This window comes from Phacochoerus africanus, chromosome 7 (assembly GCF_016906955.1).
Source record: "Phacochoerus africanus isolate WHEZ1 chromosome 7, ROS_Pafr_v1, whole genome shotgun sequence".
NCBI lineage: Eukaryota > Metazoa > Chordata > Mammalia > Artiodactyla > Suidae > Phacochoerus > Phacochoerus africanus.
Window position 1 is genome coordinate 4,071,383 of NC_062550.1, and position 116,638 is coordinate 4,188,020.

The 116,638-nt window shown below is 53.7% G+C and overlaps 3 protein-coding genes and 1 long non-coding RNA gene across 8 annotated transcripts; 2 read left to right on the forward strand and 2 right to left on the reverse strand.

Moving 5' to 3' along the window:
- Nucleotides 1-5,248: 5,248 nt before the first annotated feature.
- UPK3A (uroplakin 3A) lies at nt 5,249-14,477 on the reverse strand. Its single transcript, XM_047785999.1, has 6 exons — nt 14,315-14,477; nt 13,128-13,283; nt 12,069-12,348; nt 9,600-9,682; nt 7,245-7,377; nt 5,249-5,551 (listed from the first exon to the last, which is right to left on the reverse strand). Exons 1-6 carry the CDS (start codon nt 14,364-14,366, stop codon nt 5,398-5,400), a joined length of 858 nt encoding a protein of 285 aa, XP_047641955.1. The 5' UTR covers nt 14,367-14,477; the 3' UTR covers nt 5,249-5,397.
- A 33,321-nt stretch (nt 14,478-47,798) lies between these two features.
- On the forward strand, nt 47,799-82,623 carry KIAA0930 (KIAA0930 ortholog). Of its 3 annotated transcripts, none has more exons than XM_047786001.1 (10): nt 47,799-47,934; nt 71,202-71,353; nt 75,091-75,216; nt 75,306-75,383; nt 75,654-75,755; nt 76,825-76,869; nt 77,192-77,386; nt 80,021-80,183; nt 81,031-81,189; nt 81,343-82,623. In XM_047786001.1, the coding sequence occupies exons 1-10, from the start codon at nt 47,871-47,873 to the stop codon at nt 81,381-81,383; spliced, it is 1,125 nt and encodes a 374-aa protein (XP_047641957.1). In that variant the 5' UTR covers nt 47,799-47,870; the 3' UTR covers nt 81,384-82,623. The 3 variants fall into 3 exon arrangements, with proteins under 3 accessions (XP_047641957.1, XP_047641956.1, XP_047641958.1); XM_047786000.1 differs by having other exon boundaries at nt 47,800-47,934; nt 76,729-76,869; XM_047786002.1 differs by lacking the exon at nt 47,799-47,934 and adding an exon at nt 70,906-71,107 and having other exon boundaries at nt 76,729-76,869.
- A 9,548-nt stretch (nt 82,624-92,171) lies between these two features.
- NUP50 (nucleoporin 50) lies at nt 92,172-110,239 on the reverse strand. Of its 3 annotated transcripts, XM_047786003.1 has the most exons (8): nt 109,888-110,235; nt 105,957-106,035; nt 103,645-103,728; nt 99,324-99,510; nt 97,106-97,768; nt 95,362-95,443; nt 93,463-93,581; nt 92,172-92,538 (listed from the first exon to the last, which is right to left on the reverse strand). In XM_047786003.1, exons 2-8 carry the CDS (start codon nt 106,023-106,025, stop codon nt 92,336-92,338), a joined length of 1,407 nt encoding a protein of 468 aa, XP_047641959.1. In that variant the 5' UTR covers nt 106,026-106,035; nt 109,888-110,235; the 3' UTR covers nt 92,172-92,335. The 3 variants fall into 3 exon arrangements, with proteins under 3 accessions (XP_047641959.1, XP_047641960.1, XP_047641961.1); XM_047786004.1 differs by lacking the exon at nt 103,645-103,728 and having other exon boundaries at nt 109,888-110,236; XM_047786005.1 differs by lacking the exon at nt 93,463-93,581 and having other exon boundaries at nt 92,357-92,538; nt 109,888-110,239.
- Nucleotides 110,240-110,398: 159 nt separating this feature from the next.
- LOC125130552 (uncharacterized) lies at nt 110,399-115,687 on the forward strand. Its single transcript, XR_007135735.1, has 3 exons — nt 110,399-110,825; nt 111,578-111,632; nt 113,484-115,687. It is a non-coding gene; the product is annotated as an uncharacterized LOC125130552 (long non-coding RNA).
- Nucleotides 115,688-116,638: the final 951 nt, after the last annotated feature.

The window sequence follows — 116,638 nt, forward strand, 5'->3', positions numbered from 1 at the left end:
GACAGAGGGGACGGCTGTACATCAAATGACATTAACAGTAGACAAAATCCAGATCTAAGAATCATCCTTGGTGGGTCAGGAGACTTCTTACAAGATCAAGAGTGAATGTTATCTTTAAGGAGGTGTCCTGTTGATGCTGGGACAGTGTTGCTGTTTATGGCTGTTGAGCAGGTGTGCCTGCCCCTGGGGGAGGTTTGGCCCCTGCTGAATGCAGATACTCCATGCACAGTGAGGGAGAGGAGACCAAAGGGCAGAGAAGAATTTTTCTGTTTCAGTTTTTCTTGCCGTGCCATAATAGAGGAATTTTTATTTTCTTTTCTGGCCTCTCCCAGGCCGGAGGGCAGATCCAAGCCACGGTCAGGAGAACAAAGCTACCACTGCAACAATGCTGGATCCTTCACCCACTGCGCCTGACACAGGATCCAACGGGCGTCAAGACGCTGCCCATCCCATTTTGGCACATGGGGGAACTCCCAAAATAGGAATGTCGTCCTTTCATGTAACTCTCTTGGAGAAGGGGCGGGGTTTCCAGGAATTGGGGCACCACCCATATTTTGGAGGGAATATGTGTGTGTGTCTGAAACCACAAGGCTTTTGGCATCTCGAGCCCCCTGGCAAATGCAACTCATTTCTGTGCCGAAGATGCTGCCGTGGACACACAACGGGGGCTGCCCGCTGGGACATCAGTGTGTCTGGAGTGGACGTGCTTTTGTGTGTGTGGACACACACTGCTGTTTGTAGCGTCCCCACCGAGGGCCATGTGCTAAACTCTCCATCTGCATCTCCCTTCATGCTCAGTCACCCTTGCAGGAGGTATTATTACTATTCCCCTTATCAGGTGGGAAAACAGACACAGAGGCCTCAGAGGAACTGACCTGGAAGGTTGCAACACGCTGCTCTCAGGTCTCCCCTCACCCATCTAGACCGGAACCAGCATGAACGCCCTTCGCACCAGGAGCTGAGGATGCAGCAGGAAAGCTCCGCCCCACTCTCAAGGAATTGATGGCGCAGAGGGAAGCCGGCGACAAACACCTTGATCAGGGCCATCAGGGCGGCGGGAGGCTGTAAAGAAAAGGGAAGCTGGTCGGGACTGACACCAATATGAGGATGAAAGGGCAAGACACGGCCCAGGCAGTGCCCGTCGTGGCGCAGCGGAAACAAATCCAACTAGCACCCCTGAGGACAAGGGCTCGATCCCTGGCCTCGCTCAGTGGGTTAAGGAACCAGCGCTGCCCTGAGTTGTGGTGTAGGTCGAAGATGTGGCTCGGGATCCGGCGCTGCTCTGGCTGTGGCGTTTTCTGGCACCTACAGCTGGGATTCGACCCCTAGCCGGGGAACCTTCATAAGCCATGGGTGTGGCCCTAAAAAGCCAAAAAAAAAAAAAAAAAAGGCACAGCTTGGGAGAAATGTATAAAACACATATATGACCAAGGACCCAATCTAGAGTATACTAAGAACTCCTGTATCTCAGGAATACGAGAAACATCCCAGTTTGTTTGTTTGTTTGTTTCTGGGTTTGTTTTTGGCTTTCGAGGGCTGCAGCCACGGTATTTGGAGGTTCCCAGGCCAGGGGTTGAATCTGAGCTGCAGCTGCTGGCCTACACCACAGCCACAGCAATGCCTGATCCGAACGAACCGCACCTGCAACCTACACCCCAGCTCACGGCAACGCCGGATCCTTAACCCACTGAGCAAGGCCAGGGATCGAAACTGCAACCTCATGGTTCCTAGTCGGATTCATTAACCACTGCACCATGACGGGAACTCCTCCAGCTGTGTATCTTTTTTTTGAATATATATATCAAATATTTTTCTATGCACATATATAAATATATATTGAATATGTGTATATATATACATACACACACACACAAAAACACAAACATATGTATGAAATGAAGTCTCTAACTCAACAGATTACATTTAGGAGACATTATTTATGATACAAATCTCGTCTGACAGGCCTGACTCTACCCGCTACCTTAGGGTTCCACTCTGAGCTGTTCTTCTTTTTTTTTTTGGCTTTTTGGCTGTTGGCTTTTCTAGGGCCGCTCCTGTGGCATATGCAGATTCCCAGGCTAGGGGTCTAATAGGAGCTGTAGCTGCTGGCCTACACCACAGCCACAGCAACACCAGATCTGAGCCATGTCTGCAACCTACACCACAGCTCATGGCAACGCCGGATCCTTAACCCACTAAGAAACGCCAGGGATCGAACCCGCAACCTCATGGTTCCTAGTCGGATTCGTTCACCACTGCGCCACGACGGGAACTCCTCAGCTCTGTATCTTGATTGTGGTGGTGATGACACACATCTACACATGTGGTAAAACTGCATGGAACTTTACACACACACACACACACACACACACACAGAGTACTTGCAAAACTGGGCACACATGAATAAGGCCTGTGGATTTTACCAGTATTAACATCTTGGTTTTGATACACTTATCCTATTTTTGTCTTTTTCTTTTTTTAGGGCTGCACCTGCAGCATATGGAGGTTCCCAGGCTAGGGGTTGAATAGGAGCTGCAGCTGCCAGCCTACACCACAGCCACAGCAACACGGGATCCCAGCTGCATCTATGACCTACACCACAACACCGGATCCTTAAACCACTGAGTGGGGCCAAGGAGCTCACCTGCATCCTCATGGATACTAGTCTCATTTGTTATTGCTGAGCCTCAACAGGAACTCCTAATTATACTATTTTTTATCTGACTAGGAACCATGAGGTTGTGGGTTCAATCCCTGGCTTTGCTCAGTGGGTTAAGGATCTGGCGTTGCCGTGAGCTGGTGTGTAGGTTGCAGATGTGGCTCAGATCCCACGTTGCTGTGGCTCTGGTGTAGGCCGGTGACTACAGCTCCGATTGGACCCCTAGCCTGGGAACCTCCATGTGCCGCAGGAGCGGCCCTAGAAAAGGCAAAAAGACAAAAAAAAAGACAAAAATTATGCTGATTAGAGTGAAGCCAGACAAAAAAGAGACCATATGACATAGCTCTACTTATAGGAAATTCTAGAAAATGCAATCAAATCTTTAGTGTCAGAGAGCAAATCACTGGGGAGAGAGGAGAGACGGGAGAGAGAGCTTTTTGCAAAGAGGAAAGTTTTCAGGGACTTGATATGCGGGTTCCCCAGGCTCTGAGGAGGGGGCTGGAAAGAGGCTTCATGGAATGGGATGGGCAGCACCCCTGAGGAAAGCACAGGGCAAGGACTGAGGCCTCATTAGCTTCAAGCAGACTGTATGCCATGTTGCTTGTAAAATTTAGAATGAATAATTTAAAAATAGAACAACAAAAAGATATGTGACCTTCCAGGACCTTTTTACTATTTATTCTCTATCTACCAGTGACAGGGCATGGGACGTGACCGCTAGCCTCGGGAGCTCTGGGTTAGGTAGGGATGGCAGGGATCTGAAAAAAGCACCGCCTCCTCCAGGAAGCCTTCCTGGCTGTTCCAGCCCTGGTTGGGTGGGGAGGGGAATCCTACCTCTGATTCCTACCTCTAGACTTACCTGTGTGGCGAAGGCCAGACCATGCTCCGTCCAAGGCTCTGCTATAACTCTTCCTCTGTGCATTTCTGTCCTGACCAGAAGGGTGGGTCCAAGTTTTCCTAAGCCTGGGGCTCAGGGTTTGATATTGAATTCAATGGCATCCCTTTGTGATTGGTTACATCTCAGGGGGGAAAAATTTTAACTGTTTTGGAGCAAACTTTCCATGCATTCTGACTCATTTTGCACAGATGGAGGAGCCCAGAGAAGGTACTTCCTTGCCCCATGTCACACAGCATGTCCATGGTGATCAGCTAATTGAAGAACCACAATTGAGAAGGGAGGGGAGGTGGAGCAGCACCTGTGTGGAGGTGGAAGGCTCCGCTCCCAAGGCCCTGCCACCTCAGTCGTAGCGGAAGGGGTTCCTTCAGAATCCGAGAAGTGAGCTAGAAAAATTGCTTCTGTGGGTATTTACAGTTAGAGGTTTCTGTGAATCTCTAGCAGAGCCCCAAGCTCAGGAGCCGAGCCCAGCCCCTCCCACCCACCCTGCCCAACAGCTTGGGGTGTTCTGCTGATTGGATTCATCTGGGTGGAAGCCCGCTGGCAAGGGCTCTGTCTCCAAGTTCAAGCTCAGCCCCACCCCCACCCTTCTGCCAAAGGTGATGGCTTACCCCCTCCCCCCACCCCGTGCTGCATGGAGGGGCCCTCCTGCCTTGTCAGCTGTGGTCTCTCTGTGCATCTGGACCTGTCTCAGCATCTGTGTCCCTGAAGGACGATCCGGTGCCCTGAGAGGACCCTCAGCCTGTTGGGGCTCTTCCAACCCATGCCTGCTGTACCTAAGCCTGCTCTGACCAAGCTCTTCTTCTTTCAGTGATGGGAAGTGGGGCTGGCTTGTTTTGCTCATCCCCCAAAGGGAAGCAGTCGTGCTACCTGGCTCGAAAGGCAGAGTTGAGCCATGTGTGCAGAGACCAGGGCCTGGGAGAGCACCCCCTGCCAAGAGGACTTGGGGACCCTCGGCTGTGTCCTGCAGTCTCTTCTGTCTGCCCATCGTGGGGTCCTCAGAGGAAGCTGGGAAGGGATGAGTGCTGTCCTGAGGGTAACGGTTTACATCCATCAGCCCATTTTATTTTATTCCACTTTTTTTTTTTTTTTTTTTTTTTTTTTTTTAGGGCTGCACCTGTGGCGTATGGAAGTTTTCAGGCTAGGGGCTGAATCAGAGCTGCAGCTGCTGGCCACAGCCACAGCCACAGCCACGTCAGATCTGAGCTGCGTCTGTGATATATACCACAGCTCACAGCAACATTGGATCTTTAACCCACTGCTGGAGGCCAGGGATGGAACCTGCATCCTAAAGAGTATGAGTCAGGTTCATTACCTCTGAGCCACAACAGGAACCCCCATCAACCCATTCTACAGATGAGGAAGCTGAACCCCAGGGAGAAAGAGCTGACTGGTGTGGGTGACAGAACCATCTGCCAGCAGAGCTGCACCTGGGGCCCAGAGCGGCTTCCAGAACCTCGCAGCCAACAAGCCCCAAATAGCACCTAATAGCTGCATCAGCGGAAGGGCTGGGTCTCCCTCTTACAGAGAGGGATCCTGAGACTGGGGGATCAACGGGGGGAACCCAACCCTGGTGTCCCGACACCCTGCTTTCCTTACCCTCCACCTTCATGCTCATTGAAAATGCACCCCGTGGCCCCACCTTCCAGAGAAACAAGGCGACCCCTCGAAATGACAGCGACTCGTTCATGCTCTCAGCTTCTCACTCACTCATTCCCTCAGTCTTTATTGAACCAGAATCCCGGGATGATTTAATGGAGCGCTTTCCTGCAGCGGCACCAACACGCCCCGTTTCCCTGGAGTGGGGTCAGGGGACAGCAGCCGCCAGGAGTGGCACCCCGGCTCAGTCCTGGAGCTTGCTGGCGTACACCTCAGCCCTGTCCAGGGGCGGCCCCCGGTTCACAGACGTGTATGAAGGCTCCGAGGTCCCCTTGGGGACGGCCTCCTGTGTGATCTGGGAGTCGTGGGTCATTTCCGTGTCCGCACCGCCCATGTCCCTGATGGAGAAGATGAAGAGAGCGGGGTTGGGGGGCAGGGCAGCCCCCGTCTCCTCACTTTTCCACGTAGGCACTGCTTTCCCCAAGGTGGTCTTAGCTTCCTTCCATAGACCCGTCTTTCTGGAGCACTCGCTGTGTGCCAGGTGCTGGGATAAGCCAAGTGTCCCCCTTGTGGAACAATGCGAACCATTGACGGGTCTGACCGTGAGCTGGACAGATGTCCCCAAAGAGCTGAGACTGCATGAGGAGACAGACCACAGCAGGCAGTGACAGGACAGAGTGGACTAGTCCAGGTGGGAGCCTCTGGAGGGCTTCCTGGAGGAGGGGGCCATTCATCTGGCCCTACAGGAGGAGAGTAGGGGCGCATAGAGCCATGCCAGGTGTTAGATAGGAAGGACTGGGGAGCGGCTGGGACAAGAGTGGAAAGCTGGGTGCAGCTGGAGCTGGATTGGATGGTAGGAGGAAGAAATGAAAGAGCCAGGCTCAAGTCAGATAAGAGGACCTTATGCCAGTGCTTCCCTGGGGGGGAGGGAGGGACGCACCACATGCCGACTCCTCTGTTATTTGCGCTCTTATTAACTTCAATGTCAGAGGCAATCCGACTTCCACAGCCCCCTCCCCACTCCATCCCTCCTCCACCCTCCATGTCTTTTTTCCCCCTGGCTAAGCTCTAGTTTCCACTTAAATTCACCTACTCCATCTGTTTTTCCATCCGCTCCCCCCTCATCCCCGGGGGGAAAGGGTACCCCCCATCTTTAAAGCCATCTCGGGTCTCCCTCCCTCTCTTGCTAAATTTTCAGTGCATCCCCGTCCGGATCAGAGTTTGTTCCTGCTGTTCTTTCCTCCAGGAAGCCCACCTTGAGGTTCCAGGTGGGTCTGCCCTGCCCTCCTCTGGATTCCCACAGCACCTGCGGGTGCCTTGACCCTCCCAGGATTAGCGGATTCCCCCACCCCCACCCAGCCAAGATTAGTGAATTTCCCACCTCCTTCCCCCCAGGATTAGCGGATTTTAACCCCTGCTCCATCCTCCCAGGATTAGCGGATTGACTGCATGCCTGTCTTCCCACCAGGCTGCCCTGTTAGCTCTCCAGACACCCCAAGTGACACCTCCAGGCCTAATCTAAGTAGACGTATATCCGAGTTGTTAGTGGGGTCGGGACACTCAGAAGCGGTGGTCCCAGCTCTGAACTGACTGTGTCACCTCGGGCCAGCCTTCCGCCCTCAGGCCCGGGTTTCCCCAGCAGTCCTACAAGTGGGTGGACTATGATGAGGACAAAAGCTGATAGCTCTTTAGCCCCTGGGTACTGCCCCGAGGACCCGACAGGGATTATTTCACTTGCTCCCTCTCACCTCCAGGGGGCAGACGATATGTCTTAGAATCTCCCATTTCCAGGAGAGGAGACCGAGGCACAGAAGGAAGGAGGAGACACCCGCGCAAGGTGCACAGCTGGGCAAACCTGGGATCCGCCCGCAGAGCCCCGCTTACCCGCTGACCCCGCCTACCCCCCCCCGCGGAAAACTTGGAAGACTTGGCCTTGGGCACCCCAGGATCCCGCTCGCCTCTCCCTGGACTCCCCCCGCCCCAACACCAGGGTGGAAGGCCGCCCTCTGGCTCCTGGGATCTCCCCGCCTCAAAGGACCGTGCTGGTGGAGAGTGGCCCGCAGCCCTGTCCCCCAGCGAGCAGGTACTCACATGAGGCTGAGGACGATGGCGCCCGCAAAGCCGACGAGCAAGAAGAAGGGCAGGGAGCCCAGGATGGACGTGATAACGATCATGCCCCCGCTCCGCCGGCCGGGCCACGTGTCGATCGCCGAGTACGGGGTGACTGTGGGGTGCAGGCCCGTGACTCCCCAGACACTGCCCGGCTCAGCTTTCTCCCACAGGGGCCCCGGGCCCTGGAGGCGGCACCTCGCAGGACCGAAGCGAGGCCCCAACTCAGTGCCTCCCCCTGGTGGAGGTGCCCCCACATCTCACTCCCCAACTTTCTCTCCTCTGGGTCTGGTCTCTCCCTCTTTGAATTGCCTTCTTGCATGATTTATTTTTTGTTTTGTGTTGTCTTCTTGCATAATCTAAAACTATACACCACGGGAGTTCCCTTTGTGGCTCAGCGGTCATGACCCCGACTAGTATCCATGAGGACACAGGATTGATCCCTGGCCTGGCTCAGTGGGTTAGGGATCCAGCGCTGCCCTGAGCTGCGGTGTAGGTCACGCTTGAATCCAGCATTTCCCTGGCTGTGGCATAGGTTGGCAGCTACAGCTCCGATTAGACCCCTAGCCTGGGAACTTACATAGGCCATGGGTGCGGCCCCAAAAAGAAAAAAAAAAGAAAGAAAAAATAAATAATAAAATTAAAATAATAATAAGAATAATGAAATAAAACTATAAACTGACTCAAGCCTTCCAGTGAGACAGATTACAAACAAAGGTGGAGCCGAGGTCCCTGGTTGGGGCCTGTGGGATTGTGGTTGCCCTCTGCTCTGGCCAGTGTCACCCTTTTGGAACTAAGTAGACGAACCATTCATAGGTCCGACTGTGAGCTGACCGATTTCCGTCCAGTGTCCCGTGTAGATCCCGTGGGACCCTGTTCTGCAGGTCACTCCCTGCAGCTTAGGGAGACTGAGTTCTTGTTCCAGGGACACTGGGACTCCAGCCTCAAGTCTGTAAGTATACCTGGTCCACGCAGACCGCCCTCCGGGTCCTGCCCCAATTCAGCCGTGTCTGGAGATTTTGCGCAGATGACCCAAAGGAACCCTGCTGGGGAAGCTGAGCCGGGATCCTTCTTCCCACTTCTCAGAGGGGAAAACCGAGGTCCCAAAGGGCACCCCCAGCAGTGAGGCACAGAGGCTGGGCTTGACCTTGGGACTCTCGGTGCCAGAGCAGTGCTGTGCCGGTGGACCAGGAAGCATGGGTGTGCCATTGGAGAGGTGGGCAGCAAGCGAGGGTGGGCAGGAGCCACCCGGCCACACACTTGCCTGCCCTCTATGCCCTCCCCAGCTCTGTGACCTCAGGTGACCTTGCAGAGCCCTGGGTGGCCCATCACCCTACTGTGGGTGGCAGGAAAAATGCTTTGCTCCAGGCTGGGCCCATCTTGGAAACCAAGCAGTCTCCTGGCAGAGGCTGAGGTCTACACGGGGAGTTCTAAAGTTAGGGCCACGGACCAGCAGAATTCCCCTAGGAGGAGTTCCCGTTGTGGCTCAGCAGAAACAAATCTGACTAGTATCCACGAGGATGCAGGTTTGATCCCCGGCCTCCCTCAGTGGGTTAAGGATCCAGAATTGCCATGAGCTGTGGTGTAGGTCACAGACGTGGCTCAGATCCCACATTGCTGTGGCTGTGGCTGTGGCCAGCGGATACAGCTCTGATTGGACCCCTAGCCTGGGAACCACCATAACCACCCTCGGGTGAGACCCTGAGAAGCAAAAAATAAATAAAAAACTAAAATAAAAACCCTAAGAAAGCTCTTCCGTTGCCCCGGGGTTCAGCAGGCAGGATTCTCTGCGTACCAACCTCGGATCTGTGTTGAGAGCTCAGATGGAGGCTTGAGGGGGGACAGGGCAGGACCGTGGGCAGATGCCTGGGTCTGCCAGACCCCCCATTTCAGGAAAGCCTCTCTCTAAGGGAGACTGGCACCCATGTCGCCTCCAGGGTTCTTGCCCCCTGTGGCTAAGGTGCCTCTGTAACCAGCTTACACCATAACGATATTGTGGTTATGAGGGTTCAAGGGGCAGGTAGAGTCTAGACACAAGGTAAACTCCGCGCGCTTAGGGGGCAAATGCACCGTGGAAATGCCGGCTGGCTGCCCGCAGTTACACCCGGCCAGCCACGGGCCCAAACGCCAGCAAATCCTCCATCTGCCTCTGTCTCGGCAGCTGGCCCTCGAGGGAGGGAGGGTGGGGGACCAAGCCTCGGGTTAAATGATTCGAAGGTGCGCTTTGCTTCTCACCCATCAGCCCGCCTGTGTCTGGGGAGACTTTTCCGAGTGACAGCACAGCCTGCTTTCCCAGGTTCCCTGGAGGACCACCCCCAGCCCACCCCCACCACTTACGCCGGTTGGTGCAGATGGGGTCCGACCACAGGGTCTGGTCCTGTACCAAGCCCGTGGATATATTGACCAGGACGTACTTGAACCTGGAAGGAGGTGGAGCGGGAATGACATCTATGCTTCCTGTGAGCCTCAGCCACAGGGACGGGGAGGGTCTGGGGGGGGGGGGGGGTCAGGGCCGAGCTGGGACTTCTAGGAGATGGGCATCTAGGCGGCCATGGTGGCTGGGGTGGGGGTGGAGGGCTCTGGGAACAGGACGGTGCTGGACTCTGCATCGGCAGCACCTTCGCCCAGGTCATTTCCGCAGCTCAGATGCCGCCTCCTCCGTGAAGCCGTCAGAATTCTGGGCTCTCCCCCCGGAGGCCCTCTGTTTCTCTGGTCTATGCATAGTGCATGGAGGGGATTCACTGAGGATGGGCCCGTTTGCCCTCCTTGCATTTTTGCCTTCCTCTAGTCCCAGCCTGGCCCTTGGTTTCACAAAAATGACTAACAATCATAATAATACCCATTCGCAACCCCACTGCCCTGTGATGAGAAGGAACTTTTTTTTTTGGCTGCCCTGCGGGATACGCAGTTCCTGGGCCAGGGATCAGATCGGAGCCACAGTTGTGACCCACACTACAGCTGCATCAATGCCAGATCCTTAACACACTGTGCTGGGCTGGGGACCGAACATGCGTCGTCCCGGTGCTCCAGAAATGCTGCCGATCCTGTTGCGCCACAGTGGGAGCTCCAGGGGTAACTTGATATGCAGAAAATCTCAGTCAAGTATTACAAGTCATACAGGAAGATGAGGTAACATGGTACAGAATACGCGTGGCCTCCTTTTTTTTTTTTTTTTTTTGGTCTTTTTAGGGTCGTACCCCCAGCATATGGAGGTTTCCAGGCTAGGTGTCCAATTGGAGCTGCAGCTGCCAGCCTACACTGCAGCCACAGCAACGCAGGATCTGAGCTGCATCTGCAACCTACACCACCGCTCACAGCAACACCAGATCCTTAACCTAGTGAGCAAGGCCGGGGATCGAACCCGCAACCTCATGGGTACCAGTCGGGGTGGTTATCGCTGAGCCACAATGGGAACCCCCACTCCCGGCCAGCTTTCGGACTTCACCCTCAGTTTAAAATGGTGGGTGTTCTGAGAACAAAGAAATCAACAGCTTCTAGTCTGACCTTGGAAAAATGAAGACCCTTGAAAATCTCTGCAGCACCCAGGGTTTTGCTTAATCTCCTGCTTCTCTAGGTTGGAAAATGAGAATTCCAGAGCTGGCGTGGGCACCCTGTGTCCCCCAGGTAGGGTGGGCTTTGAGATCAAGTAGGAGGGAGAGGCTTTCCCATGTTAAGAAAAAGGTCAGAGAGGTAGGGGAGGGGGGAACCCTGTGAGAGGAATGAGGTGAGGGATGGCCTGGGCCCCAGGTGTGCCCTACGGGGTACAGAGACCCTAACCTAGGTGTCACCATGGTAACAACTGTGGGTGTATTCAAGGCCTGACAGCCGTTAAGACCCTCTGCCATGAGTCAGGACCGATCCTCCAGCTCTGTGAGGAGAAGATGCTTAGGAAATATGCATGGAAATGATAGGAAATATGCATGGAAATGAATCACCAAGCTCTGCAGGGGACAGGAGACGTCTTCACGCTGAGCCCCAGTTTCTTTCAAGGTGACCCCCTTCCCTCGCTGGCCCCCAGGTCCTTCCCTGTCAAATGAACCGCCACATGGGTGATGGCCAGGATGAGGTGCATAATCTGGGGCGGGGGGGGGGGGCCCTCAGTGCAAAAGGAAAATGTGACCCCTTGTTTAAAAATTAAGAATTTTAGAAATTCCTGCTATGGCGGAACAGGATCGTCGGCATCTTGGGAGTGCTGGGACGCAGGTTCAATCCCCCGCCTGGCACAGTGGGTTAAGGATCCGGTATTGCCGCAGCTGCAGCGTAGGTCCCAACTGCAACTCGGATCTGATCCCTGGCCCGGAAACTCTATATGCCCCAGGGGGGCCAAAAAAAGAAAAAATAAATAAGGTAAATATGAAGAATTTTAGAATGACTGGAGTTTCCTTTGTGGCATAGCAGAAATGAATCTGACTAGTATCCATGAGGATGAAGGCTCAAGGCCTGGCCTCCCTCAGTGGGTTAAGGATTTGGTTTGCCATGAGCCGTAGGTTGCAGATGCAGCTCGGATCCTTCATTGCTGTGGCAGCTGCAGCTTAGCCTGGGAACCTCCATATGCTGCAAGTGTGGTCCTAAAAAGCAAAAAAAAAAAAAAAAAGAATTTTAGAATGACAATGCCAGAGCATTAAGCCAAGAGGGGTCCCTTCGAGTGCAGGGCACCGTGTACAGCAGCCAGCCCAGGAAGCCAGGAATCCTTTCTGGCATCCGGGACAGTCCTGGCACACAGTAGGCCCTGGAGCACCAGCTCTGAGTTGCCTCGAGTCAGGGCTGGGGCACATCTGCTGCTCTCCTGCAGCCCCTCACACCCACCTGTACTCCGTAGCTGCTGAGAGGGGCGGGTTGCAGAGGCCCCGGAAGTTGGGGTCAGTCAGGCAGGTCCCATTGATGCCCACCCTGACCAGGTATGCATTCAGGATCTCCGAGGCCTGGGACACGTCCCTGACGGCATCCAGGCTGGGCAGGTCGCTGCAGGGGCTCAGGTCAAAGGCCGCAGCTTTGTAGGGACCAGTCCTGCCTCCTTCTGTTTCCTGGGGCGTCGAGCTGAGCGGGGTCTTGGTGCTGTCCTGCACAGAGGCGTTCCTGGAGCTGGCTGTGGGGGCGGCGACAGGAGTGAGGCTCCCGGCCACCCCAGCCCAGTCGCCCACTCAGTCATCAAACGTCCCTCAGCATCCTCCCTGCGCCAGCGCTGTGCTGGGCCCTGGGGTCTCTTCCTTACTCCCTGGGTGATCTTGGGCCACTCATGTTACCGCTCGAGACCCTCTGTGAAACGGCAGGAAAATACCCCACAGATTGGGACTGGGCATAGGTAGGCAGTTAATGTGTGTTTGCTGACAGATTAAAACGATGACCCAACCAGAGCTATTGTCAATGACGAGCTTCCTAATCTCAGATCCCAGTGCACAGGTGAGGGCTGGCCCAGAACCAGCCCGTCCAAATGCATGGCTTCCCTCCCAAACATTGATCTTGAACTTGAACTGTCTCGGGAAGCCTTGGGAAAGACTTGAGCTTGAGGACCAGAGACTGATTTGCTCTCCAGCTCCGGGAGCTCCCACGACTTACTCTGCCTCTCTGAGCCTCGATTCTCTGCCCCCGCGATGAGCATCAGAACAGCTGCCTTGCACGGCGGCTGTAACTCTTAGCTCTAAGGTGTGCAAAGCACTGGGTGTGATGTAAGCACGCAGGGATTGGCACTCTTGTTAGTTCCTCCACTAGACTGGATGTCTCTCCAGGGCAGATACGTCTGTGCCTGCAGCACCCAGCCCAGGGCTGGCACAGAGCAGACACCAAGGCACGTTGGTGAGGTGCAGGGGGTAGTTTACTTTCCCCAGGTGGAGCACCCCTCTCCCTGCCTGCAGGCAGAACCCTTACCCGAGTCGACCAGGACATAGAGATAGACCTCGTAGGTGCCATGGAGGGCGGCTGAGCTGTCAAACATGCAGAGAGGCTTTTCCAAGGCCACCGTGGTGAGTGTGGGGTTGTTGGTGGCAAACGTCACGCTAGCCAGTTGGGGCTGGAGGTTGACACCTGGAGGAGGCAATGGGGACAGGAGCTGACTCCCAGCAGAACTACACCCTTAGGCACCCTCTGTGCAAGCCTGCACACGTGGGCACGGACTCTCACACACACACACACACACACACACACATTTACACACGTGGCTGGTGAGCACCTGCTGTGTTTCTCCGTCCCCAATGGCCATCTCAGGAACTTGCTTCAGACATGGGCAGCACCCTGTCTCCACCCAGCCATCCTGACCAGAAACCAGGCAATCCAGTTGGACTGCTGCCCTCCTGCTCCCCCAACAGACATTCAGTCTCCAAGAAGCCCACTGCCTCTCCTCTGCATTTCTCTGCCCTGTCAGCCCAGCCTGAGCATCCACCCTCGTCACCTGGACCCCGGTGTCACAGCCTCCCCCCATCCTCTGCTCTTTAAGATGCGTATCTGACTCGGTCACTCTCCTGCTGGGCCCCTGCCTGGCTCCCCACTGCCCTTCAACACAGTCCAGCCTCTCTGGAGGGGCAGTGAGGCCCTGAAGCTCTGGGTCTTGCTTCCTGGGTCCCCAGCCTCACTCCTATGCACACCCCCTGCCCCTCTCACAGCCAGGGACAATGGGTGGGAGCTCCCCGGGATAGACTGTGCCACCCAGTCCTCCCTGAACTTGCCCACGCTGCTCCTTCACCCAAAATATCCCTCCTTCCCCTGGGTCCAGGCATCATCAGAAGTCTAGTCCAGCCCCTTCTCCAGCCTCCCACAGTCCCCCGTGTGTTCGTCTCTTGCAGCCATCCGCAGAGTCCTTGAACCCCCATCAGAGAAAGCTCATTAATCAATGTTGGCTATTGTTAATATCTGGGTCCCCAGAGCCTGCACAGGGCCTCACACAGAGCCAGCATCCGTGCCTGTCCCCGGAGTGAATAAGCTCTCGTTCCTAACGCCACTTTCCATCTAGGCTCCTCTCAGACCCTTCAGGAGGATCAGAGCACAGGACACGCCCCAGGACAATCTGCCCGCCCTTCCTGGGCACAGCCCTCTCCTCTCATCGTCCCCACCCCGCTTACCCGAGCCAAGTTGCAGGCAGCCAAGGGCCAGCAGGGCCCAGAGCAGAGGCATCGCCCGGGAGAAGCCTCGACAGGGCTGGCGGTCCAGGGGACTAGCTTCCAAGGCGCCTGGCCAGCCCTGCGCACCTGTCCGCCCTGGGCCCTGGGAGCGGCCCGCCCCTGCCCAAGCCAGCCAATCCTTGGCCTCCTTGCAGGATATTTGCATACACCCCGCCCCGGGTTCCCCCGGACCGCGAGATGCTCAGGGTACAAACCCCTCCCCTCCAAACTTTCCCTTCGCCCTGACCAAGCCTCCTGCTGTGTGCTGCGGCCTGAGCGGTGCTTTCACCGCGGGAGTCTCTCGCCTAATGAGACCTTGGGGGCAAGCCACCCCCTCTTTGAGCTTCAGTTTCCCTGCTGTAAAGTGAGGATCCTAATTCCTTTATGGAAACCCTACTATGTGCCAGACTCTTATGAAGATGAAACGGGTTATAGGATGAAAGCGGTGACATGGAAACCTTGAAGTCCTGGGTCTGTGATCTGTCCCGAGACCTCTGGTGTGAGCCTTTCAGTTCACAAGTGCAAGGCCAAGGCCAAGGCCCAGGGAGGCCGGGGACTGGCCAAGGATGCAGGTGGACTCCCAAGCTGGTTGAGCACAGGGGTCCTGCTGCCCAGCCCAGGGCTCTTTCAAAAGGGATGGATTAGGAGTTCCCATTGAGGCTCAGTGGTAACAAACCCGACTAGTATGCAGGAGGACTCAGGTTTGATCCCTAGCCTCGCTCAGTGGGTTAAGGATTCTGCATTGTTGTGGCTGTGGCGTAGGCTGGCAACTGTAGCTCCGATTTGACACCTAGTCTGGGAACTTCCATATGCTGTGGGTTCGGCTTCCACCCACCCCACCAAAAAGGCAAAAGGGATGGATTAGGGTTTTAAGGCCTGCTTCTTGGGGAGTGTTTTGTTTCATTTTGTTTGCCTTTCTTTTTTTAGGGCTGCACCTGTGGCTCGAGTCGAATTGGAGGTACAGCTGCCAGCCTATACCACAGCCACAGCAACACTGGATTCGAACTGTGTCGGCAAACTACACCACAGCTCACAGCGAACCCGGATCCTTAACCTACCGAGTGAGGCCAGGGGTTGATCCTGCCTCCTCATGGATACTAGTCAGGTTCATTACCGCTGAGGCACAAGGAGAACTCCTCCCAATGCACTTTTCTTTTCTTTTCTTTTTATTTTTTTGGCTTTTTAGGGCCACACCCACAGCATATGGAAGTTCCCAGGCTAGGGGTCAAATTGGAGCTACAGCTGCTGGCCACAGTCATAGCCACAGCAACGTGGGATCCCGAGCCGTGTCTGCAAACTACACCACAGCTCATAGCAACACCAAATCCCCAGCCCACTGAGCGGGGCCAGGGATCAAACCTGCATCCTTATGGATACTAGTTGGAGTCATCTCTGCTGTGCCACAAAGGGAACTCCTCCCAGTGCTCAGTCTTTCTCCCTCTCTTTCCTTCTTTCTCCCTCCCTTTCTTTCCTTCTTTCTTTCTTTCCTTCTTTCCTTCTTTCCTTCTTTCCTTCCTTCCTTCCTTCCTTCCTTCCTTCCTTCCTTCCTTCCTTCCTTCCTTCCTTTCTTTCTTTCTTTTTCTTTCTTTTTTTCTTTCTTCTTTTTCTTTCTTTCTCTTTCTTTCTTCTTTCTTTCTTTCTTCTTCTTCTTTCTTTTTCTTTTTTCTTTCTTTTTCTTTCTTCTTTCTCTTTCTTCTCTTTCTTTCTTTCTTTCTTTCTTTCTTTCTTTCTCTTTCTCTCTTTCTTTCTCTTTCTCTTTCTTTTGTCCAAGCCAGGGATCAAACCTGCACCACAGCAGTGACCCAAGCCAGACAAACCTGGATCCTTAACCGATAGGACTCTGAAAAGGGAAAATTCTTTAAAGAAGAATACCAATGAATAAATGTAGAAGAAGGAGTTCCCCTCGTGGCGTGGTGGAAATGAATCTGACTAGCAACCACGAGGTGCGGGTTTGATCCCTGGCCTTGCTCAGTGGGTTAAGGATCCGGCGTTGCCAAGAGCTATGGTGTAGGTTGCAGATGCAGCTCAGATCTGGCATTGCTGTGGCTCTTGTGTAGGCCAGCAGCAACAGCTCTGATTAGAGCCCCTGGGGAAATTCCATATGCCATGCTGCAGCCCTAAAAGGACAAAAGACAAAAAAAAAAGTAGAAGGAAAGGCAAAACCAAACCAAACCAAAAATCTTCATTTTAGGAGTTCCTGCTTTGGCATAGTGGGCTAATGATCTCACTTGTCTTTGTGGAGGTGCCAGTTCCATCCCCAGCCTGGCACAGTGGGTTAAGGATCTGGTGTTGCTACAGCTGTGGCATAGGTCGCAGCTCCAGCTTGGATTTGCAGCTCCAGCTCAGATTCAGTCCCTGGCCCTAGAACTTTCATATGCTGTGGGTGTGGGGGAAAAAAAAATCTCCATTTTATAAGCATCATGGTCATAACTGATTCAAAAAAGAACCATCTCAGGTGTTCCCATTGCGGATCAGCAGGTCGAGAACCAGACATAGTGTCCGTACCGATACAGGATCGATCCCTGGCCTTGCTCAGTGAGTTAAGGACCTAGCATTGCAACAAGCCATGGCATAGGTCAATGATGCGATTCAGATCTGGCATTGCTGTGGCTGTGACTTAGGCCAGCGGCTGCAGCTCTGATTCAGCCCCGAGTCCTGGAACTTCCATATGCTGCAAGTTTGGCTCTAAAAAGAGGGGAAAAAAAAGAAGAAGAAGAAGAAGAGGAAAGAGCCATCTTAAAAGATGTTAAAACCGTAGAATGGTATTTTTTAGGGAACAAGATAAGCAGAAATCTGGGGACAACAACTTAAAATAATCAAACATAATGTCACCAATAATGGGACAGATTGACTTCATGTGCTTCCTGGAGTCGTGGCTCTGAGAAGGGCCCAGTGTCCTCTATGGACAGGTCCTGGCCAAAAAGTCTTAACCAGAATCTAATCAACAGGAAACAATCAGACACATCCAAGCTGAGGGACTTTCTGCAAACCAGCTGTCCTGGATGCACCGAGAATGTTAATGTCACAAATGGAAACGCAAAACCAAAAAAGACATGAGAACTAAATGCACTGAGTGACCCTGGATGAATGCTTAGGTAAAAACAAAGCCACTCTCACGAATGCGGCGCTACCTCACGTGACCGTGAGAAAAAGTTGAAGCACGGAGTGTTCCCTGGACGGTGACACTGATGAGACACTAACCTTCCCAAGCGTGGCCGCTGTGTGGTGGTTCTGCAGAAGGAGATGCAGACTGGTCCATGGTGGCTGAGGGGTCACCACGTCTGAAAGTCACACCTTTTCTTCTTCTCCTTTTTTTTTTTTGTTTTTGTCTTCTTATGGCTGCACCCGTGGCATATGGAAGTTCCCAGGCTAGGGGTCGAATTGGAGCTGCAGCTGCCCACACCACAGCCACAGCAATGCCAAATCCTTAACCCACTGAGCAAGGCCAGGGATCGAACTGGCATCCTCATGGATTCTAGTCAGGGTTATAACCCACCGAGCCACAGTGGAAACTCCTGAATATCATACACTTTCTAAAGAGAGAAAGAGAGAAAATAAAAGACAAAGAAAACGTAGCAAAATGTTAACAATTGGTAAATACAGACATTCAGGGTACGCTTCTTGAGATGTTCCCATAGGGTTGTTTTGTTTTGTTTTGTTTTGTTTTTTTAACCCTTGACCACACCTGCGGCACTTGGAAATGCCTGGGCTCGGGGTCAACGGCGAGCAGCATCTGCGACCTCCACGACAGCTCGCAGCAACACCAGATCTTTAATCCACTGAGCGAGGCCAGGGGTCGAACCTGCAGCCTCACAGAGACAATGTGGGGTCCTTAACCCACTGAGCCACAACAGGAACTCCTAGATTTGAAGTTTTTCAAAGTAAAAATATTGGGAAACAAAGATTCTATGCTCGGCCTCAAAAGCACTCTTCTCTCCTAGGGGCTCCGTTCCCCCGTCTGTAAAATGGGGAAGGGGTGGGGGCGGCTGCTCAGCTCTGCGGTGCCAAGCGTGGAGGAACAGATGCTTATCTCCAGGGAACAGAAAATGCCCCAAGATAAGGAACACTTGAGCAAGGGGTGGGGTTATCCTCCAGGAATTTTTATGGACTGGCGTTTCTTGTCCAGCAACTGTGTGTGAACCGGAGTTTGTCTGAGGCCAGCAGAGCTGATCCTGAGAGCTCAGCCCGGAATCCACCATGAGAGAGAGCAGGCCCAGAAACTCACCGTCTTCTCCAAGACACTGCAAGTTCTTAGGGAAAAAAAAAAAACAAATAAAATGTCTTTGGTCTCTTGCTTTGCCCAAATATGGAGAAAATATTTGGGGGAAAAAAGTTAAAATAATAATCTGCTAAGGCCCAAAAACATTCTGCAAAAAATATCTTGGATTTAGACACAAGTTTCCACTTCAAAGATGCTGACACTTTTTTTTAAGTTTTTTGAGGTAAGAAAGATGCTGACTTTTGCTGGGCAGTTTCTAAAGAGGGAAAAAGTGTAAGAGATGAATCTTAGCAGCAGATTTGTCTGGGAGACACTCATGCTGGTAGCAGTGGAAGGAAATTGGGGTAACAAAGAGGCCCTGACACCTGTCAACGTGTCCTCCTGCTGCAGCCCAAATGCCCCATGTGGGCATTCCAAACTTTTTTTTTTTTTTCCTTTTGCAAAAAACAATTTTTACCTTTTTTTTGGAGGGGGGGCACACCTGTGGCATATGGAAGTTTCTGGGCTAGGGGTTGAATCAGAGCTGTGGCCACCGGCCTACACCACAGCCACAGCAACACTGGATCCTTAACCCACTAAGTGAGGCCAGGGATTGAGCCTGCATCCTCATGGATACTTGTTGAATTCTTTTTTTTTTTTTCTGGTCTTTTTAGGGCTGCACCCACGACATATGGAGGTTCCCAGGCTAGGGGTCAAATCGGAGCTAAACCACAACCACAGTCAACCACAGTGATGGGGGATCTGAGCTGTGTCTGCGACCTACACCACAGGTCATGGCAACACCAGATCCTTAACCCACTGAGCGAGGCCAGGGATTGAACCCCCGTCCTCCTGGATACGAGTCAGATTCATGTCCAATGAGCCACAACGGGAACTCCACAAAAAATAATTAAAAAAAAAATTCCCTTTTGACCAGGCCCATTCCAGGGCCCTGAGTCCTTCTGTCTGACTCCACATTTTCTCTTCCAGTTTTATTGAGCTGTAATTGGCATATGGCCCAGTGTACGCCGCAGGGGGACAGCATACCTCATAAAACGACTATCACAAGAAGTTTAGTGACCATCCATCATCTCCTGTACACACAAAATTAAAGAAAAAGAAACACATTTTTTCTTGCGTTGAGATCTATCCTCTTAACAACTCCTATACAATGTGCGGCATCTCCTTTCTATTTATCATGTTGTTCATTATACATATTTATTTATCTTGGACTTCATTGATTTATTTTTTTGGCCTCGCCTGTGGCATGTGGAAAATTCCTGGCCAGGGGCTGAACCCAAGCCCCTCAGCGGTGATGCCAAATCCTATTTATCTTATAACCGAAAGTTGTTAGCTTTTGTCTTTTTGAGGGGGCGGGGGCTGCACCTGCGGCATATGGAGGTTCCCAGGCTAGGGGTCAAATCCGAGCTGCTGCTGCCGGCCTACACCACAGTCACAGCAACGCCAGATCTGAGCCGTATCTGTGACCTACACCACAGCGCATGGCAATGCCAGAATCTTAACCCACCGAGCGAGATCACGGATTGAACCCGCATCTTCATGGGTACCAATCGGATTTGTTACCACTGAGCCACAACGGGCCCTCCCTGAAGGTCTGTCTGTAGCCTTCACCCGGCTCCCCCTGCCTCTACTCCCCACCTCCGAGAACTACAAATCTGATCTCTTTTTCTCTGAGTCTGTTTGCTTTTCAAGTGTAATTGATGGCAGCCCAACTACCTTTAGATCTGTTCATACCTCTCAATGCATCAGGCCATCTTTCTGAACCCTGGCCTGGACTACGTGTCTGCTGGGAGGGCGGCCACGGAGCAGGAAGCCGTGATGTGCAAGGTGATACAGACCCAGCCCTGCACTGGCTTCCTTTGAATTTGAAACATGGGGAATTTATGGGTTGGAAATTCTTGACCCAGAAATATTCCTCCAAGGGCCAGAGACGCCTGAGCCAGTTCCACGACCTTTTTCTTTAGGGGCCAGAGAAGTGGGAGGGCGGGCCGCACCCCAGCAAAAAGCACTTGATCTTTTTTTTTTTTTTTTGGTCTTTTTGCTTTTTCTAGGGCTGCTCCTGTGGCATATGGAGGTTCCCAGGCTAGGGGTCCAATAGGAGCTGTAGCCGCCGGCCTACGCCAGAGCCACAGCAATGCCAGATCTGAGCCACATCTGCGACCTACACCACAGCCAGATCCTTAACCCACTGAGCAAGGCCAGGGATCGAACCCGCAACCTCATGGTTCCTAGTCAGATTCGATAACCACTGAGCCACGACGGGAACTCCTCTTTTTCTTTTTTGCTTTTCAGGGCTGCACCTGTGGCATATGGAAGTTCCCAGGCTAGGGGTCGAATCTGAGCTACCTCTGCCAGCCACAGCCGTGGCAACTAGGGATCCTAGCCAGGTATCCAACCTACACCACAGCTCACAGCTACACCTGATCCCCAACCCACTGAGTAAGGCCAGGGATCGAACCTTTGTCCTCATGGATACTAGTCGGATTCGTTTCCACTGAGCCATGACGGGAGCTCCCATAGAGTTTTCTAATAAATATAAGAAGAAGAGAGGAGGCTCCGTCAAGGTACCAAATCATCTTGGTTCACACCAGGCGCCCTTCAGGAAGGGGCGGGAGCGAGGCCTGGGGCTGGCAGGCATCGAGGAGCCTGGAGGAATGTTCACTCCGTGGCTGTGTTTTGAAGGCTGATGTGGCTGCTGGAGTGGATGTGGGGTGTGGGTGAGGGGGCAAGGGTGGTCCCAAGTTCTGGCCCAAGGAGCCCAGGGCCTGGAGCTGCCCTTGAGTCACTGGCGAAGGCTGTGGGAAGCGTGGTTTTGGAATCTGTTTCAGACCTTCTGATTCCGTTGCGGCTCTGGAGCCCAGAGAGGGAGAGCAGCAAGGCCGAGCAGCCCAGCCACTCAGAGAACGGGCCGACCCCGGTCATCTTCCCACTTGAAGGCTTCCACTTTGAGATCCACGGACCGTTCTCCGGTGAGGGACCATCCCTGGGCTTCTGAGAGGTTGAAGAGCGAGCCGCAGCTTCTCCCAACCTGGGGTGGGGGTGAGGGCTGCGGAGGGAGGCTGATTTATAACCCGAGTGTAATTAACATCCCCCAGCACTGCCAGCTGGCTGCCTAGGCCCGTGTTGGGCACAGGGGCCTGAGGGCACTCACACCCACAGGTCCTGGAGGAGCTGTTAGAGCCCCACATCAAGGCCAAGGCCAAGGGCTGGCGCCACCTCTTCCTCCCGCCCCTTGGGAGAGGGTGCAGCTCCTCTGATTGACCAGCAGCAAACTGGTTTGACGGTCTCTGGAATGAAGCCCAGATTAGACATTAATCTCCCCTTATCCGCGTGATCTTGGGGTGGGGGCAGGCATGGGGGCCTTGGCCTGCCCCGCCCTGAAAGCCCCCTGCATGCCTCTGTCACACAGGCCACAGGGGGCGCAGGCACCCCCCACTGACCCCTCAGCCCGGCTGACCCGCGGGTCAGAGCCTGGAGGGTGAGGGCAGAAGTGGGGACATTTACAGCTCCCCCATCACTCCCTTCATCCCGCAGCAGCTTGGGGAGATGATTGGCATTGCTCCCACTTTACAGCGGAGAAAACAGGGGTTACCAACTGCAGCGAGCCTCCCCAGGCTGCACCCCCAGGCTGCTGGCTCCGGCGACGCTCTGCTAGGCTGAGTGTGGGTTGCAGGGGTTCTGGGGGTGGGGGGAGCCATGGATGGAGGGGACGGGGTGGGCATCCCCAAGCCCCGCGGAGCAGCTGGGCACTGGGAGCCTGGGGCTCCAGCCCTCTGTCCGATCTGACTGCTGCTCACCCCCGCCCCCAGAAGCCCCATCCATCATAGGCACTGCCCGGCCAGACCAAAGGCACTGCATGTGCCTCCAGACCCACCCCCTGGTGGTGTGGCGAGGACACCGAGGCCTGGAGAGAAAAGCTGGGTACAGTCACCCAGGCCACCCCCCAGCAGGGACATCCCAGAATCCTGTGCTCTTTGCTCCTTCTCCTTCCTCTTCCTCTTCTCCTTTTTGTCTTTTTAGGGCTGCACCTGTGGCACATGGAGGTTCCCAGGCTAAGGGTCGAATCGGAGCTGCAGCTGCCGGCCTATACCACAGCCACAGCAACATGGGAACTGAGATGAGTGTTTGACCCACACCACAGCTCACGGCAACGCCAGATCCTTAACCCACTGAGCAGGGCCAGGGATTGAACCCGCAACCTCATGGCTCCTAGTCAGATTCGTTTCCGCTGCGCCACGACAGGAACTCTGATTTAAAATTTTTATTTATTTATTTATTTTTATTGATTGATTGATTTTGCTTTTTAAGGCCGCACCCGTGGCATATGGAGATTCCTAGGCTAGGGGTCGAATCGGAGCTGTAGCCGCCGGCCTACACCAGAGCCACAGCAACGCAGGATCCGAGCTGCATCTGCGACCGACACCACAGCTCACGGCAACGCCGGATCCTTAACCCACTGAGCGAGGCCGGGGATCAAACTCACATCCTCACAGACACTACGTCGGGTTCTTAACCCACTGAGCCAAATGGGAACTCCAGAACCCTGTGTTGTTGCCCCGCTTCTGCTCCCATCTCCACTGACAGGCAGGCAGGTACCCTACCCCCTCTCTGCCTCCCCCGCCCCTCTGCTGAGACAGAACGGTTCCGACTTGGTCTTGTCGGTACCGTGTGTGAATTTGTACACGGTGTCAGTAACCCCAGTTCCCGGACATGTCCTCTATTCCATGTGTCTTTTCTTTTAGAGGTTTTTTGTTTGTTTGTTTTTGGCCTCAGCATGCAGTGGCTTAATATAGGATCTCATTTCCCAGACCGGAGATCAAACCCGGACTGCAGCAGGGCAAGCACCAAATCCTAACGACTAGACCACCAGGGAGCTCCCCCTTGAGTGTCCATCCTAACCAACCCCTAATGGCCACCACCCTAAAAGGCCTGACCGGCTAGGTCACATGACTCAGGGGCCTCCCTGGCCAGGTCCCGGCAGAGGCTGGGAGCCATTCTGGTTGAGCCCCTCGTTTGCTGTCAGGCCCCGTGGCCTCGGGCAGGTTGACTCTACCCTGCGCTGGGTCCTTATTTGAAATGACTGTGACCTTTCCCTCCTGGATCTGCTCTAAGGATGAAACAGGCTGACGTGTGTAAAAGGACCCGGCGGCAAGAATTAAACGACATGGTGCCTATCACGAGGACCTCTGGAAGTTTCCTGTGCGCTAAACAAAATTATTATTATTATTTATTTTCTTTTTGGGCCACCCCTCGGCAGAAGGGGTTCCCAGGCCAGGGAGGAGAGGCCAGCCACAGCTTCGACCCACGCCACAGCTGAGGCAACGCCAGACTCCAATGCTGTGCCAGGGGTGGAAGCTGCATCCCAGGACTCCAGAGATGCTGCCATTCCCACTGCACCACAGCAGGAGGGCCTAAACAAAGGTTTTTTTCTTTCTTTTTTTTTTTTTAGCTTAGTGCTTATTCCCTGGGAGGCAGGGTTCCCAGCACTGGCCCCTATGTGTAATCTGAATTGATGGGCAATATCTCTTTAGTGACAACTTGTCGTAGAAGACAAAGGCGCTTCCTATCCCAGTCCCATTCCTCTTCTCCCCAGCCCAGCAACCACTAACCTACTTTCTCTCTCTAGGGATTTGCCTGTTCTGGTCATTTCACATAAGGGAAATTATACCATATGTGGACTTTCAGGCCTGGTTCCTTTCACTGGACGGCCTTTCCAAAGGTCATCCTTGCCGTGACCTGGATCAATGGTCCACCCCTTTTTATGGGTGAGTAATATTCCATTCTATGGGTGGGTGGCAATTTCTTTGTCCATTCACCTGTTGACGGACGTCTGGATTGTTTCTACTTTTTGGCTCTTATAAATAATGTTGCTATGAATATTCATGGGCAAGTGTCTGTGGACACATGCGTCCCTTTCTCTTGGGTGAATACCTACAGGTGGCATGGCTGGTCACACGGTAACTCTGTGTTTAACTTTTTGAGGAACTGCCAGGCTGTTTTACAAAGCGGCTGCAACCATTTTACATTCCCCTCAGCAAGGCCTGCCGAGTCAGCTTCTCCACATCCTCACTGATACTTGCTGTTGATTTTTTTTTTTTCTTTTGTCTTTTTAGGGCCGCACTCGAGGCATATGGAGGTTCCCAGGCTAGGGGTCAAATCAGAGCTGTAGCTGCCAGCCTACACCACAGCCACAGAAACACCAGTTCCAAGCCGCATCTGGGACCTACACCACAGCTCACAGCAACACCGGATCCCTAACCCACTGAATAGGGAAGACCAGGGATCGAACCTGCGTCCTCATGGATACTAGTCAGATTTGTTTCCTCTGCATAACAACAGGAACTCCTTGATTGTCTTTCTGATTACAACCATGCTAGTGGGTGTGAAATGCTATCTCATTGTGCAGAGAGATTTTTTGGGGTTTTTTTTCCTTTTTATGGCTGCACCTGCAGCATATGGAAGTTTCCGGGCTAGGAGACAAACTGGAGATGTAGCTGCTGGCCTGCACCACAGCCAGGGCAACACTGGATCTGAGCAACACCTGCAACTTATACCATAGCTTGTGGCAACGCCGGATCCTAAACCCACTGATCAAGGGATCAAACCTTTATCCTCACAGACACCATGTCAGGTTCTTAACCCACTGAGCCACAATGGGAACTCCTAGGGAGGTTTTGGCCTAGAAGTTAAGGATTCAGAGTTGTCACTACTGTGACTCGGGTTCAATCCCCGGCTCTGGAACTTCCGTGTGCTGCAACCAAAACTGTCGTGAGTGCACTGCTTGGTTTGAAATATGTCGATGGCTTCCCGTTTGTCTTGGAGGAAGTCTAGTCCTTCCCTGGCCCCACAAGCCCAACATGAGTGGCCCTGCCACCCTGGAAGCCCCTCCTGGGTGGCCCTCCTGCAGTCCTCTGGCCTTGAGTCCTGCGCTCCAGACACACAGGCCAGGCGGTCCCCGTCAGGCCTCTGCCATCTCTCTACCTGGGACAGCTCACACCAGCTCCTGACTGTGTCCCCTCCCTTGCCTGGCAAACTCCCACTAGACTTTCATGTGCTGAGTTTCAATGTCCTTCCTGTGGGGACCTTCTCCTGACCCCCATTCTACATGCTCTCAGCATCCTGGGCTGCCGCTTTGCTGCCTTCAGCTGAAACAGGGCAGCTGAAACCTTTTTTTTTTTTTTTTTTTTTTTTGGTCTTTGTAGGCCCGCACCTGCGGCATATGGAAGTTCCCAGGCTAGGGGTTGAATCGGAGCTATAGCTGCCTGCCTACACCACAGCCACAGCAACACCAGATCTGAGCAGTGTCTGTGACCTACAGCATAGCTCACGGCAATGCCGGATGCTTAACCCACTGAGCAAGGCCAGGGATCGAACCTTCGACCTCATGGATACTAGTCGGGTTCATTACCACTGAGCCACGATGGGAACTCTCTTTTCTTTTTCTTTCTTTTTTTTTTTTTTTTCTTGGCCATGTTCCTGGGCCAGGGATCAAACCCAAGCCACAGCAGTTCCCAAGCCACTGCAGTGGCAATGCCAGATCCTTAACGCACTGAGCCACTCGGGAACTCCAGCTGACACCATTTTTATTGGGCTCCTTGTTATGTCCCTAGAGCCTAGGATGGTGCCTTAAATGGAGAAGATGCTAAGAAGTAGAGTTCCCGTCATGGCTCAATGGAAACGAATTTGACTAGTATCCATGATGACACAGGTTCCATCCCTGGCCTTGCTCAGTGGGTTAAGGATCTGGCATTGCCATGAACTGTGGTGTAGGCCACAGACATGGCTTGGATCCAGCATTGCTGTGGCTGTGGCCGGCAGCTGCAGCTCTGATTCGACCCCTAACCTGGGATATGCTACCAGTGTGGCCCTAAAAAAGACATTAAAAAAAAAAAGAGAGAGATGCTCTGAAGATATTTATCGAAAGACTGATGCGTATAAAACTCTCCTGAAAGGCCTGGGCCGGGTCCGCACAGTAACTGGAGCTGACGTCACTGCGAGCAGGAGATGCTTCCCAGGGCAAGATCAGGACCCCTCCCCGGCTCAGTCCCTGTAGCCAAGCCCCAGTTTGGCCACAGCCCTTGAGGCTGAGAAAGTGGCCGAGAGAGAATGTCTCACATCTTCAGCCCCTGCTTTGTACAAGCTGGGAGCTATTCCACAGGATGGCAGGCGTTCCGCTGTGTTGGAGCAGGACTGGCGACATCTCTGGAGCTCTGGGACACAGGTTCAGTCCCTGGCCCGGCACCGTGGGGTCAGGATCCAGCATAAGCTGACACTGCAGCTTAGATCTCATCCATGGCCTGGGAACTCCATATGCCATGGGGCATCCAAATAAGGAAAAAAAAAAAAAAACAACAACCCAAAGAATGATTTACCTGGTATCTGGTCCTGATCATGCTCCTTGGTGGTAAGGACTATTGTGCCCATTTTATTTATTTATTTTAGGGGTGCAGCATATGGAAGTTCCCAGGCTCGGAGTTGAATGGGAGCTGCCTGCCTTTACAGCAGCCACAGCCACAGCGCCCCCGGCTCCATCCAAGCTGCATGCATCTGCAACAAGTGCCACAGCTTGCGGCAATGCCGGATCCTTAACCCACTGAGCGATGCCAGGGATTGAACCTGCGTCCTCATGGATGCTAGTCAGGTTCCTAACCCACCGAGCCACAACAGGAGCTCCTACTGTGCCCATTTTAAAGGCAGGTGTGTTAGTTTTCTGTAGCTGCTGAACTATTTACTGCAGACTGGCTTAAAACAACAGAAATCTAGTGTCTCACAGTTCTGGAACCAAAGTCTGAAGTCAGCGTGTCAGCAGGGCTGTGTTTCCTTGGAGGGCTCTGGGAAGGACCTGTTCCTGGCTTCTTCCAGTCTCTGGGGGCTGCAGGAGTTGCCCGGCTCCAGCCTCTGCCTCTGTGATCACAAGGCCTCCTTCTCTGGCTCTGACCCCTTGTGCCTCCCTCTTCTAAGGAGACATTTACAGCCCATTCAGATGTGACCCAGTAGAAACTCCTTCTCGCGATATCCTTCATTAACCATCCTTGCCCGTAAGCTAGAACTCACAGACTCTGGGGATTAAGAGGTGGCACACCTTTGGGGGCCACCCTCCAGCCCCCATGGGCCATGGGGTTGGGGGCGTGGAGGAGGACTGTGGGCACAGGCCAGGTGCCTCTGGGGCTGGCCTCCCTGCTCCCCCCAGGCACGAGGGGCCAGCCGCACCTTTGGGGAAGGATCTCCCGGCTGGACTGTCTGGAGGAAGGGCAGCTGATCAAGCCCAGAAGTTACAGACAGAGATGACGGGTCTGATAGGAGACCTACCAGTGACCGAGCCTCTGGGTGGTAGGGTGCCAGGACCCCCACCCCCAGCCACCCAGGAAAGCTGCTCGGGGCTCCCAGCTTCCAGATTTATTCACCCGAAAACCATTTCCCAAGTGGCCATTCCGGCATCATGTGTGACCCAGGCCCATCCCTGACTGGGGACTCACCATCCACTGTCTTGGGAAGAGGAAACAGCGACTGAGAATGTGGACAGGGTTCCTCGGGCCTTTTTGGAGCTCAGCGGAGGCGCCTGGCCCAGCCAGAGGCCCGGAGGACTTCCTGGAGGCGGCGGTAGGGCAACTCGGTGTCATAGGGTGAAGAGGGGCCATGAGGTGCACGGAGTGGGTTTTTGGTGCAGCGGGGACTGTGGAGACGGACTGGAGCTTCCAAAGCACGGCCCTGCCTGCGGAGCGCGGCTCCCGGCCTCGTCCCCTTCCTGCCGTCAGCGGGGGCCGCGCGCGGGTGTCGAGCGCCCCCTGGCGGCGTCCCGCGCGGTTGGGACGCGGTGGGGGCGTTGCTGGGAGTGAATGGCTGGACTCAGCCAGGCGGACTCACCCAGGTTCTGTTTGAATCAGAAGAAAGAGAATGACCTTCCAGAGGAGGAACACGTTTGAGTATATAATTTCGAAATATTTATCTTGATACTAACGCAGTCATAAAGTAGTCCTCATTTACAATGAAGAGAGTCTCACCTGTGGAGGGATGGGAAAGCCTTGCGGGCACACGCATGCTCTGATTTGAAATCTTTGCTCCCTTGGCTCCCGCCCCCTCCCCCCACTACGCCGATCACCTCCCCACAGGTCCTCCTGCTTCTGGCCCTCCCCTTATGTGACCTTAGGAGGGACCCAGTGTGGACACGTGTGTCCAAAACATCGCCGGGCTTAGAAGGAAACAAACCCACAAGTGGGTGGAGAAAGTCCCCCATCTCTGGAAAGTCAGGAGAAGGGCCTTTGAGCTTCCTGGCGACCAAGCACAGGAGAAACAGATGCCCTTTCTCTGACTGGTTCAGTGCACAGGAATGGTGAAGAGTCAAAGGTGAAAGATTCCAGACTCCCCAGGATTCCTGGGATCCCAAAGTTCCCCCAGCATGGATACGGTTTTTTGTTTTTTTGTCTGTTTTTTGGACTTTTTGCCTTTTCTTGAGCTGCTCCTGTGGTATATGGAGGTTCCCAGGCTGGGGGTCTAATCAGAGATGTAGCCGCTGGCCTACACCACAGCCACAGCAATGCAGGACCTGAGCCGTGTCTGCAACATACACCACAGCTCAAGGCAATGCCAGATTCTTAACCCGCTGAGCAAGGCCAGGGATCGAACCCGCAACCTCATGGTTCCTAGTTGGATTCGTTAACCACTGAGCCAAGATGGGATATCCCCAGAGTGGATACGGTTGAACCACAAGAGCGCAGTGCTCTGGGCAAACTCCAGCTCATAGGATGGATCTTCGAGGGGTCACGAGCAGCTCCGGGGAGGAAGTGGTGGGGGTGGGTGTATCCTCTGGGAATCCTAGAATATTACCTCCCTGGAGATGGGGAAACCGAGGCAGGGAAGAGGGGAAGGGATGCGGCCGAAGTCACGCAGGCCAATTGTACAGATGTTTACCCGCAAGCTGGATCGGTTGAAACACTGGGCTCTAGGCCTGAGTCCGGCCAGCCCTCTGCGTCCCTTAGGAAGAGGGGAGAAGGTGTGTGGGCGGAACTCGCTCACACCACCACCAGGCCAGCCTGGCTCCGGGCTTTGCATCTCAGATGCAGAAATCATGCATCTGTGATGATGCATGATTTCACATCACATGAAATAGCCAGGTCACATGGTCCCTAGATGGTGGATGACAGTTCTTGGAACCCGGTCTGATTCTGTCCTGAATTAAGGAGGCTGTCGCTGTTGTTGTTGCTGTTGTTCGTCTTTTTAGGGCCTCACCTGTAGCATATGGAAGTTCCTAGGCTAGGGATTGAATACGAGCTGCAGCTGCCGGCCTACACCACAGCCCACGGCAACGCCGGATCCTTAACCCACTGAGCAAGGCCAGGGATCGAACCCACAACCTCATGGCTCCTAGCTGGATTCGTGTCCGCTGTGCCATGATGGGAACTCCCAAAACTTGACGTTTAAGGGTCTTCTTAACCACTCCTGGAGACCCTCGGCTACAGCCAGACAAGGGCCTAGAGGAGCAAATCTGTGTCACCCCTGCTCAAAACCCACCCCTAGCCCCTTGGCGATTCGCCAGACCCCCCCAATCCCCCACCCTGCCCCCCGGCCAGGGCCACAAGCTCAGCCACCAGAGAGCCAAGAAGGGGATGCCATGTGGAGAGAAAACTGGCAAGACGGGCCAGGGCCCCGGGGAGCCTGTGCCGGGTCTAGAGAGTCCTCTGCTCCAGCCAGTTAGTTTTTCAAGTCAAGTCAGAAATACAGATGTTTTAAAAATGGAAATCACCCTGTTTTCTTTCTTCCTTTCTTTCTTGCCGTGCCTGAAGCATGTGGAAGCATTCCTAGGCCGGGGATCGAACCCACCCCACAGCAGTGACAATGCCAGATCCTGAACCGCTACACCACCAGAGCACTCTGAAATCAGCCCCTTTTTATTTTGTAAAAATTTTATTTATTTTTTGGCCGCGCCTGTGGCCTAGGGACGTTCCCAGGCCAGGGATCAAATCCAAACTGCAGCTGCGACGCACACCACGGCTGTGGCAAAGCCGGATCCTTAACCCCCTGCACCACACCAAGAATGCCATCACCGCGTTTTTGAGATTGGCAGCTCATTAACACATGTTTGAGGTATAACTGACATATAATAAACCATACATACAGAACATCATACGATCTGGAGAATTCTGATACATATATGATTTGACATATGTGTATACGTGTGTGTGTGTGTGTGTGTATGTGTATGTGTATATTTTTGACTCCACCTCTGCAGTCAAGATAATGACATTTCCATCAACCTCAAAGTCAAGTTGAAGGACATCAACCCCCCCCTTTTTTTTGTCTTTTTAGGGCCACACCTGTGGCATATGGAGGTTCCCAGGGTAGGGGTCTATTGGGAGCTGAAGCTGCCGGCCTACACCACAGCCACAGCAACGCCGGATCCGAGCCACGCCTGCTACCTAAACCACAGCTCATGGCAATGCTGGATCCTTAACCTACTGAGCAGGGCCAGGGATCGAACCTGAAACCTCATGGTTCCTAGTCGGATTCGTTTCTGCTGCACCGCGATGGGAACTCCAACCCATACCCCTTTGTAACCCCTCCTTCTACCCCACCCCCAGCCGACACAGGTCTGCTCTGTCACTATAGAGAAAATGGCATTGTTTGAATTTCCTGTGAATGGAATCCCATGGGTTGTTCTCTTTTTTGCCTGGTTTCTTTTACTCAGTACAATTATTTTGCATTTCCTCCAGGAGGCGACATGTGTTGAGTTGCTTCTCTGTTACTTCCTTGTACTCCATCGTCCGCAGGTGCAATTTGCTGATCTGTTGGCCTGAGGTGGACAATGGGTTGTTTGCACTTTTTTTCCTGTTAACCATCGCACAGAAAGGCACAGAAAGCTTCCAGGAGCATTCCTGAGCATGTCTCGGTGTGAACGCGCTCTTGTGCAATTCCTGGGAGTGGAAGGGCTGGGTCACGTGGAAGGCATAACATCGTAAGAAACTGCCAAATTGTTTTCCAAAGTGGATGTACAGCCCCATCAGCCCCACCAGCAGCCTATGAGCCTTCCGGTCCCTCTGTATCCCTGCCGATACTTGGAACGGTGGGTTGAATTTGGCCATCCTGCCGTGTGTGCCGTGGTGCCTCCTTACGAAAGCTCACTTCCTAACGATGGCCGCTGCTGTGCGTCTCATGACTGCTCATTTGTCATCCCTATATCTTCCTTGGGGAGAGGTTTATGCAAATCTTCAGCCCATTAAATGAAAATTGGGTTGTCTGTGTTCTTATCTAGTCATCGTGTTCGTTTTGTGCTTTAGACAGTACAGTTTCAATGGGGGCACTATTGCTCCCAAGGGGGTGAGAATTGGTTCTTTTTTCTTGTTATGGCCGCACCTGCATCATGTGGAAATTTACAGGCAAGGGGTTGAATGGGGACTGCAGCGGCTGCCGGCTGGCCGACCCCACACCTACAGCAATGCTGGATCCAAGCCACATAGGCAACCTACCCAGAAACTTGCTGCACCGCTGGATCCTTAACCTCCTGAGCGAGGCCAGGGATAGAACCCACATCCTCACGACACTATGTCAGGTCCCTCACTCACTGAGCCACAACAAGAACTCTGAAAATTTGTTCTGAGGGAGTGAAAAAAATCACACTTATTTACATAGAAAGTATGAACATACATAGAGTACAGAAGCAGATATCTGAACTACTAAAATTTCATGGGGGCAATTAGGAAAAAAAAATGCTTGGTGAGTTCCCCAGTGGCTCAGTGGGTTAAGGATCCAGGATTATCACTGCCGTGGCTTGGGTTACTGCTGTGGCGAGGGTTCCATCCCCGGCCTGGGAGGGAGGGGTGAAAAAACGCCAAGAAACGTTGTGTATACAGGTTGTTTCTTGGATGTATGTTTTGCAAAGAGCAAAAATTTTAGTTCCCATTGTGGCTCAGCAGGTTAAAAACCCAACTAGTACCCATGAAGATGTGGGTTCAATCCCTGGCCTGGCTCAGTCAGTTAAAAGATCCAGCATTGGGAGTTCCTGTCATGGCACAGTGGTTAACGAATCTGACTAGGAACCATGAGGTTGCGGGTTTGATCCCTGGCCTTGCTCAGTGGGTTAAGGATCTAGCATTGCCGTGAGCTGTGGTGTAGGTCACAGATGCAGCTCGGATCCCGCGTTGCTGTGGGCTGTGGCATAGGCCGGCAGCTACAGCTCCGATTGGACCCCTAGCCTGGGAACCTCCATATGCCACAGGAGTGGCCCCAGAAAAGGCAAAAAGACAAAAAGAAAAAAAGAAAAAAAAGATCCAGCAATGCTTCAAGCTGTGGTGTTAGGTCAAAGTCGTGGCTCATGTCTGGCGATGCTGTGGCTGTGGCATAGGCCGGCAGCTGTAGCTCCAATTTCACCCCTAGCCTGGGAACCTCCATATGCTGCAGGTGCGGCCCTAAAAAAGAGACAGGAAAATTTAAATTTGGCTAAAGTCCAATTCATCAATTCTTCCTTTTATAGATGGTTTGTGCTTTCTGTGTACTAGTCTAGATACGTTTGCCTTGCTGACTCAAGTTCACTGAGATTTTCTCCTATGTTTCCTCCTGGAACTTTCTTAGAGTTAACTGTTCCATGTAAATCTATGATCCATTTCAGAGACCAAAAGGATTAATTGCTGTGTATTGCGTGGCCTTGCTCTGTTGACTTGCTTCTGGGAGAGCTCAGTGAGAGTCAGAATTCAATTTTTTGGCATCTGGACACCCAGATGGACCCAATGCTATTTATTTATTTGTTTGTTTTATTACTTAGTCTTTTTGCCATTTCTAGGGCCGCTCCCGGGGCATATGGAGGTTCCCAGGCTAAGGGTCTAAGGTTCCCAGGCTAAGGGTCTAATAGGAGCTCTAGCTGCCAGCCTACGCCAGAGCCACGCGGGATCTGAGCCACGTCTGCAACCTACACCACAGCTCACAGCAACGCAGGATGATCGAGGCCAGGGATCGAACCCGCAACCTCATGGTTCCTAGTTGGATTTGTTAACCTCTGAGCCACGACGGGAACTCCGACCCAATGCTATTTATTGAGACCCTTTTCTTTCCCCTCTGAGTTGCTTGGCGTTTCGACCTCTGTTGAAAATCAATTGACTGTATATATGTGGGTCTATTTCTGGATTTTTAGTCCTGTTCCAATTAACTCCATTTTTTTTCTTTTTTGCTATTTTAGGGCCGCAGCTGTGACATATGGAGGTTCCCAGGCTAGGGGTCAAATTGGAACTGCAGCCACCAGCCTCCACCACAACCACAGCAACTCAGGATCTGAGCTGTGTCCACAACCCACACCACAGCTCACGGCAATGCAGGATCTTTAACCCACGGAGGGAGGCCAGGGATGGAACCCACATCCTCATGGATTCTAGTCGGGTTCGTTAACTGCTGTCACTCAAGTATTTTTAATATATTCTGTGGACCAAAGAGTAGGCCATCTTTGGTGTGCCTGCCATGGGCCTTGCCTGTCCTCTCTCTCCCATGTAGCCCTCCTTGCCTGCCCAGCCGGGCAACTCCTGCCTCAGGGCCTCAGCTCCACCTCCGTCCTGGCCCAGAACCCTCTCCCCCGAAATGATCTGTCAGTGTCTCCTTCTACTGGAGGAGACCCCTGCTTGCAGGCAACCCCTGGCCCCAGGGTGGCCTCGCTCTGCTGACTTGATTCTGGGAGAACTCGGTGAGGTCGACAGGGCCTGGATCACACAGGCTGTGTGGACACAGGTGAAGGCGGGTTTTCTCTATGTGAGCCAGATCCGACTTCAATTTGGGGTATGGCACTAGGGCTGCTGTGTGGACGTGGCCAGAGGGGAGGAGCGTGGAGGCCCCAGCCAGCACACGGACCCACCGGCCACACACACTGCTTGCTGTCCCAGTATCAAAGTGATCCCTCCCTTCGAAAGCAGCACCAGCAAGAAGGAAGCTTAGCCCTGGTTGGCCTCCCTCTGGGGTCTCAGGTGGTGGGACTCAAGGGCAGTAGGAACTGGGTGTTCTGAGGGAGTATAGCGAGCTGCTAGTGCCCTCTCCCCAATGCTGGAGGAGCTGGCCCTGTCCCTGGGGGTCACTCCCTTCTGTCATCAACCCCTCCGGCCAGCAGGGGCTTGCAAACTCCTCCCATGGTGGCACAGTGCTCACCCACACCCTGGTTCCCTGGAACATCCAGTGACTCCATGTGAGTTTATTGATCACCTACTATGTGCTGGCTCTGGGCCACATAGTGGGGCTATAAAAGTGAGCAAACAGACATGTCCCTGCTCTCGGGGCCCCAGGCTGGCAGGAGAGTAAGGGAGTAATCAAGAAGTCACGCCTCCATGAGTTCCCTGGTGGCTCAGTGGAGTAAGGGCCTGGCATTGTTGCTGCCATGGCACAGGTTCAATCCCTGGCTCATATGCCATGGTTGCAGCCAAAAAAAGAGTCACTTCCTGAATCAGTCATTGTGAACTGAGGTGGGTGCTCTGAAGTCAGCACTGGGTCAGGGCACAAACAGGGTTCTAAGCCATCCGATAAGACAGGAGCTGGACCTGGTTCAAGGATGCCTGGGGGTTTCCCTGGGGAAGTGATGGCTGTGCTGGATGAGAAGGATGGGAAAGGAGAACGTTCCATGGTAGGTCCTGCAGCCGGAAGGGTGGTGGCCCAGTGAGAGAGAGAAAGAAGGCCAGTGCGCAGGAGGGCTGCGGTGAGGAAGGTGACACGAGGGGGCCTCCAGGCCAGGACTTGGGCCCGTATCCCAGGCCACGGAAAGGCGCCGTGCTAAGCAGGGGAGCAACTCGTTTAGACCGTTTAGATAGCAGTGTTGCAAAAATCACCTTGCTCCTGATTCAACACCCAGCTGGCAAAGAACATGCTTCTAAGAGAAATTTGAATGTGACTGGTGCTTAGAAAGGATCAGAGGATTAATACTATTCCATTAGGGGTGATGATTAATCTTCATTTCATTAAGGGTGGTTATGGTGAAAAATATCTTTTTTTTTTTTTTTGGTTTGTTTTTAGGGCTGCACCTGCTGGCATATGGAAGTTCCCAGGCTAGGGGTCAAATCGAATCAGAGATCGAGCCAAGTCTGCCTCCTGCATCACAGCTCATGGCAACACCAGATCCTTAACCCACTCAGGCCAGGGATTGAACCTGTAGCTCATGGCAACACCAGATCCTTAACCCACTCAGAGAGGCCAGGGATTGAACCTGCATGCTCATGGATACTAGTCAGGTTCATCACCACTGAGCCACAACGGGAACTCTGAAAAATATCCATTTTTTTATTATTATTATTTTTTGTCTTTTTGCCATTTCTTTGGCCACTCCCGTGGCATATGGAGGTTCCCAGGCTAGGGGTCGAATCGGAGCTGTAGCTGCCAGCCTACTCCAGAGCCACAGCAACGCAGGATCCGAGCCGCGTCTGCAACCTACACCACAGCTCACGGCAACGCCAGATCCTTAACCCACTGAGCAAGGCCAGGGATCGAACCCGCAACCTCATGGTTCCTAGTTGGATTCGTTAACCACTGCACCACGACGGGAACTCCTCCATTTTTTTTTAAATCAATGCATGTATTTAAATTTTTAGGAATCAACAATAACCATGTCTGAAACTGACTTTAAAATATTAAGGACAAAGAAAGAAAAAAGCCAAGATATTAACCATGTTTAACTCTGGGTGAAAAATACAAGGAGTGTGCATTATACTTTTTACTTGACTTTTGGGTTTATTAGAAATATTTAATATTAAACAGAAAAAAAATAATAACAAAGAAAAAAGGAAAGAGAAACAGATCAATAACAGAGAGAGAGGCAGATAGACAGGCAGATAGAAAGATTGCTCTGGTTGTCCAGGCTGGGTTGGAGGGGCCAGGCCTCCCAGGCTGGGAGACCCCATGAAAAGGTTGTCCATTGCAAGTGAATTCTAAAATGACCACCAGTAGCCTTATATAATCTTCTCCCTGGGGCTGTGACCTACAGATATGATGGGTATCATTCCCATCATTATGCTACGTTAGATGGGAAAAGTAATTTTGCAGGTGTAATTAAGGTCCCTAATCGGTTGAGTTCATCTCTCTTTGATTGGGGTGGGCCAGACCTAATCAGGTGGATCTTCAAAGGAGGAATCTTAAAATCAAGGAAATCAGAGAGATAAGCTCCGGTGGCCTTGAAGGCACAGACTCCATGAGTGTTCGATATCTGCTAGGAAATGCATTCTTCCCACAACATGAGCCTGGAAAAGGACCTGGAGCCTCAAATGAGACCACAGCCCCTGGCGCCACCAGGATTTCAGCTTGTGAGACTCTGAGCAGAGAACCCAGTTATGCTGGGCCTGAGCTTCTGACCCCCAACAACTGTGCGACAACAAGCCACTCGGTTTGTGATGGTTTGTTACATAGCAGCAGATAACAAGTACACCCTTAAGAGAGTTTGGGTCGGAGTTCCCACTGTGGTGCAGAGGAAATGAACCTGATTAGTATCCATGAGGATGTGGGTTCAATCCCTGAACTTGCTCAGTGGGTTAAGGATCTGGTGTTGCCATGAGCTGTGGTGTAGGTCACAGACGCGGCTCAGATCCCGCGTTGCTGTGGCTGTGGTGTAGGCTGGCAGCTGGAGCTCTGATTCTACCCCTAGCCTGGGAACTTCCATATACTGCAGGTGCAGCCATTAAAAAAAAAAAAAAGGAAGTGCCTCAAAGGGCTGATGGGGGAGGGAAGGCTGGTGTCCTGAAATTGGGGAAGGGAGAGACCTCAGGGCGATGGGCAGAGGCTCAAGCCCCACTGCAAAGACACCCTGAGTTCCAGGGTTGGCTCAGACCAGCCCTGGACCCACCCCTGCAGCCGAGGAGGTGCTGTGCTCGGGCAGAGAGGCCAGGTCAAGTGCTTACCCTACAAGGCCTGAAACAGGGGCCAAGTGGGCCCCAGAGGGAAAATCAAGTCCGTGGTAAGACAGAGGTGGAATAGATGCTTCGTCCACAAAAGCAGGGGTTGAACTGTGGCCACTCAGTGTCCCCCACAGATATGGCTCCCCAGAACCTGGGCCTGTGAGTGACTTTATGGGAAAAGTCCTTGAGGCGGTGACCGAGTTAAGGCTCTTGAGATGAAAGCATCCTTAGGGTTGGCCTGGAATCCAGTGCAAGGACCCTTGTAATAAGGAGGCAGAGGGAGATCTGAGCCACAGAGACGTAGAGGGCAGGGGGCCATGTGACAACAGAGGCAGAGCCTGGAGTGACACAGCTCTGAGCTAAGGAGGCCTGGAGCCACAGGAGCTGGAAGAGGCAGGAAGGAGCGCAGCCCTGCCCACATCTCGAGTTCTGATTTCTGGCTTCTAGAACCGTGAGGGAATCCAATTCTGTTGGGAACCCCCCCCCCGTTTGTGGTCGTTAGTGACGGCAGACACAGGAAACTAACACATCACCCCAGTCTGGTTATGAAGCCCCATACGTAGCACCTGGTTGTAACTCCCGAGGGCTGAGAGTCTACATGGAGGCTGGGCCCCAAACATGCCAAGATGTTCCCTCTAATTCAGCCCCTTACCTGTCGCTCCCAGGAGGCTCCACTTCCCCAGCACCTCTCTCCGAAAGGACAGCTGTGGGTGTGAACAGCTGCCGGACTCTGAACGTGCTGCAATGAGCCTTCACAAAGTAGGTGTTAGATAAACCTATCAGGAGTTCCCTGGTGGCTCAGTGGGTTAGGGATCCAGGGTTGTCTCTGCTGTGGCTCAGTTTTGATCTCTGGCCTGGGGGACTTCTGCATGCCACGGACATGCCCCCCCCCCCAAAAAAAAGGATAAATATATCAATATGACTGAAATGAGACCCAAATGTATAAACATAATCAATTCTTTCTTCTCAAGGCTCAGGGGCAAAATCCCAGCTGTGCTGCACCCTGGCCCTGTGAGTAAGCCGCTTGGCATCTCTGAGCCTCTGTCTTCAAATCTGTAAATTGGGAATGAGAACAGTGCAGTCAGAGTGAGGTTAAATGAGCTGCATACATCAAACTTGGCACAGCGCTGGGTGTGCAGGAAGTGCTGTCTCAGGAGTTCCTGCTGTGGCTCAGAGGGTTAAGAACCCAACCTAATGTCCGTGAAGATGGGGGTTCAATCCCTGGCCTCACTCAGTTTAGGATCCGGTGTTGTCGGAAGTTGCGGTATAGTCAGACTCGGCTCAGATCCCGCGTTGCTGTGGCTGTGAGTAGGCCGGCAGCTGCATCTCTGATGCAACGCCTGGCCTGGGAATTTCCATATGCTGCAGGTGCGGCCCAAAAAGGGAAAAAAACAAAACAAAACAGGGAGTTCCTGTTGTGGAGCAGTGGTTAACGAATCCAACTAGGAACCATGAGGTTGCGGGTTCGGTCCCTGCGCTTGCTCAGTGGGTTAACCATCCGGCGTTGCTGTGAGCTGTGGTGTAGGTTGCAGACGCGGCTCGGATCCCGCGTTGCTGGGGCTGTCGTGTTGGCCGGTGACTACAGCTCCGATTGGACCCCTGGCCTGGGAACCTCCATATGTTTCAGGTGCAGCCCTAAAAAGACAAACACACACACACACACACAAAACGAAAAAACAGAAGTGCAGGCTCCCTCCTCCTCCCCACTGCCCCCTGTGGACAATGACCCACACTGGGCCTGGGAAGACAGGGGCTTCCAGCATTTGTCGGCCTCAGTCACTTCTGCTTTTGTAGGTTCTGCCCACGCCACCCCAGTCATGAACGTACCCAAACAGGAATACAATATGCCTGTGGCATGTGGACCTTCCCGGGCCAGGGATTAAACCTGTTCCACAGCAGCAACCTAAGCCACAATAGCGACCATGTCAGGTTCTTAACCCACTGCACCACCAGGGAACTCCTTAAATATGATTTTTCCCAGAAAATATCCTGAAAGTATTTTTATAAATTTTTTTTGGTTTTGTTTTTGTCTTTTTTGGGCTGCGCCCACGGCATATGGAGTTTCCCAGGCTAGAGGACCAGTCGGAGCTGTAGCCACCAGTCAACACCACAGCCACAGCAGCACAGGATTCAAGCCACATCTTCGACCTACACCACAGCTCATGGCAACAGTGGATCCTTAACACACTGAGCAGCAGGGCCAGGGATCGAACCCTCGTACTCATGGATGCCAGTCGGGTTCGTTAACCGCTGAGCCATGATGGGAACTCCAGGATTTTTTACAGTTTTGCTCTTGAATTGCCTTGGCTCCTTGGCTCTGCCTTTTATGACCTCAGAGAAGATATCTAACCTCTCTGGGTCTCAGCTGCTCGTCTGTGAAAGAACGATAATAATGTTCCCAAGTCGTGTGATTCAGTGTCAGCATTTGTAAAGTCATAAAACAGCGCCTGGCACGGAGCGAGTCCTGCACACACGTCTGCTCAAGAAGATAAAATACCAGCCGCTTTAAATTTCTGATTTCTTATCAGTGACCCTGAATTCTCAGAATTCTTGCCCCTTGAGGCTTCTCAACTGTCGTGAGACTTATTTTTTTATTTTTTTTTTCCTTTCTAGGGCCACACCTGCAGCATATGGAAGTTCCCAGGCTAGGGGTCAAATCAGAGCTACAGCTGCTGGCCTATGGCACAGCCACAGCAACGCCAGATCTGAACCACATCTGCGACCTACCCTGCAGCTTGTGGCAACACCGGATCCTTAACCCACTGAGTGAGGCCAGGGATCGAACCCACATCCTAGTGGATACTAATTGGGTTAATCACCTTGGAAACTCCCAAAGTGAAACTTTTATAAATACCAGATCAAAAATAAAGATGTTGCAATGTTATATCTTATAAGTATTTTATGAAACATCTTCGGAATTTTGTCACATTATTTTTGCACTTTTGCTGGCACACAATGTTGGTTGTTCATACAGTTTCTATAGCCTCCCCAGGGGACAAAGACTGGGAGTTCACCTGGGAGGGGAACGACTTGCAGGCAGGCGCTCTGAGAGCAGGAGCAGGGAGGGCAGGCTGAGAGCATCCAAAGATGATGCAGGGCCGGCTCTCCAGCGCTCTGCTGGGCTCACCCGACCAGTCCTGCCATCGTGTCTGGCCTGGACAGGCCCGAGGGGACATGAAGCTTAGTCTCCTTGCTGACAGATAGGCGGCCTGGGACTCGGGGGCAAAAGGGACTCACCCAACTTCAATCTGTGTTAGTCCAAAGTCTCCCTCGGAAAGATCGAATTCCTTTGCCTGCTTCATCCCGGCCCACATTTAGCACAACCCCCATCTTCAAACCTGGGTCCCTGTCCTTGCACTTCCCAGGAATACACCCTGCCCTGCAGTTCCACAAAGAGGCTTCTTCTTTCGAAACTCACCATCAGAGCTCCTGTTGTGGATCAGTGGGTTAAGAACCCGACTAGTATCCATGAGGATGCAGGTTCCATCCCTGGCCTCACTCGGCATGTGAAGGAGCCAGCATTGCCGCAAGCTGTGGTGTAGGCTGCAGCTGCAGCTGCAGCTCAGATTTGACCCCTAGCCCGGGAACTTCCGTATGCCACAGGTATGGCCATGAAAAGAAAAAAAAAAAAAAGAAAGAAAACAAAAAACTTACCATCCCATGTCCGTTCCTGAAACCAGAAGTGAACCGGACGGTGTGTGTGTTGGTGTCTCTTCCTTCCTGGCTCCGGGTCTAACTTTATTATTATTTATTTATTTATTTTTCTTTTTTATTCTTTAGGGCCACACCTGCAGCATATGGAGGTTCCCAGGCTAGGGGTCGAATTGGAGCTGCAAGCTGTCAGCCTACACCACAGCCACAGCAACAGGGGATCCGAGCTGCATCTGCGACCTATACCACAGCTCACGGCAACGCCGGATCCTTCACCCACTGAGCGAGGCCAGGGATCGAACCTGCTTCTTCATGGATACGAGTCAGGTTCGTTTCCACTGCACCACAACAGGAACTCCTTCCGGTCTAACTTGCCGTGTGATTTTGAGCGTAGCTTCTCACCTAACGCAGAAGACAACGCGTGTGGCATTTCCAGGGCTCAGGATTACCCTTGTCCACGTTCATGAAGATTCTGGTTCCTTAGGAAATGTTAGTACGTGTCTTTCCAACCTCCCACCCCATCAGGCACCTCCTCTTTCAGACTCTGAAGCCTTTCTTCTTCCCAATGGGTCGGGGCCTAGTAATAGTTTTAAGGTTTTCCCCTGGGGGAATTTTAGCAGAGATCTCTTAAAAAAAAAATTGGGGCGTTAAAGGTGGAATTTCTGACTACAGCTGAGGATGAGAGAAGTGTGTGTGTGTGTATGTGTCAGGTGGATGGTGGAAAAGGGGCCTGAGGGTGGGAGAAGGGAGGCGATTGAAGCTTTTCAGGCAGTCGCCCTGCCCTGGCAGCCGGGGAGAAGGCGCCCGTGTTGGAGGAGCCATTGCAATCTCGCTCTGGGGGCAGTGGGGTTTAATCTTCCAGATGAAAAGAGGCGGAGGAACCAGAATGTTGAGGAACCATGAGTCACAGGAAGGGAGACGTCAGGCCAGGAAGCTGCTGACAACACACTCACATGACCAAAAGAACACTGTTTTAATGGATCACCCGGGGTGGATCGGAGAGCCTTTGAACCTCCAGAGGGACCCGGCGCTCATCTACCCAAGATGGGGCTAGGTAGGCCTGACTTACCCCCAGAAATTAATCGCCTTTTCACCTTGGGGGCCAAGAAGAAAAGGAACAATTGGAGTCTCAACTATAGACTCAGGGAACATTAAAGCCAGGCGGGATCTCAGAGCTCACACAGTGCCATGCGCTACTACGTGGACAGTAAGGGAGGCTCAGAGAAGAAAGGGCTCCCAGCAAAGAGCCTCTGTTCTTCTTCTTCCTTTTTTTTTTTTTTTTTTTTTTTTTGCTTTTTAGGGCTGCATTCACGGCATTAGTAAGTTTCCAGCCTAGGGGTCTCATCAGAGCTACAGCCGCAGGCCTACACCATAGCCACAGCAATGTCAGATCCAAGCCGCATCTGTGACCTACACCGCAGTTCACGGCAACGCCGGATCCTCAACCCACTGAGCGAGGCCAGGGATCAAACCTGCGTCCTCATGGTGACTTAGTCAGATTCCTTTCTGCTGCGCCACAACAGGAACTCCAGAGAGCCTTTGTTCTTAACGCCGACTGGCTCTTTGAATAAGATCAGGCCCAAATATTTAGCGAGGAAAAGATGAACCATCCATGTCATTGTCACGCCCACAGCCCACACTCAAGGACGTTCAGGCATTGGGGCAGGGATGGCTGGGAAGGAGGCAACTGACCTAGTAAAGCAGACACGCTGAGGTTGATGTTTCTTTCTCTGTTTTTCGTTTGTTTGTTTGTTTGTTTAGGGCAGCACCTGTGGCATATGGAAGTTCCAGGGCTAGGGAGCAAACCGGAGCTGCAACTGCCAGCCTACACCACAGCAACGAGGGATCCAAGCCACATCTGCAAGCTATGCTGCAGCTTATGGCAACGCCAGATCCTTAACCCACTGAGCGAGGCCAGGGACTGAACCCGAACCCTCATGGTTCCTGGTTGGATTCATTTCCTCTGCGCCATGACGGGGACTCCTGGTTGATTTTTCTTTTCACCAAATTTTTGTTTAATGTTGCTCTAGTGTTGCCTGCAAAATTAAACCTTGGGGAAGGACAAGCTTGAGTGGAGAGCTTATGTAATTTCCCTGATCTCAGGTTTGCTCATTGTATTTGGTTTCTGTTGCTGCCAGTAACAAAGTAGCCAGGGAGTTCCCGTTGTGGCTCAACGGGTTGTGAACCCATGAGTTAGTATCCATGAGTTCAGGGGTTCAATCCCTGGCCTCGCTCAGTGGGTTAAGGATGGGGCACTGCTGAGAGCTGTGGTGTAGACGCAGCTTAGATCTCGCATTGCTGTGGCTGTGGTGTAGGCTGGTAGCTGCAGCTCCAATTGGACCCCTAACCTGGGCAATCCCTTGCACCACAAAGGAAGCCCTAAAAAGCAAAAAACAAAACTAAATAAAAACAAATTAACCAAACACATGCTTTAAAAAAACACAAAAACACAAATTTATTATCTTAGAGTCTACAGGTTAGAAGTACGATGGTGGTTGGGGTACCTCATTGGGTTAAAATCAATGCGTAGGCAGGACTACGTTCCTTTTTGCAGGCTCTGGGGGGAGGGGTCTGTTTGCTGGCCTTCTCCAGCTTCTAGAAGTGGCCAGATATTCTTGACTTGTGGCCCTTTCCTCAAACGTCAAGGCCAGCAACACTGCATTTCTCTAATCATTCCTCTGTTGACACATCTCTTTCTGACCAGGAAATCTTCAATGTTAAGAATGCATGGGAGTTCCCGTTATGGCTCGGTGATTAACAAATCCGACTAGGAACCATGAGGTTGGAGGTTCGATCCCTGGCCTTGCTCAGTGGGTTAAGGATCTGGTGTGGCTGTGAGCTGTGGTGTAGGTCGCAGACGTGGCTCGGACACCAGGTTGCTGTGGCTCTGGCGTAGGCTGGTGGCTACAGCTCTGATTGGACCCCTAGCCTGGGAACCTCCGTATGCCATGGGTGTAGCCCTAGAAAAGACAAAAAAAAAAAAAAAGAATGCATGTAATTACATTCGGCAAACACAGACGATGCCCGATGCGGGACCATCTTTCCATCTCAGGATCCTTAAAGTAATCACACTGCGAAGTCCTTTTTACTATATAAGGTAATATATATTCCCAAATTCCAGGGATTAGGGTTGGACGTGTTTGGGGACCGTTATTCTGCATACATATATATATATTTTTTTCTTAGTGGTTTCTCTAAAAATACGTTTTGCTTCTTTGCAGAAAAGAACGCTTTCATTGTCATGGGAAATAGGGCTAAACCAGAATTTATCCAAGAATTTTAAATGCGTTATTTTTAATTCTACTTTCTATTCCATATATGTGTGGAAAAGTGTTAACTCATAAATTTACAGCCTGATTTTTATGAACTGACCCCACCAAATGAAGACACAGCTCCCAGATGAAGACACAGAACATGCCCCGCCACCCCAGAAGTCCTGCTCCCACCTCCTTCGAGTCCAAAATGTAATTCAACACGTGTTGACATTAAAAAATGTCCTGGAGTTCCCTGGTGGCTCAGTGGGTTGAGGACTCAGCATTCGCACTGCTGTGGCTCAGGTTGCTGATGTGGCACAGGAATTTCTGCATGCCGTGGACAAAGTGCCCCCCCACCCCAATTTCTTATGTGGACAAGACCTGGAATATCACTGAATGAAAAGGAGAAAGTCCAAGAGCTGTTCATTTATTCTTTCCAGATATTTTCTGGCACCTGTTCTGGGCTGGATGCCAGGGAAAAAGGCATGAACTGATTTCATGTGGGTCCTGTGGCATTGACTCTATGGAGGCAACTCTGTGTGTTTCACAAACTCCTTCCCCACCCCACTCCCTGCACACGCACACGCGTGCACACGCACAGTCATGCGTGCACATTGGCCAGGTCTAAGCAGCAGACTTCTCAGGAGAAGGGGTCCCAAATCCAGCAAGGGTGTGGCAGGCAGAGGTCCTTGGAACTTGGGAAAACAAAGAGGGAGATGACCTTTGGACGTGCCAGCCTCTGAGCCTTTGCTCAGCCATTCCCATTTCCCATTTTATCAGCCCAAACCCAGCTGTCTGGGCTCAGAACCAGAGGCCCCCTCAGGCCAGTGTCCCATTTTACAGATGGGGAAGCAGGCCCAGGGGAGAAGCAGGCCCAAGACCCCTCATCTGTTTCCCTAATTCTCTCCCTCCACACCTTTTTAAATTTTTTTTATTTATTTTATTTTTTAGAGCCTAACCCGCAGCATATGGAGGTTCCCAGGCTAGGGCTCCAATCGGAGCTGTAGCTGACAGCCTACACCACAGCCACAGCAATGGGGCATCCGAGACACATCTGCGACCTACACTACAGCTCATGGCAACACCGGATCCTTAACCCACTGATCAAGGCCAGGGACGGAACCCCAGACCTCACGGTTCCTAGTTGGATTCGTTTCCGCTGCGCACAGCAGGGACTCCCACTCCACGTTTCTTTACAGAGCTTCCCACCCCACACCTTCCCCTGGGCCTGGGGACACAGGGGGTCAGACACTGGCCCTACCCTGAGGCACTCAGGGCCTCATGGCACAAAACTAGCTGTGAAGACTGAAGCAGGATCCAGATCACCCATGCCCTCCTTCAGGGCTGTTCCCACCCCATGGTCAGACCTTCTTACTGCCTCTTCCGTTTCCCAGCTTCCCCGTCAGGCTTCTCATTCATTCTTCATCCATGCAGCCCACATTAAAAAATTTTTCTTTTGGCAGAGCCTGTGGAAGTTCCTGGGCCAGGGATTGAACATGAGCCACAGCAGTGACAACTGCAAGGCCACCGGGGAGCTCCAGCCCACACTTATTTACTGGGCATCTACGTCTTGCTGGGCAATGACACAGGCACAGGAAACAAAATTGTGCAGAAGGCTTCCTCGGTGGGCAACTCGGATAATCAGCAGAACATGTGGCACCTAATGTGCTGTCAGGTGATGCGCGTGGTGGGATGGGAGGAGGGAAGGTGGCCAGGGAAGGCTCTTTGAGGAAGTGACACTGGAATAGACCCCAAAGAACTGAGGAAGCAGGTTTTACAAGGATGGGGGAGATGGAGAGGGGGTGTGGCCTGGAAGCAGGAACTTCTTGATGGGCCTGCAGACTGGAGGCTAGTGTGACTGCAGGGGGTCTGTCCTTGGAGACTTAGCTGGGAACACCCCCCAACTCTCCGTGGCCATCCCCACCTCTTTAGAAACGTGGGTGAGCAAGTTCCCCTTGTGGTTCAGCTGTAATGACCCACCTAGCAACCATGAGGACACCGGTTCGAACCCTGGCCTTGCTCAGTGGGTTAAGGATCCAGCATTGCTGTGAGCTGCGGTTGCCAGTGAGCTGTGGTGTAGGTCGCAGATGTGGCTGGGATCCAGCGTTGTTGTGGCTGTGGGATAAGCTGGCAGCTGGAGCTCCCATTCTACTGTAGCCTGGGAACTGCACACACATACACACACACAGGAAATGTGGGTGAGGTCCAGGAAAGGCCTCTGGCGGTGTCTCCCTTAGGTTTTCCTCTCTCAGTGGAGGCCAGCACTTGGTCGGATGCCCACTGGCCCATGGCCTCCAAAAGGATCACGTGCCCAGCTGACCTCATATCTCCCCGCTCCTCAAACCCCTTATACCGAGCTGACATTCAGAGGGCGACCCCCATGATACAGCACTGTGCCAGGAGGAGTCCGTGGGGGCAGGAAGGGCTTGCCACCGTCCCCCAACATGAGACCTCTTTGTGGGGGAGGGGTGACCTCTTTCTGGGCTCTGCAGAGGAAGTTCCCAGCGGAAACCAGTCCTGACAACTCGACTGAGGAGAGAAGGAGGGTGGCAATGGGGAGGGCAGGTGACAAAGTCAGTTTCTTGTGGGGCAGCGGCGGGAGCGGGAGGGGTTGGGGGATGGGGAGACGGCCCGGAAAGGGGTGGGAGGGGCTCAGAGACGCTAAACTGCCGGAGAGGGTTAAGGGGCCGAGGTTGGTTTCTGGGAGGGTCGTGGGGGTAGGGCCTGGAGAAAGTGGGCGCAGGGGTGGAGGGGCCAAGAAAGGTCGATGGCCGGGTAGTCGAGAGTGGCTTGAGGAAGCGCTTGGCGGGAGCCAGAGGCCAGCAGAGGGCGGGGGGGGGGCGGGGAAGCGCTTGTAGTGGGCGGGGCCGGGGCCGGCCGCTGGTGAGGTCGGGGCTGGCGAAGGGAGCCAGCCGGGTAGGTCCCTTGCGGAGGCGGCCGGGGTCAGGGGAGGGCGGTTCAGGGGCGGGACTCGGTTAAGGGGCGTGGCTTAGTGGTGTCTAGGGTGGGACTTGGAGGGGCTGGGGCGGGGCCTGGGCGGCAGGGGCAGGGCCGGGGGCGTGGTCTTGAGGGCGGTGGCGGGACCTGGATGGCTGGGGTGTGGCCTGGGGGCGGGAAGGGGCGGGGTAGGCAGCGGCCAGGGGCGGGGTCTGGATGGCCTAGGGGCGGGGCCGGGCGGGGCCGGGCGGGGCAGGCGGTGGCCCGGAGGCGTGCGGGCGGCGTCGGCGTCGCGGAGGTGCGCTTGCCTAGCTGGGCTTCGCGGGCGGCAGCGGCGGCGGCGACAAGGACGCGCACAAAGGCGGATTGTGGCTTCACAGGTGCCCGCGGAGGGCGGCGCCGGGGCAGGGGCGGCGGGGCGGGCCGGGGGCCCCCGCGGGCGCGGCGCGGGCGATGAGCCGGGGCCCGGCATGGCCTCCGCGCGGCCGCCGGGCCGGGCCTCCGCCTCGGCGCCCGCGCCCGCGGGGCTCCGGACCGGGCCGTCCACCCTCCCAGCCGCCGCCGCCGCGTCCCCGGAGCCTGCGGGCGGCGCGGAGGCCGAGGAGCGCTCGCTGCAGCACATGCTGCGCGCCATAGCCGAGGAGCGCGGCCGCCTCAGCCTGCGCCGCGAGGTCTGCGGCCTCGGTGAGTGGGGCCGGCCGGGGGCGAGGCGTCGCCGGGGTGTGCGCGCCTCCGGGTGTCTCTGCGTGTGTCTCTGGGGCTCCCTGCGTGCCGTGTCTTCCCACGCCCGCAGATCCCTGCGTCTGGGTCTTTTCCTGTGCCTCCGCGTCTCCGTCTCTGATTTTGGTCCCAAGCGCGGTCCGGCACGCTCGCGTCCCGTGTGCGTCTGTTTCCCGGGTCACCCGGTGTCTCCCTCTGTCCGTCCATCCGGGTGTCTGTCCGGTTCATCTTCCTTTCCGTGGATCTGCCAGGCCTCTTCCTTCTCCAGGAAGCCCTCCCCGCGGCCTCACTGCCGCTGCAAGGGAGTGTGGGCGCTGGATTTGGGAAGACCCGTAGCCCAGCATGGCAGGGCCGGGGCGCCGTGGGCTCCGGGCAGACCTCCCTGCAAGCTACCCTGGCCACCGCCTCCAGATCGCAAGGAGGGCATGTGGCCGGCTTCCTGAAGCCTTTGTCTTCCCGCACCTCTGCACAGTATCTCTAACGGGGACCTGTTGGACCGGTGCCCCCCTGATCCCACCCGCTTGGCGGAGGGTGCGGGTCTGCGCCCCTCTGGGTGTGATTCTGCTCTGAGGAGCCCCGGAGTTTGAGATCTGCGGCGAGGCGGGGTGGGGGTGCTCGTATTGTCTGAAAGAGCCCCGGGCTGCAGGTGTGGGTGGGGTCTGGTGGGCTGGGTGTGAGGTAATGGCTTCTGATGGATCGTGTTCCCACCCAAGCAGGAGGAGCCCCCCTCCCCGGTGGTTTCTCTCTGAAAGGACCCCTCCCTTCTTGGTGCGGGAATGACTTCATAGCATATTGTCTGCCACCCCCACCCCACCTTCCAGCCCAGTGTGGGCTGGGGATTCCTGAGGGGGCGACAGCCGTTGTGGAGAAGGGACTGTCAGCCTTGGAGATGCGGCCAGCACCCCTCCCCCTCATCCCCCCCCCCTCCCGTGGCATTCGGGGACCCTCAGCCGGCGAGAGGCTGGAGGAGGAAATACGTTTGGATCCTCCTTTTTGTAGGAGGCAGGCCTGGTGTGAGACAGTCCCCCGCAGCAGGAGGCGGCTTTCCTGGGGGCGGGGCGGGGCTGTCTGCAAAGTGGGGCATGGGTTTCTCTGGTCTCCTCTGAAAAGGTGTCACGACTTAGTTTTGAGCAGAAATGGCAGGATCCTCATTTCTTCATTCAGCAAAGGTTCACTGAGCACCTACTGTGTGCCAGGCTGCATGCCTGCCTGTTGCCTGGCACGGAGTGTGTGACATGGGAGGGGTCTGAGCGACCATCTGCCTCAGGCCCCTCAGCCCTGATGGCTCAGCAGCTCCCGGCACCCCTCCCCCTCCCCCGTCTGCCCGTTCCTGCTGTCCTCTGAGCATCTCTGTGCCCTGTGGGACAGTCCCCACCCCAGGGAGCCTGCAGTAGCACCCCCTGAGAACACAAATACTTTGCTCTGGCACCTGGCATTTACTGAGCACTTACTGTGTGCCAGGTGCTTCCGGCAGACGCTGTCACTTTGACACTGACGTTGGCAGATCCATTTCACTCATGAGGATCCCGAGGTTCAGGGAGGCCACAGACCTCGAGGAAGTTGTCCAGCTGGAATTGACCCTTGGTCAGTCTGACCCCTGTGCCTGTCCCCCCAAATGTCTCCAACCAGGCCTTGCTACTGTGCTGTCTCTGGGGAGGAGAACCGCCCGGGAGGAGGCCAAGGGCAGAGCCCGGTGGTCGCACCACTGCTGTCTCCCCTCCTGGCCTCCGGTCCCCTCACACACAAGGTCTCGCCATCTTACCACCCTCCGGCCCCCTGAACTCAGTCCCCGTTGTACCCTGATGCTCTGCCCTTCCGTGCCTGCTGTTTTCTCGTCTAGAGAGCTACCCCCTACTCGCCTGCCCCGCAGACACTGAGGAGGCCTTCAGGCCTCTGCACTAATGCTGTCACCTGTCACCCTTCCTCGCTCCCTGTTCTGCTGCCTGTGCGCTCCTTGTACCGGGTCTGCTGGACGATCAGGTGACTGGCACTGGGATGGCCCCTGCGGCTGCTGGTGACCCCCACCACGGCATTGCTTCGGTCTCAGTCTCGGGGTCCAGCACGGGCCTCGTGCAGAGCAGAGGCCCGGAAAACATGAGCAGATGGAGGAGAGATTAATTTCCGGACTGGGGAGCGACGGGGGTGGACGGCCAAGAAGCTGGAATCTTAAGACTTCTGAGAGGGGCTCCCGTTGCCCACTCTGTGACTTTTCAGACAAGAAATGTCATGTACAGAGAGGACCCAGCGAAGCAGTGACTCCCTGCCCGCAGCGCAGTTAGGACGGGACGGTGGGCCCAAGCACCCGCCCGAGAACCCAGAGCACCCTCTCCAAAGCGCCTGAACATCCAATGGCTCGTGTAACCCCTCTCCACTTTGCAGCTGTGATGACCTGTTACTTTTACGAATTAAACCTCCCAGGTTTTTGTTGTTGTTTAATTAGAGCTGAGATTAGGCAGAACTGTGCCATGTCCTCTGAGGTTGTCTGGAAGGATAAGGGAGCCTCTGGGGGAGATGCTTGACCCTGGACAAGCTGTTGTCACTTCTCATTCGTCCCCCCACCGCACCCCCGCAGCCCAACCCCCCCCCCCCCTGTATCATTGCTGGGCTGTGAATCTTGTCTGCTGTGCCCTCTGCAGTAGAGGCATTTTTTGAGCACTTGCTCCGTGCCTGGTGAGGGACTCGTCCTTGATCCCAGCCGTCTGGGAGGGGACAGTTGAGTAGGGGAAGAGAACTTGATGACTTGGCCAAAGTAAAAACCCTGCTGGAAGCAGCCAGGGCCGTGGCCACTCCGAGCAGGATTTTTATCTGCAGGAAACTGCCTGTGATTCCAGGTAACAGGTAAGCCAGGCTGGTGGCTGAAGCAGCTTGTGTGGGGCTCCAGAATCGCAGAAGAGTCAGGGGGTCCAGCGCCCAGGTGTTGTGTGACGCAGACATCTGGACCAAAGGTGGAGAGAGCCTGCCTCTTCCTCCTGGGCCCTGGATGGCAGCCCCGGCCTGCCGGGTGGGCAGGCTCCCTTCCCACAGGGGCAGCACGCCCTTGGCGTCGGGTCCGGCCCCAGGGGCACGGCCTGGGTGTGGGTCCTGGAGAGGCGCTGCGAGGGGAGGGCCCGCCTCACCTCACACTGGTGTCTTTGGGCCCGGCCTGGGCTGGGCACTTTAGAGCTGGGCGTTCCTGGGCATCACCCCCTTTTAGGCGGCCCGGGGAATCTTCTCTCTCTCTGGAGCGCTGTGGGACAAAGGATGTTTCGCCATCACAGTCTCATCCTCACAGTAAACCCTCTAGGGTAGGTCTTAGTAAACGCTTCTCTTTGTCCTGATGAAGAGACACAGGCTTAGAGATGAAGTAACATATGCCCGAGGCCCGTGGCCAGTAAGTGGCAGACTCTGAGCCCGGGCTCTTAACAGGGCTAGAGCCCCCCACGTCCTCAGGTGCTTGTGGCCCGGCCAGCACAGGTGGGCACAGCAGCCTGGCACAGGTGGGCTGAGGAAGGGTGTGAGAGGTGGTGAGGGGCACTGAGAAGGGAGCCACCTTGGCTGACCTGGGGCTTGGTGCAGGCGTGCCTGCTGAGAGTGGCCAGGGTAGGCAGGACTTGGGCCGGGCAGAGCCTGGAGCCTCGGAGGGTGGCCACGGGTCCTGAGGCTGGTGCGGTGTTTGGAGGTCTGGGTGCCCAGCTGGGACCTTGGCACTCCCTCGGCCTGGCCTTGGGGCGCTTTGCGGGTGTCTGACTCCTGGACCGGCCCTCGCTGCAGAGGCGTTAGCACAGGGACATTGCGCGTCCGCCGGGTGCCAGCCTCGCGGTGCCTGCAAAAGCGCCTTGACATCTGCCTCTTGCGGGAGCAGCCTCTGGTATTACCCCATTCTGCACATGAGGAAACTGAAGTGACTCAGCCAAGGTCAAGTAGCCGGAGTTGGCAGAACAGCTTGGTGGGGTTCCGGGGGAGGCCCGTCAGATGCCCTTCTGCAGAGAGTTCGTGGACGGAGCCGGCTCTGTGCTGAATGCCTGCACGTGCCAGGCAGCTGACACCACCCCGTACTTGGGAAAAGGACCTGCACTCTGGCCCGGCCCTCTGTGTGGCTCGGTGCAGTGTCGCTGGCCTCGGTGGCTGGTGGGGGACTTTCGTGGGAAGTGTGGCAGGAAGAGAAGACCACGGGGCCTAAGCGTGCCACCCTTTGGGACCTCTGTGTCCTCTGTGGAGACAACAAAGTCTGTAGGGTGACGGGCGCAGGCTCAGGGGGTGGCGTGAGGGCCAAAGGAGGCGCCGCAGGTACGGGCCCAGCACGAGCCCTGGCGCGGGGCTGACCCTCCACGCTGTGGTTGTGAAGGATGCAGGCTTTTGGAAATAGGGCTGGATTCGAGCTCTGAAGTTCAGGCTGCCTGGCGGTGGCCGGGGCCCTCCAGCCCCACAGCAGGCAGAGCTGGTTCTGGGCCAGTGCAGACAGGAGGAAGTGTGGCCGTTTGAAGGGGTAGTGGTACCTCTTTCGGTTCCTGCACCTATTTTTAAGGCCTGTGTGTTCCGTTTCTGGGGCTGGAGCGGCCCCTGGGGTGGGCCTCTGCCAAGGCAGGTCCTTTCAGGGCCCTGAGGACCTTGGACTTCATACCTTATGGAGACTGAGGGTCACAGCAAAGCCAGAGGGTGATCAGCTGTGTGGGCAACCATGTCCCCGCCCCCAGCCCGCGGGAGGGTGTCTGCTCAGCTCCTGCCCTGAGGCGTCTGACAAGCTGGGGGGCCCCTGCTTGTAGCACTGGCTCCTTTTTCACACCTGCCACCTTCCCTGGGCCAGGCGGGCTCACAAATGCCAGCTAAGTCATGAGGCCACTAAAGAGAGGCCTCAGCAGGACGCTTGTTTAACGAGTGGCCTTGGAGTTTCCTGGTGGCATAGCGGGTTAAGGGCTTGGTGGTGTTGCTGCTGTGGCTCAGGTTCCATCCCTGGTCCGGGAACTTCTGCATGCCATGGGCGTGGCAAAAAAAAAAAAAGTCTCAAAATCCCCAAATGTATTTCTTCCAGTTAAAGAATGTTATATGCACATTATAGAAACTGGAAAATATAAGAGAATAGAAAAAAACTACTCATAGTTCCAATCACCCAGAGACACTATTAACTTGGCAAAGTCTTGCTTTTCAATCTTTTTAAAGGCCCTTTAAAGAACACTTGATAAAGTTTGAAATACTTGATAAATACTTGAAACTACACATAAAGTTTCTTAAAATTCCTGAGACATTTTCCATGTTATTCAAACTCTGCACGTGATTTAAATGACTGGGATAGCCGAGTGGTTGTGCCGTAATTTACTTAATTGGTCTTGTCTTGTGGGAAACTTAGCTTGGATCCAGTTTCTCGCTGTTATAAATAGCTTGCAACAAACCTCTTTTTTTTCCTGGGAAGCTTTCTGGGTTTGGATGATTTCTTTCAGCCGCCAGCCTAGGAGGCCATGCCTTAGGGGCTGCTGTCTGTCCCCCAAGGGCGGGTCTAGGACCACGCGTGGATGGGGCCGGTGGCAGACAGATGTTAACCAGACTTGGGGAGAATTTTGTGAACCGTTGTTATGAACAGGAAGAAAGGGGAGTGGAAGGTGAGCGGCCCTGGGGTGTGCCACCTGCTGGGAGAGGAGGCGGCTTAGGCCCAGGCTTGGGCCTGGGCACCTGGCTGGTGTGTGATGGTCCAGGCCTGTCTTCTCCCTGGAATTGCAGGCTTGCTTTCGGAGGAGGGAGCAGGGGCCTTCGGTTCTGAAGCTCAGGCCCGGGAGGCCCCGGGGGGTTGAGTGAGGCCAGGCCGTTCCCCCCTCCACTCCCTGCTGCCCCCTCACTTCCGGCTCTGGGCTCTCCCCACCCCCGCCACTGCCCAGCCTCGGACTACAAACTCCTTGGCCCCCGGGTCAGCATGGATGCCAGGCTGCCTGTGCCTAGGCCCTTTGGGTGCAGTGGCGAACCCTGGTCCTGGCTGTTGCCCCCGGGGCCTGTGTGCATGGGGAGGGAGCGCCGGGTGTGGTCAGCAGCCCTTGAGCCCAGCCCTGTCTGGGCCCTGTGGCTTTGGGACAGGCGTTCTGGTAGATCTGACTTGGCTTCCTCCTCCTGGCACTGTGCCCTCCTGGGTCAGGGCTGACCTGGCTACTTGCCCCCAGTCCCCTGGTTTTGGCTCGGGCAGCAGAATGTCCTCTGGGTTACAGCCCGTGCTGGGGGAGCTGGGATGGCCAAGAACGGTCCAGAACCCAACTAGCCTGTCCCTGTTGCTGGGGGGTGAGGCTCAGAGAAGACACTTACAGAGCTGGGTGACCAGAGCCGGGCTGCCCGATGGGCCCTCCGTGGGCCACCCTGGTACAGGGGAGGGAATTGAGGGCCTTTGATGGCGGGAAGCTGAGATGTTGCTGGTGGACGTGCAGACGAGGGGCCAGAGCATCTGGGGGCCGGGCGGGGGCCCCCCAGCTCGGGGAGGACTCTCTCTGCACAGCCCGGGCTCTGCACGCCGAGCATCAGCTCGTATGGGAGGGACCACTTCCTTTTCCTAAGGGGGTCCTGTGTCTGAGAGGCTAGTGGAGCAGCCTTTGTCCCCCTGAGTGACCAGCGAGTGGGTGGGCAGGGCGTGTCGGCCAAGTGCAAAGCAGAGGGGCTCGATCTTCAGTGTGGTCCATGAAGGTGCTGTCACTTTTACTTGTGACGTGAAAACCCTCTGCTTTTGGATGTGCTTTGAATCTTGAACTCTGCCCTTGGGAGGGTGCTTAGAGCAAAGTTCGGAGGAGTCGTCAGGGAGACAATTAGGGAAAGCCCGACTTTTACAAAGCGCCCTGCTGCGTCTTCCGGGTCCTCGTGGCTTTGCCCAGCGGTGTGCAGGGCGGGTCTTGCCCCTTTTTATGGGGAGCAGCGGAGACTCTGAGTGCTGTGGCCTCGAGGGACACGGGCCTGGGCTTGTGCCTTCTGGTACCTTCTGAAACGTCGCTGGCGGGCACTGCTGCAGCAGCACCGCCACACGCGGCCCTGTGCCCATTGGCTCCTCACCCGCCGTGCTGCTCCTGCCCCTCCAAGTGTATGCTTTTAGGTGATTGTAGTTAGTTACTGTTGGCACCGTCGCGCAGGCCGTAGTCACTGAGCCCTTGGGCTGACGCTGGCTGGGCCCTGCTCCCTGAAGCTGGGAGCCTCCTGGGGAGGTGGAGGAGCAGGTGGGCAGAGGGTGACCGTTCATGCTGCCCCCGTATCCTGCTCACACCACCACAGAGCAGCCCAGCTGGGACACCCGGCCCCCTGGAATGTGTCACAGGCCCCTCCAGCTCCGTCTGCTGCTCCTGCAGCCCTCTCGGCACCCAGACACCTAAGCCGCCCGCCCCGGCCACAGTCCGCCCGTCCTCAGCCCACATCCAGCTGTGGCCGAGTTCTGTCCCCCTCTGAGCCATCCCTCGTCCCCCCCCGGGGCACCTCTGAGCTGGACCACCCGGGTCACCCCACCTAGTCCTCTGTCTCCCCATGGCCGCCACTCCTGACTGTGTCAAACTTTGCTGCCTTCCCTTAAAAGTCACCTGGGGCCTACAGGTTAGGTTCAAGATCTTATGTCACCTGGCCCTGCTGATGGCTGAGCCCCAACCGGGCTCATCTTCTCGAGGGGTCCTACCCGCCCCATCGGTCAGGGGAGCCGCGCCTCTCAGCTCTCGGCACAAGGGCTCCCTGCGACCCTTTGCTGACCCCTTGCTAGGATCAGCTGTCCCCTTTGCCCTGGACAGCACCCACGCCGATTTGTGATGCTGTGCGACATCGTGTCCTTCAGGCCCCCCCCCCGCCCTGGGCTCCCTGCAGGGCCATCGGTTCGGGTTCTGAGTCCCCTGTGCCAGCTCAGGCTGGGAATGATGGCCGAGCGAGGCCCCTGCGTGGGCTGGGGTGGTGATGGCTTGACGGGCAGGTATCTGTTGAGGGAAGGGTGATGGATTCTCGGGGAGGTAGCCCTTGACTGGGGCGCCCCTGCCTGGGCAGAGACCTTCAGGGGGTGCCTTTCGCGGAGTGCTGTGTCACTTTGGCGAAGTCACCGAGACTCTCTGGGCTGTGTTCCCCTGGCAGAGAAGGACTGATTCCTCCCTGCGTCCACTTCAGACAGAGGTCAGCCTCCAGACCTCGAGCCGGGAGTGTCACGAGGGCTGCCTCTGACGGTGACAGCCCTGGCTCAAATCCCGGGGCCTGTGGGAGCTGCCGTGGGCAGGGCACTTCCCTCCAGCGCAGTCTCCTCGTAGTGACGTGGGGAGAGGAGGGCCGACCTCCCTCGCTGGTCACAGCCCAAGGTTCTGGGACCCGTGGGCACCAGTCCACCCTCTTCACTGCCTGAAATCCAGCTGCTTGCGCAAAGCAGGGCCAGGTGTGTCACACCTCAGGGAGGTCAGTGCCTCTTGCGTGCTTTGCTTCGGGACAAGGGCAGTGAAATAGGAGGCGGCAGAAATGGAAGGACCCCCTCCCCCTCCCCCCCCCGCCCCCCGGGGTGGAGGCAGGAGCCCCGCCATCCCCCTGCCCCCCAGAGCTGCAGCTTTGCATCTGAGGCTGTAGGTTCCACCCCCACCAAGCCTGGTCACCCTGCCAGCAAGGTGGCTCATCCCAGTGCGGAGGGACTCCCAGGCGGGGGGTTGGTGGGGCAGGGCCGTGGCGCAGAGCCAGGAGCCCGGCTCTGAAGGCAGCTCCGGGCCGCCTGCTGGCAGAGTGATGTCCGACAAGGGGTTGGAACTTGAGCCTCTGTTTCGTCACCAGTTAAGGGAGGGTACTGGTTTGGCTTCCCAGGATCCTTGTGAAGATCGGGAGGTACAGCAGGTCAGGGGGTCAGGGAGGAGCCTGGGGAAGGGCCCCAGGGAGGCGGTGGCCCAGTCGACCTGTGGGGCCAGGCAGGGATGGGCCCAGGCCCCGTGCACCTCCAGGAGGGACTCCAGGGTGAGGGGAGGGGTGGCCTGGGGACACGCAGGGCGTCTGGTCAGGGAGGAAGGGGGACCACCCCGCAGACGGCGGGGGGCTGTCTGGAGGCTGGGCTGGCCTGGCGAAGGAGGCTGGACTTCCTCCTGAAGTGGTGGGGGACTAGGCGTCCCCTTGTGGCACCGCAGGTTGGGGCTCTGGCCTTGTCCCTGCTGTGGCTCAGGTCGCTGCTGTGCTGTGGGTGCAGCCCAAAAAAGAAAAAAATAAGCGAAGCAGGCAGGCGAGGTTCTCCTGATCGGCCACCTTGCGTCACTGAAACCCCAGGCTCCCCTGAGGCTGGAGCCGAGCACTGGCCTGGCCCGTGGGGTTGCTCACGCGGACCCGTCTGACCCGTCTGACCGGTTCTTGGCCATCCAAGTGCCTCCTCATGGTGCCCTGGGCCGCCCTGGGCAGCGTCTTTGTCTTTTGTGCCCAAGGGAGGGTCTCCAGCCACGAGGGCACCGGGAGGCACGGGCTGATGAAAGGCCCATTGAGAGGCCACAGAAGCCTGTTGAGGCGCCGGGGGCGGAAGCTGCCAGGGGCTGCCTGGGACTCTCCCCAGAGGCCACTTGACCCCCCACCCACCCCGCCGCCTCTGGGAGGGGCCAGCTGAGCTCTTGTTTAAAGGCAACCAGGTCGCCCATTCTGTGCATGATTTCTCAGTTATCTATTTATTTATTTTTGTCCCTTTAGGGCCGCGCCTGAGGCGTGTGGAGGTTCCCAGGCCAGGGGTCGAATCAGAGCTGTAGCTGCTGGGCTACACCATAGCCACAGCAACACAGGATCCGAGCCACGTCTTCGAACTACACCACAGCTCACGGCAACGCCGGATCCTTCACCCACTGAGCGAGGCCAGGGATCGAACCTGCGTCCTCATGGATACTAGTGGGGTTTGTTAACCGCTGAGCCACGACGGGGACTCCCGATTTCTCGTTTATTCGGTTACTCTCCCATCGGAGGCCCGTTCCAGGGCTCTCCCAGCAGGGCTCTGGGGAGATGAGCATCTTCCCGGGTGAGAGGAAGACTGCGGGGACACCCTCGCAGTGGGCTTGCTGGACAAGGCGGGGGCGTCCGTGGCTTCTCTGCCCAGCGTCTCTCCTGACCGTCCTTATCTGCTCAGCGTCCTGCTGCTGCCCGGGCGAGGTCGCGTGCAGGATCTGGCACGGTCACTGCTGTGGCTCAGGTTTGACCCTGGCCCAGGATATTTCCCATAATGTGGACATGTGAAAAAAAAGATCACACGAGTCCAGCCCTGGTCCAGTAGGACTGGTGTCCTTATAAAGAGGGGAATTTGGACATAGATACACACACAAAAAGGACATGGGGAGTTCCCGTCGTGGCGCAGTGGTTAACGAATCCGACTAGGAACCATGAGGTTGCGGGTTCGGTCCCTGCCCTTGCTCAGTGGGTTAACGATCCGGCGTTGCCGTGAGCTGTGGTGTAGGTTGCAGACACGGCTCGGATCCCGCGTTGCTGTGGCTCTGCCGTAGGCCGGTGGCTACAGCTCCAATTTGACCCCTAGCCTGGGAACCTCCATATGCCACGGGTGTGGCCCTAGAAATGGCAAAAAGACAAAACAAATAAATAAATAAATAAATAAAAAGAGAAGAAACTTAAAAACGTACATACATATATATATATAGTTTAAGAATATATTTGTGTGTGTGTATATTTTTTGCCACACCCTCGGCATGCAGACATTTCCAGGCCAGGGATCGAACCGGAGCCATAGCCTTGACAGCACCAGCGTCTTTACTCCTAGGCCACCAGGGAACTCCGTCATTCTGTTTTGGTGCTTTCTGTTCTGTTCCATTGATCTGTCTCATTGTGCTCCAACCAGTCAGTACTTTGCTTTCATTAATCACTCGGTTCATTTCATTTATTCGTTTAATTGGCCGATACTGTTTCCTGTAGGCCAGATCCTGTCCTAGGAACTCAGTATACAGCAGTGAACAAAACAGTCAGAGAGGGAGAATGCTCATGGCTTCATGGAGCTGGCATTCCCGTGGGCCTCTGTTAAAACAGCTCCCTTCGAGGAGGGCAGGTGCTGACACACAGGGGCCCCGGCCAACTCCAGCCTGCTGCCCGAGTGTGTAAATGGACTTGTACTGGCACACAGCCATGTCCCTGTCTTTATGTCTCGCCATGGGTGATTTTGGAATTGGGACAGGACCATAGGGTCTGTGGAGCCTAAGCCGTTTTCTCTCTGGACCTTAAAAAAAGCTTGTTGGCTCCTGTCGTAGGAAAAACTGAAAGCAGACAAAATACCTGGGTCCAGTGTGTATATGGTGCCATATGGTGACGGGCTGTGGAGGAAAAAGCAGGAAGTGGGATGGGGCTGTTGACTGTTGGGGTGGGGTTTACAATTTTTCCCTGTCTTTCTTCCTTTATTTCTCTCTCTCTCTCTCTTTCTCTCTTTCTTTCTTTTTCTTTTTCGGGCCGCACCAGCAGCATATGGAGGTTCCCAAGCTAGGGGTCTAATCGGAGCTGTAGCTGCCAGCCTACACCACAGCCAGATCCAAGCTGCCTCCGTGACCTACACCACAGCTCACGGCAGTGCCGGATCCTTAACCCACTGAGTGAGGCCAGGGATCAAACCCGCCACTTCAGGGTTCCTAGTCAGATTTGTTACCCCTGAGCCACAGCGGGAACGCCTACAATGTGCAACAGGGCGCTTTGGGAAGGCCTCCCTGAGGAGGTAGATATTTGAGTTAAGAGCCAAGGGGAGGGAGGGAGGAAGCCTCATGAGCGGGAAAGCGACAGGACTCGGGCACTGGTGAGGCAGCTGGGACAGTAGCACAGGCCGATGGTGGCAGCCTGGCCCCGGGGGGAGGAATGGTTCCAGATGCGTTTAAAGACAGAATCAATGAAATGATGCAGAGATGACATCTGAGAGTTGTGCTGGCAGACAAAAAACAGCAGCGGAACTTGCCAAATCTGTAAATGAACATTTCTGTCCAGTGAGAGGGCTGTAAGTTTCTCTGGAACCCCCGTCGGGTGAGACAGTCACTAAAGGTGATGGGCAGAGGGAGGTTTTCTGCTTTTTTGTCTGGAAGTTGGGTGATCCTTGAGGATTGCGTGTGGTTTGTTTGTTTTTGGCTGTGCCTGCGGCATGTAGAGGTTGCCAGGCCAGGGACCGAACCCGCGCCACAGTGACGATGATGCCAGATCCTTAACCCACTGTACCACCAGGGAACTCCTTGGGTATTGTATTTCTTAGGATTCTTTTGGTTACAAGAAACAAATCCATAGTCGCTTAGACAAAAGGAGAAATATATTGGCTCACAGTCTGCTGAGGAGTTGCAAATGGAAGCCTCCAGAAGACCAGGAATGCCCAATACTGAGGACTTGTGGCCCCCGCTTGCTGCAGCTCCGACCTGATCGCCGCCGTCTGGCCTTTTCCACGTGGACCTCCTCCACGTGGCGGGAGAGGGGCATCCAGCAGCCCCTTGGTTTTATGTCAGCAACACCAAAGGACAATGTGCAGCTTGAGTTGATGGTGGCAGGAGGATTTGGCTTTCTAGGGCATCTTCACATCTGATAGAAATCACCTCCCGGAGTTCCCTTCGTGGCTCAGCGGCTAACAAACCTGACTCGTATCCGTGAGGATGCGGGTTTGATCCCTGGCCTCCCTCAGTGGGTTAAGGATCCCGCACTGCCATGAGCTGTGGTGTAGGTCACAGATGCAGCTTGGATCCTGCGTTGCTGTGGCTGTGGGGTAGGCCGGCAGCTGCAGCTCCGATTAGACCCCGAGCCTGGGACCCTCCATATACCGCGAGTGCGGCCCTAAAACGGAAGAAGAAAAATCATGTCCCCAACATCCCTCTTTCTGAATTTTCTTGTCTTCTTATTTTAAAACATTCTCCTGGAATTCCTGTCGTGACTCAGTGGTTAACGGATCCGACTAGGAACCATGGGGTTGCAGGTTTGATCCCTGGCCTTGCTCAGTGGGTTAAGAATCTGGCATTGCTGTGAGCTTGTGGTGTAGGTTGCAGACGCAGCTCCGATCCCGCGTGGCTGTGGCTGTGGTGTAGGTCACAGACACGGCTCAGATCTGGCATTGCTGTGGCTGTGGCGTAGGCCAGCAGCTGGAGGTCTGATTAGGCCCCTAGCCTGGGAATCTCCATATGCCACAGGTGCGGCCCTAGAAAAGACAAAAATACAACCCCCCCCCAAAACAAACCATTCTCTTGGCATTTTCTTTTGGGTCATGTTAAATTAATAGATCAAATTAGGTAGAATTGCTCCCTTTAGGATTTGAATATTTTTAGCTAAGAACTTGGTAAACCTTTTCATGTGTTTTTTTTGTTTGTTTTTTTTTTTTTTTAGGGCCACACCCGCAGCGCATGGAGGTTCCCAGGCTAGGGGTCTAATCAGAGCTGTGGCCACCAGCCTACACCACAGCCACAGCAACGCCAGATCTGAGCCGCGTCTGCAACCTACACCACAGCTCACGGCAACGCTGGATCCTTAACCCATTGAGGGAGGCCAGGGATCGAACCTGCAACCTCATGGTTCCTAGTCAGATTCGTTTCTGCTGCGCCATGACGGGAACTCCATAATTTCTTTTTTTAATATCTTTGTTGTCTAACTGCAGCGTCTGGTACCTTTGTGACAGTGTCGACCCAGGCACACCTTGTTTTATTGTGCTGAGTCACTTTATTGTGCTTCACAGAGATGGCTTTTTTTTTTTTTTTTTTTTTTTAGCATATTGAAGATTTGTGTCAACTGTGCATGTATCAATTCTCTGGGCACCATTTTCCAGCAGCATTTGCTCGTTTTGTGTCTCTCCGTCACAAGCTGGTCATTCTTGGAGTATTTCAAACTTTTTCGTTATTAGTATGTTTGTTATGGTGACCTGTGGTCAGTGGTCCTTGCTGTCACTACTCGTCGAAGGCTCAGGTGATGGTTAGCAGTTTTTAGAAATAAAGGACTTTTGGTTTTTGTGGGGTCTTTTTTTGCCTTTTAGGGCCGCACCCGAGGCGTATGGAGAGTCCCAAGTCGGGGGCAAATCGGAGCCACAGCGACCAGCCTACCCCACAGCCACAGTAATGCCAGATCCGAGCTGCATCTGCAACCGTGTAGCTCACGGCAACGCCGGATCCTTAACCCACTGAGTGAGGCTAGGGATCGAACCCGCAACCTCATGGTTCCTAGTTGGATTCGTTTCCACTGAGCCACGTGGGAACTCCGAGAAATAAAGGATTTTTAAACTAAAGTGTGTTTTTGGTTTTTTTAGGCGTAATGCTGTTGTGCACGTGATAGACTACAACACAGCATACACGTAACTTTTAACTTCACTGGGAAACCAGAAATTTGTGTGGCTTGCTTTATTGTGACATTCTGCTCTTGAACCAAACTCGCAAGGTCTCTGGGACATCCTGTAATAGTGGGTTGTGATGATACTTATTTTGTCCTTAACATTTTCTAGTTGAGATACATGTTTAAGGAAGTATCTGTTTATTTCTATTTTATGGAGGGTTTTTTTTTTTTTTTTTTTGGCTACCCTACTACATATGGAGCTCCCAGGCCAGGGATCTGATCTGAGCTGAGAACTAAGCCACAGCTGTGGTAACGCCAGATCCTTAATCCACTGTGCCCGGCTGGGGATCAAACCCATGTCCCAGCTTGTTTGCTTATCCCATTGCTCCACAGCGGGAGCTCCTGGAGTTTTTTAAAATATGAAGAATAGGTATGGAATTTTATGGAATGTTCTGTCACCTGGGAGATGACCATGTGTCATTTCTTTTTTGAACATAAGTATGTGAATAGATTTCCTAATATTGGTCTTTTTTTTTTTTTGTCTTTTTACCTTTTTTCTAGGGCCGCTCCCATGGCACATGGAGGTTCCCAGGCTAGGGGTCTAATTGGAGCTGTAGCCACCAGCCTACACCAGAGCCACAGCAACACGGGATCCAAGCTGCGTCTGCAACCTACACCATAGCTCACAGCAACGTCGGATCCTCAACCCACTGAGCGAGGCCAGGGATCAAACCCACAACCTCATGGTTCCTAGTCGGATTCTTTAACCACTGCGCCACGACGGGAACTCCATGGACCATTTTTGTATTTCTGCATTAAATCCTTCTCAGCCATGGCATATGGTTTTAGTGGATTGATGCAGTCTTTTAAATAGTGTATGTAAGATTTATATGTTCTGTCCACGAGTGAGATTAGCCTGTAGTTTTCTGTGTGTGTGTCTGTTGGTTTCAAATCAGTGCTTTGCCTGCCTGTTTAAAAGAATTTGCAAGTTTCTTAGGCTCTAAAAGTGAGTAGCATCAGGGCTGTTTCTTGAAGACCTGGTCATGTCTTCTCAAAAACATCTCTTGGCCCATCCCTGCAAAGTTCTTTCCTGGGAAGTAGCTCTTGGACAGTTTTCTGTCTTGTAACGCGTGACCATCGTTTTTAATGGCTCTGAATGATTCTAAGTAGGGTATCACCATAGCTGGCTTAACCTGTGCGGTTTAATGGTGTGGAAAAGGATGGGGGGGGCAGTTCAAGGAATGCCTCCTAACATCCAGTTCGTGACTATTCCAGAGGTCTGGTGGATGGAAAACAATTCCCAGTGCTACCAGTAAGCAGGGAGCAGTCTTCGTTCCCGGAGTGCTGGGAGGGGCTGGGTGCTGTTCCGAGCGCCTGGGATTTTCCTGTCCCCCTGGAGACTGTAGGAGGGCATTTCTGGGGGCTCAGAGGTGTGGCGGGGTGAGGTGTGGAAGCCCGAGTCTCCTCATTTACACAGCAGCCAGGAGGCCCCAGGCCCTGCGCACGCCTCCCCGTGGGGCCTTGGAAAGGATAGGAGCTGTCTGTGTTGAGGGGCTGGGTTCGAGCCACTGGATCCCCAAGCCTCACTTGCCTTGTCTGGAAACCCAGGGCTGAGCCTGTAAACTAAACTGCGGTTCCCCCACCTCGTCAGCTTGCCCTGAGGAGGATCTGAAGAGGTGGCAGGTGAAAGGGCTTCATACACTGCAGGGTGCGGGCCGCTCTGCATTCCTCAGCCAGTACTGTGCTGACACCGTCATGTCACCCCCTCGGCAGAACCAGAGGGGGGGTCTCGGCCGTCGGGCCCCTGACCTGGGCGTGGGCGGCAGGGGTTCTCATCCCCGCACAGCCGCGTGGCCTCCCCGACGCATCCCCAAAGCCACTAGTCTGTGGTGCAGGTCCGAGCCGTGACCGATGACAGCAGGTCCCTCCCTCGGGGTGGGGGGGGCAGCCCGAGCTGGCAGGTTCCAGTCTTCCTGAGACAGCCCGTCCTCTTCAAGCGTGGTTGTGTGTTTGCAGATCGACCCTCCCTCTGACCTGGAGCCCTCGTGCCACGTCAGTCCCTTCAGCGTGTCTGTGGTGGAAAACTCCAGACGCGTGCGCAGCGATGGGAACCGGGTCCGCTGAGGGGCAGGGTCCCCGCCGAGGCTGAGCAGGGCAGCGCCTGCCTCCCTGTTTCGGCTCATCCTTCTCACGGGCTCTTGAGCGCCACGCGCCGCACCCCTGTGCTTTTTGTTAGCGATTCGGCCGTTTAAAGTGGCACCAGGCCTAAGGCCGCAGTGCTTTCTAGACCCCAGCATGAGAAGGCTGTGATGGGCCTTGCGGAGAAAATACTCCTCAGATAAGCCTTGTTCAGGCACGGGCTCTGGTGCTGGTGGCCTGGCGTTCAGTGCGAATGGCCTCGCTCGGTATTAAACACGGTGTCTTTATACGGAGAGAAATCAGAAGAAGAGGTTTATGTGGCTGGGTTGCCGAGACTGTGACCGGAGGCTTGCGGGGGCCCAGCCGTCTATCTCCCCCGGGGTAGCAGCTTGGGATCAGCTGAGTGTGTGTGTGTGTGTCTGTCTGTCTGTCTGTCTGTGTGTCTGCTTTATAGAACCCAAGTGGCCTGGCCAGCGAGGGCCCCAGCCCAGCAGGGAGGCGGCCTGCGGGCCTGGAGCTGTCCGTGGTGCTGCCCCAGGGAGGGGCTCGACCTCCGAGGCCTGCATCTCTGCCTTGTCCATCATCCCCTGGATTCAGGGGCCTGGAAGCCTGCTGCCCCCTTGGCCAGATGGCAGGGAGACTGCGGCGGAGAGCGTCCTGGAGATCGGGGAGGTCTCGGCTGGGCTGGCGGCTCCCGGGGCTGGGATTTCCTGCTGGACAGGCCTTGGGAAAGGACGCAGGGAGAGGGGTTCACGTGGAGGAAGAGAGAGCACTGCTGTCACAGGCCACACAGGGTCCCCCTCGTGGGTTTTTTTTTGGGGGGGGGGTTCAAGTATATTTTTTAAAATTTATTTTGTATTGCTATTTCCCCAGCACCCTTTTTCTTTTCCCACTGTGCAGCATGGGGACCCAGTTACACATCCATGTACACAATTTTGTCTCCCGTTGTCGTGCGACGTTGTAAGTATCCAGACATAGCTCTCAGTGCTCCGCAGCAGGAGCTCACTGCTGATCCAGCCCAAAGGCAATAGTTGCCATCTGTCGAGCCCAAGCTCCCACTCGCTCCCCCTCCCTCCAGACCCCTTGTGGTTTATGCACAGTTCCCGGACTGTGTGGTTTAGGGACCCTGGCAGGCTTGGGACCAGGGACCTCCTCTGAGCAAGCTGCGCTGTGACAGGGACGTGCAGGGCAGCAGTGCAGAGGGTCCCCATGCACATACGTGTGGACGGAACTTTACTGCCTCCGAAGGACCTTGGTCCTGGCCTCTCTCCCCCAGTCCTCCCCGGGGGTTCCGGGAGGGGGCCAGGTGAGACCCTCTGACGGATGTGGTCCCTGGGCCTCAGGGGTTCAGGGAGCTGGCTTTAGGGAGACGTCGAGGCAGGCCCTGGACTCAGATGTGTGTGGCTGCACATACTAACGTGCCCCGTGCCTGGGCGCGTCCAGCCCTCGCCCTGACCTTGCCCCTTTCCAGCCTTTTGGACTTGCCGACCCCCTCCCTCCCTCCTCTCCTCCTCCATCCCCCTTCCCTCTCTCTCTCGTGAGCCTGTGACGTTCATCAGAAGTCTACATTCATGGGAAAAAGTACTACCATCTTGCTGCTTTCTTCTTTCTTCTTCTTTTTTTTTTTTTTGTCTGTTTAAGGCTGTACCCGTGGCATATGGAAGTTCCCAGGCCAGGGGTCCATTCGGAGCTGCAGCTGCTGGCCTACACCACAGCCACGGCAATGCAGGATCCAAGCTGTATCTTTGACCTTCCCCACAGCTCACGGCAACGCTGGATCCCCGACCCCCTGAGCAAGGCCGGGGATCGAACCCGTGTCCTCATGGATACTAGTCAGGTTCGTTTCCTCTGCACCACGATGGGAGCTCCAGTACCGTCTTACTATTCAAAATACTAAGAGGGAAAAAAGGAAGGAGAAAACTTATTCCCTGTGTGGTGCAGCAGCTCCCTTCGTGCAGGGGAGGTGGTTCATGTGCTTGTAACCAGTGCGTCTAGAGCGCGTCTCTGTCTTTTCACCAGACTGCATCACATGCATGTCCGCATCCTCAATGGGCTTCATAGGCGTCCTTTTTATTTTTTTCTTTTTCTTTTTCTTTTTTTTTTTTGGCTGCAGCAGGCTTGATGTGGGATCTCGGTTCCCAGGCCAGGGATTGAACCCGGGCACAGTGGTGAAAGCGCTGAATCCTAACCGCTATACCCCTGGGGCCTCCCTTCATAGGCTCCCTTTTAAAGTTTGATGGAGGTTGGGTTTCCTGCCTAGAGCACAATGTACCTAGATTTTTTTTATGATTCAGTGAATGTTATTATATTTATAGTTGTACAACCATCATCACAACCTAAACTGTACAACATTTTCCATCCCAGCCCCCGGTCCACCCCCTCCCTCCCACTTGTCTGTCCCCTTTGGTAACCGGAAGTTTTTCAAAGTCTGCGAGTGTGTTTCTGTTCTGCAAAAAAGTTCATTTGTATCTTTTTTTTTTTAGATTCTACGCATAAGTGATGCCATGTTTGTCTCTTGCTGTCTAACCTCACTTCCAATGGTAATTTCTAGGTCCATCCACATTGCTACAAATGCCATTATTTCATTCTTTTATTAATGGCTGAGTAACCTAGATTAAATGTCAGTCGTTACAGGAGTTCCCATAATGGCTCAGCGGTTAGCAAACCTGACTAGCATCCCTGAGGACATTCAATCATTATAGAATATTCTTTTCTTTTTTCTCCTTCCTTATTACTGCGATGACCTGTCATTTGCTCTCATTAATGACCTAGGGAATATCTTTGTGCATAAGGCACTTATTTATTCTTATTTTTTTGTCTTTTTAGGGCTGCACGCACAGCATATGGAGGTTCCCAGGCTAGGGGTCAAATTGGAGCTGTAACCACTGGCCTCCACCACAGGTCACAGTAACGCCGGATTCTCAACCCAATGAGCGAGGGCAGAGATCGAACCTGCATCCTCATGGTGACCAGTCAGATTTGTTTTCACTGAGCCACGACGGGAACTCAGCACTTATTTATTTTATTACTGTTTTTTCTTCTCCATAAGGTAGAGAGAGTCCCACAAGCAGGAGAATGCTCACTTGTTTCTCACAAAGGAGGTAATGATTTTTGTTCTCTGACGATATGGCAGCTCTCGGTTCAGTGTGATCTCGCCAGCTTTGGCTGCTAGAACTTTTTTTCTTCCCATTTCTTGGGCCGCTCTCGTGGCATATGGAGGTTCCCAGGCTAGGGGTCGAATCGGAGCTGTAGCCGCCGGCCTGCACCACAGCCACAGCAACTTGGGATCCGAGCCGCGTCTGTGACCTACACCACAGCTCACGGCCACGCTGGATCCTTAACCCACAGAGCAAGGCCAGGGATCGAACCCGAAACCTCATGGTTCCTAGTCGGATTCGTTAACCACTGCGCCACGACGAGAACTCCCTCTTAGAACTTTTTATCAACTTCACTGGAGTAGTTTGTGGGCAGTAACCCGCGTCCACGGAACGTACAGAATCGGATGCACTTTGATACCTGAAAGCACAACCAGAGGCAAGAAACACAACGTTTGGGGGCAACCACCAGTCTGCTTTTTGTCACCGTAGTTTTGCCTTTTCTGAAGCGTCCCGTGGACGTGACTGTGCGACGCGTAGCCCTCTGCCTGCTGGCCTGTCTCACTCAGCGGGTCGGTGTTGACGCTTCCCTCGGTCCGCATGGACCGGTGCTTTTGCTCTTACTGCGCTGAGAGTCCGTTGCATGGCCACGGTGCGTGAGTCCGTCCTCCTGGGTTCTGACGGGGGCCTCTTGGGAGCATCCGTGTACCCGTGTTTGTGCAGACAGGGGCCTCATGGCTCTGGGGGGGCTGAATCACTCTTAAATGTATGTTTAATCTCGTAAAATCTGCCAGGTGCCTGGAGTGGTATTTTATTTATTTATTTACTTACTTACTTCATTTATTTCGCTTTTTAGGGCCGCACCCGCAGCATGCGGAGGTTCCCAGGCTAGGGGTCAAATCGGAGCCGTGGCTGCCGGCCTACACCACAGCCACAGCAATGCCAGATTCCAATCGTATCCGCTCATGGCAATGCTGGATCCTTAAGCCACTGAGCAAGGCCAGGGATGGAACCTGCATCCTCAGAGATACTGGTTGGGTTCTTAACCCACTGAGCCACAATGAGAAATCCCCCCTAAGTGTTATTTTTTATTTTTTATTTTTATCTTTTTTTTTTTTTTTTTTTTTTTTTTGTCTTTAGGGCCTCACCTGTAGAATATGGAGGTTCCTAGGTGAGGGGTTGAAGCAGAGCTGCAGCTGCCGGTCTGTACCACAGCCATGGCAACGTGGGATCTGAGCCGTGTCTGTGACCTCCACCACAGCTCATGGCAACGCTGGATCCTTAACCCACTGTGCCAGGCCGGTGATCGAACCTGTGTCCCAGTGCTCCTAAGACGCCACTGATCTCGTGGTGCCACAGCAGGAACTCTGGCAAAAATCTCTAAATAAGGATCCCGTAGCTGTGGTGTGGACGCAGTGGGAGGGGCAGCGGGTGGGTTCCAGGGGGGCTGGTGCCCGCCTGGGTGGGGGGCTGGCAGTGAGGGGGAGGACTGTGTGTGGCTCCAGCCACGTGGCTGCTGGGAGTTTCGGTTGGAAGCGTGAGGGGTGGCCGGTCCTCTCGGAGATGGCTTCCGGGCACGGCTGGCCCCAGGCGCCCCGGTGTGAGCTGAGCCTTCCCGTCAGGTGTGAACGCTGGCAGGTGGTCCGTGCGCTTCAGGCTCCTGGGGCCTGCGGGCTTTGCTCACTGCCCAGGCTGGAGGAGCTGCGAAAACAGTGATTTTTCAGCATTTAAAGCAGGGACGTGGGGCGGCCTGTGTGGACCCTGCCGGGCCAGGCCTGGCTGGGCGCGTGGCACACTTGAGAGCAGATTGGCAGGGGTTTCGCTCCCCAGCCCAAGACCCCTCCTGGGCATCGCGCTCCTGGGGCTGCCAGCAGCCTGCTGAGTGCCTCATTCCCGTCATCTGGTTCTAGAGCCTCGCATTTTCTGAGAGCCTGAGCGCGGGGGTCTGGGGGGTCTGAAGACTTAACAGTTTCTGGCTCTGATCGTGGGCTCCTTTTTAACCTCTTGAGAGGCCGTTTCTTCTGTGAAAGGGGCTGTCATTCTAACAGGGCAGTGATGATGAGAGCGCGCCCTGCCCTGTGGGGAGAGCTCATTCAGTGATGACCTGGGAGGCTCTGCCAGTGCTCGGAGTGGCAGTTGTGTGACAAATGGTAGCTCACTTCTGCCTGCAGAGTCGAAAGAGCGCCTGTCGCTTGGAGCCCTGACCCACAGCTTGTTGTGGCCAGAGCTGCTCCCGTGTCCCCCGTGGGACCAGGAAGCCTTGGCGTGGGCGGTCTTTGGCGGTTTGGGGCCCTTTGCCGGGCTTGGGCTCAGAAGGAACGGGAAGGAAACCAAGTTACAGGAAGTTCTTGTTTTGTTTGGAGTAACAGGGCACCTTTGCCTAATTTTGCAGGGCTCCGTAGGGCGTGAATTGGGCGTTGCCTCTTGGGAAAGTGTGGCAAGAGGTCAGAGCCACAAGGCAGAAGGATGCACACGGCGTCTCTCCATCTGTGCCTGCGAGCTTGGGGACGTGGCCGTCAGGCCTTGGCCTTTGTATCTGTCGGGCTCACGGGCCCAGACCCCTGACTCGTGAGACCCCTTCTGTTTTCCTCTCAAGGGAGCCAGACAGGGTGTGGGAGTGGGGTGGGCTGCAGACTGCCCGCAGCAGCCCGGCAGAGGGCAGAGGGCAGAGGGCAGAGGGCAGGAGCGGGTGTCCAGCTGGGTCTTGGGTCCCTACCAGAGCGTGTGGCTCGAGTACAGACAGGCTGGGGTCAGGTTTCCAGGGCCGGATGGCTGAGGACCGGGAGGAGGGGGGCATGGGCTGCAGGAACTGCCATGAGGACAGGAAAGGGCCCTCAGGTTGCCCACCCCCAGGGTAGGGTTGGGTCCAGCACCCAAATGAGGACTCAGTTGCAGAGGTAGTTTCTGGAGAAGACGAAAGAAACCAGCAATGGTGTAAAATCTTGCGTTTCTAAGAAATAGCTCCGCGGCCTCTGGTGGCACTTGGTGGGGTCTGTCTAGACGCCCACTTTGGTGGGTCCAATTCTGTGCCAGGCTCTCTGCGCCTGTGGTCTCAGTCAACCCGCCTCCGCCCGCAGGATCCTGGGGATCAGAGAGGCCGTGCTGCTTCCGGCCATCACATGGCAGGTGCAGGGCTGGAGCGGAAGCTCAGGCTTCCTACCCAAGCCTGTGGGGTTTTTCTCCTTGTGTGGGAAGGAGCACCGTCCAGATGTATTTATCATCAGGAAAGAGTATTTACGGTAAAAGAGGAGTCGGTGCGCCACGGTCTGCGCGGTGCCATGGCCAGGGTAGGGCGGCCTCCTCCCTGCGTTCTGCCTGCGGGTGAGCCCGGCTGACAAAGGGGCAGCTGTTCCTTTAAGTTGGATTCTCCGTGGGAATTGCGGCAGCCTGGGGTGGGGGTGGGGGGATGTGGGGGAGGGAGGTGCCTGCCTGGCGGATCCCCTCCGCCCGAAGCCCTTCCGGCTCTCAGCCCAGACAGCCTGCAGTGACGTTCCCTCCTATTAGGTCTTTCCATCACTCCCCCAGCTGCTGATTCATCCCTGGGCCGGAGTCGGCTGCGCCGTGGGGCTCTCTGGCCGCCGCTGCCGCCGCTGCTGGGTGGAGGGATTGGGCCTCCCGGGACGTGTCCTTGAGCCTCTTTGGCAGCCCCATGGCCGGGGGCGGGGGGGCGGAGAGGGAATGGGGGGCTCTGAACATCCCAGAGCCCTGGCCCATCTCTGAGCAGAAACACGGTGGGGGCGGGGGGGGGGCGGGGGCTGGGCCGGGGTCCTGGGGCAGGGGCCCGGGAACCCCAGCCGCCCTCACTCCCCTCTGGCCTCTGTGCAGGGTGCTTCAAGGATGACCGCATCGTCTTCTGGACCTGGATGTTCTCCACCTACTTCATGGAGAAGTGGGCGCCGCGGCAGGACGACATGCTCTTCTACGTGCGCCGCAAGCTGGCGCTCGCGGGCAGCGAGGGCGCCCCGGACGGGAGGAAGGTGAGCGGCCCCGGCGCCGCCTCCCTGCGTCTGTCCGCCCCGGGTGGGCGAGGCGGCGTCCCTGCAGCCCTGTGCGCGTCGAGGGGGGTAGACGTGGCTCGTTTAGCAGCTCAGGGACAGTGACAGGCCGGCCGATGCTGGGACTGCTGGGCACGTGTGTACGGTATCATCCGCCTTCACCGTGACCCGGGAAAGCAGCAGGTACCACGGCTGCCGCACGGGGAGGAAGCACGTCCAGAGCCTGGGTGGTTTGGCCACTGTCTCCTAAGCGGGAAATAAATGGAAGAGCAGAGGGCTTGACCCCAGGGGCCCGGCTCCTCCCGCCACAGGCAGGGGACCAGGCTGGGTGAGGATGCCCTGCCTGCTGGGACCTGAGCCCGTCTCACCTGGTACCAGACACGGTCCTGAGCTCCCTGCCTCTTAGCTTGTGGTGTCTTCCCAGAAACCGGCAGGCAGGTGTTCCTGTCCCCCCTTTACAGGGAGGAAGGTGCAGGCTCGCTTTGGAAGGTGGCTCGCTTCGCGCGTTTCACCCGCTCTATTAGGTGTGCGGAGGAGTTAATAGAACAAACTTTGCGTGTTTTTCAGAAGCTTTATTTCGTGTTTGGTAAAATGTTTAATCCCCCTGGGTGCCAAACATGGAAACACAGCTTCCCTTTAAACAGAGGAAACGAGAGGGCGGCGAAGGAGGCAGGCCTGGAACCTGCAGCGTGCCTCCCCTGGCGCTGGTGACCCTGGGCTGTGGCACCATAGCCAGGGCTTGGCCTTCCTGCCGTGTGCCTGCCCTGTGAGCCTGACCTGTGCAGGACAGGTTCTGTGCCTGGATGGGCCCGCTGCCCGCCGCAAAGGGACATGGTGGCTGGCGGGCCGGCGGCCACATGGCTGGTCTGGCTGGGCTGCTGCGTGACCCGCAGGAAGACACAGGGTGGCCCGGGCCCTCTGGTGTCCATCTGGTGTCCATCTGGTGTCTGACAGCTGGCTGTGTGACTGTGCTGTCACCGGGGCCAGTGGGCACTCGGACCCAGAAATGCGTCACGTAGAGCCGACACCCTGTGGTAACCATGGTGACCAGAAGGGAGGGGAGCGGTCAGCAGAGGCCACTTGGGTGAGATGAGTCTTAAAGGAAAAGCTGCTCTCTAGCAGAGGGGACAGCGGCCCGGAAAGTCTCGGGGCCTCGTGCGTGCAGGAGGTGGCTGGTGGTTCTGTGCGGCTGGGTGGAGAAAGGCCAGGAACCCCGGAACATCCCGTGGGCGCTGAAGGTCACGGCCAGAGCCCCGGGAAACCGGCCACTGAGCCCGATACCCCATTCAGAAGGGCACCATTTCTCAAGCTCTCGGGTGAGGGTGGAGGAGGGGCTGAGGGGGTCAGAGTGGAGGAGGGAGCTGCCCGGGTGGGGGTGGGGGTAGGGGCGGGGCGGGCATGGAGGAGGGGTCGGCTCCGAGGTGGTCCCGGGAAGTGGGCTTAACTGGCAGGGCTTCGGGTGAGGGACTGTGGGGGCAGGAGGAGGACTCAGCCTGGCAGCCGGGCCTCGGGCTCGGGCTTGGGCCCCAGGTGGACACAGTGCTGTTGCTGGAGGGGCCGCAGGAGATGGACAGCTGAATGTTGGGTGGCTTGAGGCACCTGTGGGACCCCCAGAGGGCCGGGTCCCCTAGGCAGTGGGTTTCCTGTCCAACACTCAGCAGGAAGGTCAGGGATGGAGGCAGAGATTTGGGACTGGCCACCAGGGTGGCACGGGGGCCCTCTGGTGGTGCGGTGAGAGGAGGGGGCCTGGAGGGGTAACAGAGAGGCCTAGGTCAGAGCCCTGAGCGACCAGCCAGGGACCTGGAGAGCCTGGCCAGAGAGGGGCTGTGTGGGGATGCAGGACAAGAAGGGGTCGGACAGGCCGTTGGATCTGACCGGAGGCTGCAGAGGCCTCGCCAGCACAGCCCTGGTGCCGGCAGGACTGGAGCCACACTCAGTGAGCACTTGGCGGGGGAAGGGGGCCTGGGAGGCGGGAGGAGGCGAGTTGGGGGCAGGTGTTGGTGCAGAGACGCTGAGCCGAGCACGTTTGGGAGCCTGGCCCAGGGCCCTGTAGTCCCGGGTCCACACGCTCGCCCCTTCTAGTCCAGCTTCGTCTCCTGGTGACCTTCTCAAGTCAGCTCCCCTCCTAGGAAAGGGGGCCTGGCTAAGGCCCTCCCATCGCACATGCGGGGGTTGGGGAGGCAGAGTTTGGGTGCTGTGACCACCCGAGTCCCCAGGCACAGGGTGCTGAGCATCCTGGGAGCCTCACCGCTGGCACCCCCCACGCTGGGCACGCTGTCTCTCAGCACAGCTCTGGGGGTGCAGATGCTCCTCCCCCACGGGTCATCAGCCAGGAGAACCCAGGAGCCCCTGCCCTGGGTGAACAGCCAGCTGGTGACAGCCTCCAGCCTCTGCCCCCGCTCCTCTGGCCTTTTGGCATCTGCTGGGGCTCGGACCGCAGATAACGTTTATTTGCACAATCTCGGTGTTTTCTCTAAGCAGCGGGTTGAGGCCAGAGGCTCCAGAAGGACTGGGCGCAGCTGAGACTCAGCCACACTGGGGATTTCTAATCAGGGAGGTTTTCTCAGCCCGATTTGGCCTTGAAGCCTCCGGGGGGTGGCGGGGTGGGGGGGGGGGGAGGCCAGGCGGGAAGGAGTGGAACGCCGTTTCTTGCAGGGAGGGAACCCTGGACTCAGGACTGAGCAATTGGGGGCAGGAGGTCCGGGGCTGTGTGTGAAGTCTCCTGAGGACTGGGGGGTGTTGAGGTCAGTGAGGGGAGCCTGAGTCCGTGGGAGCTTGTGGTAGTCCAGCTCTTCATGTGCTAGAATGTTCCATTGAACACCTGCAGTGAGCTCTGCAGATGTCTCTCTCCAGCACTGGGAGCACAAAATGACTCGGATTCGGCTGGTCCTGGGGGAGCCCCTGGGCTGTTGGGACAGACAGACAGCATAGCCAGTGGCGCATGGAGAGTAAGTGCTGTGATGGGGGTAGTTGGGGACCCACAAAGAGGAGCAGGTGACGTCTGGCCGGAATGTTGTAGGGCAGAGGGAGGGAACACCGGTGGACTCCTGTGTGAAGGGACCAGCACTTGGAGGGGGGCGGGGTGCCAGACACCCTCGTGGCCGTGTCCTGCCAGGGAGGCCCGCGTGGTGTCCGCCTGTAGTGTTTGGAAGGCAGCAGGTGGGCAGTCATGTGAGTCACCCTGCAGGCCTCAGGGTGTTAGGTGGATGGGGCGGGGGGCGGGGGGGAGACTGTGCTGTTCCCAGGCAGCCTCTCTGCCCCCCGCTGCTCAAAAGAACAGAGAGGAGAGGAAGGCCCCGGGCAGGCGAGCCGAGGGCCCCGCTGCAGCGTCTGCGCACTGCGGGTTCTCTGCGACAAGCCGGGTCCCGGCTGCTTCCCGCCCCCTCCTCTTGCTGCAGCCGAGTTGGTACCCGGTCGCCATAGCAACTGGAGGGCTTCCTCACTGGGCCAGCGGTGGAGGGTGGAGGGTGGACAGGCTGCCTGAAGGCGAGGCAAGGAGCAGCGGTGGGGGTGACAGGAGGCTGGCACCCCCTGCCCTGCTACAGGGCCCACGGGACGACCTCGGAGGCTCCAGTCTTGGGTAACCCTGGTCACCTGGCTAGAGAACCGGGAGGGAGACAAGTCCGCATCTGTGTTGACGTGTGGCCAGCGCAGTGGTCAGGGAGGAGGGGATGCCCGGCGCCGTGGGGCCCGGACCCACGCGTGCCCTGTGCCCACAGCCGGCGGAAGCCGAGCCCGAGGTGGAGGTGGAAGTGTACCGGCGGGACTCCAAGAAGCTGCCAGGCCTTGGAGACCCCGACATCGACTGGGAGGAGAGCGTCTGCCTGAACCTCATCCTGCAGAAGGTGGGGGTGCGGGGCAGGGCTCCGGGAGGGGGTCGGGAGGGCCCCGAGGCTGGTGGCCCTCCGCACGCACGGCGCGCGCTCTCTTCCAGCTGGACTACGTGGTGACATGCGCCGTGTGCACGCGCACCGACAGCGGGGACATCCACGTCCACAAGAAGAAATCCCAGGTGAGCCCTGGCCGCCCGGCGCCTTCGGAAGCTAAGTCCTGGTCCGCGCTCCCGGCCCCGCGGGGAGGGCTCGACTCCAGGCCCGAGCAGGGCGCCTGGGCCAGCTCATCCGGGACAGCGTCTTCCCGAGCGGCTGCCTGGCGCTGAGCAGTGCGACCTCGGCCCCCAGCGCCCGGGACCCTGGGACGACACTCTGCACCCACTCGAGTGGCTCCGGGCCTGGGCGCGGGGCGGGGCCTCACCGGGTCCTTAAAATCTGCTTTCTTTCAGCAAGTGTTCGCATCTCCCAGTAAACACCCCATGGACAGCAAAGGGGAGGAGTCCAAGATCAGCTACCCCAACATCTTCTTCATGATTGACAGCTTCGAGGAGGTGGGCCCGGCTCCCCCGCGTCAGGCCTGCACCCGCTCGGGAAGGCGGTGGGCACGGGGCTGGGCGTCCGCTCCAGGCCTCAGTTTCCTCAGCTGTAAAATGAGCGGCGGGGTTGACAGATCGGACGCGCTCAGGAGGGGGAGAAGCCTCGTGATTGTCGCCCTGAGCCGCCCCTAAGCGCCTCCAGACCTGGGGTCCCAGATGTCCGCTGGCTGGGGCTGCAGAAGTTACCTGGGCCAAGCTTCTCTGTTTGAAGCTTGGAAACCTGCGGCCCAATGCGGGGGGTGACGGGGGAGCTCAGGGTCCTGGGGACCCAGCCGGATGGGGCACTCGTTTCAGGTCTGTCTCCATTCGACTGGTGTCTCGAATCGGCTTAGGCTCAGGCTCACACAGCTCATCCACGGCAGAGCTGAGATTTGAACCCCAGTGTCTGTGACCTCAAAGGTCGGCCTGTACCAGCCCTCGGGAGCAGTGACTCGAGCAGGGTGGGGTGTCGTGTCCCGTGCACCCCTCCCTGGGCAGGCAGACCTGTGGTCTCCTGAGCCTGTGCCCGCACACAGGCCATGAAGCTCGGGGCTGGGTAGGGTGGCTGGGCTGAGCATCTGCAGCCCGAGTATAAGAGGAGCCCTGCAGTGTAGACCCATCACCGTGAACTGTTGAACTGGCACGAGGAAGAGAGATGGGGGACCGTGTCCTCTGAATGGCCGGCTGGGGTGGTGGCCCTCCTCCAGTCCCAGAGTCACTCTTGGGACCCCCACCCCCTCCTAGGCCCTGCCCCTGCCTCGCAGGTAGGCTGTCCCCTCCGTGCTGGTCTGGGAGGAGCGGTGGGAGGGCTGGTGGCCTCGGACATGGACCTGACACCGGCACCCACAAAGTGGGCCTTCCCGAGCAGGCTGCCCTGGCAGCCCCGGGCCAGTCGGGGCAGCAGGGGGCCAACAGGTGACCTCCCTGGCCCCCCCTCCTGTCCTGCCAGGTGTTCAGCGACATGACCGTGGGGGAAGGAGAGATGGTGTGTGTGGAGCTGGTGGCCAGCGACAAAACCAACACGTTCCACGGGGTCATCTTTCAGGGCTCCATCCGCTACGAGGCGCTCAAGAAAGTGTACGACAACCGCGTGAGTGCGGGGGGCCGCGCCTGGCCCCCCATCCCCGCCCTCCTCAGTGCTGCCCAGCCCCTGTCCCGGCCTCATCCCCCACCCCCACACGCGCTCCCGGAGTCGTCCCCTGAGGGGGCTGCGCTGGAGGGAGGGTGGCCGGGCCGTTGCCGCAGCTCAGCCCTGTCCTGAGGACGTCCTGTCTCCGGACCCTGGAGAGGGGCTGGGGTTGGGGCGGCGCCTTAGGTCCCGCTGGGCGGGGGGGCCCTGTCCCCAGCCTGATGCTGGCCCTGCCCCCGAGCCCCCTGCCTGCCTGACGCAGGCTGTCCGCACCTGCCCACAGGTGAGCGTGGCTGCCCGCATGGCACAGAAGATGTCCTTTGGCTTCTACAAGTACAACAACATGGAGTTTGTGCGCATGAAGGGGCCACAGGGCAAAGGCCATGCTGAGATGGCGGTCAGCCGCGTGTCCACTGGTGACACGTCCCCCTGCGGGACCGAAGAAGACTCCAGCCCGGCTTCGCCCATGCACGAGCGGGTAAGGGCTGCTCAGGGAGGGGCCTCCTGTCCCTCAGATCTGCCTCCCACTGCCTCCCCCATCCTTAGAGCCCCCGGAGACGTGGGTGTCCTCATCCCCGCCCCTCTGGTGAGGAGGCGAGGTTCAGAGAGGGCAGGTGACTTGCCCAGGGTCACACAGCAGGTTAGTGCTGGGGCCCTGAGCTGCCTACTACTGCAGCTGGGCTCAGCCCGCAGAGTCCTGATGCCTGCCTTGGTTAGACCTGCTGGGCAGAGTGGGCAGGGGGCGGGTCTCTCTGGAGAGTGAGACGGGGCTGATGGGGAGCCAGCCTCCTCTCCTGCTCACGCGGACCAGCCGGAGCGCAAAGGCCCTGGGGCCACCCAGTGCTTCCCTGCCCAGGCCACTGTTTATGAGGTGACATGCACCCGCCTGGCCCGTGGGTAGGCCTGGGCGCTCCTGTCTGCAGACCTGGGGACCCAGGCCCTCTGGATTTGCCTGCACTGTCCTGGTCACATGGCTCTCGGGAACAGCACCCAGCCTTGGAGCCCTGCTCTTTCTGGGCCACTGTCCTTCCCCAGGGGTGGGAGGCTGAGGTCAGTGGCAGCTTTGTTCCCAGAGCCACCGGGGGAGGGCTCAGACAGGAGACCCCAGCTGGGTCTTCCAGGGGGGCTGCTCAGAGCTGGGGGTCCTGGACAAGGACAGGGAGGTTAGCACTGGGCACCTCCAGGAGAGGGGCTGCTGCTGGCGTGAGCTGGGACGGGTCTCTCCTCGCTGGGCCTCAGTTTGCTCATCCTCCTGCCCCCTGAGGTGCTGGGGGCTCCTCGGAGCCGCTGCCGTCAGATGCCTTTTGGGGGCAAGGTCCCAGGTCCCAGCACTGCTGCTGATCTGCTGGGGATAAAGGCCCCTGGGCAGGGAGGCACGTGGCGCTGCTGCCAAGACAGGGCACCCGAGACAGGGCGTGGTCTTGCTGTACTTTTAATTCTGTAGAATTATGTTAACTGTGCATCTCCAAGATAGTCAGATGGTGGTTTCCTTTCTCTTGATATATATATATACATATGTGTGTGTGTGTGTGTGTATATATATATATATATTTTTTTTTTTTACCTTGAATTTTCTGCAGTGAAGGTGTTTCAAAAGCAGAACAGAAACAATAAATGCTATTAGGGGGATGCTGGGTGAGAATTCCAGGCAGTGGCCTCTGTTGGGATAGAGGTTGGTTTTACTTCTGAGAGAAGGACTCTCCTCCCTGGGCTGAGTGGCCCACTGCAACCCCAGCAGACGTGTTTGTGAACGTTCTTGTGGAGACGTGGCCCGGACTTGGGCCAGACAGACCTGGGTGCCAGTTCCAGCCACTAGTTTGCTGAACAGTCACAGGTCACTGGGCCTGCCTGAGGCTCGATTTTTTTCATCCAGCAAATGGGGCTGGTGATCCTTCTCTCCCAGGGCAGCTGTGGGAGTGGAGACAGTGAGAGCCCCAGGCCCGTCACAGCAGAGAGGCCAGGGTCACGGGGAGGGGCTTGCCAGGTCACACAGCTGTCAGTGGCAGGCCCTGACCTCCCAGGGCTGCTCAGGCCCCGCCAGCTCTGTGCTCACTGTCGCTTGTTCCCCATTCCAGAGGGGTCATTTGTAACTAGCACATGACAAATGCAGGACTCTGTGTGTATTGTGGTTTCTGGTGTTTGTTTTCTATCTTTTAAAAACCTTCCCTGGCTTGTGGGAGGACCGTCTGGAGCCCAGCGGCCGCCAGGACTTTGGTGAATGTCGGAGCCATGACGAGGAGGCTGATGGGGCTCCCGAAGTCTCAGTCCCGGCTCGTCTTGTTCCTCAGATTCTTGTTTGCATGGGGAGGAGGGAGGAGATGGGCCAAGTTCCCTCTGCCTGGAACGCCCTTCCCCCCCTTCTTCACCTAGCGAACTCCTACTCGTCCTTCAAGACCCAGCTTGAGCGGCGCCTCCTCCAGGAAGTCTTCCCCGATTTCCCAGGCCGTCGATCCCCTTTGCCTCTGTGCTCCCCTGTATCCTGTGCTTCCCCTTTTCTGTTTCACCTCCAACATTCAGTCTGTGGGTGTCACCCTCCCGGTCTCTCGCCCCCAGCAGACTGTGAGCCCCTTGAGGGCAAGGACCAGTGTCATGTGCCTGTCTGTCCGGAGTGCTGCCCTGAGTGGGTGTGGAGGATGGCTGGTGATGGGCAGTGCGGTTAGAGGAGAGGAGGCGATGGAAGCACGGACCCCTCCGAGCGGGCAGGGGCATGTTAGCCAAGAGACGCCATCCGGGTGAAGAGCCGGCCTTAGGGCAGAGACCCTTAGGGCAGAGACCCGGGTTGCAGCCCTGGTGTGACCTCGCACCCGTCCAGGCCACTGTCCCTCCTCAGTTCCTCCTTTGTCAGATGGGGCTGGTGCCGGACCCACGCCGTGGGTGATCGGGCAGTTCGGGGGGGTTTGGTGCCCGGGCAGGTGCCTGAGCCGCATGAGCCGCAGCCTGCTCTGTGCTCTGACGGCCCCGCGCCAGCGTCCGCCGCCCGCGAGGGGCCGGCTTCCTCCCGGGCAGAGCCGGCGGCCCTGGGCGGGGCGGGCGGGCCTCGGGGGGGGTGGGGGGCGCCGGGACCCGGGCTCGGGCTCGGGGGCCGCTCCGGTGACTCGCCCCTTGTTCCCAGGTGACCTCCTTCAGCACGCCCCCGACCCCCGAGCGCAACAACCGGCCTGCCTTCTTCTCCCCGTCCCTCAAGAGGAAGGTGCCGCGGCACCGGATCGCGGAGATGAAGAAGTCCCACTCGGCCAACGACAGCGAGGAGTTCTTCCGCGAGGACGGCGCCGGGGGTGAGCTGCCCGCGCCCCGCCCGGCCCGGCCCGGCCTGCCTTCTTCCTCCGTCACGCGGAGAGGGAGCGAGCGAGCGCGCCGGCCTGTCCCGTGGCGCTGGAGCTGTGGGCAGGCAGGCAGGCAGGCAGACAGACGTCTGCCTGGAGGAGCGCCCAGCCCGGTGCTCTCTGCGCTCAGGGCACGGGCGCGGGCGGCAGTCTGGGACTCATCTCGGGCCGCGAGCCTTCCCGCTGTTGCTGGTGACTGTTGGGCACAGCGGGCGTGAGACGTGCCTGCAGAGACAGGAGCCCCGCTTCCCGGGCAGCTTGTCCCCGCTGCTGGCTTTTCTCCTCCCGCCCGCTCGCTCTGGAACCTCCAGGGGATCCCTCAGGTCTCTGCTGGGTGTCCCTGCCCGGTGTCGCAGAGGCCCTCGTTCTGGGCCCCTCACAGCCCGCGGTCTCCCAGCGCCCCGGCGCCCTCCCACTGCCCTCGGCCCCGCCCTCAGCGAGCTGTGCGGGGGGGCGGGAGCGGGGTCGTGTTCAGCATGGGCGCCGGGACGCCCTGGGGCGAGCTGGGCCGGGGTGCACAGTGGTCCTGACCGGCAGGCCCCGGGGCCGGGAGACGCCCGCACTGGCCTTGACCTGCTCTCGGGTGACCGCGGGCAGGTGCCTTCCCCACCTCGTCCTGCCTGCCTCCCTGGGTGGCCCCTAGGGCTGGGCGATGGTGACCGGTCCGGCCAGCCTCACCCCACACCCTGCGGGCTGGTGGTGCCAAGTTCCAGACTCCACGGAGGGGGCCAGGGAGGGGTCGCCTGCCCTGGGAGGTGTGCTCCCCGCCACCTGGGCCTGACCGGCCTTCTCCCTCCAGCCGATCTGCACAGTGCCACCAACCTGCGGTCCCGGTCCCTGTCTGGCACGGGGCGCTCCCTGGTGGGGTCCTGGCTGAAGCTGAACAGAGCAGACGGGAACTTCCTTCTCTATGCACACCTAACCTACGTCACTTTGCCGCTGCATCGGATTTTAACAGGTAATTCTAACTTGCGGTGGGACCTCTGGGAAGACCCCGGCCCCTCAAGGGGTCCCCCTGGGGAGCAGGGATGGCAGGCTCGCCGGCCAGCTACTTAGCGGGCTCCTCACCAGGCAAACTGCCATCTCCCCCGCGCCCCTCCCGCTGCCCTAGACATCCTGGAGGTCCGGCAGAAGCCCATCCTGATGACCTAGCCGTGCGCGGGGCCTGCGCCGAGCCCCCAGCCCTGCCCAGTCCTGGGAGTGCTGCCAAGTGCCTACCTGTCCACCGCCACTGGGGTCTTCGGGGACCACCCAGTGCCGGAGCCAGAACCAGGCGGGGCTGCTCGACTCCCGGGGCCAGGGCCGACTCCACGAACACCAGCCCAAACGGAAGTGCCTCGTTCTCCCTGCTGGCTCCGCTCCCACCCTGCGCCCACCCAGCACCCCCCAGCCCATCTCTGAGAATGCTCTGCACCCAAAGAGGACCAGAGACACCAAGAGGCTGTAACAGAGCAGAGGAGCAGCGGCATCCAGAGCGCCCAGACCCCCGCGTGCCGCAGGAGCCCAGGCAGAGCCCCGCCCCCCTCCCCGGGGGCACCCGGTGGGTCAGGCCGGGGTCAGGTTTGGCAGGGCCGTACTGTGAGCTTCAGCATCCGAGTCCGCCCCCGTCACCCGTCCCCTGCTTACCACTTGGTTGTAAGTGGGTCTCTGCCGGGAGCCAGGCGCCCTGCTGTCGGACGGCTTTGCTCTGGGCTGGGAATACCTCACCCTGCGCCTGGTCCCCGAGGGCCCCGATCCCGCCAGAATGGCCTTCGCTTCCAGCCAAAGAGCATCACCAACACACACACCTCCAACGTGGAGACAACCCGTTCGCACCTCGGCTGGCACGACCCGCGGGTTTGGATTCTGAGGGCAGCCGGGAGGGCTTGGCAGCCAGATGGCAGAAGGGCAGGGCCGGCAGCCCCCGGAAGGCTCCATCCTCTGAGGCTGCAGGAGGGGACAGGGAGTTTCACCTTCCCTGGTTTCCTAGAGCTCTTCTCCTGGGGCGTGCTGGGTCCGTTTCTCAGACCAGTCACTGAGGCAAAGAGCTGGTCTGGTCTGGTCTGGTCCGTTCGGGTGGGCAGCCGTCCAGCCCGGCCTGACTCCAGCCTGAGGGGCTTCCATCTAAGATGACACGTGTGCTCTTCCCAAGAGCACGAGCCCCGGAGATCAGAAGTGGTCCTCCTTCCACCGGGAATGAGCCGTCGGCTGGGTCTCTGCTGTTTCGTCCGCGTCCTCGGGAACATTCACAGGGTTCTTGCTCTGCGGTTAGAGGTTCTCGGGGACATGTTTTCCTGTCCATTTCTATTCTGTGCGCTCCAAGGGTTTGCGCTGGGCTCCGGGAACAGGGGACTACTTTGGGGCTTTCTCCAGATTTTGTATGCTGTTATTAAAAGCGAGCTAATGCATTTCATCCTGCCTCAGTTTGCCCACCTGTAAACGGGGCTGATACCACCTACCTCACTGAAGTCGCCAGGTTCCAGTGCACGACCGGTCAGGGTGAGATGGCCCGCCATTCTGCAGAGCTCAGCACAGGTCAGGGTCAGGCTAGCGGGGTGCCTGCCCCCTCCAGTCACCAGGCCAAGAAGGCATGTGGGGCGTTGGGGACGCATTCCCGCCTTTTCTGACAGTGCCCCGCTGGGCTGCTGTGTCTCAGCTCCCTGCACGACTTCTCATTCCAAAGCAGCATCCTAGGGCAGCAGAGTCAGCTCACAGCCCAAGGTGTTGGAGCGCAGCCTCAGGGCCGGGAGCAGGGCCCGCACTGCCCCGCTTGTGTCCGAGGCGGCTGAATTGCCGCTTTTCTTCTGGTTGTCCGGGGTCTAAAGACTCTGGAACTCCGCTCTCGGGAGGAATGCAGTCCTGATGTGCTTTCCACTGGGGGGGGGGGGGGGGGACGAGGAGGTTTTAGGCAGGAAGTCGGCTCCTCTGTTAGGACACAAACCTAGGCTCTGCCCCAGGGGGAACTGGGGGCGCGGGGGCAGGAACGTGCGGGTGTGCTTGGCAGGTCTTGGGCTGCGTGCCAGGCACGGTGGTGGAGAGATGGCACCTCATCTGTGAAGCGTGTGAACGGACGCACACAGGGCTTGGAGGGCTTACATCCAACTTTTGCAGGCGCCATGCAAAGCATTTAGGTCCTGTCATTACCCCTTCTTAGAGACGAGGCACAGAGAGGGTAGGTGTACTGCCCGAGTCTGAACAGCATGCAAGACACAGGAGCCCAACCCAGGCACGTGGTCCAGGGGACACTGAGCCGTGACACTGCTTTCCCAGGACAGACGCCTGAATGGTGGTGGCGTGGACCTTTCTCAGTCTTAAATCTTCTAACGAGTAGGCAGTAAGCTGTTTCTCTGCTTTTGCTACTTTCAAAGTAGTGACATCAGTAACGTAGTAGGAGAGGAACAAGTGACAGGGCCAGAACCGGGGCCCCGACATCCCAGGGTGGCCTGGTGTTGACACGTCTCACTTCCTGTGGGGCCATCTTTCCTTTTCCGGGAACGCCTCTGTCTGTATAATGTGGGCACGGTGCCCAGGGCGTGTGGACAGCTCTTCACTGGGGCTGGAATCTTGCAATCAGTTGTCCTTTGGAGAAACCTGCAACCTCCCACTGTCTTGTGACATCAACAGGGAAGGTAACCTTTTTTTAGAGACACGTCGTGGTCCTGGAGGCAGCAGGGGGCACATGGTCTCCACTGCCACCTCCTTCAGCACTGGAAGGTCCTGGCAGCGCTGAGCCTCAGCCTCTGGGGTCTCACGGAGCTTCCAGTTCCCTGTGAAAACAGCTGAGGCTTGGTCTCTCAAAAGAAGAACATTATTTTATTGAAAACGTAAGTTACAGAGAAGTATTTGTGAGAAAAAGCAAAATATTCGATAGCAGCCAGCATGGAGGAAAGATGGGTTTTCTGACGAGTCGGGGCCTTGCTCACCTTCGGGCTTGTCAAGGCCAGTTAACGAATCATCTGAATTCAGACGGGTTCCCGTCCATGTGGAGCAATGAAGAAGACAGAAAGGCAGGCGGCTCAGAATCTGGCTAGAATTAAACCAGGATCTGTTTTTGCTGTTTTAATCACAGATAACTAGTCAGTCGACTTTTTGGAAGAGTGACACGAAGGCTTTTTTTTTTCCCCATGAAAAGACATTTCGGAGGGAGGTCCCTGTGCAGTTAGCGTGTTCTGATGCCTTTGAAAGACACACCAATGGTATCGCACCGCGGTGGGTTTAAACTGCAGGCCACGGTTCAAGGACTGGAACCGTCCGCTTCCTGATGCACCTCAGCAGTGGGTTTCACTCTGTTCAGGTTTCCAGTGGAGCTGGAAGTTAGTTCCACATCCAGTTTCAAAAACCAAGTCTCTTAAGACGATCAGCCCCGTCGAGGCTCTCTCGTCTGTGTGTCGGGGAGCAGCATCACTTCTCTTTAAAGACCACCGCCCTGACTGGACACAGACTCAGCGTGGAATGTACCCGAGCGGAGGCGGCCTTCGGAGGGCACAGCCTCTGGGAGTCAGTGACAGGCGCCGGGCCAGCCTGCCTTTGTTCCTCTTCACTGGCAGACAGGATCCTCGGTGGGGAAGGGGCCCTGCCACCGTCGTCGTCTGCGCCCAGGGACAGAAAGCTCTGGGGACACCACACACGAGCCAAGTCGCTGGAAGCCCAGGCTGCTGGGGTGGGGCTCGGCGTCCTCGGGCGCGGAGGTGTTTGTGTTTACAGGTTTCTGCCCTCCCCGGGGCAGGCAGCGGGGCAGGCAGCTGGGCAGGCAGCCCAAGCTCAGTAGAACAAAACCAACCGCGACGCGCCACCTTGGCCGAGTGGGGGCGAGTGTCTTCCTGCCCCACGTCTGTAAGGTTGGGCGATTCAGATGTAAATACTAATCTTTTATGGTTTCCAAACAAATTCTATGTCTGAGAACGTGTAAACCTGCAAAGAAAACCTGTTGAAGATTTTTCACTACCTTGAGGCTTAACTAAAATGATTTCTACAAAATATATTTTAGCAAAAACACCGTGACGGCATATACATTGGCTACATTCGGATTTGATGGGCAGTGGTATTTCCATAAACATGGTCAACAGCTTCTGGATCAACCATCTTCCACGTCCAACAGAAGTAACTTCTACACAGTATTAGTGGTTGGCTCTTAACTGTGCTTTATAGACTCTGTGTTTCTTTTGAAAGCTGATTTGCATGTTGGATATTATTTATTTCTTTAATGAGCCTACCTAGTTATTTTTTCCTCTGATGGACGTTTCAGATTAAATACGGATGTTATAGCAATGTGTTAACTTACTGATTGAACCTCAGTTTTCCCCCAGAGATTCCTTGAACTTTTTTTTTTTTGCACTTTCATACAAATTGCTTTCTTGAGTGACAGAAGCCGCCCCATGACCTGGCGTTGGCAGGCCTGGGAGGCAGCGGGGGGCCTGGAGGCCAGCATCTGCAGTTTGGTCAGATGCTGGATTTGCAAAATGAAAGATGTGTTTCGGGTTCAGCTCTTGGCCCCTGTAAAGTAGTATGTACCCTCCCTTAAGTTATACTTAAAAGCTTACAAGCTCTTGCTCAAGAACCTCTCAGAAGCCCTCGCAGAAGTGGAAAAATGACTAGAATAAAAGTCTGGTGTCTCACGTTCTAGTTTTGGCAGCTTCCCAACAAGCTACCTGGTCTCTGGAGGCTGTTTTTTAGACAGTGGCTCTTGGTTGCTTTTCCAGCTCCACAGTTATCAGCTCACACCTCTGCCAGAGTGGCTTCTGCACACTCACTGCAGGTGGAAGCCCTCTCAGCAGCGGGCTTTGGCTTTCCATGGTCAGGCGGCCGGTCTGGTCACGGGCACAGGTGAGACCTGTGATCCCGTAGAAAGCTATAAAAAATGACAGAATAAAAAGGGGGCTCTGGGAGGTACACACACAAAGCTAGAAGTCGATTAAGGGTCATCACGTCAAATGACATCGCTTAGGCATTGCTGGACACACCGGCATCAGAATCCTCTGAAGCGGCCTGAGCACCTGCAGCCTGTACAGGACGGTGCTCGAGAAGAAGGCAGGTTAGCAGGTAAAGAAGGACTTTGTTATCCATTCAGCCCCTGGCTAAACAGGTCCTTTTAAGACAGCCGCCTGAGGAATATTTAACAGGTCTTTGGGGAGAAAGTTGCTACCCTGGAAGCCACCTGCCGCGACTGCATTCCTGTCTAACTCCTGAAGGCTGTGTGTCTGTTCTCTGATTCTGGCCTAGATGCACTTCTAGGAACTACTGTCAGGCCCCAGAAACATGTTGACTGGAAGGGAAAACCTTTGGGAATTTTATACTGGGAGGAAGGGTAAGTGTAAAATAACTTAGTCCCTAAAATAATGCGGTTCATTGTCTATACACGTGTTGAATGTACAAACGTGCTGTACCTTGTGCTGGAATGTCCAAATGGCAGCGCAGCTGGCAAGTTTGTGAGGACGGGAGACTGTGGGCATGGTCACACCCCAGATGAGGTCTTCTGTTCCAGCTTCACCGAATTCCCTCCTGACTGGGCCTCCACCTAGGCCAGGATTGCAAGATACGTCTTTCCTTTCTGTGGATTAAGGGTCTTTCATCTTGGAATCTGACTTTAATAAAACAATGAGATTGCTCAGTTTGAAATACCATGGTGTTTTAGTAAACATTAGTGATTATACGTGGAGTGAATAATTTTCTTAAAAAGATGTTGGCCCAATTCAGGACCAGTGAAGCGCAGTCTGTAATGGACACATACCTGTACCTTCAGGCGGCACGCTCATCTCCTAGTGAGCTTTTTAGGGCCGCACCTTCGGCATATGGAGGTTCCCAGGCTAGGGGTCTAATTAGAGTTACAACCGCCGGCCTATACCAGAACCACAGCAACTCGGGCTGCGGGCTGCGTCTCCAACCTACACCACAGCTCACGGCAATGCCAGATCCTTAACCCACTGAGTGAGGCCAGGGATTGAAGCCACATCCTCATGGATACTAGTCGGGTTCATTACCTCTGAGCCTCGACGGGAACTCCCCCTCCAGGTTTTCTTCTGAACTGTAGACTCACCACCTACCTTCGCAGATGCGACGACGCTGGAGTGAGACGTGTGCTGAGGCTAGCACAGTTCCTGGCACCTGGAGAATTGTTCCCCCTAAATTGTGCCAAAAGGGTACTTCTTAGGTTGTCTTTAAACAAGTCATCTGGGGAGCACAGAGGTAGCCCAGTGGTTCTCACATTTGACATGTGTCCAAAAAACACCTGTTAAAACCCAGGCCTCTGGTGGTAAAATATTCTGGCATAAGCTAGTAACTAGGTGATGGTTGCACAACTCTGAACATACTCAAACCAGCTGAACCATACACATTAAAAAAAACCAAGACATGTGCCCAGGCCCCTGCCCAAGGTTCAGATTCATCCGGGGTAGGTGGGGCCCCCAAATCTGCATTCCTAATGGGTCCCTGGGTGCTGCTGCTGCTCCAGGGGCCACCCCACAGGGCCAGCCCCACAGCGCTGCAGCCCCGCCACGCAGCTGAGCACCTAAGAGGCCGGGTGCATCTGAGTCACTGCCTCTCCTCAGTCTTACTCCCTTAGTGCCTTTGGCAGGTTCCTTTATAGATGTTATCAGTTCCAGAAGAATCCTTTGATGGGTGACTTAGTCTTAATATATATATATATATATTTTTTTTTTCCCTCTTTTTGCCTTTTGAGGGCCGCTCCTATGGCACATGGAGGTTCCCAGGCTAGGGGTCGAATTGGAGCTGTAGCTGTAGCTGCCTGCCTACGACAGAGCCACAGCAACATGGGATCCAAGCTGTGTCTGCAACCTACACCACAGCTCATGGCAACACCGGATCCTTAACCCACTGAGCAAGGCCAGGGATTGAACCCGCAACCTCATGGTTCCTAGTTGGATTCGTCAACCACTGAGCCATGACGAGAACTCCAGTCTTTATATTTTAACAGACGGCACCTTTTATAAACCACCTAAGTGCTGCATAACTCAGGACTGTTTTAAAAATGAGAGCCTTACTCTAAAACACTACAAATACTACAATTTAATCTGTTAAGGCCTTAACAGTGATTTTCTAAATCACCAAAAACTTAAGGTTACATAAACTCAAAATACGTATTTTCTTGATCAATTTGATCCCCAATTTAAAAATGTCCCTTCTGGACACAGATCCCAACTCCCCTTGTCTGGAAGAAACCTCACCTGCCTTAACTGTAGCTCCTTTGAAGAGCCCACGTCTGGAAGGTCTGCTGCAAGCACTATATTCGAGACTACATAATAAGCTTCTAGCACAATACCCAATGAAAGTGTTATTCCCGTTCTCACTGAAACGTGAAGCCAAAAGAAGCCCTCGAAGGGTCTGGGATGGGTCTCCTCCAGCACAATGGGGTCTGACAAGTGGGCTGGGCCGCCTCCCCTCCCCGCAGACCTTCCCACTGTTAGGAGGCTTCTGGGCACTGCTTCTGCATCGGGCACTGGCTCTGCCCCCCACCAGGGCTTGACTTGGGCACTTCAGTGATTTTGTGGCATTACAACGCCAGGTGCAGCACAGAAGAACACCAAAGTTTCAAACACTGCGATTCTGCTTACTTTCCATTTATTCACAGTTCACGATCCATACACTCCCTCAATGGGATCATTCGAAAGCTAATACAAACTGAGATTACACTGACAGTTCAAGTATTTGAGTTTTAGGAAACGATTTCCTAGTTAAAACAGAAAGCAAACAACTCCCCCACTTGACTGCTAAGAAGCCTCATGTCTCTGCTACAATTGTGTCTGCATCAAACGGAGGCTCCTCGGTCCTCACGTGACCACCACTGGCCACAGACGTACACGGGGCCTGGTGCTCAGTGGACCGCGTGGGAAGACGTTTGGACAGGCCCCCCACTGCCCCCCACTGGTGCTACAGGACAAATCCATTTCCGCTGGGAATTCCCACTTCCAGAATGAGGATGACTACCAGGGGTTAGGGAATGAGCCGCTTAGTCTGCAAATCTGCAAAGCCTTCAAAATACACTGTGCTTACATTTGGATTGTTCTGAAATACAATTATGACTGGCAAATGCTCAAAAACAAGCAACTTATCTATCTCTAAAACTGAACCAAAAGGCTTTCTCAGTGAAAATTCATTCTGAACTCTTAACAGTAAGGTGGAATATTAGGTTTTTTTTCCCTCTACCCCAGAACAGGTAGGTATTTTTGGCATGCAGCATATCAAAAATATGATCTGGAATTGAAACTGTAAAGCAATAATCCTTTGAAAGAAAATTAGTTAATAAACATACCTGTCCTTCCACGGGAAACACAATGTGAACCTTAAACCCTGGACACACATTTTCAACCTAGTTTAATTCCAAGAATGAAGACAGCACAACACTCCATTTTGGCTTCATGGGAAATGGCTCAAAAGGAGGAGAGAACACAAACTGGTAAAGAAAAAAAGAAAAAGCCACTGGGGTACTTGGTATTTGTCAAGATACAACACAATCTGATTTAGAATTAAAGATACACACACACCCTTCAGGTCACATTTGTGATAACACTCCTCACAGATTCTCAAACTAAAGATAAAAAGTCCAGCCCACATTAAACATTTTCAATCCTCATTTATAATAATTTGTTAAAAATAAATCTAATCCCATGGGGCAGAACTGCGCCGTTAAGACAGCGGGGATGAAAAGGCAGGCAGGCCCGCCAGGGGCCGAGGGGCCCTCCCCTAACAACACACACGGCCTTGGATTTTACAGCGAAACCCACATACACTCGGGCCTTCATACTAATACGTAATTCAAGTGGAGACCAGCAAGTTCCTAGAAAACTGAGTGATTTTAAGAAAAGATCACATTTTGTCGTAGGGTGTACACATCACATTTTCCCCTATAAATTTTCCCTTTAACAGTACAGTCTGAGCAGCAAGAATTTGCTGGGAATGTTAGTTAAAAAGAAAAAAAAAAGCAAGCAAGCCACACATATCCATTAAAAAGACAAGCAGGGCTTAAGAGGTAATCCAGTCCCGACGGCTAGAGGCCATTTCTGGTCGACTCCACATCACAGCAAAGGCAAACCCAACACCGCACAAAGCCCTCCTTCGTAAAGATGCCGCCACCGTGCGCCTGACTTTCGGGCAGGACCTGGGAGCATGTGCGGCTGAGCACGCGGCTCGGCTCGAAGGTGCCGAGTTTGTTCTGATTTCCTCCTCTTCGTCACAGCTGCAGAGCCCCTACTGTTTTAACAGTATCGACCACGTGTTCACTAAAAATCATCCACAACAAAACCCTCAATGGTCTCACTTCTAAAAAGTTAAAAGCAACAAGTGCCACTTCCTCCCGCGGCCTCACAACATGAAGGAGTTTAACCACATCCCCCAGTATATGGCGAGCACACCTCTCTCCACACGTGTCTATTCGACGTCACGCACTGGGCTTCCAACTCTCCCAGTGCCATCCGGGAAACGAGAGGAGAGCTCCGAGAGTCGCGAGACAAACGCGGCCCGCGTACCTTACCCCAAGCGTGTTCACAGTAACGTATCTGACCGCCAAGGAGGTTTTCCCGCCCTTTAACACCTGAAAATAAGTTTTAAGCAACTCTACCGCCCACAGTTACTTTGACTCTCCCAAGTCAGAAAATAAATCATGGCTGAAGATGAGCCTGTGGAAGTGCTACCAGCCCCCAGGCACAGACCCTGAGACTCAACTGAAACGAGATCCGCTGGTGCCAGCACCGAACGGCTCGAGAGGAATCAAAGTGGGCGCTGACAACCTTCAAATCCACATCAAGTTCACGGGTCCGGAGCCTTCAAAGAACACGAGCGTCAGTTACTGAGAGCTGTGGAGAGGTGACACGGGCGTCCCTGGGCACAACCATGGCTCCCTTTCAGACAGACATGTGGCATACTCTACTTTTTTTTTTGGTCTTTTTAGGGCTGCACATGCAGCATATGGAAGTTCCCAGGCTAGGGGTCCGCCAGAGCCACAGCAACGCGGGATCCGAGCTGCGTCTGCGAGCTACACCACAGTTCACGGCAACGCCAGATCCTTAACCCACTGAGCAAGGCCAGGGATCGAACCTGCATCCTCACAAATACCAGTCAAGATTCATTTCCACTGAGCCATTACGGGGACTCCTGGATTACCTCACTCTTAAAAAAGTAAACGGAAATTTCAGGTACCAAATGCAAAATGCACTCCTGTCTAAAAGCTAAAAGCAACCTTTACACACACACTTTTCTCTCCCGTCACCTCACTGCCCGTTTCCTGGGAAGTTCGCATGGCTCGTGTAACGAACGCTCCCGTGACCTAACAAGCAGGTTTTAGATCCACGGGGTTCATCGTGGCACAAACACCCTTTTCCATTTGCTGCACAGCTTAGCCCTGACTCTCTAATAAGGGTTTACTGTCCTCTGTCCACAAACTACAGGCTACCAAGTTTGTGCTTTGCAACCTCGGTCCTGGCGATCCCCCAGCCCATTTGTCTCCAGGGGATACCGAAGTAAGAGCACCTCGTGAATATGCCTACAAACCCACAGAACAAGCCACACATCTCCTTTGAAAAAGAAAAAGCAGTTCCAGAACCACAGCAAAGCAGCCTCCGGGGTTAAAGGCCAGCGTCTGCACAGAAAAGGCTGAGGACTCCAACGCTGAAGGCGGACACTTCAGCTGTAAAATAACGCGATAAAATAAAGCAAAGAGGAAACGTCTCTGCCCCAGCAAGGCAGTTCGGTTCTCTCGGACACCCATCGGCCAGGGCCAGCAGAAACAAGAGCGCTCCCGGCAAGCTCCCTTCTGGACACGGGGCGGCAGCAAGCCCCAGCCCCTGGACCGGAAAGGCCTTTGGGAAATCTACTCGATACCCTGATTGCAGTTCATTATTAACAAATCACTGGTGATTAGTTTAATCAATGAACATTAAAAACCTTCCAAAAAATTTCTTTCAAATATATTTTACACATTAGATAGACAGCTTTTAAGAAGGGAGAATACAGTTTCTTGACAGGTAATATTAAAGGTTTTATTGGCCATATTTATCTTCCTCACAAAAGTTTTAAGTTATCTCTAAGTTCTAGAATGTCAAAGAAGAGAAGAAAACTAAGTTTAAAGGGCAGTGGGGAAGCAGCAACTTGGCAACAGCTCCTCAGGGGAAGCGTGCTCAGGCATCCTTCTTCTCCAGTAAAATTTTGTGCAACTCATCTGCGTCCTCGCTGGTTTTCACCCGAATTAACATGGTGACCGGGACGGAGGCGTTTGTGGCATCGACGGGTGGGTTCGGAATGAGCAGGACCAGCACGTTGTTCTTCCCCGTGCGGCTACACGGCATGTTGGGCGGAATCAGAACGTTGAGCAGGATGTTGCCTGCGGTTAAACACAGGAGAAAGGCCATCAGACTCTACCCGCCACACACACACAGCTCCGTGAAACTGCGGCTTGAATTCGGATTCGGATGCAGCTCACACTTGATGGACCTAAAATGAGGAGCCATGGGAGTGGCATGGCTCCCTGACAGACACCAGCACAGTGTCCCCAAGAGGACCATGAGGCGTCCGGCAGGACGTGGACTCAGCCGCGGTGAGGAGCATCTGCCTTTTGCCACCCCCCCCCCCCCCGCACCCGAGAACACACTGGGCCCCCCGGCCCCCAAGGAACAACCCGCTGGCCCAACATGGCATCTTCACCATGTCACTTGAACACGGAGTGGTCACCACTCTGTGGTCTCTGCCACAGAGGCCAGCAGAGTTCACGGGGTGAGCGTGGCATTACTGTGACAGTGTCCCAAGAAGTTTCTTTCTGGGACCCAGTCGGGGTAGCGCCATTGCTGAGGCCCCAGCTGAGGGGCGACCCCCTCCTCCCAGTGGGTAAAGCTGGACGGTGGGGTAAGAGCGGAGGGGAACAAGTTAATGATTATTTGCTACACAACAATGATTCTTTTCATTCTTTTTCAAGGTTAACCCTCCCTGAATGGTTACTAAATGATCCAATTTACCTACAGCTTCTTAGTCACAGTCCTAACACAAAGGAAAATGGAAACCACTTTGCTTACTTCTTGGCAACGGTTTTTAATACATCTCGGTTTTCTCACACACAGAGTACCCGGTAATGACCTGGTACTCAACTAAACCTATAAATGCTCAGCAGGTACAGGATGAATTTGTCCCGAACAATCTCCATTTTGTTCCAAAAAACACATTAATATTCCTGAAAATCTCAATGACTAGGAAAGGCTTTCACACAGTATGTGATTACGCTTATTTGTGCCACCTGGGAAAAAAAAGTACCCACCTAAATTGGTTTCTGCGCGCACTAAAAGTTGTGTCTTCTGATTGGCTGTGTGTTTTAAATGCAGAGTACCCACACCTTTCTCTTTAAATTCATTGTCTTTCTTGTAAAATAGTTTACACCTATGAAGAAAAATAACGGGTATGGTCAGACACGGTGACAAACCACGACAGTCCGTTTCCAAAGGGCCCGCTCACACTCGTGGGAGCCTGGTACTCAACGACGGCGGGGACGCTCTGGAGACCCTCCTTCTGACCCAGATCCGGTCTGGGCACAAGCCAGAGGAGAGACTCTGGTCAGACAGTCTAGAGTCCCTCCATGTTTTTTAAATTATTGCACAGTGGGCCCTGAACGACTCTTTAATGACGCTTTCTGAAACCACCTTTTCTTAAAAGTCAGTGGAAATCGTGGCCAGGCACCCGCCTCCCTGATGTGCTCCTTTGGCCCTGAGTTTGAGAGAGCTGACCTGGCCTTTAGAGAACAGGAAGGAATACAGGCCACTCCATGCTGCCCCTCCCCTTGCTGTTTCTTATTTTTGAATTCTCTGCAAGACTCTGATCTCCCAAGACATTGAAATGAGTCTGGAAAACACACTTAGGCAAGGCCTGCAGATAATGTAATCAAATTATCTCCTCGGCCTCCAGTCACACATCTCTTAAGGTTATCAATAAAGCAAAACCACTGCCTGCTCGTATTTTTTCTGATCAGAAAAAACTTAAGTCAGAGTCATTCCTTTACGGCATCATGTGTAATTAAACTTTTAAACAAACAAATGAATTGTTAGTCTATGAAAAGTTCTCAAAGACAGCCCCACTTAAGAATCCCACAGGTTTTGCTGATTTACTCTACAAGAACTGCAGACTCTTAAGTCTCTGATTTTTGTATTAGAAGTGGTGTAGGTCACAACTCTGGCTCGGATTCTTGGATTTGATCCCTGGCCCAGGAATTTCATATGCCACGGGGCAGCCAAAAAAAAGAAAAAAAGAAAAAGAAAAAAAAAAGCACTGATTTCATTTCATTGAGAGAGAATTTAAAAATGGCTCTTTGGCTTTCTTCTGGAAGCAGGAGCTCTCATTAAATAAGCAAACAAAAAACAAACAAACAAAAAACCCTCAGCTTTCATCACTGGGGGAAGGAGAATTTATACATCCTTAATGGGAAGGAACTGCTGCCCTGCCTTATGTTTTGCCTGTGAGAAGATTCACCCGGGCCAACCGTGTGTCTCCAGGAAGGAACCAGAGGTGCCTCCTAATTTCAAAGCAGAAGTGAAACCAAACCTGAAGCCAGTGACAAGGGGATGTCTTTGTAGGGGAGGGAGAAGGGGAGAGAAGGAAGGAGAAAAAGAGAGAGAAGGATGAGGTGGGGCAGGAGGAGCAAAGAAATGATAGTCCCTGAAGCATTTTGAAAGCAGAAAAGAGCTAAATTAACAGAAAAGAATAGAGGTGTTCCTGTCGTGGCTCAGCAGTTAACGAACCCACCAGCATCCATGAAGACGCGGGTTTGATTCCTGCTTCGTGGGTTAAGGATCCAGTGCTGCCATGAGCTGTGGCGTAGGTCGCAGAAGCGGCTCGGATCTGGCATTGCCGAGGCTGTGGTGTAGGCGGGCAGCTATAGCTCCGATTGGATCTCTAGCCTGGGAACCTCCATATGCTGCAGGTGTGGCCCTAAAAGAAAAAGACAAAAAGCAAAACAAAAGAAAAAAAAAGAGAAGAATACGCTGAAAAGGAAATTGGGGAGCTGGATTAGTTTTAAATAGAGGCCAAGACTTCCTGTACTGGTATAAAGAGCAGGCACAGCCTGACCGGGGACAGGGTGCTCGGTCAGCTCTGCAGCCTTCTGGAAGCTGCTTTCCATGTCTCTATAAAGTTACACTCAGGTGGATTCCCATATCTCATTACTTACTTCTTGGAGTAAAAAGCATCTTCTTCTTTTACTTCAGTAACCACTACTTTGGGTGGCTCGTCATTCTCCTCTTCATCTCCGCCTTTTAAAAAACAACACTAGCTCAGTAAGATTCAAATCAAGAGCCTGAAAGCGTGAAAAAAGGAGTTTGTACCTACTCCATCCCCAACCTTGGCCCAAACAGCCCACGTCAGCTGATGCAGAAACTGAAAGCTCAATCTAACGGTGGCAGGGGAGGCCCTCACTGGATTTTGGTAGAAAGCCTTAGCATGAAAAAGAGGTGTCCGTGCTCACATTCAGTGTACAGGCAAACTTACAATCAGTCACCACTCACATATGCTCAGACAACCCACTGGAAAATAAAAACCTCAGAGAGGCTTCCAGCGCTTTCATCCCCAAATGTCCCTGAGACCACCTCTACACCGCACCAAGGAATAACCATGAGGACGAGAGGCCAGAGAAGATGGAGAAAATAAGTATTTTATAAGGCAAGTTGGCAGAGAACTCGGGCTCAAGTCTGGTGTAAGTAATTTAAGCGTTGTCGGAGCCGCCACCCCTCTGGACAATCAGGGGCCACAGGCAGCCTCCCAGACTGAGCCCACGAGCACTTTCCCTCAGTCCAGGGCCCCACCCACAGGGGACACCCCCTTAGAGAAAGTAACTACACAAAACTCACTAACGAGCGACTCCAAGAAAACAGTTCTGCTGCTCCAACAACTGGGGCCACCAGACTTAGATGTTAAGGCCACCGCCCCCGCCCCAGTAGGGAGTCAGGGCCTCCAGCGTGGACCCCAGCATCTGTTATTTTAACAAGCTCTCTAAGTCTTTCCATTGCGAGGACCACGAGGTAAGGAGGAAGTGCTTCACCGAGGGCCATCCTGCTGCGGGAAGAGACTCCGTTCAAACTCCGCAGCCCTGCGCGGCGCACTCCCTGTCTTCACCGGGGCAGAGGAGAAAGAGAGAGATCTGCATCCTAAGCCTCGCCCTGGAGGTTCCCGGCTGGGGGAAACGTTGAAGGCAGGAAAAGGGGACACGCAGCAGTGCCTGTGCCGCCTGCCTCCCCAAGGAGGGATTCGCTCACACACTGAGGTACCTTCAACTGCTCAAAAGCATCTTCACAGACACTATTTGTTCACAGCCACCACGTGGTGGGGAGGGACTGTGACAAGCCCACCCTGCGAGCTAAGACTCACAGAGGGGGTGGTGGAGGGGCTAGGATTAAGGCCCAGTCTGGGGCACTAACACGGCACACGATGGAAACCTCTAGAAAGGGGGCAGCAATCCAGACACACCTTGGGAACACAGCGTCAGTTTCTCCCCCACAGCTCTGAAAAGTCTGCTTTCCTTATTTATAGGAGAGTACTATTTTGCTAAGTGAATTATCTTCAGTCAGATCTTCTAAATCACAGTTGAAGGTCCATGATGAATTTTTTTCAATAAAATACAATTTAAAAAAACCCGCTAATTCACTTTTTTAAAAGTGGAATGCTGTGTGTTTGATACTCCTCAAAGTCAGGGTGCCAGATGTTTTTAAATAATTTTTTTGGCTTTCACCCCCCCATAGTAATCCTACCCCATTTTACAAATAAGGAAACAGACTCAGAAGCTAATCAGCTCTGTCCAGAATCATACACACGTCCAGGAAACGACAGAGTCACAACACGAACCCAGATCCACCTCATTCCCATGGGACATAGAATCTACACGAACCCACACCAGCCCCTCAGGGGGACCTTTGGTTTACCTCTGCATTCGTTCCCGCCACCTTCTGCTCGGGTCTCCAGTGTTTTAGCGGAAAATGGTGAAGAAACTGGTTTACTCGGGGTAGTATCTTTGCCAAACAAACTGGAGTTTCCAGAAGAAAATGAAAAGCCAGTTAATGGGCCAGAGTTTAAGGAGCCCAACACAGAGCTATCGATTTTCTTGCCAAAATTAAATGAGGCACTTGCTGCTCCTAGTGATGGCTCCTTGTTCTTTTCAGACAGAGGCTCCATCTTCTTCTCTGATGCAGCTTCAGTTGTGCTGCCATGAAACAAAAATGTTGACTCTTGCTGTAATTTTGAACCAAAGAGAGAAGGAGATTGTGTTTCAACTGCTATTTTGTTTTTTTCACTTTCAGAATGACTGCTACCACTGTTCCCATGTTGCTGCTCGATGCTTGCTAAGTATTTCTCATAGTCTTTAAAGATGGGGGTCAGATCGCAGAGCGGGTTTGTATTCACGTGCTTCACGATCCAGTCCCGAACAGAGCAGTTTAAGGCTGCCAACTGCTTGTGATAGGCATTCCCAGGGCAGGCTGTGCTGGAGGCAAGGCCGGAGGCAGAGGGCTGCTGGCTGTCACCATTAGTTTTAGGATTTGAAATCTTTTTATCAACCGAGGAAGCAGGGCCATTCACAGCAACAGAGCCTACAGGAAAGTGAAATTTTAAGAATTTATTCAGAAGATGATTTGATTAAGTCATCCGTATTTTCATACCACTGTCTTCATATTTTCTGCTTTTATATTGTATCCTATTTTTGTGACAGTTCAAGAAGCTTGTGCACATGTAATATTTAGGAACTAGTTATTACAAAAACCAAACAAAACATTTTATATACATATATATATAACTCATGCTTACATTAAACCTCTCTAATTTTAAAATATCTTTTCCTTCAAAAGGATGCCCATTTCCCCTAAAACTGTCAAAGTGTGAGCATAAAATTTAATCTCCAAGGTTGTAGGGATGAACATATATTAAACCAGTCAAATTCCGAACACAACATGCTTACCTTAATGACACTAAACATTCTGCCTAATTTTTTTTTTTTTTTGGTCTTTTTGCCATTTCTTGGGCCGCTCCCGCGGCATATGGAGGTTCCCAGGCTAGGGGTTGAATTGGAGCTGTAGCCACCGGCCTATGGCAGAGCCACAGCAACGCGGGATCCGAGCCGCGTCTGCAACCTACACCACAGCTCACGGCAATGCCGGATCCTTAACCCACTGAGCAAAGCCAGGGACCGAACCTGCAACCTCATGGTTCGTAGTTGGATTCGTTAACCACTGAGCCACGACAGGAATTCCTCTGCCTAATTTAAATGAAAAAGTAGACACTCTTAAAATAACTAGCTAAGGAGTTCCCGTCGTAGCGCAGTAGTTAACGAATCTGACTAGGAACCACGAGGTTGGGGGTTCGGTCCCTGGCCTTGCTCAGTGAGTTAAGGATCCGGCGTTGCCGTGAGCTGTGGTGTAGGTTGCAGACGCGGCTGGGATCCTGCGTTGCTGTGGCTCTGGTGTAGGACAGCGGCTACAGCCCCGATTAGACCCCTAGCCTGGGAACCTCCATATGCCGTGGGAGTGGCCCTAGAAAAGGCAAAAGACAAAAAAAAAAAAAAAAAGGAATAACTAGCTAAGTATAATCCAATGAGTCAGGGTCCTTTTCAAGAACCAAAGATTTTAACTCATGATCCTATTCTCTGCTGCTAATCCCAAAAGTTCTTGACCAACTCCCCCAAAACAGGATCAGGCAATCAATACGTCCTGGGCAAAGTCAGTCTAGACTGGGGACAGCAGGTGTGTGACGCCCAGGAAGCTCTTGGTACACATGTAATGAATGAGGGGCCAGGAAGGGGCACCTTTACAGAGAGTCCACTAAGAGCTTCCTTTTCTCCTGTGACCCTTGGCTCAATTCTGAGGGTCATTCTCATTACAGAGCTCAAGGCTCAGAAGTTAAGGGACTTCATAAAGGTCACAAAGCTGGTAACTGGCGGAGCTGAACACAGAACCCAGGTCTGTTTTGGCCTGTGCCCAACTCGCTCAATAAACAGTCAACAGCCCCCTCATTTCCACCCCTTTCATTATCACCTTGTTTTTGCTTACACGGCCCCAGGACCCAGACCAAGTACAGGAAAAACATCTTTGCCAAGTTATGTTTCATACGTTATCTTTACCCAGATGGGCCTGAAGGGACAAGCCTACTCACCGAAGGTGGTCTTGGCCTCGGTGGCCGCCCTCGAGCTGGAGAAGGGAGGGGCGGCAGTCACGCTGCTTCCGTTTGACAGGCCTTCCAAGGGCTTCCCTCCAGCACCGTTACCAAATCCAGAAAACCCGCCTCCTCCAGAAGGTACAACCAAACCTTTAAAACCTTTAAAGGCCCCTCCACTATCAGACTGAAATATAAAGAAAGTGCATACATTAGATAACTCTACTTTTTATCATCAAATAAGCAAGTGAATGACAGCGTTGTCTTGGCTAAACAGTACCTAGAATCCTTGTGCAACCAACACTAAAGGAAACTGCCAGGAGTTCCCATGGTGGCTCAGTGGTTAACCAACAATACTAGCATCCCCGAGAACGCAGGTTCAATCCCTGGCCTCAATCAGTGGATTAAGGATCTGGCATTGCCGTGAGCTTGTGGTGTAGGTCGTAGATGTGGCTCAGATCCCGCGTTGCTGTGGCTGTGGTGTATGTAGGCCAGTGGCTACAGCTCCGACTGGACACCTGGCCTGGGAACCTCCATATGCCATGAGTGCGGTCCTAAGACAAAAAGACAGAAAGAAAAAAAAAAAAGGAAACTTCTAGCACAAGCAGAAATAGCACTTGGGTAGATTTTATTCACGACAGCTCTGCAGTCCCCAAGCTGCCTTCCTGAAATAAGGACAGTTGTAATTTTCAGTGAAATAATTAAAAAAATATATAATTAGGATATGAGTAAAAAGACGAACTCAATAAATTCATGGGTTCATCACACAGCCACAGAACTGTAACTAAAACATGTTATCAACACAACTAAAGCCCAAATGAAAGATTTTTCATATACTACTCAAAGACCATTTATTTGCCCAAGGAAGTTGAAGAAACATCGAGTCAGGTTAGCGGATAGTATTTTACCGCCACTTATAATTTCCTCAGCACTTCTGTAGCCTTCGACGTGCTTTCAGGACACAGAAGCTTGGGAGTCTGAGTCCCAATTCTAGATTTTCTGTTAGCTGAGAAACCCAGAGGCAACACTTTATCCCTAGGGTGTTTTCACTGCTCTCTTTACAAGGTCTTTCTAGCAGACGGAATGTCCTGCTGCTGCTAGCTCCCTTCCATGTCTAACCCAAGACGCTATGGAAGCGTCTGGCATTCCTTAGAACGCTCTCTGCCCCTGGGAACCGCAGAGAAAAGCTCCTCAGTTTAAGGTGCTTTGCTGAAGTCACTGCGGTTTCTGTAAGATCTTTTTTTCAAAGTAATGGTTACACCACAAGGAGGTGATCTGCCTCTCAAATCAAAGATCCAAGGAGGCTCTAGGAAATGTCCTCGAAAATATATCAGGGAATACAGGCTTCAGAACATCCAAGAAGGTGCAGAAACTTTAAGTTCTCACATAAATGAATTATAACAATGATCCCACAAAAATACTTCAGCTGGAACCTCTTCATTTTAACGGGCCAGATGGCCTGATATTACTACAGTTTTCGAAAAACACGAGAAGTTTCAATCACATCTACAGAATTTCACTGACACACACATAGCAATAAAATCAGGCAAAGAATGCAAATCTTCTATGAAGTTTAACACGTAATATATAGTTCAGGTTCTGATGCTCTAAATTTTATTTTTGGTGATTCGAAATAAACCAAACTGATGGTTATCATTTTATAAGAACAATTCATGGACAAACTGTAAAGCTGCAAGTGGCTCTTCAGAGCCTTTTATTTTTTAGTTTTATTATTTTTGTCACTATTTTTCGGCCACGCATGTGGCAGGCAGTTCTCAGGCTAGAGATAAAACCCGAGCCACAGCAGTGACAATGCTGAGTCCTTAACTGATAGGCCACCAGGGAACTCGTATCTTGCACAATTTAAAAACGCCACATGAGGAGTTCTCATGGTGGCTCGGTGGAAACAAATCCAACTGGTATCCATGAGGATGTGGATTCAATCCCTGGCCTTGCTCAGTATGATCCTCAAAAGAAAACTAAAAAAATAAAAAAGCCACATGGGTCTTCCCGTTGTGGCTCAGAGGTAGTGGTTCTGACTAATATCCATGGGGATGCAGGTTCAATCCCTGGCCTTGCTCAGTGGTTTAAGGATCTCGTGTTGCTGTGAACTGTGGTATAGGTCACAGTCACAGCTCGGATCTGGTGTTGCTGTGGCTGTGGTGTAGGCCGGTAGCTGCAGCTCTGGGGAAAAAAAAGAAAAGAAAAGAAAAACTACAAACTGTAATAGAAAAAATAAAAATAATTAAAAAAAGAAAATCTGACCAGAGCCACCACAGAATGCGCAGCTCAGTACGTTTATTCCAAAGGCACCATCCAGGATGTTCAACTAACTTCTCCTGAGGAGAGGTGTGCGGGTGAATGTATCTGAGGGCTGAGGACCTCGTTAGAGTTGTTACATGTGCAGTGACTGCTGAATGCTGACCACGTGATTTCAGTTCTCGGGTTCTAAGTCACGTTTTATCCTCTGGAACAGAAGAAAACACTTTACTATACTAAACTGCACTAAACTAAACTATACTAAACTTAACTACATTACACTAGAAGGAAACCAACAATGGGAAATGTTCCCACCATCCTTAAAGGTATGGTCCTACCCACACCTTGACTGCAGGAGCAGCAGGCCTCAGAGTATCTCACGTTTCCCTGTCATACTCCTTTCTGACACTCACTTGCCCTGCTTTTGTACCGCTATACTCATTTTTCCTCTTCGCACTGTCACTCAACTCTAATTTGTCTAAATCTTTTTTTTTTTTTGGCTTGCTTTGCTTTTTAGGGCTATAGCTGATAAGCTATACCACAACCACAGCAACAGCAACGTGGGATCTGAGCTGCACCTGTGACCTACACCACAGCTCATGGCAACGCTAGATCCTTAACCCACTGAGCAAGGCCAGGGATTGAACCCACATCCTCATAGATACTAGTTGGGTTCTTACTGCTGAGCCACAATGGAAACTCCTGCCTACTTCTATTCTTATTTCTGCAATTGAATAAGCTCTCTTTAATTCAGATCTCATATTTATTACTTTTTTCTATTTGCCAAGGATTTTCACAAGCAGACTAGAAGTTTTTAAAAGCATTTAACAACCCAATCAAAAAATGGGTAGACGATCTATCTAAATAGTTATTTCTCCAAAGAAGATATACAGATGGCCAAGAGGCACATGAAAAAAATGCTCAACACCACTAGTTAGAGAACCGCAAATGAAACCTACAATGAGATAACACCTCACACTGGTCAGAACAGCCATCATTAAAGAGTCTCCAAACACAAATGCTGGAAAGGGTGTGGAGAAAAGGGAACCCTCCTACACTGCTGGTGGGAATGTAAATTGATGCAGCCATTATGCATAACAGTATGGAAGTTCCTTAAAAAACTAAAAATAAGAGTTACCATATGACCCAGCAATCCTACTCCTTGGCATACACCCAGACAAAACCGTAATTTGGAAGATACATGCATCCCAATGTAATAGTGGCACTATTTACAACAGCCAAGACGTGGAAACAACCTAAATGTTAATAGAGAAATGGATAAAGAAAACGCAGGGTGTATGTATGTATATATACACACACAACGCAACATTACTCAGCCCCAAAAGAATGAAATAACGCCATCTGCAGCAACGTGGACGGACCTAGAGATTACCACACTAAGTAAGCCAGAGGAAGACAAATTATATGATATCACTTACACGTGGAATATAAAAAAATGATATAAATGTGGAGTTCCCATTGTGGCTCAGCAGAAACAAATCCAACTAGTATCCATGAGGATGTGGCTTCGCTCCCTGGCACAGTGGGTCAGGGATCTGGGATTTCCATGAGCTATAGTGTAGGTCGCACATGTGGCTCAGATCTGGTATCTCTGCAGCTGTGGTGTAGGCCGGCAGCTGCGGCTCCAACTGGACCCCTAACCTGGGAACCTCCGTATGCGCAGGTGTGGCCCTAAACAACAAAAAAAAAAAAAAGAAAAAAGAAAAAAGAAAAAAAGAAAACAAATGAACTTATTTATAAAACAGAAAGACTCACAGGCATATACAATAAACTTACAGTTACTAAAGGTAAAGGGGGAATAAATGGATAAATTAAGAGGAAAAAACACAGGGAACTATACATTCAGTATCTTATAATCATCAACTTAACAACGAAAAACTATAAGTATTTTCAAAAACAGTGTTCTTAACAGATTACATAAAAGACTTACAATTAAAAAAAAATAAAAAATAAAAAGCATTCATTGATCGGACTGCTCCCACAAGTGGAAATACTCTGTAACTCAGAAATCAAATTAGTGTTTGACTAAGAAAACACTCACTTCAAATCCAACATTTCTACGTTTTGCTTTCTTTATGGCTCTATTCTTCAAGACCTCCTCACTGGCCACTGAGAATGTTCCCACCTGCATAAGTGCACAAATTAAATAGCAGTAAGGTAAGGCCACAAGGGAGATAAAATGCTGAACAAAAAAAAACCTAGACCAGACAAACTCATCTGATATTTTGTTTTTAAAGTACGGTTAATACTGGGAGCTCCCTATGGTCTAGTGGTTAGGACTTGGTGCACTCAATCCTGCGGCCTGGGGTTCAATCCCTGGTCTGGGAACTGAGGTCCCACATTAAGCTGCTATATGCCACAGCCAAATGATAAATTAAGTACTGTTAATACTAGTAACACAAATCATGGAGAGGGCAGAATAAACTCAAGTTTACACCTATTTTCTATCTTCTGAATCCTAATGCTAGTTAGGCAAATCCGAAATCTTCCAGAAACTACAAATCCAGGCTGTGATTCCCAAATCAGAGAGAAGAGTGCATTACACCAAAGCTCTAAGACTGAAACCATCAAAACCTTGGTACAAAATTATTCATGACCAATTCTTCAAATATTTTATTTTTTAATTAAAAAAATTTTTTTTGGTCTTTTTAGGGCTGCACCCACAGGATATGGAAGTTCCCAGGCTAGGAGTTGAATGGGAACTGCAGCTGCCGGCCTACGCCACAGCCACGCCAGATCCAAGCTGCGGCTGAGACCTACACCACAGCTCACGGCAACACCGGATCCTTAACTCACTGAGCGAGGCAAGGGATATGGCCAGGCCACGTCCTTGTGGATGCTGGTCGGGTTTGTTATCACTGAGCCGCAACAGGAACTCCTCGTCAATATTTTAAATGTGTTCAAAGACGTTACCCAGATGCCCAAATCTAGTACCTTACTAGATCTTTGCTTTTTAACCATGGTTTTTAAAAGCTTCATGTCCATAATATATGTTATTTTAAAGAGGAGTCTTGCCTATTTGCCCATCAGCCAAAAGACCACCAAGGGATGTGGGACTTCAGGTAACCTGTTGGAAAACTATTGCTCTTCTACAGTATATTAAAAGTACCAAGTCCACAATCAGAAAAATGCTGAAAATCTTTGACTTTACTTCAATCCTTCCTTTACCCTGGAGCCTGGTATAAAATACCCACTGTAAAGAGTTTTCATCTGTACTTATTCCAGATAATGTTAAACTTAGATCTCTATACCCACATAAGGGCCATTTGACCTCAGCTGATCCAAATTAAATGTAATCTCCTTCCACGTTCACTAGAATCTATCCAAACGGAAGCGCTTTCATTCCTGAAATATTTTAATGTCAAAACAAATCATTATATGGTAGTCTAAATCTTACAAGGCCCAGAATGTAACACTGCCTAAAACCTGGAAATAACTTAGTTACCAAAGACTTAAGTTAAAAAGTACCAGGTCAGTCAGAACTGTTAAACGCCCCATCTTTTAAAAGCCCGTATTTGTGACTTTTGTTTCCCAAAACATATTAGTACATATATCTGTAATGGTACAGATATTCGTCCTAAAGGAAGCTTGCAAACACTTTCGCAGACTTTAAAATACATTTTCCATACCTGGCGTACTTCTATTAACTTGAAAGGCTAACTTGGTTACAGAGTTCATTACTGAACTGGACTGGGCGTATCACAGTGCTGACAAGGCACTAGAAATGCAGCTGTGTTCTAACCTTTAGAAGAGAAAAATTAAAAGATTTCCTCAGGGAGGGTCACTTCATTTTATTAGGAAAGAAACCAGGCCAATCTAAATTCGAGTCCCACCAATGCAACTGTCCTCGGGGGGTGGCTGGGGGGGTGGGGATGGGGGTTCAGAGCTACAATAGGAAATAAGACAGGCCTCCAAGCGGCATTAGGGTAAGGGAGGCGACCTCAACCTTCCAAAATCTAACCTTGTGAGTTTGGCAAGCCGGGAAGGTGAGGAGGCACCACTTTTCAAGTCTGAGCACTGACACTGAGCTCAGTTTATGGCCAGATCGTTTACTCACCTTTCCGTCTGGACTAAAGCCATGGGCTTGGAACGCTGCAAGTCTATGAAATTCAGGAGCAAGATGCTTCTACACAGGAGGAGACTATTTCGGGAATAGGTGCTAGGGGAAAAGCACACCCGAATGTAATGAATTTCTACACTTAGTAGAGATCTTAAGAAACCATACTGTTTCCAGTTCAGGGTGTTCTTAAAAAGGCCATTTAATTAATTTTACCACAGACTCTTCATGAAGAATCCCAAAATGAACTGAAATTGGGGCAGCAGGAAAATATTCTTAGGGAAACTACTTTTTACCTCCTCTGCTTCATCTTCTTGATCCCAATTTCTGTCTGTCAATTCCTTCTCGGCAATTCTTTTGGCCATTTTTTCGAACCTAAAAGTAAAAAAATTACAAGTCATAAGTTTACTTTCCAGACCAGGAGTTCCCGCTGTGGAGCAGTGGAAGCCAATCTGACAAGTATCCATGAGGATGTGGGTTTGATCCCTGGCCTTGCTCAGTGGGTCAAGGATCAGGCATTACTGTGAGCTGTGGTGTACATCACAGATGTGGCTCGGATTGGCAGCTGTAGCTCCGATTCGACCCCTAGCCTGGGGACTTCTATATGCCACACCTGTGGCCCTAAAAAGCAAAAAAAAAAAAAAAAAAAAAAAAAAAGCTTACTTTCCAGACCAGTGTATAACTCTTAATCAAAATTCGCTGTAGCTTGAAATGAGATAAAAACATTGCTGATACCAGCAGGCACTGCTTTAATTAGAACTTTATAGTACTGTGAGGCTCCCAACATCACAAATCCAACAAAGGATTACACGAGGAGATGATTAAGTCTCCTGAGGAACGCTGGCACTCGTTCTGAACAATAAAGCAAAGCTATTGGAAATGAAATTAAAATGAAACACGGATTGATTTTGTGGCCATGCCCACTGCATGCAGAAATTCCAGGGTTGAACCTGTGCTACAGCAGTAGCCCAAATCACAGCAGTGACAACACTGGATCCTTAGGATCCAGTGGAACTCTGGTTTTTTAAATCAGAAATTCCCTGGTGGCTCAGCAGATTAAGGATCCGGCCTTCTCACTGCTGTGGCCTGGGTCGATCCCTGGCCCAGGAACTTCCACATGCCACATGTGCAACCAAAAATCTGATCGGAAATCTGATCAACAAATATTTAAATAAAATTTACTCTATGCAAATTATACTTATATATGGTCTTGCCATAGGCATGTTATTTTTAATATTTAACATTCTCTTAAGGATGATCCAGTAAAGTTCAACCTTAGTTAAGAATCTGAATAAAGAGTTCCCATTGTGGCACAGTGGAAAGGAATCCGACAAGTATCCATGAGGACGTGGGTTCCATCCCCGGTCTCTCGCTCAGGGTCAGGGATCCGGTGTTGCCATGAGTGGTGGTGTAGGTCAAAGACGAGGCTTGGATCTGACACTGCTGTGGTGTAGGCCAGCAGCTACAGCTAGATTTGACCCCTACACTACTGTTGTAGCACAGGTTCAACCCCAGGACTTCTGCATGCCGTGGGCATGGCCAAGAAAAATTAATCAGCATTTCATTTTAATTTTATTTCAAATGGAGTTGCTTTAGTGTTGTTCAGAACGAGTGTCAGTGTTCTGTTACCTCTGCAGTGGATACAAGCACCTATTCAAAGTGGGTGCTTGTGCCTGGAGTTCCCGTCGTGGCTCAGTGGTTAACGAGTCCGACTAGGAACCATGAGGTTTCGGGTTCGGTTCCTGCCCTTGCTCAGTGGGTTAAGGATCAGGCATTGCCGTGAGCTGTGGTGTAGGAGGCAGATGTGGCTAGGATCCTGCATTGCTGTGGTTCTGGCGTAGGCCGGTGGCTGCAGCTCCGATTGGACCCCTAGCCTGGGAACCTCCATATGCCACGGGTAAGGCCCTGAAATGATAAAAGACAACAACAACAACAAAATAATTACGATTATCCCCCCTAATCCTAAGATCATATCCTTCACTATTAAAAACAAAACAATAAATGGAGAGTGTTGTTTTGGATTCTTCCCTGACTCACTAGCTAAATGTATGAAAAAAATCCCATTTTTTGCCCAAAAATTTATCAATTACTTTGGGACACTAGCTAGTGTTCCTGAAAATCAGCCTACATTCCTTCTACCTTTCCCACTGTTATCTCCCCTCAATCAACACAACCCACCTGAAGAAGTTTCTAGAACCTCCTGGTCATTAGATACAAACTTACACATTACCCACTGCACTTCAGTGTCTACAAAATAAAATCCAGATGCTGGCATTCTAAAGTCCTCCAAAATCTGATCCCCTGTAGGGTAATTACATAAGCCTTTTCAGCTTTTAAAAGTCTCCTACTAACCTCTCAATTTTTCTTTTATAAGTGTTTTTTTTTTTTTTTTCTGGTAACAGAGCAAATGGGTCTTAAAGTCTCAGATTCTAAGACATAAATGAGAATAAATATAATAATTTTCAGTCATTACCTGCAAATGCTCTTTTTTTAATGCCTTCATCCCCAACACCTGGTCAAGTTTTGCTATTAATCTGTGTCATCCAAAAAACAAACAAGGTATCCTTACACATAAATCCTTACTAAACTTGAACTGTTCAGAGGCCAGCTCTCTCTCTCTGTGGAGCCTTTTTGGCCATTTTCCTATTCAGTAACTAACGCCACTAGAGGGCAGCAGAGCAGAGAAGTTGAAACAGTCATTTTTTGCTATTAACTACTTAGCAGTTACTAAGATTAACTGACAAAAAGAGATGGATCTGAAAGTGCAAAAATGCAGTAAGAGAAAGGTTTTAACTTCTAACTCATACCCACAAGTGAAAAGCTAACTGGCATAAACAACCTAAGTTCAATAGCTGCTTCCATGGTCTCTCAGGTGACTAACCAGAGGGCAGGTATCTGCCTCTCACTCACATATACTGGGAATGCCCCACGCCCACACATAGGCAAGTGTTCTAGCTATTGTAGGATCAGAGATCTCAGCACTACATATTCCAGAAACTACTACAAGATGCTAGCATCTAGTTTTGCCATTTTGTTGCTGGAAACCTTGGGCAGGGCACTTAATTTCTGCGCCTCGGTTTCTTCATCTGTAGAACAGGGAGGTGGTATGAAAACTGAATAAGGTAAAAAAAAGCATAGTTTAGAACAATGCCTGGAACAGAGGAAGGACTCGATACATATTATTAAAGGAACGAGTTCTGTTAACAGCAAAGATTATAAAATAATCTTTTCCTCCCAATCATCACTGTAAATACAGAAAAACAAGATTAACTTGAATTATGAGTCAGGCTTTAAAAAATACTTCGTCAAATCCATATTTTATTTCAAAGCATGAGTCTTCATACAATAAATTTTCTTTTGATGCCTGGGGGGGGGGAAATTCCCTGTACTTAAAAACAGGGAAGGCCTGGCACCTAAAGAGTCTTAAATGCTATTATTCTTAAGGTCTTAAATTTCTCGGCTTCTAGTTAAAAATGTTATCAAGTTATGAAATGATTACCAGGTATGAAGTAGACCCTGCGATCGGGAATCCAAACTTTTGGTAACTGGGCACACCTTTATTTGTGCCTGACACGGTTCGCTTCGCGACCTCTGCTTACCCCGATGCTACCCCATCCTTGGGGTTAACTTCAACCCACACCGCTTTGCCCGAAGACTTGACCGCACTTGATGGTGTGATGCCCAGAGGAACAAGGGTGGACCCCGGGGGCTGAAACGCTAGGGAAAAGGAAATCTCTCACACCGCTTCTCCACTGGACAGGGCAAAGGGGGGATCCACGGCCTGGGAGCGCAGCGACCACAGTGAGGCCAGGCCCAGGAGGAAGTGCAGGGGGCGAGGGGAGCGGGACGAGCACCGAGGGGAATCGCTAGGAAACAGACCGAGAAGGCTTGGCCCGGGCCGCCCCTGCCCGCGCCGCCGCCTGTCCCCGCCGGGGCCACGGGGGCCCCGCTCCCGGGCGGGCCTTAACGCACGTCGGTCACCGCAGCGCCGACGGATCAGCTCCGAGCCCGGCCGGACAAACACCCCCGATCGCGTCGCTGCCGACACCCTGCCCCGCCCCCACCCCGGGTCCCACCCCCGCGCCCCTCCCCCAGCCGGGACCCCGCACCCGGCTCCCCCTCCCAGGCCCGAGTCCCGCACCCCGAGCCCGGGTTCCTCCTCCCAGACCCCGGCCTCTGCGCCCGGCCGCCTCCCCTCCCCTTCCGCGCCGCCCGCCCGTCTCTCACCTCCCCGGCGGCCGCCGCAGCCCTCGCCGGGTTGTGGGCGCCGCGAGGCCCGGCCGCGCAGCGGCGATCAGGTGCGAGGGCGCTGCCGCGGCGTTCGGCTCTGAGGCGGCGCGCGGTCGCTTCCGGTGCGCGGAGAGCCTCGAAGGATTCGGTGGTCCGCACGCCCTGAGTCTCCAACACCATGTCCCTCGGGGGCCTCACCCCTCTGTGTTCGGCAGGGATGGGGACAGCCGTCCGTTCAGTCAGAGGCCGCTGAGGGAACAGCGCCCAACACACCGCAGGCCGCCATTTTGTAACTCGAATCTACCCCTCAAAACCAATTCGGAAAAAAGAAGGAAAGAAACGCCCGCGTCGAGCTACTGCGCACGCGCGCCGGAGCCTTGCTTCGCCGCACCTCCCCCCAGCGGGCAGAGGGCGTCACGCGGCGCATGCGCCCAGCTGCTTCGAAACCGTCGACCGAGGAAACGTGTCCGGCTCACGCATGTGCGCGCGCATGCGCACACCCCATGCGCCGGCCTCGCGGGAAGCCGGCAGCGGCGGCCGGGCTTTGCGGGCGTTGGTCACGTGTCGCCCGTCGCCGGCGTTTGAGGCGTTGGGCGCGGGTTGCTGCCGTGGCTGGGCGCGGCTGACATCTGCAAGGCGCCCGGGAGAATGGGGTCAGGCAGGCATCGTGGCCGGGGCTCGTGATGGAAGGCTGACAAGAGACAGGCCATGACTCCCGAAGGCGTGAGTGGACGCCGGTAGAGGCACGACGGGAGCTCGGCGCCGCCGTCCGTCTGCGAGAGCTCCCCGGGTGGCCTTGCCCGGTGGCCGGCAACGTGCCCGCTGCGGATGCTCGGAAGGCCTGGGATCGCAGAGCCGGGAGGGACGGGCGTGGGCGAGAAGAATGTGACCCCGTTCGTCGCCGTTCTACCGCCAACTTGTGCTTGTTTTCCGCGGTGGGTGTCATAGAGGCGAAGTGACACCTAATTGGGGTCAATGAAGACGAAATCTGCAAACGCGTTTTTATTTTTAAAAATTAAAAAAAAAATTTTTAGGGCCGCACCTGCGCCATAGGGAGGTTCCCAGGCTGGGGGGGGATTCGGAGCTGCAGTTGCTGACCCACCCCACAGCCACAGCAAAGCGGGGTTAGAGCCGCATCTGCGACCTACACCGCAGCTCACGGCAACGCCGGATCCTTAACCTACTGAGCAAGGCCAGGACTGAACCTGTGTCCTCCTGGCTGCTAGTCAGATTTGTTTCCTCTAAGCCTAAACGGGAACTTCTGCAAACGCTTTTTTAAATTGTGGGACTAATTCGTGTGTACGGTTCCGGAGTTGTATCGATGCGATTTTGTTTGAGCTGTTCAGCATCTCAAATACCAAATACCACGGTGTAGTATTTCAAACGGTACAGTAGTGGGTTAAGCTGTACAAAGCAATTCAGTTTTAACTCCTTGCATAGTGGTTACTAGACACAATGGGAATTAGACCCATGATTACATTAGAAAAGTTGCTTTAGAAAAAGAACATTCCCTTTTTGGGGGAGCACCTGCTGCATTCGGAAGTTCCCAGCCAGGGATGGGACCAGAGACCAGAGTCACAGCAGTGACAATGTGGAGTCCTTAACTGCTAAGCGACCAGGGAACTCCCGGAAGAGGAACATTCTTAGAGCAGCGGTTCTTAACCCTTTTTTTTTTTTCTTTTTTCAGAGAGAGATTTATTGCTATACTTGAAAATGCAAACCAAGTTTGTGCATGCATTCAGGTAGGAAACCAGTGCCTATAATTTCAGGGTGTTTATGAACCCTCCCCAAAAGCCTATCCAGGGACTCCTGTTAAAGACTGTTTATCTGGATACTAGACTATACATTATAAGGGTTAACAAAACAAAACGTGGCCCCTATTTGTCCTTTGCCATTCTGTTTACTTCCCCTAGGATAAGACATGCAAAACTGATCTTTTCTGAGCATATATTTAAAACCAGTACTGGTACCGTACCCAGCCAGGGACCTGCTGTCCTGTACTTTTCACACCTTCCTTGTAAACAGGATGGAGTGGTGTGAGCTGTACGTATGAATCGTATGACTGACTGTGTTACAAAAGGAGAGATGTCCTGTCGGAGGCACACTCTGAAGTCTTTTTGTTTCATCAACGAAAAGAACACTTTTAAGACCCCTCCGGAGGATACGGGCCTTGGCAAGGCCGTCCAGTTGTGACAGAGCTACGGCCAGAGCCCAGGGCTCACAGCCCAGCATCCCTTGTCATTTCAACAACCATTGAATGCCTACTGTTGGGAACTCCACAGATGTTTGGTGTGGAGCTACAAGTGGCCCTCACGTCTTCCAGCGGTCCCAGGTCACCTTCCCGCATGTCTCAGTGCCTGTGATTGCTCTAAATCCTCACCGCTTAAACCTTTCTCGCCGCATCTCTCCCTGTCCCAGCGCCCAGCCTCACCTCCTGCCCAGCCGTCCTTAGTGCGTAATATGCGCTCAACTAGTTCCCAAAGGAATGAAGCCTGCTTTTGCTTCATTGAGAGAAACATGATCCCAGACATTTCTGAGTTAGTTGCCCTCTGACCAGTAGTTTGAATCTTTGGTTCTGTCTCTGTGAAGCTCTTTCATTCCAAACTCTTTCTGGTGCCTTAGAAATTGAACAGTGACTTTTGTTTTTATCATGGAATATAATTACTAGTCAGCTTGCTCTGTCCTTATCATGGAAAGGACCCAGGTAGACTTTCTTTATACTCAGCAGTGAAATGCGACTGGTTAAAATCACAACTTTTCTGCTTGCAGTAATCCAGCATTTATCTTGTTAAGGCTAACCGAGATACTGCAATTACTTCTTAATTACATATTGTGGTGCGAGGTCATTGGCGCCCTTCTTACGCAAATAAAAACGATTTACGCGTGTTATAGCGCAATAGGTGCTATTCACGGTGGATTTCAGTGCTTCCTAGAACGACAGCTTTAAACCGGCTCTAACTCGGGAGAACTGAGGCCGTTTGTGTGCAACCTCTAGCCTCATTGGATTTGGGGACTTTTCATTTAGTGAAGCTCTTTGTCCTTCACTTTATGAAATCGTCCTGCGAAAGCCTGAGCCCCTTTTTTCTGAGATGTGCATTTCAGCAGTCTCTTTGAATTTGCTGCACCTCTGAGGTATTTTTATGGTTTCCAGGCCAGGTCGTTTTCACCTTCATATTCAGGAAACAACCCGGCCCGCTGGTCTACCTAATTCAAAGTGGGTTCATGGTGACGAACCTTGCCTCCCTCTCTGCTGCTTGAGGTCCGTGACAGGAAACGTTGTCGTGTCGGCTTGGCCGCTGTGCTCTCTTGAGTCAAGCCTGGTTTCCCTAGTGAAGAAAACTGCAAGACGACTTCCTGTCGCGGTGCATGGGACTGAGAGAGCCTGATGCTGGCGGCTCCGGTCGTCGCTGCCGAGGTGCAGGTTCAATCCCTGGCCGGGTGCAGTGGGTTAAAGGATCCAGCGTTGTCTCATCTTCATACCCTGGCCTGGGAACTTCATGCGCTGCCGAGCAGCTGTTACCCCCCCCCCCAAAAAAAAAGAATTGCAAGGTAATATTTTGTTGACTTGCGGCGCGTTCTGGCCTTTGTTCTAGGTTGAAAACTTGGAGGTCGCCTTCTCTGGACTTAGCAGAAGACATCCAACCACAGGAGGCTGCACGACCACACGGTGCCCCTCGAGTTAGGGACCTGGGACAGGAAGGGGGTTCTCTCAGCCCAGCAGTGGGGCTGCTGGCGGGGAGGGGTGCCGCTGAGGATCCCAGCTGATGGAAGCGCGCACCTCGTGTGGGTCTGAGTGACCTCTCTGCATCCGGACACGTGGTGCCCTTGTCTCTTTATTTTGGGTAATTTGTTGACCAATGTCTGTGCCCTGTCCTGGGGCATTTTTACCTAAAGAAAAGGGGAAAAGGTTAGGACAAGCAGGCAGGGCCCTGCCGAGCTGAGAGAGCGTCAGGTGCCTGTCCTGTTCCTCCCTTCTGAGCTCGGTGGTGGGTGCTGCCCGAAGAGCTCCACGGTCGGGGGGAGGCGCGTCGTGAAGGCGGCGGATGAAGAGTGTCGGGCGGTTCGCGCCAGACCCCAGAGCAGGGGATCCTTGTGAAACGACAGCCCTTGGGACTGGAAGCCAGCCTGGGACCTGAGCCCGTGGTTTTTAAATTAGAGGCACTCACCGTGGCGTCTGGACTTACTGAAGTGCTGGTTCTTGATGCCTTGGCGAAGAAGGAAGTAAGCAAGAGACAGAGTGATGGGCAAGACATAGATTTATTAAGATAGGACGCTCGTGAGAGACGCAGGCCCAAGTGGGCAGGCGAGGAGCCTCTGCCCCCAGGATCAGGGGGTGCAGTTTTAGAATCCAAGGGAGTGGGGGTGGGAGAAGACCGCCTCTTCCTCCCGCCGAGGAAGAGCATCTGACCCTGTGAGGGCAGACTGGGACTGTCCTGGTGCTTATTCAGATGGGCAGAAGGGCTGACCTTAACCTCCTGCCCTTGATCTGAACCTGGATGCAGGCCTTATCCCATCCCCCCCCCCCACACACACACACACATGACCTGAGGCACATCTCATGCCTCCGCTCGTCCTCAGGCAACCCCCCTGAGCGGTCACCAACCCACAGTGATCTCCCAAAGCTCCCCAGGCCCCCCCTCCATTCATGGTCCCCACTGGGACCCCCACAACCTCCCGTGTAACTCTCCTACTCCGTCCCTGTCACGTACGTGGTTGTGCTTAGGATCTAGAAGATTCCGAGTTCCCCTGACCTGGTCTGTGAGCCGAGGCCTGGTGAAAGGTGTGTAGACAGCGGGCACCCGCCAGGCGTCTTGTTTTTCTCCCAGGGTTCTTCCTGCCTGAGTTCGAACCTGGTGGGAAGTCGGCTCCTTTTAGTTGTGGGGAAGGCGGAGGTCATCCAATCAGGTGTGGGCAGGAAGATGAGTCAGATAGTATCGGGTGGTGATTAACAACAAGCTTTTGAGTTCATTGAGTTTGGTTCTTAAAGGCGGCGCTTGGAAGTGCAGTGTCCTCAGACAAGCTGTTGAGCTCTGAGCTGCTTCCTCACCTAGGAGCTGCGGGTAGTAGCAGGACCTTCATGGAGCTGGGAGCGTGTCGGGAGCACACCGGAAGGACTCAGCAAATAGACCGTTGTTGCTAAGCCAGCAGCCCCTTTGTGAAGTCCCTTTGGAGGTGTTCTCCCCTCAAATGCTATGAAAGGGTTTTAAATTTTTTTTTTTCTCATGGGATTCTTGTTTTAAGACCTTTTGTTTATTTTTGAAGACTTTATTTGTGGAGTGATAATTCATCTTCCCTTTACCGATCAAACATGTGACCGACATGCAGAGGTTTCTGCCTCCTCACCTTAACGGTATAATCTGATGGGTTCTTGGTACCGTAGCTAAAGGCTGATAACTGATGTTATAGCTGGAGCAGACTTGTGATGAGTTAGGGTTCTGTTTCCAGCAGTCTCTTTGAAGTGTTAGCACCAATCAAGGACTCCCCAGTCGTCTCCAGAGGTGCTAGACTAGATCTTTCTCCCTCTCAACCTGGTTGGCTTCGAAGCAGAGTTAATGTTAAACTGGGAGCCAGCCGGATTCTCGCGAGACGTTGAACCATGCCCGACTTATTTTGTCCTGGAGATCCCGGTCCATTGACGTGTATTTTCATTTTTCAGGCTTCAGTGCAAAAGGAAAACCAGTGGCTAAATTTTCTAGAGCTGTTATTTTTTTTCTTGAGGCTTTATAGTCACTAACATATCAGTAACAATATGTATAGTATGTTTTAAAAAAAACTTTCAGAGTTCCCGTCGTGGCGCAGTGGTTAACGAATCCGACTAGGAACCATGACGTTGTGGGTTCGGTCCCTGCCCTTGCTCAGTGGGTTAAGGATCCGGTGTTGCCGTGAGCTGTGGTGTAGGTTGCAGGTGTGGCTTGGATCCTGCGTTGCTGTGGCTCTGGTGTAGGCCGGTGGCTACAGCTCTGATTTGACCCCTAGCCTGGGAACCTCCATATGCCGCAGGAGCGGCCCAAAGAAATAGCAAAAAGACAAAAAAAAAAAAAAAAATTCCAATACTACGAATTATATAAAGTAGCATTTTTTTTTTCTGGGAGCAAAATCAGCAGATAAGAATTCAACAATAGAACCATCGAGAGAGACCTCACGGGCCCACGATGACAGAGGCAAATACAGTTGCAAGTTCCAAGGAGCAAGAAATCATCACAGACAGACGGGGTTGAAAAAGCAGTCACTGCGCTGGGGCCAGATGCCGTCCAAGGGCGCGGGGACGTGTGTGCGTTGAGAGGAAGTGGGAGGTGGTGGTGGAAGGGTGTGAGCGGAACACCGAGGTGTAAAATCGCCGAGGTCTCAGGTCTCGCAGAAGGTGGGGAAACTCCCCGAGAGCGGATTTCCCGCGTCCACGAAGAGGTCAGCTTGTCCTCCCTCCAGGCCGCACGCGTTTGGATCTCGACCCTTTTCTCCTCGGTGGTTGCTCGAGCCTACACGTGATCCACCGTGTTCGAGGGCTTGTGGGGAGCGCTTTCCAGATGGCAGGGTGCAGGGACGGGGCTCCCTGGGGACCCCGTGGGAAGAGGTGTTGGTGAGACCTGTCCTAACGAGCCCGCAGTCTTCCCGTGCGTGGCTCTGTCCGTGCTCCTCCGTGTTGACCTGCTCGCGGCTTCGCCTCGTCCCGCCTCTGCTTGCTCTCGGGTCTGGCCCTCCTCTCCTTCTTCGCCCTCTTTCTGCCTGTCCAGCCCTTCCCTGCCTTCCC

Excerpts from the sequence above, each read along its gene's own strand:
- UPK3A (XM_047785999.1), bottom strand. The coding sequence starts at position 14,366 with ATGCCTCTGCTCTGGGCCCTGCTGGCCCTTGGCTGCCTGCAACTTGGC. Across the intron at positions 13,284-14,314 it reads CTGCCTGCAACTTGGCTCGG|GTGTCAACCTCCAGCCCCAA; the intron begins GTAAGCGGGGTG and ends TGCCTCCTCCAG. Across the intron at positions 5,552-7,244 it reads GCCATCGTCCTCAGCCTCAT|GGACATGGGCGGTGCGGACA; the intron begins GTGAGTACCTGC and ends CTTCTCCATCAG.
- KIAA0930 (XM_047786002.1), top strand. The coding sequence starts at position 71,026 with ATGGCCGGGGGCGGGGGGGCGGAGAGGGAATGGGGGGCTCTGAACATC. Across the intron at positions 75,384-75,653 it reads TCCACAAGAAGAAATCCCAG|CAAGTGTTCGCATCTCCCAG; the intron begins GTGAGCCCTGGC and ends GCTTTCTTTCAG. Across the intron at positions 76,870-77,191 it reads AGAAAGTGTACGACAACCGC|GTGAGCGTGGCTGCCCGCAT; the intron begins GTGAGTGCGGGG and ends ACCTGCCCACAG.
- NUP50 (XM_047786003.1), bottom strand. The coding sequence starts at position 106,025 with ATGGCCAAAAGAATTGCCGAGAAGGAATTGACAGACAGAAATTGGGAT. Across the intron at positions 93,582-95,361 it reads GATGCTTTTTACTCCAAGAA|GTGTAAACTATTTTACAAGA; the intron begins GTAAGTAATGAG and ends TTTTCTTCATAG. Across the intron at positions 92,539-93,462 it reads GCGCGCAGAAACCAATTTAG|GCAACATCCTGCTCAACGTT; the intron begins GTGGGTACTTTT and ends GTTTAACCGCAG.